This window comes from Urocampus carinirostris, chromosome 5 (genome assembly GCF_059441175.1).
Source record: "Urocampus carinirostris isolate Australia breed hairy pipefish chromosome 5, RoL_Ucar_1.0, whole genome shotgun sequence".
In the NCBI taxonomy this organism is placed as follows: Eukaryota; Metazoa; Chordata; class Actinopteri; order Syngnathiformes; family Syngnathidae; genus Urocampus; species Urocampus carinirostris.
Genome location: NC_142353.1, coordinates 11,644,846 through 11,788,113, shown reverse-complemented (window position 1 = coordinate 11,788,113; position 143,268 = coordinate 11,644,846). Strand labels below are relative to the sequence as shown.

The window sequence follows — 143,268 nt, the reverse complement described above, 5'->3', positions numbered from 1 at the left end:
ACTTTTATACTGGGAAGGTTTCAAGGACCGAAACTCAAGGAAAGCAAATCCAAGAAAGTATTTTCATACTTTTTAGTACATTAAAATTATTCCAGAACTTGTTCTTTTTTTCGGTACATGTCTCACTTTTTTACATTTAAGTTATTTTTATTACTTTTAATAGTTTGTGGTGTTAGTGGTGAGGGGCCCTCTCCTCGTGAGAGGTAAGAAAATTCTCCCACCGCGGTCCGCTGCGTGTCGTAAGAGGCGACTGAAGTGGAGGGAGCGAGGGGACTGGGGATCCTCTCCTCTCTACTCCCTAAGAGACAGCAAGGCAAAGAAAGGGGGGCGGGAGACCGAAAGGTCTCGCAAACCCTAGTTATAGGGTCACTAAATGTGAGAGGATGTGGAAGTAAAGCGACTGAGTGGAAGAAAGAGGAGATCGAAAGGATGATGACTAAAAGGAAGGTTGATGTGCTAGCCTTGAGTGAAACAAAGATGAAAGAAAAGGGTGAATTACAGATTGGAGGTATGTATGGTAGAAAGTCTGGAGTTACGGTTGGACATGCCAGAGAAGGAGTGGCTGTGCTAGTGAGTGAGAAAGCAAAGGAAAAACTGGTGGAGTGGAAAGAGATATCTTCCAGATTTATGTGGGTGAGGTTAAAGTGGGGTGTAGAAGTATGGATGTTTATAAGTGCATATGGACCTGGTTCAGAAAAAGGTGCTGAGGAGAGAGAGGAGTTCTGGAAAGATTTGTCCTTCTGTGTGGCAAGTGCGAAAGAAGGGTGGAAAGTGGTAATACTAGGTGACCTGTATGCTAGAGTGGGTGATGGAACTGTTGAAAATGTGATTGGTAGATATGGAGTACCAGGAATAAAGAAGAGCGGGAAGAAATGGATTGAGTTATGGGTGGAAAATGAGTTGGTGATTGGAAATACATTGTTTAAAAAGAGGCACGTGAATAAGTATACCTTTGTCAGAGTGGATGGTGGTGGGATAGTGGACAGAGCACTGATGGATTATGTAATGGTTAGGAAAGGGATGTTAAGTAGATTGTTGGATGCGCATGTTTACAGAGGTGAAATAAATGGTATGTCTGATCCTTTTTATGTGAAAGGAAAACTGAGACTAGATGGATCGTGGAGGGCTAGTGATAAGAAGAGTGTGAGGGAAGAGGTGAAAATGAATAAGGCAAAAAAGGAAAGAGTTTAAAGAGAGGAGAGAGGAAGAGTATGAACAGATTAGTAGAAGAGAAGTGGAGAGTGTGGAAATGGAATGGAATTGGTTTAAAGAGGCAGTGTTGAGGAGTGCAAAAGAAGTGTGTGGAATGAGAAAAGTCGGTCGAGGTATTAGGAAAGGAAGTGAATGGTGGAATGATGAGGTATCAGAGGCTGTGACATAAAAGAGATGTGCCTTTAAGGAGTGGCTGCAAGATAAGAGTGCTGATGCGTCTGAAAGGTATAAAGTGAAGACAAGGTTGGTAAAAGTGGCAGTGGAAGGAGCGAAAAGGAAAGCAAATGATGAATGGTGTCGAGAGATAGGAGTGAACTTTGAGGAAAGGTGAAAAGTGTTCTGGAAAGAGGTGAAAAGAGTAAGAAAGAGCGAGTTTGGAAAGGAAGAGAAAGTGAAAGATAAGGATAGTAGATTGCTGGTTAGTGGTAGTGCAGTCAGGACGAGATGGGCAGAGTAGAGTTGCTAAATGTGGAAGATGGGAGAGAAGTGAGAGTCGAGGTGATCGACGGTATGGAGAGAATGCCCGTGTTGGGTGATTTAAATGTGAAGCCTTTGGAAACATGGGAGGTGCAAGAGGCAGTGAAAAAAATGAAAGGGGGGAAGGCACCTGGGTTGGATGGTTGTACTGCTGAATGCCTGAAAAAAGGTGGCACAGCTATGATTGACTGGTTAGTACGCTTGTTGAATGTATGCTTTTTAAGTGGTGTGGTTCCTGTTGATTGGTGTAGTGCATGTGTGGTGCCGTTGTATGAGGGTAAAGGGGATAAGTATGAATGTAGCAATTCGAGAGGTATCAGTTTGATGTCTGTATGGAAGAGTCTTGATTAAGAGAGTGAGAGGAAGAAGGAATGAGGTGGTGATGGAGGAGCAGAGTGGTTTCAGGAAAGGAAGAGGATGTGTGGATCAGGTGTTTGCAGTACGACAGGTGCGTGAGAAATATTTTGCAAAAGATAAGGATGTTTATTTGGCTTTCATGGACTTGGAAAAGGCGTATGACAGAGTTGATAGAGAGGCGTTGTGGCAAGTGATGGTAATGTATGGAGTGGGTGGAAAGTTGTTAGAGTTTTTATGTGAACAGCAGAGTAGGGAGTGAGAGAAGAGAGTGGTTCCCTGTGTTGACTGGTGTCAGACAGGGGTGTGTGATGTTGCCATGATGTGTACATGGATGTTGTGGTGAGAGAGGTGAATGCAAGACTATTTGGCAGAGGTGTAGAGATGGTGGATAACAATGGAACGATGTGGCCGGTAAGTCAGTTGTTGTTTGTAGATGACACAGCGCTTGTGGCTTCTTCTGAGGAAACATTGAGAAGATTGGTAATGGAGTTTGAGCAGGGCGGCGCAGTGGTTAGCGCGCGTGTGGCACAGTTCTGGGGTCATGAGATCTCCCCGTTCTTGCGTAGGTTTCCTCCAGACACTCCAGCTTCCTCCCACATTCCTAAAACATGCATGCCAGGTTAATTGGCCGGTTCAAATTGTCCTTAGGTGTGAATAAGCGAGCAAATTGTCTGTCTCTGTGTGCCCTGCTGGCAACCAGGTCAGGGTGTCCCCTGCCCACTGCCCGAAGATAGCTGGGATGGGCTCCAGCACCCCCGTGACTCTACTGAGGATAAGCGGTGCAGATAATGGATGGATGACACGAATTGCACTTAGTAAAACAACCTACGTGCTGTGACGGAGAATCGACGTTGTAGCTCCTCTTCGTACTCAACTTTTGTTGTTTCGCACATTTTCACCTCATTTGAAATCCCTCCTTGGTCTCCCCTGAGTCAGTTTATTGACAAGAGAACGATTCCTTTGTTAACGGCTCACCAGTTCAGCCGTTGTAAACTAGGGACCGCCGGATCAGTGAGGGAAATGCTAGGCTAATAACCTAAGCTAGGCTAAGCTAACCAAAACAATGCCCGAAAGAAAGACGACTTAAACAGTTTCGATCTTAAAACCACAAACGAGTCCAAGAAAATATCGTAAGGAGTAATGAAATTTGACTTCGATTAAGTAGCAACGATGCGGGTAAAATAAAACTAGAAATCATCGTGGAGAGTGTAGAAAATGTCACCGGAAATACGTCACCGCCACTTCTGTTTACGTTGTTTCGAAATGAAAAGTAAACTTAAAGGGACATTACCTGTTACAAGGGTGGCAAACTCATTTGAGCTCGGGGGCCAAATGATAGAAAAAAACTCTTACGGGGGGCAGACTAGTAGATATGAGGGAAGAAAAAGAAAGACAAAAAGGGGGAGGTGTGAAAGACAGAGAGAAGGTTAGTCATTGGTCCATCTAAATTCAAAAACTGCTGTGAACATTGACAACTGTCACATCATACAGAGTGACTCAGTTAAAAATTTAGGTGTGATATTTGACCCTGATCTATCCTTTGAAACGCATGTAAAGAAAATGACTAGAACCGCTTTCTTCCATCTTTGTAACATTGCTAAAATTCGTTCTATACTGTCTCAGTCGGATGCGGAAATTATAATTCATGCGTTTGTTACCTCCCGTCTCAATTACTGTAATGCACTACTCTCTGGTCTCCCGAAATCTAGAATCAAGTCTCTTCAGCTGGTACAAAATGCCGCAGCGAGGCTTTTAACTAGGACAAAAAAGTCCGATCACATCAAACCGATTTTGGCTAACCTGCATTGGCCCCCAGTTAGCCATAGATGTGATTTCAAGGTTCTTTTAGTATTATACAAAATCATACATGGACTTGTTCCCTTTTATCTTTCAGATCTGATTTGCTCCTATGTCCCGGTCCGAGGCCTACGTTCTGAGAGTGCCGGTCTTCTGGTGATCCCAAGAGCAAAGAAGTGTTCTGCTGGTTCGAGAGCGTTCACCATCCGGGCACCGGTGCTGTGGAATGCTCTTCCCCCCGAGATCCGATCTGCAACCTCAGTGGAAATGTTTAAATCTAAGCTTAAAACTCACTTCTACTTTATAGCATATGAATAACCTACTCTTTTCGTCGGCTCCATAGCAGGGGAATGAATAGAAGAAGAGGATAGAATAGAAGAATAGAATGTATGATAATATTCTGAAAAATAGTCTGTGTAATATAGTGTAATTAAGTCTGAAGTCCACTTATGTTCGTATGAGGTAGTGTTTTTGCAAGTTTTTCAGCTTTTTTGTGCGGTGTGTGTTTAGGGTGGTAATGGCTCTGGGGAAGAAACTGTCTCTGAGTCTGTTTGTTTTTGTTTTGTGTGACCTGTAGCGCTTGCCGGAAGGCAGCAGTTCGAAGAGGTGGTGGCCGGGGTGAGAAAAGTCCTTGATGATGTTTTCTGCTCTGCTGAGGTAGCGAGAGCAGGCAATGTCCTCCAGACTGGGCAGAGAGCAACCGACAATTTTCCGGGCTGTTTTGATGACCCTCTGGAACATTTTCCTGCTGCTGTGCACCCAGCATACCACACCGTAAAGCAGTACGTCAGAATGCTCTCCACTGTGGCTTTGTAAAAGGACACCTGCAGCTGCTGTTTTAGATGTTTTTTTCCTGAGCACTCTCAGGAAATGCAGTCACCTTCCCTACCACCGCTCTGGTGTTTGCAGACCAGGAGAGGTCGTCGGAGATGTGCACACCCAGAAATTTGGATGAGTGGACTCTCTCTACACAGTCTCCTTTTATGATGAGTGGTGCTGACCCAGGTTAATATAGTTTTACTGTTGTGCTATTTTTGTAGTCTTTTTGCAGTAGTAAAATTTCCATGGCATTTCTTTTGCAGTATTCCCGTAGAATCGTAGATGTATTTTTGTAGTGTTAATGTTGTAATATTTATGTAGTATTTCTGCAGCAGTCTTTTTGGAGTATTCTCTTAGTAGAATTTTTCGACTATATCTAAAATATTTGTAGTATAACTGTCAAAATATTTCTGTAGTAATATTTTTGTATTATAGTATTACAGTAGTGGTATTTTGTAGTATTTCTGTCGTAGTGTTTCGAAAGAATTTCCATAGTTCTATTTTTTGTTGTATTTCTAAAGTATTTTTGTAGTATTAATTAAGTATTACTGTAGTGTTATTTTGTAGTATTTTTAGTCGTACTTATGGAGATTTTATTTAGTATTTTTGTAATATTACTGTAGAAATGATTTTGTAGTACTTCTGTTGAAATATTTCTGGAGTAGAATTTTTGTATCATAGAATGAGTGAGGTAATATTTTTGTTATATTCCTTTCATGTTATTTCTTTTCGGAATAAAATCGCAATAATAGGTCCCTGTTTATAGGCCTCTACAAAAGCACACTCTACACAGGCAAGACCTATTCAAAATCAAAAAATGAAAAAAAAAAAAACCTTAAAAAAAATTACGGGCTTGGAATTGTACTTTTGTCACCTACAATGTCAAGAAATTCCTGATATGTTCATTTTCTTTAGCATAATAAAAAATACTCCTATAATTTAGTTGATCTATCTCAAGTTTTAATACATTTGCTTTTAAAACCAATTTCCATGTTTTTTGTAGACAGGATTATGAACGATCCTAACTACTGTGCAGTCAAATATGCATTTCCATATCACTCCAGCTACATTTCCCTAAATCTCTATACAAAAACCTAAATAAAAGCAGATGAGTGAATGATACAATATGAAGTGTTTTTGGTCTGATACATGTCTGCATTTGCCAATGACTGCAATGTGTTTGCTCATATGGATTGAGTACTATCTATTATGGCTATCCAGCTGATATTATGGCTAAGAATCATGCAGAGAAACTTATACTTTACATTTTTCTATTCAAACATTACCTGTAGCATATAAACCATCTAAATACCTATATTTATTTGCATTCCAATGCATTTCCCATATACCATAACTTTTGTTTTCAATATGTTTAATACGAGTTTGTTTTTATCAAACAGTTATTTGATTTGTTAAGTTTTATTGTAAATTCTGCATGTAGAACTTGTTAATTAGCACCAGAACCCATTATTTAGGTATCAACAGCAAATAGTTGAATTTCAATGTTACATTACACAAATCATTTATATACAAAAAAAAGGACGGTCCTAACACAGACCCCTTGCGGAAAACCACAGCTAATGCTCATACATTTTGAATTTATGTCGCCAATCTACACATATTGAAATGTAGTTCATGAAAATGACTTCCCCCAGTAATTAGCAAGCCCACATATTCCATACTGCTGCAATTTTCTGAAAAAGATATTGTGAATCACTGTTTCAAAAGCTTCCTTTAAATTCTGTTAGTATTTTTATTGATTTAAATGTTCTATTTTGTGAGGTATATCCTACAATATCAATTGATACCTGAGCCGTAGGAGGTTTTCCTCTGAAGCCGTACTATCATTTAGTAATTTATACTTGTTACTGGAAGCTTTTCAATCGTATAAACTAGATCGAGCCAAATCAATTAACATGATTTGAAGCACCAAGCCCAGAGAAAACCCGAATTTATATATTTCATTTGAGAACGCCGTGCCTGGCTTCTCTCTCGCTAAATTAAAAAAAAAAATCCACCGGTTATTGTTCTTTGTGTCCCGCAATGGAGGATATATCAGACCCCTTATGGGATTGAGCAAGAGAAAAGCACAGCCGGACGTAGTTATTGAAATTTAAGGTCCGATCCTTCCCAAATGTCTGTTCAGGCTTACCTCTAGTATGAATATCAGCCAATAATTTGTGAACTGGTGACTTTCGCCACTTTGAATTAAAGGAAAAAATCATTGTCCAGTGGTAAATAATACATTGGGGAAAAAATAAGAAAAAACAATAAAGAAAAATACTTTATTGACATATTACTAAGATCTGTTGTCGTTTGTTCAATTTAAACAGATACATGGATAATAACAAGTATACTGGTCTTTAGTTCACTCAGTAATACATGTGATATCTCATTAAAAAAATGCAAAACTTGGAAGAAAAGTTAATTGCTTGATGAGTTCTTGTATGTCTGAGTATTCCAACTCGAAGAATTTCAAACAGACCGATCAGGCAAAAGGTTTCTCAACCGTGTGGGTTTTTGTGTGATATGCTAGCGATACCTTGTGGGCAAAGGTTTTGCCACAAAGCGAGCAAGAAAAAGGTTTCTCACCTGTGTGGGTTCGCATGTGTGATTTAAGATTCCGTCTCGCAGAAAATTTGAGACTACAGACTGAGCAGGAAAATGGTTTCTCACCTGTGTGGGTTCCCATGTGGGATTTTAGATTTCCTTTAGCAGAGAATTTTACCCCACAGACTGAGCAGGCAAATGGTTTCTCCTCCATGTGTGTTTTAGTGTGGTTCTTTAAAGATCCACTGTGAGTAAATTTTTGCCCACAAACTGAGCATAAGAAAGGTTTCTCACCCGTGTGGATTTTTAGGTGCCTTTGTAGAGTCCCTTTCGCATAGAATGTTTCACTACAAACCGAGCAGGCAAAAGGTTTTTCACCGGTGTGGGTTCTTGCGTGATTCTTTAGAGATGTCTTGTAAGCAAAATGTTGGCCACAAACAGAGCAGGCAAAGGGTTTCTCACCTGTGTGTGTTCTCATGTGAGATTTAAGATTCCCTCCAGCAGAGAACTTTAGATCACAAATTGAGCAGGCAAATGGTTTCTCACCAGTGTGGGTTCTCATGTGAGATTTAAGATTCCCTCTAGCAAAGAATTTTAGACCACAAACTGAGCAGGCAAATGGTTTCTCACCCATGTGGGTTTTTGCGTGATTCTTTAAAGATCTGCTGTAAGCAAATTTTTGACCGCAAACTAGGCAGGCAAATGGTTTTTCACCCATGTGGGTTCTTGTGTGATACTCTAAAGAGCTGCTGTGAGCGAATTTCTGACCACAAACTGAGCAGGCAAAACATTTCTCACGCGTGTGGACTATCAGATGCCTTTTCAACTTAGACATCCATTTAAATGTTTTGCCACACTGAACACATCTGAAGCATTTCTCGTTAGTGAGAACCTTCGACTGTTCATAGGCATCTGAGTCATCTTCACCTAAATTATCACCGCCTTCTGCTTTTATGTGTGGTCTCGAACTGCTGCTTGGAGGCTCCTTCAGATTCTCCTCGTCCTGCTGACTTTCAAACTTTAAATGGATCTCAGTCACAGGCAACTCTTGAAAATCTTTCTCCTCTTTAATATTTTGTAGCCGTTGCTCCTCTTCTTCAATGTGAGCAACTTCAGAGTCTTCCTCCCCTTTAATGTGAGGCAAACCTTGCTTATGCCAACCAGGAGAGAGATATTTTTCACTGACATCTGTGGGAAAGAAGAATAATTTTTCATTAGACTGCTTGTTCCAAAGACGCTTACAGTAGCATAGTTTTTTGCTTATTTATCACACCAAAAGATATGGGTAATCCAACACATTTTATTTTCACAAAGAGATAAGACAAGCGGGACAAAGTATCACTTTTCCCTGATGTAAAACAACACATTGATAATAAACATGCATCAATGCACCCTTCATTCTCTCATGCTCTGGACATACCGAATGCATTAAGGGGCGGCAAGTTTCAATTGAAGTAAATGTGCTTTGCCAGAGTTGGTGGCCCGAAAATCATGCGCCGCAAGAGCGTTGACATCATTCAACATTTTCCACAACGCTTGATGCGGAAGCCAATTGGTATAGAGAAGGGTAAAAAAAACAGCCACCTAAGGCGTGTTGCAGCAACAACACGGGAAGGGGATGCATTACTCCAGGGTCGTGGGTCTTTTGGCACCACGCTGCATAGTAAAAGAATAAGTTTCAGTAATTTTTTCGTCTATTTATTTTCAGTCATTTGTCTATCATCTATTTGTTTGACTGCTTTGTTTCAGACTCAACTGGACCCGGGCTTATGAGGCTGTGCATTTGAATTTCATTTAGTATGGTTCGCACAGGCCTCACAATTGTCACTTTAGAAGCGAAGATCCCCGTTTGCGGAAGATACAGAGAGGGATGGACAAAATCTTATTCCTGCACTTATTCAGTGTGGAGAAGGGTCAACTGTAGCCTTCTGTCACAGATTCTGTATTTTGTATTCATTTGTCATTCGACTACCCAAGGTGTTGACCAGTGATGCAGTGGTGTTCCTGGTCACGCCCCCACGTCAATCACCATTACCCAGGCAATTTACCCACTTGTGTCCACTTAACCAGGCTTTACCAATCACCTGTCTTCATGTTTCCTTTTTAAGGCTGAGTTTTGTTTTGGATTGTAACAATAGAGGAGGAGCATTAAGCTATGAGTATGTTTTTGTTATCCAGTCTGCATTGAGTTTGCCAACCCAGTGTTTAGAGAGTATAAAAAATTCTGTCTGTATTGGTGCAGAATTCCCACAGAATTTTTCCATTCAAATTTAAAACTTTTTAACCCCTCAACACGGGCCGTCAGAACATTGATAAACAGATTCGCGTCCTCACGATGTCACCAGTCGGTGAAATACGTCATGCTACATATCATTAGGAAGCTTAAACTCTTGGGATTCACGATATAATAATCATTTCAAAATGTAATCACAGAAACGTCACGATCAGTCTGAAACAAGATACATGAAAACAATATAAACGGTAAAGCTCATCCAAAATCCCTTGTAACTTCTACTGATGACACGATTCCACTGAGATATAATGTGGTTAAATTCACAAAGGTCCAGTGAATCCAACTGTGTAATAGTTTTTACTCCAAAACACAAAAAATAGAGACAGTTTTAAACAATCCGCCTCAAAGCATTCCTGTATTGTTTGACAATCTTCATTGAAATCCATCTGTTTGGCTTCATTACTCCCCTTCAAAAATAACTCATTTAAATTAATTTCAATACTGCTGTTACCCTCTGACCTTTTCATTGGGACAGCTCTTGGCCAATTGCAAGCAAAATTTTACAGTCCTTAGCCTGTGCCAACCTATGAGGGACTGTTTTGAGAAATAAAAACATACAACCAAATTGGCTTCAATAAACTTTAGTCAAGATCGACGGACTCAATTGTGGACAAACACATTGGTTAGCCATTAAATTCCCAACCTAAATATGTACACATTTACGGTGTGTACTTAAATCAGAGCAGAAGTTAAACATGCACAAAGCAAATCGTGATTCATTTTTACGCACCATTATTAAGCGCAAGTGTGCACAGTCATGGAATCACTTCTATAAAGAGAAATCAAACATTTACAATTCTTTGACAATGTCTAAAAATTGGCCAAAGTAAAGTCTTGAGGGCTGTGAACTGGTGGTTTCCAAATGGCCACTTTTGGAAATGCGACATTAGAAACACACGTTTATTACTCAATCAGCCAAATAAACAAAAGTCATAACAGAGGACAAAAAAGGCCTGCAAACGAGCACATTCAAAAACTGGCAATATATTTGTTTTTGAGGAAAATCTCTCTCTGAATACATGTGGTGTAAAAATGTCAGCTTATATTTTTAGTAGCAGGAAGTTCTTTTAATTACAATTCATCTCAATTTTTGCATGGCCCATAATCGATACGTAATCCTTGCACTAATACACATGTCATAGTGCTTTGTCTGAGTGTAGCATGTACCTGTCGTCTTGGGAGCAACTTGTAGGGGGCGATGACGCTTATAAGACAATGCCGTATAAACTAATGCCAGCTTTAGTTAATCACGAGGGGGGAAAAATATGCATCGGCAAAACGAGACCACTAAAGAGCAGTGTTGGCGTTATTTTTAAGCAGAATTGTTGAGAAACGTGGCCGCGATTTCAAGCATTTACATGCACTTCACCCAAAATTCAAGCACTTTTTAATACTTAAAAAATCATTAAAACTAATTTCTGTAGCCGTACAAACACTGCAAATAATCCACATGATTATATATTGGATTTACATTTATATTTATTATTGTTGTAATTTTTAACGCTGTTATCATTGTTGTTATTATTAATATTTTATTTTAACATGTAAATTGTGTAAGATTTGACCGCTGGATGGCAATATTTAGTCTAATGCAAACGAAAGACAAAAATGAGCATAGCATGGCAGCAAGATGACAGACAAACATGGCGGCAACGACTAGGCATGGATTCCACTATATCAAATAAAAACAAATGTCTCAACATAGGAATAAAACTTAAAATTTGTATGATAGTTCATGTAGTTTTCCCTATTATTCGAATCAATGCCCTTTTTTACTGAATGAAGGTTTTTCATACCACTAGGAGGCACTAAAAATAAACACTATCCCTTTTAAGGGACCCATCAAGATCAACGCTCTCAAACTTGCGGCCTGGGGTCCAATAACAGCCCCCAGGATGATATGTTTGACGCCCCCACCTTAATATGAAAGTTAAAAGGGACAGTGTATATTATTTTACCTTAAGATGTCGCTGAATATGAGTGCTTAAAGCACAACGCAAGAAGACTAAACACGGAAACTCAAAGAGACCAAAACGCACCTTATTACTTTTGAAAAGAAGAGAGGTAAGAAAACAAAAAAGAAAACCGTAAATGGTTTGCATTTATATAGCGCTTTTCCAAGTCACTAAAGACCGCAATAACCTGCGCAGACCTTTGAGACTCTGTGTGATTAAGGGCTATACCAATAAAAATGACTTGACTAAAGCTTGACACTTACCCATTCACATACACACTCTCACACATCCATAGTGGCATCAGCCAGACAGAAAAAAGGGAAACAAAAATAGGACAAAAGGCAATACTAAAGAAAAAGGAAAATAGACTTGATTAAAAGATAAAAAGAAAAAGAGAAAATTGCAGTTTGTCTCTTTTCACCTTAATAATTTTCTTTCATTTTCTCAATTTTACTTCTTTCTACTTTCTTTTCCCCAACTATTATTTTTATTCCTGTTTTCCTTTTTTGCGACTTTTTTCTTTTTCATTCTTCACTATCTTATATCCCTTTCTTCAAAAAAAATAATGTTCACCTCTTTCTATCTTTCTTTGAAAAGGCTGGGTAAAATTTTGAGTCTTCCTTTGACTCTTTATAGCTACATCTAGTGGACAAATATAAAACACTGTCCCTTTATGGAGAGCGGAGTATTATGATCAGTGTTGGTTTTGTGCAAATCCACGTTTGGCCCAACCTCACCCGGATCCTAGCTTCCAAGACCCCCGACCTCAATTCTTAGAGACCCCATATTTAAATCAAACTGCTTAACAAAAATAACAAGTATTAAAACAACCTACTTGCTGTGTCCGACACCCCTTGAAGCTGCTCACAAAAAGCATCCGAGAGTCGACATTGTCGCTTCTCTTCGTACTCGACTTTTGTTGTTTCGCACATTTTCACCACACTTGAAATCTTTCTTCGGTCTCCGCTGAGTCAAATTATTGCCAAAGGAACTTTTTCTTTGTTAGGGGCTTGGAGGTTCATCAAATTAAGCTAGGCTATCAGGCTAAGCTAACCAAACCAATACCGGATATTTGAAGAGAGACGACTCAAACAGTTTCAATATTAGCACCTTGGACGACAATAAAAAGAAATGCAGTCAAATAAGTTTGACTGACGCGTAATGATGGGGGTAAGGTAAAACCAAGCTGCGTCGTGGCGAGTCAATATGAGCTAGCGCATAATGCGCCATAGACATGTCGCGGCTGCACATACGTCATTTCCGTCATGACGCAGAAAATCAAATCCGATTTTCTAGTAAAACACTTTTCATTAAATAATTTTGGATTTCGGCGAAAGACAACACTGTACTCCAATTTCCACTTGTCCGTGCAGTCCTCACAGTCAACTTTCCTTTTTTTTCATTTAGAGTTGCTATGTCGAATATGGGGTGGGCTAAAATTACCACAGAAAGCCAAGGGCAAGGGGACCAAAAGGTTACTGCCATCACCTGGTGAAACTGTGATATTTTTTAGTACACATTTATTTTATACTGCGGGCAACATTACTGGGAGGCCACATATTATTGATTTATAACCGAGGCTCCGGGCTGCAACCCTACTGAGGATAAGCAGTGTAAATGATGGATGGATAATGGATGACAAGCATGCTGCCCGTGGGCCAGGTCAGGCCCACAAAGAGTTTTAATCGCGAGACAACGCTAAGAGAGGGTCAAAGTCTTTAGCTCTCTTTCTCACTCTTTTTTTATCTTACTTTCTCTTTCTCAATATCTCCTTCTGTCTCATTCTTTCTTTCTCCCCTGTTTTCTCTCATCTCTCTCTTTTATCTCTTTTTTCATTTCTCTTTCTCCCTTTCTCTCTCTCTGTTTTTCCTTTTTATCACATTCTCTCTTTCTCACACTCTTTCTCTCTGTTTTTCACACTCAGTCTTTTTTTTCGCTTTCTTTCACTCTTTATTTCTTTCTCTCCTTTTACAATTCTTTTTTCCTCTTTTTCACTGGTCAACACCTTGGGTAGTCGAATGACAAATGAATACAAAATACAGAATATGTGACAGAAGGCTACAGTTGACCCTTCTCCACACTGAATAAGTGCAGAAATAAGATTTTGTCCATCCCTCTCTGTATGTTCCGCAAACAGGGATCTTCGCTTCTAAAGTGACAATAAGCCCGGTTCAAGTTCAGGCTGAAACAAAGCAGTCAAATAAATAGATGATAGACAAATGACTGAAAATAGACGAAAAAATTACCTCAACTTATTTTTGTTCTGTGAGGCGTGGTGCCAAAAGACCCACGACCCTGGAGTAATGCATCCCCTTCCCTTGTTGTTCCCAAGAAATGTACGTTTCTAACACAATTCTCCAAGGTGTTTAAACACATACATTAATTCACCGTTTGCTTTGTTGCAGAATATATTTTGTTCAAATGTAATATTTTTCGTTATTTGTGTTTGTTGTTCACTCGAGAGAGATATATATTTTATTTTATTTTTTAGGGGTCGTATCTGATACCATCCTAGTGGGAGAATTCCGACTTCCCACATTTCTGGAATACAGCAGTAGCCTCGTATGCCGGAACAGGCGGCCCTCGTATCACGCGGCATTACCGGAAATGACGTAGCTGTGATCACAACATATGTCTATGCCCGTAGTATGCTCTATGCTAGCTAATTCTCGCCTGGTCGCCAAAGGGCAACCAACAATATATATGACCTGCAGTCTCATTTTATCGCAAGTCAAACGTAATGACTGTATACCATCTTTAATCGACTACCGTTGCTAAATCTAAACATTCAGTCATTGGTTTGGTACCCCTAGCTTAGCTCATTAGCCTAGCTTCTTTTGCCGAGCTTGACTTCTTAGTTTACTGAACCTGCCAGCCGCTAACAAAGAGATCTTGTCAATAATTTGACCAAGAAGAGACTTCAACTGCCTTAAAAATGTGCGAAACAACAAAAGTTGGGTACGAAGGGGAGCCACAACGTCGACTGTCGGACGCTTTTTGCTTCCAGCTTCAAGTGGTATCGGACACCGCAGGTTTGTTATTTATCCACTGCTCCGCCCTTTTTGTTACGCAGTCTTCATTTAAATAAGAATTGTTATTTTCTTTACCTTTTATGGAAATTGAGTCTTAAAAAAGTCATTAGATAAGTCATGTCCAACGTCTGGCCTCTGTCATGAAACCAAAAATAGGTGGCCTGCCAATATTTTTCCCCCCAAAAAATCTCCCCATTTCACCTGATGATACCAATAGCCCTTCGGCCACCTTGCACGAGGCTTTCTGTGAAAATGTTAGCCCACCCCATTTCCACCATTGCGACCCTGAATAAATGAAGGAGGGTTGACTCCGAGGTAAATGGTCTGCATTTATATAGCGCTTTTCAAGTCAATGAAGACTTCCCAAAGCGCTTTACAATGTGCTTCACACTTACCCATTCACACACTCACACACACATATCGGGGGCATTAGGGATTCAGTGTCTTGCCCAAGGACACTTCGACATATAACACGGAAGAGCCGGGAATCGAACCTGCAATCTCTTTATCCCAAGACGAGCGCTCTACCGACTAAACTAATGCCGAACCCAGGTTAAGTGGAAACTGTAATATTTTTTCACTGCAATCCAAAACAACTGCGTCTGCCTAATTTGGGACTGTGGTTGTTTTCAAAGAATATAAAATCAAAAGGCACTGTCAGACAAAACATGCTGACTACAAAAAGATAAGCGGTGAAAAGGTGAAACAACTGGAAGCTGTTTTAGGGGGGCATCAGTCCTTTTTCACAAGAGTCAGATAAAAATGCCACAAAGGTGAGCTAGGAGGCACTGATTGCCAAGAACTCCAAACCTTTCCTCGGGGGTGTATTTATTAAAGACCGTTGAATAGTCGACCCTCACTCATTTTCAACTTACTAAATCTGGCCCGCTTTCTTAAAAGTTTGGACATCCCTTCCTTAGATTCTCGATATTTTTAGATTACTTTTATATTTTATATTTTGTTTCTTACCGGATATACAGGGTTAATAAGGGTGCTTTCTTATCAAGTCTGTTTAAAAATGATTCCCGACACTGTTCTCTCATGGTTTTATTTTGCCGTCGCGTTTATTCTTCTCTCGTGATTAACAGCAGCTAGTATTAGTTTGTATGGCACTGTCCTAAGAAGTATCATCGCCTCTATGCGTCATGCCCAACAGGACAGATGCATGTTACACCTAAAAAGGGCACTATGAAATGTATATTAGTACAAGGATTCCGTATGAATTGTGGACATTTATTATGGGCCATGCAAAAAATTAACTTAGTGTTTCCCAGTATTAAATTGTAATAGGAGGAACTTCCTGCACCTGAAGACGTAAGCTACACATTACAGATGCTGCCCGGCCTACAAACGAGTTGGTTCCTGACGACCGTTCCTAATTTGAATTTGTTCGTAAGTTGCTTCCGTGCTATATTTTGTATGTTTAAGATTTATATAAGTATGTATCAGGCTGTTTAATTAACCTTTATTGTTTTGTAATAAAAAAATAAACATTTAATAAAATAATATGCTCTATAAAGATAAATAAAGTTGAGTTTAACTTACTTTTGGAAGATGCGCTTTGAGAGGTCCTTCTCCGTGGTAAAAAGCGGCCGAAAAAAAGGGTTTTTCTCAAAAGCATTAAGTTTCTCATCCCACTTTTGTCTCAAAAGGAACGGCTCGCCTTTTCTTTAAACTTTACACCAACCATATTGAATGGATGCATGAGATATTAAACAATAAAAATGTCAAAGTTCTTAGCGCGCTGGAGATCTAGTACAGAATGTTTACACACAAACTAGAAAGAGGAAGCGTATTTCTTCTGGGTGGAGTCTGGGTGACCTCTCACTGCACCACCACACGCCAGTAGCGGCGGAAAGAAGCACAACTGTACTGTCCTGTACTCGGAAAAAGGTGCACACAATACAAAGTCTAACTTACAGCAATGTCCGGATATTTTTCGACATCCCGAAAAAAATGTTCGTATCTACCATTTTGTGTAAGTGGACTGGTCGTAAGTAAGGGGGGCGTCTGTACTGTTATTTTACCCAACCCTTGTACGGGGACAGATTTGTCTCAAAATATTTACACACGAATCGTTCTAATCCACAAATATATTTGCGATTTATTTCAGATCTAAAAATCATATGTTCGATTAATACACTTATAAGATTTAAAAACTGCATATGTAAGTCACATACATTTGTTGTTCTGCAAAATGCCCAATTCACACTAAATTTCTTCTTTTAATGGTACTGAAGACATTAAAAAAATTGGCTTTGAAAGTCCTTAAAAAGTGCTTGAATTCGGCTATAAAAAGGTGAACAAACCCATTATAGAGCATTATTTCTCAACCTTTTTTTTTAAGGTGTTGCATGTGATGCTGCAATTCACATGCATGTAATGTAAATTACACCCTAATTTGTTGTTCATAGACAATATACAGGACCGCCGCAGAAGCAGTTGGTGATATCATGAGCTGGGGTTCAGATGTGCTACAGGGCAGTAGGGTTCCCTTATCAAGGGTAATACGTATCACTTTTTACCCTGTGATGAAACCGAGCATGCCCAAAGATGCCTAACGCATGCATTTCAAACATACACCGCCAGGACCGGATCCAGCCTGTTGGATAATTAAATCCGACCTGCCATGAATATCTGAGTCCGTCAAAGACAAGAAATTAGTGTCTAGGTGTTAGGTTAACCCCAACACTTGTAAAAAAAACTGCACTCAATGAAGACACAGAGACGTGAGTATAACTTACTTGTAAGGAGAAATGACCAGAGACTGCCAGTTACAGTCTGCCAGACACTCTGAAACAGTCCCCTTTGTCCTTGCCTTTTTATTGTATTAGGAACGCCCTAGTTTACATAAGGTCTCTTCTGCTAAAGGAAGGGGGGGGAAGAAAAAAACAGTTGAGACCTGTTTTTTCTCACAGCTACATGTTATCGTAAGCATATTCTATAGGAAAGGGAAACAGGTGTGCCTGCGGTGGGAGAGGAGCTGAGTGTGCCACTCAGCTCCCTTATCTGACCGCAGCTAGGTGTCGGCTGTTTAGTGAACATCCTGTTTCCTCCTTCTGCAAACACAAGCAAGAATGGCACACAGTATGCAAAGAAGATAAGCAACAGTAGAATAACATATTTACAGTTTAAATCCATCACTAGGTCAGGGGTGTCCAAACTTTTGAGAAAGCGGGACAGATTTGGTAAGCTGAAAATCTGTGACGGCCGACTATTCAGTCTGGCACTCTTTAAAAAGTCTTCAATAAATTCCCCCTACGTGAAAGGTTTGCAGAGCTTGGTGATCAGCGTCGCAACATCGTAGCTCGCCTTTGTAAAAATTTCAGAACATTTCCGTGTGCACCTCAGCTGTCCTAAGGGGCACCTTGGTGCCCGCGGGCACCAGGTTGGAGACCTCTGCTGTATTGTAACACATCAAGATGATCATAGCAAAAATGAATACTATCCAAAGTGTCCAACAAACAAAAACTGAGAAACCGCTAGAGTCTGAGGATTCCACCCTTCAGTTTGCCTTCAAAGATGCGATTCTCCTCACTGAGTGGAAAAAGAGAATGAGCGACAAGTTTAAAGCACGACAGCACAGTGGTTGGAGCATGTGCGGCACAGTTCTGAGGTCATGAGATCGAACCTTCCTGTGTGGAGTTTGCATGTTCTCCCCGCGCTTGTGTGGGTTTCCTCCGGGAACTCCGGTTAATTGGCCAATTCGAACTGTCCCTAGGTGTGAAATCGCGAGTGAGTTGTCCGTCTCTGTGTAGCCTGCGACTGGCTGGCAATCGTTTCAGGGTGTCCCCTGCCCTCTGCCAGACGATAGTTGGGATGGGCTCCAGCACCCCCGCAACCCTACTGAGGATAAGCGGTGCAGATAATGGATGGATGGATGACAAGTTTAATTAAAGTATTATTTTTAAGTATATTCACAAACTTTGATTCCGGTCGCAAAGACGAGCTCAAGTATCACATCACACTTAGCAACCCCACACCTTTCAAATATAGAGAAAGACCAATATACCCTTAAGACTTCTTTGTTGGTCTTTTTCTAAGGCAGGGTTTCTTCCCCTCCCGGGAAATTCCTCCATTTATTCGACGATCGGAAATCTGGGTGATCTAAGTGGTGACCCATCCCAGACCAAGAAGATGAGATTGATTACAGAGTTTTACATCAAAGTCGCAGTAGGAATTGGATCATTCCTTTGATCTGGACTGTGGACTCATAAACTTTGAGAAACCAGTGATAACCATGAATTTGGGATTCCCTGAATTGGAAATTTCTTTTCTTATTTGATAAAGTTTGTCATTCGTTGAAATTGTCATTGAAATTTGAAGTGTGTTCTTGTATGACTACAAATTCGGACCCGAAATAGATTTAGGTTGATTCTAAAACACTATCGGTGCGCATATAGGTAAACTTTCCAACTAATGATAAGTTATCAACTGAAATTAGAGGACTGGTCATCAAACTGGGAAAAAAAAAACGAGGTTGGTAAACCCAGATTTACCTAATGGATGATTTCACCCTGAACCCAATAGTTTAAATTATATTAAATGTTGTCTAATGTCTTGTCCAGTTTTTCATTAAATTGTCTGCTTTTGTTCAAATTAATTTAGTGCAGTGGTTAGCACTTTCGCCTAACACGCGGAAGGTCTCCCGTTCGAGACCGGGGTGGAAACACATATTCGCCTGGAGAGGGATGAGCGCCAACAGGCTGTACTTGCCCAAGCCACACCACAAGAAATGGTGCCCCTACGACCTTTGTGGCTAAGAGATCCAAACAACCAACCAATTTTGACTGGTGTTAATTTTACCTGTCATTAAACCTACAGCTTGTCCCAAAGCTCTTCTACCCTCTGCCCAATAGTATATGTACCACAGTTTAGTTTGTATTGAGCAATCTCATGTATAATATGTAATTATAATTGTTTTCCGCAGATGTCGGTGAAAAATATCATCTTCCTGGGCGCCAGAAACGGGAGTTGCCTGGCGTTCAAGCGGAGGAAGAGCAGATGCCACCAAACATTAAAGAGGAGCATGATCTTGCAGAGTTTCCTGTGACTGAGGTTCACCTCAAGACTGAAGATGAAGGTCAAAATGAGAGGAAATGGAATGAGCCTCCAAGCAGCAGCTCAAGTCAACACTTGAAAACAGAAAGCAATGACGAGCAGCGCGAAGGCTCACAAGTAGACAAGTGGTTGACTCCAATTTCAGATGATGACGACACATCTCACTCAGCTGAGATTGATGTCGATGAGCAGTCAGAAGGTCGCACTGACGGGAAATCCTACAAGTGTGTTAAGTGTGGAAAAAGGTTTAAATGGAAGTCGAAGTTGAAAAGGCATATGATTGTCCACACGGGGGAGAAAAATTTTGCCTGTTCATTTTGTGGTCAAAAATTTGCTCAAAAGGTATCCTTAAAAGTACACATGAGGACCCACACAGGTGAGAAACCTTTTCCTTGCTCCTTGTGTGATAAAACATTTGGCCAGAGGGAGCATTTAAAACAGCACACAAGAACCCACACGGGCGAGAAACCTTTTCTTTGCTCTGTTTGCGGTAAAAAATTTGCTTACACGGTATCTTGGAAAAATCACTCAAAAACCCACACTGGTGAGAAACCTTTTAATTGTTCTGATTGTGGTAAAAAATTTGCTGACAAGGGTAACTTAATGAAACACACAAGAACCCACACGGGTGAGAAACCATTTACCTGCCCAGTTTGTGGTCTAAACTTAGCTTGTAAACAATCTCTAGAAAGACACTCAAGAACCCACACAGGTGAGAAACCTTTTTCCTGCTCAGTTTGTGGTCAAAGATTTGCTCAAAAAGTAACTTTAACATATCACACATTCACTCACACCGGTAAAAAACATGCTCAGTTTAGAAATCTAACAGAGACAGGATCTTAATAAACCCAACAACCCACAGGAATGAGAAACCTTGTGTCTGCTCAGTTTGTTGTCAAAACTTTGTTCACAAGGTATAGTATGAGAACCCCCATAAGAACCCAAACGCATTAAAGCCGGTATCTTCGCCTTTATAAATTACTCCTGTAAAAATGAATGAACTAGTATTTTTATTTGATAGAAATAAGTAGCTTGATTGCACCTGAATTTTACCCCCCTGAAATTGTGCTTTCATTGTGGTCCTATTCACTTACGCATGTTTTGTTCATATTTTGCTCAATTCCTTCAAGTAGACTCTGTAATTTTTTTCAGCAATTCAATTGAAGTTATAGCTCCATGCATGGGCGACAAGATTTGGTTTATATTATTCATAAAATGAATGATCCTCGACATCCACAGGTTCCGTCTTTTCTGAACAGCTGCTCAGTTTTACTTCCCTGTCTGACTTTCACTTTAAGAATGTCCAAAATATGTAAATGAGGTGCATCTTTTGCCAATAAAATGTTGGGATTCAGCTCATCCTGCATGCGTAAATCAAGCTTGAGCATCTGTTGTCTTTGTTGTTCTAGATCACATATGTCAAACAGGCGGCCATTGGGCCAAGTCAGGCCCGCCAAGCATTTTGATCCAGCCCGCAAGACAACACTAAGAAGTGAAGGGAAAAAAAGCTGCAGTTTTAAATATATCCACTTGATGTCACCCAAGCCAGGCACCAATTGCAAAGCAACTGTAGTAGTATTTATCTCCTCTTTTTTCCGTAATTTATTTCATCTCCTATCCTCCCTTTCACTCTCTATTTCTTTCTGTTTCTTTCTCTCTATTTTCTTTTTCTCTCTCTCTAGCTCTTTCTTTCCCTCCCCTTTCTATTTCTCCTTTGCTCTTTCTTTCTTCACCCTTTCTCTCAATTTCTTTCTTTCTCATGCTCACTATTTTCTCTCTTACTCTTTTTTTCTTCTTATTCTTTTGATCTTTCCCTCACTTTCTTTCTCTCCTTCTTTTTCCGTCTTTCTCTCTATTTTTCTCTTTGCTTTTTTCTCTTTCTATCCCTATTGTGATCTCTCTATTTCTCCCGCTCTTTCTCCCTTTTTCTGTCTCTTTTCTTTTCTCTCTCTGTTAGTGTCTCCCTGGTTCTCTTTCTCTCTTTGTATCTGTTTCCTTCTATTTTTCTGTTTTTTTCTACCTGTTTTTGTTGTCATGTTTGTCCTCCTACAAAAACCATATTGAAAGATAAATATATCTCCCCCAGCCCCACATTCTTCAATTTATACACATTTTTGAAAAACCGCCTTGTTACTGACCCCTGCCTTAAGCCAACGATTATAATTTAAGTTCAAAGCTGATCTTTTTTGTGATCCTGGGTGATAGTAATTACCAGGTAAATATGTTCGGTTTTTACCGGAATATTACCAACAGATGCCTTGGAAAACTTAAAAAGTACTTATTAAAAGTGTACATGTCTTTCAGAACAAGGGTGTTGTATTGTCTACCTAATAAATCATTTATAATGCCTTCGCTAAACCATTGATGCGGTAAGTTGGACATTTTCCACAAGAAATGAACAAAACTCTTCGACTCACTCTTCCATGCAGCAGGCTTATAAGATCCAACCCCCAAACATCTAAATGGATTTCACTAGGTGAGTAAACAAGGCCTGTCACCTGAATATCGACGACAGAGCAGAAATTGAACAATTTACAGCAGGGGTGTCCGAACTTTCCAGAAAGCGGGCCAGATTTGGTAAACTGAAAATGAGTGAGGGCCGACTATTCAGCCAGCATTCTTTGAACAGTCTTTCATGACGGGGAGTGGCGTTTTATATCTTGAGGCTGCAATCATGACTTTAAGCCAAGAGATAGCAGCAGAGTAACGCATAATCAGGGTTGGGTAGGGTTACTTTAACTTGATTACTTTCAATTACTTTTGGATTACTGCAATACCAAATATGCTAATGAAAGACAAAAAAAACAAAATATGAATGAAATTACTAAATTTTGTGCAGGCTTGGGGAGTAACGGAATACATGGAACGGCAAAAATGATGTTGGCAAGCTGTTTGGATTTATTTTCATTTTGTTTCTGTCACATTTTATGTTAGTTTTGCCGGAGCTCAAAGAGATCAAAGCCAGGAGAGAAAGTTTACCGCGTATTGTGAGTCATAATTTTATTCATATTTAGTTTCTTTTGTCTTTTACAAAAGATTTCTTAGACGTGCTCAGATAAACTTTTTTTTAATCTTTTTGGGGGTTTGTTCCGCCAGCACAGGCCTGATAATAGTAGGATGAAAGCAGATAGGTGCAATGGAAAGTGGAGTAGAAGGGCTTTTTTAACTCAGTTGGGCACTGTTAAGACAAAACTAGTAAAGAAAATATTTATCTTTCAACTTTTTAAGGGCACCTCAAACTACGCACCCCACCCGTAATAAATTAACTCTCTGTGAAAGTTTTGCAGTGTTTGGCGATCAGCATTGCGATTTTGTACTTCTTTGTAGCATTTTCTTTTGAGTCCCAAGGAAAAGCGCTGCTGTGCCGTTAAAACAGCTTTCAGTTGCTTCACCTTTCAACAGTGTTCGTTTACAGTAAGCTTTTTGTATTCGGCATGTTTCGACTGGTACTGCCTCTTGATATTTTATCATTTGAAAACAGCCACAGTCTATTAGATTAAATTAGGCAGACACAGCAGTTTTGGATTTTGGTTAAAAAATACACTCATTTACACTTATACTGGAAGTGGCGGCCCTCACAGTCAACTTTCCTCTTTTTATTTACAGTCGCAATGACGGAAATGGGGTTGGCTAAATTACTCACAGCAAGGTGGCCGAAAGGCCACTGCCATCATCTGGTGAAATGGTCATTTTGGTCGTATTTTTTTTTTTGATACATTTATTTTATATTGCAGTCAACATTACTGGCAGGTCAAATATTATTGATTTCATGACAGAGACCGTGGGCCAGTCAAAATTTGCCCACAGGCGGTAACTGGCACCCGGGCCGGACTTTGTTTTCTCATTCATGTACTTGAACATGTTGCCTATGGCTACAATCATGACTTTAAGACAGAAGATGGCGTCAGAGAGTAACAAAGTTTCAAGTCCTGAACCCCACCTTTAAATATGATCAATATCGATTTCTTTAGTTGAATCTTCTGAAAATAATTTTAATACTATCTCTTTTTTTAGAAAATAACCCAAAAATTACAATTGAAGGTTTTTCCAGGATTAACCATGGGGAAGTTGGAAGAAGATATATCTGATCTGTCAGGTCATTCAAGATCCACAGATCAAAAACTCAATGACCAGGGTGAAACTGGAAGCCAGGAAGGTAGCCTAGATGGTAAGGCGCCCGCTTTGAGACTGGGAGGTCGGTGGTTCGCGCCCCGGCCGAGTCATTCCTAAGACTTAAAAAGTGGTCGGCGGCGCCCTCTGTTGGCTGCGGCTGCATCGGCTCGCTACAACGGGTCAGGTGCAATCAACATTTCGTTCTGTGTACATTGTTACACAGAATGACAATACAAGGAAATTATTATTATTATTATTATTATTATTATTTCTTATAGTAGTGAGGAGTAAATTGGAAACAAAGGCCACAAATTACGAAATGCTTGTCAACAACATGCTGACTCAGAAACCTGTGATGCAATGTGAGCATAAAGATTCACTACCGACCCATTTTCACATATGTACATTAAAAGAACATGGAATAAATGGAGACTAGGTATCAAGGCTACTAGGACGACGTCATGATGGCTGACTACTCTTGGACTCGGAAGAAGACCTCCCTGCTGCTCAGTATTCAAGGAGTTTGAAGAAACTAAAGTTTAAGCTCTGAAGTTTGAACAACGGTGACACGACATGCAATTTGTGATCTCAAGAGCCAAGAAGAGTTCCGTAGGTTCGAGAGCGTTCTCCATTCGGGCCCAGATGTTGAGGAATGCTCTGCCCCCTTAGATTCGATCTGCAACTTCAGTGGAACTCTTTAAATCTAGGTTTAAAACACACTTCTATTCTATTGCTTATGAATGTCCTATATTTCCTGTTGACGATATCTGTGTATGTATTATTATTGCAACATCCATTGCTGCCTGGTCATCCTAGAAGGGGGATTACTTAATGTGCTCTCCCTTCTCAAGGTTTCTCCATTTTCCTCATATTGAGGTTTTTGAGTTTTTCCTTACCCTCATGTAGGTTTTAGATCAGGGGATGGTGTAATAATAGTCTGTGGGATGCAATAATCTGTTCAGCCCTTTGAGACACCTTGTGTCCAAGGGCTCTACAGATAAACATGACTTGACTTACCTATATCAATCACCACCATTAAGTTTACAGCAATCAATGTTTCTATTAGGTAATCATTTTTTAAAACCTCACTTAGGATCATTTATTGACACTCATTTGCAAACAATTCCACAAAAAATATAATATTTTTTTTCTCAAAGCATCTTAAGGGAATTCTTTAAAAAAACTCATATTTTGCTGGGTCAATGGAATTTTATTTAAGAATTGTATAAGTATTGATACCTACTCAAGAGCTGGGTATCAGTACTTTATCAGTCTGAAAAACAATGGTATAACACCTTTAGGATTCCTTGGGATTTTTTCACTATAAATTGCAGTAAGAGCCAGCCCATACTGTATTGCAGATACACATTTTTTGCCTATGCTGCAGCATATAGGACCCTGTTCCAAGATTGACCATATAACGGTCCATAGGAGTGAAGTAGTTTTGCTAGTATGCCAGTCTTTCATTTTAAATGTTTTTTTCACCTCGAAAAAGTTTAACAATGTTGTGTGAGTGCCACAGTTCTCTGCGACTCGTATAAAATCATTCTGGTGTGAAATTAAATTTAGATTGAAAAAAGTTTGATCATCGTGTGGACAGGGGTCTTCAACCTTTTTCAAGCTGAGAGCTACTTTTTGTCACTTATTAGCGCGAAGAGTAACCGTTTTTGTATGCATTTCTAAATAAATAACTTATCATGTTAGTACTATGGTACAACTAGGTTTATTGTTGGAAATACGGTTAAACGAACTTAGTCAACCATTAAAAATATAATTTTACTGGAAAATCACAACGACACAGCACTGGTTAGCTACTTTCAGAGCAGGTCCGCGGGCACCTCAGCTGTCCTTGGGACTTCGTCAGAGACGACTGCTGGTGAATGAGTGAGATAACTTTATTTTATTTTAAGAAGGTCAGCTTTATTTTGAAAAGTATTCAACTAAATTTCTATTGTTTTATTTATTTACTGGTTGGAAAAACAAAGAGGGGCAACACTGCAGCGAAGTGGCTAACGCGTGTGCGGCACAGTTCTGAGGTCATGGGATTGACCAGGCACTCCGGTTTCCTCCCACATTCCCGAAAACATGCATGTAAGGTTAATTGGCCGGTCTAAATTGTCCCTAGGTGTGAATGAGCGAGTGATTTTTCTGTCTCTGTGTGGCCTGCAACTCGCTGGCAACCAGTTCAGGATGTCCCCTGCCCACTGCCCGAAGATAGCTAGGATGGGCTCCAGCAACCCCGTGACCCTACTGAGGATAAGCAGTGCAGATAATGCATGGATGGATAAACAGCTAATTTACAGTATTGCTGCAGTGTGTTGTCATAGGAATAGGCGCATTCGCGAGGTCCCTGTTCACCTGTAAGCTTTACTTCTGCCCAAATCAGATCGGTGAGTGGAGACAAGAAGAGTGGTTCACACAGTCTCATTCCAACACACAATCTCTTTATTTTACAGAGACCGTGTGGGTGAGCCCTAGGCCACTTTAAATCAATATAGCTGTGTGGTACTGTTGTGGCAAATACACTTGCAAATGTAGAATGGATTTGCATACATGTGGAAATTTAGAAAGACTTGCTTACGTTTGTGGGAAAAGGTCGGGTAGACATCCTTGAAGATACTCTTGGCAGACATTAAGTTTCCTTGAAGATAGCGTGCAAGGGACGGGACGCTCTGTACTTGATACGTGATACAGGACCGCCTTTTGGGGTGTACTCAATCGAAGCCTAATCGTCACTACCAGCTTTAAATACATTGTCATGTTCCTAGCTCTGTGAGATCTTTATTGACGCATCAATAAAGTGACATCTCCCTCCATAACGAAGCGGGCTCCTGTCTATGTCTTTTATCCACTTATGAGAAGACTTTCTCTCGATTATCGGACCTCCAATTTCTACAACATTTGGCGCCGCAACGTGGATTGGCACTAATTAAGTAAAAAAGGAAAGGGAAAAGACTTCTCAGTGGAACGGTCTCGAATGAGCGGTTGAGGTAAGGAAGATTTTTTTTTCTCTCCTTACTTCGGTTTGCTTGTGGAGATTCGTGGGTGGACAGGAGCCTGTGGCGTCGGAGCTAAATTATGAAAATGCGTGCACGTGGGATTTTCCGTCTATAGTCAGGCCCAAGTTCGGACGGATGAGATATATAGACTGAGTTGTGATTTTTATGTCCGACGGGATTCTGAGCTCACAGAGTCCTGTTTGTTTTGGGACATAGGCTGCTTGAAAACCTGGATAAGAGGTAGCAGCGGCGTCGGTATTTGTATATTTATGATTGTCTTGAGATCTGTGTAAAGCTGTGATAAGACGTCGTCATTTGCTAAAGTGACAGTTCGAGAGTAGACGATCTATGTATGGTTAATACGGGGCATGTTTTATGTGTTTCCCTAGTCGATTGATGATTGGGAGTCGGACATGTAACCTTGCACTTAAGAAAAAGTGTGGTGCATGGAACCTCGCCATTTTCTACAATCTGAAAGGTTATACCGACGTTAGAAAAATGAGCAGTAATCAGATGTTGTATTATTAAGATATATTCGCATAGAAACAAGCGATACACAGAATGTGTGAGAATTGCTGACATGTTTTCAGTCTGGGAGATGTCTCATTCGGGAATGTTGGTGTGTGTGCCAGCTGGCGTTAATTGTGCGTGTGTCTCTCTGCCTGAGTGAATGTGCGCGGGTGATTTATACTTAAACATGGGTGAATGATGGAGTGACTGCTTATTCTACATTTTACGGTCTTGTATGTGCGTTAAAGTGTCTTGCTTTTTGTGGGTTGTTCTCGCACCCAAAGCTCACCGCCACCCCACCCCGTCTTTCCCCCGTCTTTCGCTCTGTGTGAGTTGAGCTCAACCGTGTATATTCCCGCCCCACCCCCGTCTTTCCCCCGTCTTTCGCTCCTTTACTGTATGGAAAAAAAAAAAAAGTGGAGGGATTACTTAATTCGTCAAGTGCTCCGTTTGCGTGTGGCCTTTTGATTTGTGGGATCTTGTTCCGATAAACGTGATAAGTATAGTTTGGGTAAATTGAGGAAACAATTTGGCAAGCATTTTCAAAAGACAATGAGGGGCAGATTACTCGATCTTGAGGAAGACCATGACAAATTTAAGAATTTAATTGCTTAGGTGATCTCTTCATGGTCATTTAACCTAGACTGAACATCCGAGTTTGTAAACATGACCGATTTAACAGGATTCAGGAGTCAGACGGACTGTTGAAAAGGGCTGAAGATGGCAAAAAACAAACAAAGACGTTCACTCATCCGTTGTCTGCGCCGCTTGTCTACAGCAGGGTCGTGGGGACACTGGAGCACATCCAGGCTGTCCTCAAACAGTGAGCAGGTGGCAATCTGAACTGATTGCAGCCAGTTTCGAGGAGAAAGAGGTAGACAACTGGGCACCAAGGTCAGTGTGGCACTGATAAAGCTCATGGCACATTCCTGCAGCGGATTGCGAGTGGAACGTCACGATGGACTGAGCCAGACGGCCAAGGCCGTCGACGAGGCGGTGATAACGAACAACACGAGTCTGCATTGAATCACGCTAGAATCTTGTTGATTGACGTAGTGTTTACAAATCTGAGGAATGTTGATACGTTTGGATTGTGAATTATTTTATTTTTAACACAGAAATACTGCTAAAATTGTATTTTGAATCTGCTTTCCAGGAAAACGGTGATGTGTCTCCAGATGCAGGAGCATCAGGAGGATTATTAAGGAGAATAGGTAACAGGGGAATACCTTTGACTTTATATCAGATACAGGCCACGGTAGACGGAGAGAATAATAATAATAGGAGTAATAGGAATAATAGGAGCAGTGCCATCAAAAGATCTAGGTGCGGGAACAGTAATTAGGTTTTTGATTAGAGAAGTTATTCCGCGATTTGGCATACCGTCAGAAATAAGCTCGGATAACATTTGTTCAAAAGGTCGTGAAGGGCATCTTACAAAAACTACACATTAAACAACGGTTCGGTGAGGTTTATCAACAAAGTCAAGGGATGGTGGAAAAGAGTAAATGGAATATTAAAATCAAAGATAAACAAGATCTTTGTGAGTACTAGGCTCAACTGAGGGGATGCGCTACAGTTAGCGCTGATGAGTTATCGCATGCAAACTCATTGGATCACGCATTTAACACCGCATGAAATGCTAACAGGCAGACCAGCACCGCATCTGGGAGGTCCCTATAAGGGGCCGCCACTTGAGCAACTACAAACTGAACTGAGAGACTGTATGAGACAATTGACGGCTGTCATCTACCGGCTGACAAGAGTCCAGGGTCGAACAACCATTTGAAAAGACGTCCCAGGGGATCTCGTCTACATCAAGGTTTCGACGAAAGAGGAACCATCCGAGGCGTGAGGGACCGTACACCGTCGTGAGGGCAACGCTGGCCGCAGTCCAGGTCGAGGGTAGCTCAACATGGTACCATCTGAACCGCGGTACCACGGCTCACGCTGCCACCGTCAACGAGACCAAGCAAGATCAACAGGGCAGTAACGTTAAAATTAGGAAAACAAAATGTGGATGACAAAGCTGTGTGTGATAATAAATTGTCTGATATGATTGTTACTAGGAGCAGAGCTCGAGAAATCGCAGCGGCGAATGGAAATTGTGGTTCCGAAAGTGCAACCGGAGATCCAAAAAGCGACGCTGCAGTTGCAGACCATGACGCATCCTAGAGACAGCGGCCCGGTTAAGTGTGACTCTACTGTATAACATGCCAAAAGATTTGGAAAGTACAAGTACATTTTACCTCATGAAGGGCTCAATGGCCCTGAGGTATGGAAGCTCGAAAGTACCAAAATCAAAAATATTACAGGAAAAGAGAAAAAATGTGAGATATGACGGAAATGTGTCAAATATAATGTTTAAAATATGGTGCCATAAGAAACATGCACTCGAAATCTTTTAAAGGGACAGTGTGTATACTTTGACCCCAAGATGTCTTTGCACTGTGGAGTGCAACCGAAGTAAAAGTGCTGAACAGGATAAATAAGGAGAGTCACAGTGCCCAAAGAAGCACTATTTTCTTCTAATTATTACTCTAGTTTACAGTCACGTAGTCACACCAGCAGTCACTGTTTTGGATGTAAATTGCTAAAAATACTTTATAAGAAAGCTAATTAAACGATTTAGGTTCACTATCAAGACATTTCTAATAAAAACTCGCAGGAAAAAACCTTAACCGAGAACGAACGTTTTATCCAGAACCTGTAGCAAAGAAACTCAAACGTTTTGATTGGGTAAGTGTTAGGGACTATAAACAGGACATGCGCATTTTGCTCCATTGCCCAGCGCCTGTGCTAAAAGTAAATACGTAAGTGTCTTCAGTTGTAGGGATTTTTAACACTTTCGTTTTGGAATAGAGTGGCAGACAAAATGAGCGTCAGCACTCATAAGTGACGAAAGAGAGAGAGTCGAATTTTAAGTCGCTCGACACTCAAAACGTCACACAGTGAAAATTAAAATCGCTGAATGAAAGTACCGTAGAAATACTACGACAGTAATACGGTAATAGAGAAATGCCCCTAGAGCAAGGGTGTCAAAGTCATTTGAACTCGGGGGCCACACGATAGAACAAACATTCTGTCGGGGGCCTGACTGATAGATTCAAGAGAAAGAAAATGAGAGAGAAATAAAAGAAAAAGAGGGAAGGAAAAGGAGAGGCGGAGAGAGCATGAGAAACAAAAGAGATAAAAAGTCATGAGAGAGGGGGAAAAGAAAGGGTAGAAAGAAAGAAATCCAGAGAGAAATAGAAAGACAGAAGGAGAGAAAAGAAAGCGTGAAGGGTAGGAAGAAAGAGATAAGAGAGAAAAGGAAAAAATGAAGTTAGAGCAAAAGAAGTTAAAAAGAGACAGAGAGTGAAAGAGACAGAGACAGAGTGGGAGAAAAGGGGTGGAAAAGAGAGAGAGAAAGCGAAAGAAATACAGAACAGTGTCTTTGTTCAAGGCACCTGGGTTTCATAATTCAACCTGCAGCCTCTTTGACACCTGTGCCCTAGAGGTATACTAAACAGTATCACAAAACTAACGATTCAATATAGTACTTTGAAACAGAGACATAGTACACTACATCAATTAAAAATAAATAACTACAGAACTAAATACCAAGTTAAGTGCAAGAAGGGCATTTATGAGCTGGCTCTCTTCAATAAATTGAGAAAAAAGCAGTTTTGTCCAATGAAAAAGACTGACTTAACCAATTACCAACAGCAATGACGTAATCTCGAAGCGACGAGATCTCATTAGCTAAGGTCGGCGTGCAGAAAAATAAAATCTCACACAGCAAAACCAAAGTAACGATGATGTAATGCGTTGAATCTTTGTTAAAGAGGAATTAAATGATAATGACAATTTAAAGGAAAAGGTTGCGTCCCCAGCATGAATGATGCATCTGGGACACAGGTACATGGTGAAATGAAAACACTGAGTGTATAATACAAGATAATTATACAGAATAGTTTAAAAAGAAAGAATGTTTAAGTAACAAAACTAATCATCTCTCGTTGAATATGCGAATGGAAGAAGGGTAAGAATTTTTAAGACGTGTAGTTATGCTCCTAATAAAGCAAGGGCGAGTAAAACAAAGAAGACGACTGGAAACCGTCCATAATTTCAGTGTCCATCTTTTCGTTGGTTATAAATGGACAAATTCAAAAGAGGCGTAATACATAAAAAGATTGTTTCCTTAGTTTTTCTCATATTCAATAATAGATTACTAGTGGTATGAATGATTGCGAATTATCAAAAATTGAAAGAAGTTTGAAAATGACGACATATTATCACAGGGAAGAAAATTGGAGACTAGAAATCATTAATAACGTAGCTGAAGCTATTTCAGTCACTGAATGAAATATTTCTTTTAAAAAGAAAAGAAAAAGAAAAACAAAGGGAACTAAGACAATTGCGTAAAAACGAAGATTGTTGCGCGGAATAAAAGATTATGATAATAATATAAAATAAATACGAGTCAAAAAGATAATTCATGAGTGACAAGTATGTATTGCTTTATATTGAATCAACAATAAGAGATTGTGATTACAGAGGGATGAAAAGACAATTAGAAATTTTTGACATTGAGTTCGAGTTGGCAGTTTTTTTAGGACAATTGATTCCACACTGAATTTTTTAGAATGAGTGTTACGTTTGACAAATGATTAATAAATGTGAAACAATAGCTGACTTATGGTTTGGTTAAGTTAAAATGAAACATTGTCTATGGAAAAGAGCATTTTTTTTTGGAAGACAATGAGAAAAAGATTGATCAATCCTGGAAAGGATTAAAGGAATTAAAAATAACGGATTAGTGGATTTAGAGACAACCATACAAGACGATTTTTGGGGTTTTGGAAATATAACTGCATGGGAAATGAATGGAAATTAATTAAACTAAGATAATTAATGTCTACTAGTACTTAAATTTAGAGAAAAATTTAGAAATTGAATGAACTGGCTAATTTACTAAAACATCTCAATACGTAAGCACGATAAAACTTAACGAGACTCTAAGTGCCCCTGAATTACACAAAAAAGTTAACCTAGTATATTGTTTTGCTTTAATTCTGAAAGAAAAGGAAAAAGAAACACTAAGACAAACATACAACATAAGTTATTTAAATAAGGATAATTTGCTGAAAATTGGGTATGAAAAACTTGAGACAAAAGTATGAAAAACAACACATTAGGTGGTGTTTTTGGAGTTCCCCAGGGTCTTGAAAAGGACTATATAAATCCAGACCATTTATGATGGAATGGAATATACCTTTACGGACATAGTTACAAAACGGGTTCACATATTGTAACTGACAATTAAATTTGGCATGACACTCCATCTTCAGAGTTAGGTAAAGGATCGGAAAAGATAAGGTTATAGTTATAATTAATACAATATTTATACAAGAATGTGCATTTAAAATGTTACATACAGTTGAGGTTTGTGTAAATATGCATTTGGTGAAAAATAGTCATTGTAGTGCAAAAAAGAAGTTGTCAGCATTGTGCAAAACATATAACAGTATTTTTATAGATAAGCTATAAAAATAAAAGGAAATTAAAAGGATCAATATCTAATTGAAGGCAGATAAACATAGACATAACATGTTGTTTTGCTTTAGAATAAGAAGATACGTACCACGCAATACATAAAATTTTGTTATAGAAAAAGATGCTGAGCACAGGGGTGAACGAATTAATCAGATAGATAGATAGATAGATAGGGGATGAATAAAGTATCTAAGGGAAATTCACATTTCCAGCAGCATCCCTGAGCTGAGAACAATACAATAGTAAAGCCAAAAGAATACAATATACAAATACCCAGTGTGACGTGCAAATGCCCACTTTAGCATGTTATATAGAGTATCTAAATAGTGCTACACAGAATACATATTGCAGTAAGATTCGGTAATGTCCAATGTAGGTGGTGTTGTTTAATGTACGTATTTTTGCGAGTTGAAACCCATATCCATAGGATAGAAAGTAATCCAAGTGTTGCAAGGCACTGATACAGTAAGCAAAATAAATAAACAAATAAATAAATCACAAAAGTAGCGAAAATAACACGGGAGCTGCTGGAGTGGCTGCCATTCGTGACGGCGCCGGAAGTAACACTATCAAATACATTTTTCCACAAGTGGGTCAGAATTAAACCTCTAGGGTTTAATCCAGCCATTCATGTGCAGTAAACCAAAGGAGAACAAGAAATGGGATGGTAAAGTATTACGATAATGTAAATCCTACTACAGAAATTCTATGAAATTACTAGATAACGGAATATAGAGCTTGGAAAACGGGACATAGTATATGGTACGGCTATAATTCTAAAAAGACCAACTACAGAAATTCTGCAAGAATACTGCTACAAAACTACTACAGCATTAATACTAGCGCTACTAAAAAAAATCCTTCAAGAATACTACAACAGACTTCGAAAATATTACAGAATCTTATTTAATCTTATTTTGTAAATCTTATAAGATACTACTGCAGAAATGGTTGAGTTAAGTGCAGACCGGACCAGAACTCAATCGCTTAACGACCGGTTACTTCTATTCAGCAAAATTGTCCAACGCTCAGGAAAAAAACAAAAAAAAACAAAACAGCAACTGGCCTACAGGCAAACAGGAACTCAGACTAGGAATACTCATAAAACAGGCTTTTACTCAGAACGGGCAAGCCCTTAAGAAGGACACACGCAAATTAGACGGTCGCCACGGCGACCATGCTGGACATGACAGAAATACTACATACGTGCACAACTACAATAACACAGTTGTACCTCTACTTATAAGTTTAATTGGTTCTAGCAGTAAATATGGAATGATGAAACTATTGTAAATCGAAACACATTATCAATTTGAATCAATTGGATTGAAACGGGATTAGTCCGTTCCGAAAGCAAACGAACCTTGTTGAATCAACTGCAATTGCCCTGAAGGTATGCTGGTGTTCAGTAGGGGTTCATACATATACACAAAATAGATAAACATGAAATAAATACAATGAAATATAACATCATAACTGTAAATGAGAAAAACTGGGTGTGTCCCCAGGCTCGTGACGCCAAAAGTTTGCCCACCCTTGACTTAGAACCATTGTTTTTGGGACGATGGACTGGTGGTTAATTGCGCTTTTAATGACGGATTTCTTTTTAGGTTTCTGTTGGAAAAAAATTTTGAGCTGATTGTAGGCGATGATGAAATAGGTCGATAAATTCTCTATAGAGCGTGACGTCTCGTTTGGTTTCATGTTATAGTCATCATAGTTCCATTCCACTCCATTTAGTTATTAGTATCGATACGACGACACACACACACGCACACTGCTGTCGTCTTAATAAAACTGAATCGTCTCTGCACCGCACAACACAATGGCCACGATCACACTCTCAGTCCACTCTTGGCGCCCATACTCAGTCATCCCTCTCCTCAGAGCGCCCTAAACCTTGCTTCCTTGATTGAGTAGAAGGACGTGTATAAATAGTGCAATTGCGATAGAAGACAAGTTTGAATTACTGAAATTCCGAGTGTTGTGGGATGAGTCAAACGAAAGAGAGACATAGATTGTGAACTTAGGTTTTAACTCAGGGGGGAAGTTGAGACATTCCGTAAAAATAAGTTAAAACCTAGTTTTTTCCGAAATTGATGAAAAATTGTCTTCTGAATAAGCTCTCCATATAACTGTTTTTTGAGATTCAAATTACGAAATTTGGACGCATAGAAAAATATTACACAGAAGAAATGTTGTAATATTACAAAATTTGCAATGTTTGTCGAATTGATTAACAAAAATCAATTAAGATAACCATTCACCATTAGCAAATCGCCCACATTGAGAACATTTTGGGATGGTATTTTTCATTTTTGGCAAAATCATTCACTTTGAGCGTGAATTACCTGCTTTCTTTGCAAAATACTGTTATTTTGAACAAGTTTACTTACTGAAGAGATCATATATAGGTTATGATTTTTATAAAAGGCAAAACAAAGAGTGAATCATAACAATGAAAACGTCTTTTCTTGGGTTAAATTGACAATTTAACAATCTATCCTGGTCATCTGCCTCGAGGGGAATGGCCAACAGCAAGGTAACACGTTGAAAATCAAAAGAAAATGCAAATAAAAAGTGCATACAAATTTTTTCTCGGATGTGATCAATCTACAAAAGAGAACACTCAAACACTCAAATCAGGGTAAATGATTCTGACAAGGATAATGGTTAAACTGATCCAGTGACTGTATTTAGTGAAAAAGCAAAATTTGAAATTTAGAACTGACAATTTAAAAAATAAATTGTTTATCTTCTAGTTAGAATTTTGGGATAGAATGCTCAAAATGGATAGGGCATCTTATAGTGGGGATTTTGATTTCCACTTAAAATAAATATAAAGACGTGCAACCAGTCGGAGTGCCGATGGAATACCGAAAACCAAATGTGTTAACGACAGTACAGACTAAAGTGACGGATAATATGCTAAACCTTAATGTGACGATACAGGCGAGAAGGGTACCGACACGCCAAAGTCCAGAAAAACCTACACCCACGGCGACAGCACTGAAGAGTGAGGTTACAACGCCGACAGCCAAAAATGAGTGCACGGCCAGTACGTAAAATTCGGGAAATTGTGTAGAAGAGCATTACCATAACCCTAACTCGGTAGTTGTGTAGGCACATGGCCTCAATGTGCACTGACTTAATTTGACTAATAAAATTAAATTTTGTGGGCCATTTGTCTTGTTTTATGTTTTATGTTTGTTCAATGTTGTGAGTGTTTGTATTCTTTCCTGTATTCTTATCTTTCTTGTCTATATGGTTGTCCAGCGTTTAATCGGCCCACGTAACTGAAAGGATTAACAGAAAAATATCGAAGGAAAAGGAAAAAGGGAGCAATACAGTACTCATTGAGACGAGAAAAACGTTTTTAAAGAGGGAGACGGTTTAAAATGTATTGTTTTAGATAAAATCGATAGCACGTCTCGTTAGGAATCGAAAACGTTGGTTTTTTTTTTAGAAATCGGTTTGACGCTAACGGTGTACAACATAACGCCTGCGGGCCTAAGGGGTTCCAAAAAATGTTTTTTTTTCGGTCCAAATTTTTTTTTGTTGTTTTTTCAATTGGAAAACGATAAATTTAGGTGTGATAAGTTTAGAGAACTTATGTTTGAGTTATTTTAGATGCGTTAAATGAAGTTAATGCCAGAATAACACTTACTGAAGATAAAATAACAAAAAGAAAAAAGTTAACCTATTCCGGTTTTCAGTTCAAAATTGGGAAAGTTAAGGAATGTGAAGACGAGGAAAAATCCAATTGAGTGTATTGGAATGGAGTAATTTGGGAATGAAAAGCATTGTTGTACGAGAATAGTGGAATAGCGTGAGTAAGATTCTTTCTTTTCATTGAATATGGAGGAAAAATTCATTGAGTCGAATAAAAATGGGTAAGATGAATCATTGTAGATCAAGGCACGTCATTTTCACATTAAGTAGGTGAAGCTAAGATAGTAGATTGAATTGGTTTGGAAAGAAAAATGAAAAATAAATAAATAAATAAATAAGTGAGATGGTTATATGTCAATTTCCCATTAAACTAGTGGGCTAAAAAACATGTGTTAGAGGGCGTAGGAGAAGGGAAAGTTATGTGGAAAATGGATTGTTGGCAGAGCAAGTAAGGAAGTTACAAATACAGAAAGATAAAAGTTAGTAAAAGAAGGTAAAAAGGGGAAAAGAAAGTAGGCGTTGAGGAAAAGAGAAGAGGGGGACATGCAAGTGACAAAAGGAAGAAATGAAAAGGGGAAAAGGTAATTGAATGAAATATTTTTGTTGACAATTGGCCGCAGTAAAGAGAACATATATTCCGGGTGGACGTGTATATCTAGATACCATCAGACAACCGAGAGGAATTCCAGAAGAATTTAAAGCTAGGAATGAAATTAAGTCTGGATTAGAATCGATATTTATCTGGATAACTCCGAATAAGAACGCAGAATGGATTAATTACATTTATTACAACCAGCAACGTTTTATTAATTACACTAACGAGGCCTTTAGTGCGGTAGGAGAGCAATTACATGAGACATCTAGGATGGCCTGGCAGGATCGTCGGGCCCTCGATTTTCTCTTAGCCAGTAAAGGAGGCGTGTGTCATATGATAAAGGAGGAATGCTGTACTTATATACCTTTAAATACATCCGAAGCAGGAAGCTTCACAAAAGCACTGTCAAAGATTCGTGAGTTGAGCAATGAAGTGACAGTAAATACTGAAAAGAACAGTATCTCTTTTGATTGGTTCTCGTCTACATTTGGGTACTGGGGTAGTCTGTTAGCGAAAGGGGAAATTATTGTGCTAACTGTCGTAATAATTATGTGTTTGTTGTGTTTCTGTGCCATACCTATTCTTAAAAGAGGAATGCTTAAGACTTTTGGAGAACAAATGACAGTAGTGGCTAATACTAGGGTGGCAGAAGCTCAATGAGCACAGTTAGTGATTAAATATCCAAGCCTATTCCTTAGTGAGGAAGAACAGATGACTCAACTAAATTCAACGCCTTGAATTTTATCTGGCAACGTTGATAGTCAGTCTACATTATAATAAAAAATGGAGCATCTGCGGAAAGAGAAACGTATGATGATCTGGACTGAATACGATATCAATTAGCACTATTGTTAAACACGCAACACACTATATAGCACTAGGAATAACAGGAACAAATATATTGGTTTCTGATTGTGATTCTTTTGTTGGTATGTCACACTGCCGGGGAGCAAGCTGCTGTCTGGGATGGTCAGGATGCATCGTCGCTTCCGGGTTTTTTGGCTGCATGGAAACTGAGCGTGATGCCTGCTGGGATGAACACTCACTCCAACATCTGACTTCACGACACCCGTTGACGAATACGACAATGCATGGTCTTCAAATTGTTCACGGGGGTCAGGCCAAAGGCCAATGTGGATATCACTATCCAGTCATGCACTCATCTTGGAATGTATCGACGACTGTTACCGAAATTTGTTATCACTCACTTATCAGTTCATTTATTCATTTACCTTTATCACGTACCGATCAACCGTCGACGGTCCGCGTGTATAATCCAGTGTGTACGGATAAAGATAAATGAAGGGGGGGTTAGTGCATGGGTCAGATGTTTGGAGTGTTGGGGGTTTTTGTAAATGAAACATGAACAATGAAAGTTAGAATGATCACAGCAGGCTGACCGCCAGAATTTTATTTTATTTTCGATTCGCGTAAACTCTGTCCGTGTATTGATATCTATGATTTGTAATACTTTGCCACTACTCTGTATTGATTTTCAATTTTAATTTCCATTCAAAATGGGAGTATAAACTCCCAAAAGGGGGGATAAGGTAACAGAAGAAAAAAAAAAAAAAAAGGGGGGATATGTTGTGGCAAATACACTTGCAAATGTAGAATGGATTTGCATACATGTGGAAATTTAGAAAGACTTGCTTACGTTTGTGGGAAAAGGTCGGGTAGACATCCTTGAAGATACTCTTGGCAGACATTAAGTTTCCTTGAAGATAGCGTGCAAGGGACGGGACGCTCTGTACTTGATACGTGATACAGGACCGCCTTTTGGGGTGTACTCAATCGAAGCCTAATCGTCACTACCAGCTTTAAATACATTGTCATGTTCCTAGCTCTGTGAGATCTTTATTGACGGATCAATAAAGTGACATCTCCCTCCATAACGAAGCGGGCTCCTGTCTATGTCTTTTATCCACTTATGAGAAGACTTTCTCTCGATTATCGGACCTCCAATTTCTACAACAGTACCCAGAGTAATCTGCGACCTGTAACAATGACATTGCATGAATAGTATCTACAGGCCAAACCATATATGATGCAGGATAATTCACGAGAGTGATGTGTCAAGGTACCACAGATGTGATGTTGTGGTCTCTTGCAGGTGTCAAGCTGGTTAACTCAGACAACAACAACAACAACAATGTATCATTACAATGAACATGTTTAATAAAACAAGTGCATGGAATAACACACATAAACAAAAAAATTAAAAACGTCTGGCTAAAAGTCTATTTGAATCACATCCCCCAGGGAGGCTCCCATTATACATAACCAGAGGAGGATAAAAACTATTTCTATAAATTGATTAAGCGAGTAAAATCATTTTAGCTATACTTTATTGAGGTTAAATGAATATAAAAATCATAGCAACAATCACTACATGCATTTATCGAAACGAGGTAGAAGTGTTATTTTAGAGCAAATGTTGTAAGGCATACTTAGTAAGAAAAATATTGCTCACCTGTGTGGTTTCTTGTGTGATTTTTTAATGATACCTTTTGAGCAAAGCTTTGCCCACAGACTGAGCAGGAAAAAGGTTTCCCACCCGTGTGGGTTCTTGAGTGATATTTTAAAGATTTCTTGCGAGCAAATATTTTGCCGCAAACTGAGCAGGTAAATGGTTTCTCACCCGTATGAGTTCTTGTGTGATTATTCAAAGATGCCTTCTGAGAAAAGTTTTGACCACAAACAGAGCAGGAAAAAGGTTTCTCACCCGTGTGGGTTCTGGTGTGTACTTTTAAGGATATCTTTTGAGCAAATTTTTGACCACAAAATGAACAAGCAAAATTTTTCTCACACGTGTGGACAATCGTATGCCTTTTCAACTTAGACTTGCATTTAAATGTTTTTCCACACTGAACACATTTGTAGGATTTTCCGATCAGGGAGACACGTCGACTGTTCATCAACATCAGTCTCAGCTGAATGTGATGTGTCCTCACCATCTGAAATTGGAGCCAACCACTTGTCCGTTTGAAAGCCATCACAGTGTTTGTTATTGTCATTGCCTTCTTTTTTCATGCGTTGACTTGAACTGCTGATTAAAGAATCCTTCCATTTTCTCTCCTCATGTTGACCTTCGTCTTCAGTCAATATGGCCACCCAAACAAACTGAAAAGCATGGCTATAGATAGCTTCTAGAGGCTCATTGCCATGTACAGAAATTCCTCAACTAAATCAGTCGTATACTCTCAGTCGGTAACGACGTCAGGTCAAAGTAAGTTTGCCCCTTTGGTGCTTTTAATGAAGTTGTGAGGCTACTTTGCATCTTTTCACTTTTCGCGGGTGGATCCGGTCCCCACAATGGATCTCTGTATTTCAAATAATTCTATATAGGTGTACAAATTACCGTTCCTATTGAATAACTCATACCTGTCAACCTGTACGTTTTTGCTGTACAAAGTACATTAATTATGCACTTTAAAACGTGTACGACGTACAAGAAAATCTGTACGGAAAACGCAAATTTGTCAATTATGGGTTCCATCCAGTATACACCGACTATCACGCAACGGCAAATCAATCAAGTCAAACGAGTTCGCCGCGGTAGCCTCTATCTCGGTATTGATTTTTTCGTTGCAAACGAAGCAAGCGTTTGGTGCTACTGTGCGCATGCGTCTGCCGCTGTGGTGCCTAATTTTGACTCCCCGGCAAAATCCCCCCCCTCGCGTGAACACGCATTCTGCTGCGCTTCCGTCAATAGCAATCATATTCTATATAATAAGCTTATTAAAACAATAAAGCTATTGTCGGAAGCGCAGCAGAATGCGCGTTCACGCGAGGGGGGAGGATTTTGCAGGGGAGTTGAAATTAGGCACGACACCGATCACTTTACAAGGCTTATGAAAAACATGTTTCCCAGTCACAAGGCTGCAAAGGTTTGTATTTTCTGTCCCTGTTAAATAGTCTGTTTGCAATTAAAAATACAAGCATCAATGGTTGATATTGTGGTTTGGTTTACAAAATAGAAATGCTCACTAATTTTTTCCTCAAATAAATATCTTTATTTACAAATCTAAATTTAAAGTGTTATCAACGGATATTTTAATTACGCTGATAACAATTGTTCCTGATATTTTGTTTTTTTCCTTATTTTATTACTAAGAATATGTACACATATATAATTAAAAAAAATATATATATAACGAAATACATGTACAATATAACATGTTAAACTACGTAAATTAACACGTTTGGAAAAAAAAAAGTGGAAGTTTTTTTTGTTTGTAAGGGCATGGAGCCGTGGAGGTTGACAGGTATCATAACTGGGAAAACATCATAACATTGTTGTAAAACCACTGTTTAATAAAAACAGATTTATGTTTGAACAAAATGTTCCGAGTGTTCCATATACAGTATTTATGCGGTGAGAAATTGTGTTTGGAAGTGAGAGACAGGAGGCAGTTATCTTGGTCGTTTGTAGCTTTGTTTCATCAGGGAGAGCGGTCAAACTTCCGCCAGTCTCACAGCGTTTCGCGAGACTTCACTTCGGCGTGTTCGTGGCATTAGGCCAGAAACAATAAAATCTAGAAAATAATCCAGAATCTAAGGGCGGCAGTAGCTCAGGAGGTAGAGCGATCGTTTTAGGATCAAGGGATCCCAGTTCGAATCCTGGCTTGTCCGTGTTACATGTCGAACCAATACCCCCAATAAGCAGGTTAGCCCCTTACATGGCTGCACAGATCACGGCCGCTATTGGGAAATGTGAAGCACAATGTAAAGCGCTTTGGGAAGTCATTGACTTGAAAAGCGCTATATAAATGCAGATCATATCATTTCATTCAACCAAAATTCAATAAGAGACGGTTAAAGAGGACACTGGCAGCACGGCGGAGCAGTGGTTAGCACGTGTGAGGCACAGTTCTGAGATCGTGGGATCAAACCTCCTGTGTGGAGTTTGTATGTTCTCCCCGTGCTTGCGTCGGTTTCCTACGGGGACTCAGGTTTCCTCCCACATTCCTAAAAGTCAGGTGAATTGGCCAGTCCAAATTGTCTCTAGGTGTGAATGAGCGAGTGAGTTGTCTGTTCCTGTGTGCCTTGCGACTGGCTGGCAACCAGTTCAGGGTGTTCCCTGCCCACTGCCCAAAGATAGCTGGGATGGGCTCCAGCACCCCCGCGACCCTACTGAGGATAAGCGGTGCAGATAATGGATGGATGGGTGGATAAAGAGGACACACTCTGGTCAAATTGACAAAATAGTGGTAAAATAACCAACCTGCTGTGTCCGACACCACTTATAGCTGCTCGCTGAGAGCGCACGACAGTCAACGTTGTCGTTCCTCTTCAAACTCGACTTTTATTGTTTCACGCATTTCACATTCATTTCAAATTCCTTCTTTGTCACCCCTGAGTCAAATTATTGAGAATAGAACATTTCTTATGTAGCAGATTGGAACTCGACTGTCGTAAACAAAAAGGGGCGAAATCAGTGAACTAAGCTAGGCTAAGCTAACCTAGCCAATGCCTAGAGGTTTCAATATTAAACGCTTAGCCTTAAAGCAGTATTCGGTGATGAAGTTTAATTTCGATGAAGTAGTGACGGTGTGGGTCAAATATCTCCTTGGGGCTCTTTCGGTGACCAGAATCAACTGAGCTCTAAGCCAGCGGTGACGATCACACAAATGGCGCCACTTCCGGTGTTATGATATTTCAAAATTACTATTAACTTAACCAGAATTACGAGAAAACAGGAGTCGGCATTCATATCTTACCCAGTGTTGGTCATTGTTACTCACTACAAACTGAGGTAATAACTGAATTACTCTGTAGTAAAAGTAAAAATTACCGAAAGAGAGTGACTATTTTCTTACTTATAAATATGTTGCTGTATGTCAAAGAATTTGACCCATCCATCCATCATCTGCACCACCTATCCTCAGTAGGGTCGCGGGGATGCCGGAGCCCATCCCAGCTATCTTAAGGCAATGGGCAGGGGACACCCTGAACTGGTTGCCAGCCAGTCGCAGGGCACACAGGGACAGACAGGTCACTCGGTCATTCACACCTAGGGACAATTTGGACCGGCCAATTCACCTGACATGCATGTTTTTGGAATGTGGGAGGAAAACCCACGCAAGCAAGGGGAGAACATGCAAACTCCACACAGGAGGTTTGATCTCATGACCTCAGAACTGTGCCGCACATGCGCTAACCACTGCGCCGCTGTGCTGCCCAGAATTTGACCCTTTCTGACCAAATACTAAACACAGTGTTTAATTATAGACATGGGAATTACGACAATTTTTAGAGAACCGGCTTTTTTGGTTCGGCTCACTAAAAGAGTCGGCACTTCAGGTTGATAGTGTTTATTTAATCCCTACACTACCAATTATTAAGTAAGATTATGCACAAATGACTTAAAAGGTGGCGAGAGAAACAAAAGGAAAAAGATAGATAAGAAAAAAAAGAAGAAACTTTCCATTTTTATTTAAACACATTAACACTGAAAAACACAAGAAATATAATTAAAATATTTATAGAATAATGAATTAAAACTTTATTTGAACATTAAAATAAAAACACAACAAAAACCATAACTCAACAACAAAATAATATTACATAATATGTTCGAAAAGGGCTAGTCAGAAGCAAATTCAGATTCAGATAAGATTCAGATTCAGATCTACTTTATTGTCATTCTAGTACACGTGTATACAGAACGAAATGTCAATGCATCTGACCCCCACAGTTTCCTTGAATGTACAGATATAAATAAAGTTGTATTGTAATTGGCTACGTATAGTATTTTACCATAGTGCCGATAGTGCAAGAAGAGTAGCTAACCAGGTTAACAAGTCAGGTACACAGTAACATTAACACTGTAACAATAACGCTGTAATTACCAAATGCTTATATTCCCTCCTTCATCGTCCCTATTAAACACACCAATGATATAACAATTGTAATAATATTAATAATAACGGTTATGATATAACAGCAACAATAACACAAAGTTAATCATAGTTCTAGACGCACTATTCCCAATCTCGTATCACTCATACCCGATTTTCTTCATCTCTGTATTCCGCCAGGAATGTTTTTTTTGTATTAAAATTTGAACGAGTGAATAGTTGGACATTGTTTGATCTCGTCTTGCAAAGTGTACCAGAGCTTGACTCCACACACAGACACACACATACTTCTACTGGTGGTTCTCACCTTTGGGATCATGAATTTATTACAGCCCCTTAAGTTATAATTTTCTTCTTTCTGAATGAATAATTTATGGTTGTTTTCTGGCACTATGTTTTTGTTGACCTTAAATAGCAGTTGTGCAAAACAATCGTAACCTTTTTTTCCTCAACAATTTTAAAGTCAACAACACAGAATCCCAAAAATTCACATTGACCAATCATAGAAGAGGAAACCTGGCGTTCATTGGTGGGGAGCCGGCTCCAAGAAACGTTTCGTTCGCAAACACCAAGAGTCGGGTACTGTCAAAACTCAGCCCTCATTCGTCTTTTCTTTCGGCGCATTAGTAAATACTGTTTTTGTAAACCCTAACTGATTACATGGTAGTTGCTATTCCAAATGGTGACATGATCCGAAAATACGTGACGTAAACAACTCTGAGAAAAGCGGAAAACCTCGCAGCTGAACACGGCGTTCTGCAACCAAAGTAACACACTGGGGAAAAAAATACCCAGTCACTGAAAAAAAAAAAAAAAAAAGACATAGCGCTGTTACGTAATGGCAACATTTATAACAGCGTTATTCCAAACACTGGTCTTGACGAGTAGTTCAGCAAATATTTTAACTTTTAAACACTAGACAAAGGATTTATCTTTCTCACAGTGTATACTGGTTCAAACCCTGAAAATAATTTCACAGATCAGGCCAGCATTAAAAATGTGTGTAATTTTTAGTGTCTCCTAGTGGTACCCAAAACTTCCATTCAGTAAAAAAAACAAAATTGATTTAAATATTAAGCACAACTATCTAAATTATCATACTCCGGTAAAAACAGGGGTGAGGGACTATGCGCTAGACCTAAGATTTATGGCCCGAGCCCGAACCCGAACCCGAACCCGAGGCAATTTCGGGCCGGGTCGGGCCTGAAATGTCAGTCATACGGTCGGGTCGGGTCGGGTTCGGTCCTGCTTTTTTTTTTTTTTTTTTTTTTTTTTTTTAAATTAATTAATAATTATAAATATATGTTCATTAAAAATATATACTTAAACTATGTATGGATACTAGAGTCTAGTAAATCAAATAAATATTATTTGTGTACAATTAGTTGTGATTGCGGAAATCATAGCGTACAGTGACGTTGGTGACTTTTCCATCCGCATTAACAAACGCATTTTGTAAAATACGATCGCGCTTTATTGTTTAAATAAACGCGTTATATAGACTAGAATCTCCCAATTATTATAATTAGCTCGCTTTATTTTGTTTTAAAGCGTATTATATAGAATACGATCGCTTTTGTCGGAAGCGTACATTGACGTTGGTGACATTTTCATCCGCGTTAAAAAACGCAATTTGTAGAATACGATCGCGCTTTATTGTTTAAATAAACGCGTTATATAGACTAGGATCTCCCAATTGTTATAATTAGCTCGCTTTATTGTTTTAATAAGCGTTTTATATAGAATACGATCTGGGGGGGGGGGGGGGGAATTTGCATAGGAGTCGGAAAAGGGCACAACACGTCAACACCCCCTCAATGAAAGTGCTGCGCTAAAATCTTAAGGACGTACTACTACTGCTGCTGTGGATTATGGCCCAATGATCAAGTCGTCAAAATGACGGACGCCCTTAAATGTTTTCGCTACCTCAAAAAAAAAAAAAACGTCAATGACAGATTGTCGCTTAATGTAACATCTGCAGTGCAGACACAGAAATATAAAAGATGTAAATGTTTATACAGTTTTATTTAACTTAGGCCTAGAAGTTGTAACAAAAGGCAGAGTTTAATTTGTTATCATAAATCACCCCTCCTTATAAATCAAATACGTAATTTCGGGCCCCTTTCGGGCCGGGCCAGCAAATCCAGTTAATTAGTCGGGCTCGGTCCGGGTCGGGTTTAATACCCCTCGGGCCTGCGTCGGGCTCGGGTGCTTTTTTTTGGCCCGATCTTACCTCTACTATGCGCTTATGTGCATAACGAGTGGTGCAATAACAGCAGAATCATTGACACACACTGCTCACCCGAAAGTTCATAAAGTTTCTAGCAGTATCTTGTAGACCCTTCTATCTACCGAGAGAGCTAACTGTGGTCATTGTGATGGCTGTTTACGTTCCACCGGATGCTAACGTTAGCATAGTGCTAAATCTCCTGCTCGCTGCTATCAATAAACAGCAGCTTGCACACCCCGACTGAGCTTTTATCGTTGCCGGCGACTTTAGTCAGGCATGCTTAAGGACTGTACTTCCCAAATTCATTCAATATGTGGACTGTGCAACCAGGGGGGAAAACACTGGACCGTGTGTACAGTAACCTCAAACATGCATACAGAGCTTCCCCCCTCCCCAACATAGCTGGATCCGACCATCTCTGTCTGCTCCACACCCCCTCATACATCCCCCTCCGGAGAAAAACAAAGTCTGCAACAAGGACAATACAAACATGGCCTGAGGGAGCTCTCTCTCAGCTGCAGGACTTGCTGGGAGGTATTTGAACATCATGACCTCCAGGAATAACAATGACACGGTCTCATCTAATCTCATTCGCTTATCCTCAGTAGGGTCGCGGGGGTGCTGGAGCCCATCCCAGCAATCATCGGCCAGTGGACACCCTGAACTGGTTGCCAGCCAGTCGCAGGGCACACAGGGACAGACAACTCACTCGCTCAGTCACACCTAAGGACAATTTGGACCGGCCAATACACCTGAAATGCATGTCTTTGAAATGTGGGAGGAAACCGGAGAGCCCGGAGGAAACCCACGCAAGCACGGGGAGAACATACAAACTCCACACAGTAAGGCCGGTAGCTGGATTTGAACCCACGCAGGAGGTTCCCACGACCTTAGAACTGTGTCGCACACGCGCTAACCACTGCGCCGCCGTGCTGCCCACTGACACTGTATTATCCTATATTAGACACTGTATGGAAAACGTCACAGTATATGAAAAAAACAGGGTCTACCCAAACCAAAAACCCTGGATGTCCAGCGGGGTGTGCACCCTCCTCAAACACCGCAACACTGCCTTCAGTTCTGGAGACAAGGCTCTTTACAGCACGGCCAGGGCTGACCTGAAGAGAGGCATTAAGGATGCAAAGGCAGCCCACATGAGGAGGATCGAGCACCTCTTCGCTGGAAATGACTCGAGGAGGATGTGGCAGGGTCTACAACACATCACAAACTTTATTCTCTCAGGAAAATGTGAACCTGGAGTAAGTCCAATTTCGTTGTCACAATATGTTCAACCCATTTTGTAAAGGTGTATTCTATTCTATACCAATGTTATTTTTTTTTATAAAATTAGCATAGGTTGAGAAATTTGTCAACATTTTACTGAATGGAATCCACTTAGGTCCCTGCCATGTTTGTCCGGCAGGATTTCGCCACGCTGTGCTGAGCCCTCATTCGCGCCACACAACACAGTGCCATCTAGTGGTCAAATATTATACATTGGAGCTTTAACCGTTATGTTGTAGGGTTACCACTTCCTGTGTAGTGTCTTGGGTAAGTACATGCTGTATGTAGCCATTCTTCTTCTTGCTGGTTTTTGGGATAGGGGTTTGCTCCCCCCCCCCACATGAAAAGGTACTGGTTTCCATGGATACCAGTGTAAGGGAAATTCTAGTTTGATTATACTTTGAATGTGCCTTTCTATGATTTTATCCTCAGGAGCACCTAAACAAAGCCAAAGATTATATCCAGGTGCTGTTTGCATTCTTTCAACAATTGTATCATCTTGGGTCCTGCTAACTATCAATCAAGATGTCCTTTGCTTTAGTGCCAGGAAGCTTGCCTCCCCTTCTATACTTCCTTGATTTTACAGTATCTCATCTCATTTCATCTCTTTAGCCGGTACGCGGGGTTTACAGTAACTCATTGTTCTTTAATGTACCGGTACAAAAGTTTCACTTTTCTCACTGTTCATCTATTGTGCTCGCATGCCATCTAGCGACCACCATTATATCGCTCCATTTAATCACGTGATTTAGTTTAAGCCAACTTGATCCGTTTCATGTATTCATGTGATCTTATTCAAGCCGATCAAATGTGTTGTTTTACATCTGTGTTTTGAATAAATGGGCTTGTAGTTCTCTGATTGGGGTCTATCCTCTCTGAGCCGATCTTGGAACCAGCTCTAGGAGAGAGCTCAGGTGGAATACGCCTCCGATGAAAGGGCTACAAAAAAAATCAATCTCCGACAAAAAAAAATCAATCTCCGACACAGAGTCTGTTTCTTTCTTTACCTTAATACAATCTCAAGTTTTAACCTTGACAAGCAGTAGCATTAGATGCCTCCTGATCTGACTCAGATACAGCACCATTATGTTTTGGTCGTTGTTGGTTGAGCCGGACCTCAGCATTGAATGGCACTGGCGTGTGAAAATACTGATGGTGGGAAAAAAACCATTGTGTTATATTGCATCATTGATGGCATTCATATTTTTCTTGAAAAACAAACCTTGTGGCAATGACTTTAAATTCTTTGCTTTAGGACACTAAAGGCTCTTTGTCCAGTAAAAGACTTAAAGTCTAGTATTTTTTGTATCTATATCTACATGATCTATGTATTTAAACAAATAAATTCACAGCTCACGGATCCCCTAACCCAGGGGTCGGGAACCTTTTTGACTCAGAGACCCATTAAAGCACAATTTTTGGAAATTTGTTTCAGTGAGAGCCATATAATATATTTTAAGACTGAATTCAATCAAATGTGAGCATAACAAGCGTTTTGATTTATTATTTTTAATAACGTTGTTATAATACTCACCATTAATTCGACTTCTGGTGCTGCATGGATTTGCTGATGATTTTGTAGTCTGGTTGGTACTTGGTGAGTTTAAGCTTCATGCAGGCATTGAGGCTTTCATCCGTTAAACGTGATCGTAGGTTGGACTTGATGTTTTTGAGATGTGAAAATGACTGCTCACATGACTACGTCGATCCAAACATTGTCAAACACGCCTCAGTGTGTGGTATGTGACTGGAAGCGCGCTTCAAGTTTTGAGAATCAACTCGTCTTCGGGTTGAAATCTGTTCATTTCTGTCCACATGTGCTTGCTCGCCAACTCCGCTTTCTTTTGTGCAATTCTTTCCAACTCTTCATTCAGTGATTTGAACTTGTTCATCCACATCTCTGAGGCCTTCAGGTCAGCCAGTTCTGCTTCAAAATCTACCAGGGAGACATCAGGAATGCAAGCAGGTCGGGTGTGTTCAGTGAACACTCGTTTGGATGGGTGGTGAACTTGAAAAGACCAGAGTGCTCACGAAATTCTCCAAAGCGCGCATTGAACGACTGAAAGAGACTGGATGTGAAGCCAGCTAGCTGGTGGAGATCAAAGTTTTGAGTGGGCTCACTTGATGTGCATGCCTCTGTAAACCCTCTCCATTTTTCAAAATGTAGTAAGCGACCTGTTCCAAGATCCTTGATGAGGAGCTCCAGCTTGTTTTCAAAAGCAAACACAGCGTGTTGAAGGGATAACACTGTATTTCCAACGCCTTGCATTTTAACGTTGAGCTTGTTCAGATGTTCGGTAATATCCACGAGATAATGGAGCCACTCAGATTTCGCTAGCTCAGGATGCTCTTTGCCTTTCATTTCAAGGAAAGCAAAATAATGAACTATAAACTCATCAGATTATTTTTTTAATTTAAATGGCAATCAAAATGAGGATATAAAACATCAATAAATACTAAGCTGGCAAGGAAAACAAGAAAGGACACTACCAACCCTTAGGATATACAATACACTGCCTGTTCTGAAGGTCCTCTACTAAGGCCTTTCAGTTTGTTAAAATCTACAAGGTTACAAAAAAAACAGATCAAGAGTGTGGAGCCCAGAAAACAGCAACATGATTGCAAACAGTGATCAAAAATAGAATAATCCTAAAATTAGAAGCATAATTATTGCTACAGAGTCTCTACAGCTTAAGGCAAGTTAAATTCAAGACTCTTTATTCAAGACTTTAATGCCTTTTGAAACTAAATTAAGACCATATAAAAAAAAACACCAAAAAAACCCCCACAAACACTGCATTTTCTGCACACAATACATTTTGCAATACAAACATCACTGGGCACAGCTTTTAGTTATTGCAAAAAAAAAAAAAAAAATAATTCGTCGGACAGCCGCTTCTCATTAAATGTACACTTTCCCGCGGTCCAAAATATTTGTCTCCTTCTGAAGTGTCAATGTGTATTGTGTGTAGGCCCAAGCCATGCATTCACTCATAAAGGCCTGACTGAAACCACATCACCGTTTTGATAATTCCATTATTATGGTCACGCCATATTGCCATGTAAGTAAATCGGTGAATTACTTGGGAAAAATAAAAAAGACAATTGATAAATGTTACTAAATCTTTTTTTGTTCAAACAACTATAAATATGAATCTGTTAACATTTTCAAGATTTTAGAAAATTGGATTTAAGACATTTAATGCAAATTAAGGCCCTATTGTTAGGATAATAAATCATGTCTTTTAAGACTAACTAACCACAGGAACCCTTGTGCAAGTGTTCAATAAAATCACTTTTATTTTTCCTCTTTAAAGTCTTTATTAAAGGTGTAAGCTGGTGTGCCATCTCAATGCATACAATGTTTACTACGCTGCTATGACAAAGACAATTCAATTATCAAAATAAACCAAATCTAGGAAAACAAATTCTTCTTTCAATGCATTTAATAGTCAAAATAAACCAACCTCGGCATGATAATCAGTGTTCTTGCAAATGTTCAAGTCAAAATATAAAGAACCTGGCATTATGTGCATTTTTGCATGCGCTTATAATTAAAAAAAAAAGAGAATTACCCTTGAACTATAGGCATTGTTTATTAAAAGCAAAAAAAAAAAAAAAAAATCAAGACAAATGTTTAATAAACATTACATGATTTTTTTGATAACAGACTTTTTGTTTTCTGTGAGGCTCGGGACAAAATGACTGGACTGGTCAGTGTTCTAGCTGTTGGGAGCCCTGCTCTAAATCACTTTGTATGCTTCTTCAATCAGTTGTTATAACTGAATATCTGTTCTAACATAATTTTAATTTGTTCGTTAGTCAATTCAGAAATTATCGCCATGTGTTCACTCACAATATACATTCAACATTTTCTGAGATCTTTTTTATCCCTCCTACTTTAATGAACAGAAACAATAAACACTATTGAAAAAAATGCAAATTTTTAAAGTGAGACCCGACAAATGGGATCTCATTTGATACAACTGAAAGAGCAAGCTTCCGGGGCTTTCGACTGCCGGCTCAATAATTTACTATTCCACATCATATTCAAGTAAACAAGTGCATCTTCCCACAAAGGCTCAAGTTCAAAGATAATTTGAATTACTTAGATCATGGATGTGCATTTAGTATATATGAAGACAATCGAAATCCCAATGTATATTTGAAACGTGGAATTGTTACTACATTCAAAGTTATCCTTTCACCCGCTTTACATTTCAGAGTTACTGGGTTTAATTACAGCCTCCCTTTGCGGAGTTTGCATGTTCTTCCCGTCCCTGCGTGTTTGTTTTTTTACAGACACTGCTGTTTCCTCCTATATTGCAAAAACATGTTTGGGAGGTTGATTACTGATTCCAAAATTGTACCTTGATTGTGGTGATATTGAAATGTGACACAGTATAAACAGTGATGATTCAATGAGTTTAACTATGAACTTTTTATTATTACAGTCATCTCCATCACTTATTCAGTGGCAATTGATGCACCATATGATTATTATATATATTTAATGTTCTTTTCAGATGATCTTCGGGAAAACAATTTTTTTCAAACAGATACCCAAATCTTGCGGAGCAAACAATACAGACACCACATGGCAATACCATTCTTGTATTTAATTTCATCAGCACCACATGACATGACAGAATTATTTGAAAGGAATAGCCTTACACTAATATTTTAACCAAAATCGGAGCAAAAAAATAAATTTTCACCCATGTGCCTTTTAAAGTGTTCCCTCAGTCTGGGCACAGTTTTCACCAGTACATGTTTTTTTTTAACTCCAACTCTGATTTTTTTCTTTCATTACCAAAAACTAAGGAAGCAAACTTTTTTTCACATGAGTGGTGGAACCCCAAATGGTGCTGTAAAATACAACTAAAATATAAATCCAAGACACACCCAAAAAAAATTGTACGCTGTTCTTGAACCGTTCAGAGAATATAAAGGGTTTTGGTCCAACACTCCGAGATCTTGTCCGAAACTGAAAAAATCACTGCAAGTGCTACTAAAATTGAATAATCTGAGTTGAAAAACACAGAAACATGAGGTTATTATTTGTATTTTTTGCAATGAAATGCCTGCAGATAAGTGAAGCATGGGTATCTTAACTGGCGAACAGGTGAGACAATGATTAAGGCTTTACCATTCTCTAACAATCTGAAAAATTAAACATTGTATTTTACACATTTTTATGGGTAGGTCTAGGCGTTTTCAAAAGTGTCAGTTTGGAGATGACCAGTTTTTATGTGAATTTATAAACTCCCACTCAGAGGGGATTGTTGACCACAAGTTGAGCGGGCAAAACGTTTCTCACCCGTGTGTGGGTTCTTGTGTGCCTTTTTAAGTGGTCTGTTTGGCTAAATGTTTTACCACAAAGGGTGCAGGAAAAGGGTTTCTCACCTGTGTGGGTTCTTGTGTGTATTTTTAGGCTTCCACTCTGAGAGAATGTTTGACCACAAAAAGAGCAGGAAAAAGGTTTCTCGCCCGTGTGGGTTCTCAGGTGGATTTTAAGATTCCCTCTCATAGAGAATTTCTGACCACAAACTGAGCAAACAAACGGTTTATCACCAGTGTGCGTTCTTGTGTGCCTTTTTAAGCTTTCCTTTTGGCCAAATGTTTTACCACACTGGGAGCAGGGGAAAGGTTTCTCGCCCGTATGGGTTCTTGTGTGGCTTTTAAGATTCCCTCTAAATGTGAATTTTTGACCACAAACCGAGCAAACAAACGGTTTATCACCCGTATGGGTTCTTGTGTGGCATTTGAGTTCCTGTCTCTCAAAGAATTTTTTACCACAATCAGAGCAGGCAAAACGTCTTTCACTCGTGTGAGTTTTTATGTGCCTTTTTAGGTAAACTTCCTGGCCATATGTTTTACCACACAGGGAGCATGGGAAAGATTTCTCACCTGTGTGGGTTCTTGTGTGCATATTTAAGTTCTCCCTCTGGGAAAATTGTTCACCACAAAAAGAGCATGCAAAGGGTTTCTCACCTGTGTGGATTCTTGTGTGCCTTTTTAAGTGCTCCCTCTGGCCAAATGTTTTACCACACAGGGAGCAAGAAAAAGGTTTCTCACCTGTGTGGATCCTTGTGTGTGCTTTTAAAGATACCATGTGAGCAAATTTTTGACCACAAAATGAACAGGCAAAATTTTTCTCCCCCGTGTGGACAATCATATGCCTCTTCAACTTCGACTTCCATTTAAACGCTTTTCCACACTGAACACATATATAGGAGTTCCCGTCAGTATGACATATCAACTGCTCACTAATGTCATCTGAGTGTGATGCGTCGTCACCACCAGAAATTGGAGCCAACCACTTGTCTGATTGTGAGCATTCACGCTGCTCATCATCGCTTTCAGTTTTTATGTGTTGACTTGAGCTGCTGCTTGGAGGCTCATTCCAATTTTCCTCTTCCTGTTGATCTTCCATCTTTAAGTCGACCACAGTCACAGGAAACTCTTGAAAATCTTCTTCTTTAATAACCAGTAGAAAATGCTCCTCCTTTTTAACTTGAATAGGCTCTGTGTCTTCCCCCTTCTCCACACCAGGCAACTCCTGCTTCTGCCCATCAGGAGGAAGGTATTTTTCACTGACATCTGTAGGAAACGATCATAACAAGTTTACATTAGACTGCTCAATACAGACAAATTATACACACATTTACCTGCTTTTTTATTTTTTAAATATTTGTCTCTTCAAAAAATGTTGGATCATCTTACACATTTTAAGATCACACAATGGGACAAGCTATGGCCATATAATATGAACACATTAAAGTACAACCTCAGGACTCAACCAACTGTATTCAAACAAATCGGCGTTAGACTCCCCCAAAATTGAGCATTTTCTGCTGAGGTATTTGAAGGAAAAGTCCCATCTTAAAACAGACCCAAAAGTCAATTGAGCGGCCATCTTGGCTATTCATCTGGGGAGAGTTCATCAGTCTGACGACATTTATTGAAAATGTGTTGTGGTTAGGTGTTTCACTGCTTCTTTTTTCCCGGAAAAATAATGGGTCCAAAGAAAGTTATTGATAAGGAGTAGGAGGAGAAAAACAACGAAGACAACCATCAAACCTAAAGACATCGAGGCAAAATAACAGATGAGTGTCCGATCTAGCCTGACTTTAGAAGTCAACCATTTAGACCTTTTTGAAACATAAGGAAGTGATAAAGAAGGCCAATGTAAAACAGGGAGTGAACGCGTTTTACCGAGCAAGGGCCACATTTAACTAAGGAAATGAAAAAGTTGCTGCTCTTTTCATCCTCTCCACATCCTGTATGCCACTGGACTGTAGTGCAGAGGCACAATGCAGTTATCTTCAATCTTTATTATCTAAACATTTAAATAATTATCATTTAGGTCCAGGTAATGGGGAAAGATTTACTGTATTTGAGATTATTTCCGCATAACTGATTCATTACATGCCACTTTTTTGTTTACATCATGTGTGCGCAAGTGCGCATATCTGTGAGACACTATCGAAGAGGATATCCGGTGTGAATCATGCATTTTGCAGGGCCACAAACACATCATCCATTTACATTTTTAAATTTATAATCTTGCATCTGCATATATCATGACATATGATTTTAGGTTTTGAGTAAACCGTGAATATATATATTTTTTTAGAAGAAATCTTTCCCCATTTAGATATTGGGTAAAAATGACAGTGATATGTAGCTACCTTGATTTTTTGGGCATGGGCCATAACAAATGTCCATAATCGAGTCCTGATCCTTGCCCTTAAACACATTTCATAGTGTCCTTTTGGGCTCTACCCGTAGGGGGCGATGGATGACGCTTCATAGGAGATAACCATACAAACTAATGCCAGCTTCTGTTGATTACAAGTGAAGAACAAATGCAATCGCAAAGTCACCAGACAGCAGTGTCTCGTTTTAAAGCAGACCTATTGAGAAAAATGGCAACAATTTCAAGCATTTACACGCACTTCACCAAAAAGTGAAGACAACATTATAATGTAAGCACTCTCAGGGATTTCAACCTTTTATACAAAGACCGCATAATAAAAGTCCAAGAAATAAAATGACCAACTGTTGGCATACTTGTCAACCTCCAGGGCCGTGTATTTTTCCTTAGAAAATAACCTCACACTATTTTTTTTTTCAAATGTGTTAGTCTACATAGTTGGACATTATTATGCATGATACAGTTTAACATTTGACATTTTACACTTGTTTTGTTTTATTCTTTTCTAGACATAAAGTACATCCTTAAAAAATGATGATTATACAGGGTTCGTATATCCCTTTCATGGCCAAATTAAAGCAATTTTCAAGGCCATTTTTAAAATTTTTCCAGTACCCTCAAAGGAAGAAATCCAGCGCCGATAAAGAGCTTTTTTTGACGTTGATGACTAAAATAAAGTCGTTATCTTGCTGTTAGCACATACTTTGTGCTCATTTGAGCTTCACCTATCTGTGATCTACAATATTTTTTGTGTCAGTGGGCTGCTATAAACTGATACGAATTCTGCTATTCTGCTTCAAAAATGCACGCACAGCTTAGCTACGTCACAGTTGTTTACAAAAACAGAAAGGGCTCTTTATGTGTTGGGTAATAATAGAGTTCAATACGGAGGACAAAAAGAAAGTATTGTATGTATTAAAAGCAGAAAAATTAGCAAAATGTAGACTCATTTAAATGATATTGATTGCTCTGAAGAAGAGTGCATTCGATATTTCAATCTTAGAGAGCTCTGATTCTTTTTCATTTGTTTTGCAAATTTAAAATATTTTTTGGGTAATTTTCAGAGGATCTGTGTCTAAATAGAAAGGGTAGTAATATAGCTCCAGTTGCTTTGCATGTGATGCCGGGCTTTGTCAACATCAAGTGGACATATTTTAAACTGCAGCAGATGTTTCTCGTGTGCTTCTCTGGGTGTTGTCCTGCGGACCGAATTAAAAACATTGGCAGGCATGTTCGACACCCATATATTAAGTCATGACAATGTGGCTAAAATATCTCCACGTGGGGATCCTTCGGCGAGCGGAATGAGGTTGAGGCCTTCGAGTTTAAGGGGAGTTGTCATCCATCACTTTGGTGCATTACCGACCCCACTATCATTATGGATCATTGTCCAGGTTCATATTCATAGTTTATTCCTCTACTCTTATTATGGAAATATGGTGCTTCGAATTAAATTATTTTTCATTTGACAATTGTTTTGATGCCAGTCTGATAGCCCTTTGAAAGATCTGGTAAACATGACTTGACTCATCGTTCTGCAATTCTTACCTCCAGCATTCTGCTATAACATGCTTTACTGATTCTTCCTTCTGACAGTCTTCACAAAATCCAGAGTTACATTTTCGTATTAGTTTTTATGTATTGTTTAAGGCACCGCGTCTAATTCTTTGTCTTTTGATCAGTTTCCAGTTTTCTTTTCATGCCATCAACCCTGGCATTTTGTTGAATTTTACACACAGGGTTCGTATAACCTTTTTATGGACAAGGACTTTCAATGCCAATTTTCCAGTTTTTCTGGTAACATTAAATGAACAAATCCAGTGCCGATCAAACGAACAAGAGACTTATCTCAAAAACCCTAGCGCTGTCCCTCACAGGCATTCACGTGTGGCAACAGACCAATCACAGGCACGAAATGACACAGACGGGGGATAATGAGTAACACATTTTGTAAAGCATTTTTGTTATCTGTAACCAATAATTAAATAAAAACATTTAAATCCTTTGTACATTACTTTATTAGTTTTGATAGTCAAAGGGGCAATAAATTCGGGTACTGACGGGTCATGTGTGATGTGGATCTCGGTCTCCAGGAATTGCTTCGGCATCTATCACACAGGCCCATAAAACACCTGGACATGGTGAAAACTAGTTACCAATATATGGACAACAGAGAGCAAGATTCAAAAAACTCTTTGTATATTTATAACACTTCATATGTCCAGTTTATGTTGTCTTACAATGTGTTCAATTCACAGTTCCAGTCTCTACTTCATTAAAATCGTGAAAAATCCAAATCTGTTTTTTGGTTTTGTTTTTCATTTTAAACTGTTAATACATTGTTTTAACAAATAGTTATGGATATTGCCAGACATTGAAAGTTTGGATTACACGGGAAAAACGTACCAAAAGTTATCACTCATAACCTCATTTCTGAGTCTTTCATGGCCAAAATTAAAAAATTCCAGGCGGTCTGTATGATAATTGGTCAACAGAGGGTTAAGTGCATTAACTGGGTTCAAGTGTAATATCCCAGTTGCGTATAGTTCTTATTTAAGTTGTAAATACTTTACATTAAAGGTGAATATTATTATTATTATTATTATTATTAATACATGTCTTTTTTCTATTCATGAGTCTTTATATTGGGCAGCACGGCGGATGGGTGGTTACCGCATCCATGGCAAAGTTCTGAGGTCAAAGGATCAAATTTAGCTCACAGCATTCCTGTGTGGAGTTTGCATGTTCTCCCCGTGATTCCCTCCCGTTTTCTCCCACATTGCAAAATCAAGCATGTCAGGTTAATTGGCCTGTCGAAATTGTCCCTAGGTGTGAATGAGCGACTGAATTTTCTGTCTGTGTGCCCTGTGACTGATTGGCAACCGGTTCAGGGTGTTTCCTGCCCACTGCCTGAAGATAGCTGGGATGGGCTAAGGCACACCCGCGACCCTAATGAGGATAAGCGGTGCAGATAATGGATGGAGTCTTGATATTGAATATTTTTGGCAACTTGAATGCGATTGTAATATTTTTGTAGAAATACAAAAATGATGGTGATTCTGATTGATACGGTCTTTTTAAAGTCCATTGAACATTGTTAACACATACTGAAGAGTTTAAATTTCACATTTTATGGACACCTCCAACGACGCACCCCACGTTCAGGCACCAATTCAATCAGGAAAAAAAGACAGAAAAAACATACCTGTCAACCTGTACGTTTTTGCCTTACAAAGTACGTTTTTTATGCATTTTAAGACGTGTACGATGTACAAGATAATCTCTACGGAAAAACGCAAATTTGTCAATGATGGGTACCATCCGGTATACACCGACTATCACGAAACGGCAAATCAATCAAGTCTAACGGGTTCGCCGCGGTAGCCTCTATCTCGGTATCGATTTTTTTCGTTGCGAACGAAAGCGAGCGTTTGATGCTACTGTGCGCATGCGTCTGCCGCTGTAGAGCCTAATGTCGGAAGCGCAGCAGAATGCGCGTTCAAGCGAAGGGGGAGGATTTTGCAGAGGAGTCGAAATTAGGCACTACACCAGAAGACCCCTTAACAGCTGCAGAAGTGATGTTTTGCCATTTCATCGCAGAGCACAACATACCTCCAACAGTTGCCGATCACTTCACAGTCACAGTCACAAGGCTGCAAAGGGTTGTATTTTCTGACCCTGTTAAATAGTCTGTTTGGAATTTAAAATACAAGCATCAATGGTTGATATTGTGGTTTGGTTTACAAATAGAAATGCCTACTAATTTTTTCCTCCAAAAATATCTTTATTTAAAATTTAAAGTGTTATTAATGGGTATTTTAGTTACGCTGATAACAATTGTTCCAGATTTTTTATAAACATATTTTATTGTTTTCATTAATAAAAATATGTACAGAATGATGTAACGAAACACATGTACAATATAACATGTTAAACTACATAAATGAACACGTTTGAAAAAAAAATATGGTGTAAGATTTTTTTGTATTTTGTCAGGGAAAATACGAGTTTGTAAGGGCATGGAGCCGTGGAGGTTGACAGGAATGGAAAAATATAAATTCAATAAAGTTAATTCTTTAAACTCCAATTAAAAACGAGAACAATTAAGTATTTATCAAAAGACAACGCAAAGAAGTCCAAGTAATAAAATGGCCAACCTGTTCTGTTCAACATCACTCGAAGCTGCTTGCAAAAAGTGTCCGACAGTTGACGTTGTAAGTCCTCTTCGAACTCGACATTCGTTGTTTCGCACATTTTCACTCTTGAAATCCCTTCTTGGGGAAAAAATAACTTATTCTTTGTAAGCAGCCCCCAAGATCAGTCTTAGTAAAGTAAGCAAGCGGCTAAATCTGCTAGGCTAAACAAACCAAATCAATGTCTGCACGTTTGGATCTTTCAAAATTAGTATAAGGGAGAGGTGATGCAGCCATTACGCTTGACTTCAATAAGTAGTGACAGTGCGGGTACATTTGAACAATTACAATATATATTGGTGCTTCCTCCGATGACCAGGCCACACTAGTGGCCTGGTGCTCGATTGCTAACTGCTAACTGCTAAGTTATAGTGCTGTTTCGTTCGGGAACGAAACGGCTCCATGAGACGGCTTTTTAACGTGAACGGGAGCTGGCTCCCCTCCAATCAAGAGCCGTTTTTCTTCGAGACGCTTTTTTTCTCTTGTGATTCTGTTTCTTCTTTATTTGTCTTTCCTATATATTTTTTCCATTTTATATTATTTTCTTCTTTTGCTATTCTTACTTCTCTTTTGTTACTTCTTTTCTTCTTTTATCCCCCTTGTTTTGCTCATTTTCTTTTCTTTTTTTCTTTTTTTCCCCGAGCTTTTACTTCTTTTTTTCTTGCATTTTTTACCATAAAGTCCTTGTTGTGAATTTGTTTTAGTATATTAAGTGTTGGCATTGTTTTATTTGATCTCTTTTGGATGTTTAAATAGTTTAATTTATGTTTCCTGTGTTTTTCAGGGATAATGTCTTCTACGATTAGCTTTTTTTTTTACATTAAAAAAATGTTGAAGTTGATTCTTGTGATTGAGTGGTTAGCACGTCCGCGGCACAGTTCTGAGGTCATGGATTCCAATCGAGTCACCTGCCTTCCTGCGCAGAGTTTGCTTGTTCTCCCCGTACTTGCGTTGGTTTCCTCCAGGCACTCCGGTTTCCTCCCACATTCCAAAAATACGCATATGCATTTCAGATTAATTGGCCAGTCTAAATTGTCCCTAGGTGGGAATGAGTGAGTGAGTTGACTATCTTTGTGTGCCCTGCGAGTGGCTGGTTACCAGTTTAGGGTGTCCCCTGCCCACTGCCCAAAAATAGCTGGGATGGGCTCCAGCACCCCGCGACCTTGCTGAGGATAAATAAACGGTGCTGATCATAGATGGATGGATTTTTGTGATATTATGTGTCTAATAACATAAGAACTACATTCCCTGAGATGCCACATTTTTACAGAGCATGTGTGGCGTGTCCCCAAACGTATGTAGTTGTACGTTATGGTTTGCTAGCAACACAGGTAGAGTTCTTCTGCCTAAGGCAGAAGGGGTTTCTCGGTTAACGTACGCCTTTCAAACTCTGTCTTTGGACCAGAAAATGTTGACGGAAAATTAAGAAGCTGCTTTTCAATTTGGGGTGGAAAAATTTGACTCACCACATCATAAAAAATCTGTCATTGCAAATACCTTTGCAAAGGGTGACTTAAAATTTCTTGATTTTGAAAGCTAAATAAATCATTCAAAATCATTTGGGTCTTACACTTTATCAAAAACCCTGATCCCATTTGGAACTTCATACCTTTCCATAATTTGCCCAAACTGGGTGGCGTATCATTCGTCTTGGCTTGTAACTCCAGTATTGGTAGAATCCTCATGAAAATGTCTTCCTTCCACTGTCAGGCTTTCCTTTCTTAGTCCCTCATTTTCAAACACAATTTCTCTCCTCATAAGTACTGTACTGTATATGGAACAATGAAGCCATTTTGTCTAAACATAAATCCCATTTTATTCAACAGTAGTTTGACAACAATATTGTAATGGTTTCCCACTTATTCAACAGAAACAGTCACCTTTACTTACTGTATATGAAGAGTTCACTGCAAAATCCAATTTTACTGTCACCTGGTGACTTTGCAAAAGTCGTTGGAGCAATCTCACCTGGTATCTGCATGCTATTTAAATATAATATTGGTGAGGGATCCCAGCAAACTAGTAGTCCCTCTGTGGATAGCCCTAATATTGAAAACGTCAAATTAGCCGGCAATCATTATCAAATCAAAGATATTATCAGATAACTAATTAAAAGGGAAGAAGTGACTGTTCCATATGAAATGTCTTTCTGGAAGAAAGTTGTTGCCCAAGTGCTATTTGTGAATAAACTAAGTGCGAAACATTTATTTTAAAATGATTTACTGGATTTACCCCTACTGAGTGCATATTGTAACGAGATTTTAAAAAATTATTGATGTTAAATGTACCTTTTGTTCTGCTGTCCCTGAAACTGTAACACATTTATTTAGGCACTGTCCCTTGGCAAAAAATAATCAGCCTGAATTTTGTCATTTTCTCGCTGATAAGATTGACAATAGGTTTGAATCATTTTGGAAATATACTGTGTTCGGAATATTTGATCTTGCAAAATTTAAATCAAAGCCAAAATAATCCGTTATTGTCAACATTATTATCATTTAGGTTATATTTTACGTTCATAAGTGCTAATGCACAGGCATAACAAATATTGTACTACTTTTGCACGTGAAATAAAAAAAATTGTCCATTAAGCTTTCACCCAACAAAAATACCATTACAACTAATAATATTTGTAAAAATCTTGGTGTTTTATATGGATCGTGTTTCCCTCACTTGCGTGTTCATGAATCTTTATCTGTAATTGTTTCGTTTAGCAATTGGTTATAATGTTGTGCAACGTTGCAATGCAACGAATGGAAGTCTATAAAGAGGGAAAAAAAACACAATTATCATTAGTCCCCCCATAAATAAAAAAATAAATGAAAAAGAGAGCCGAGTGACTTGAGAGTAAATACCTGGACAAGCCAATACGCCTCATTTAATCATTGAGCGCATTAAAAACACAATTGTTCTATTTCATAGTTTATTTGTTTTGCGCGGGAAAGTCAATATTCTTAATTTACATTTAATTGTGTCGTTTGTTTTTCAGAAGTTCTTGACTTTACTACGTAAACTTGTTCAGGAAGTGTCTTTGGCCTGATGAAATCTGCGCATGCTCAATAGGGTATTGATGAGAATTCCGGCTCTTTTTAGAGACCGACTTTTCGGGTTTTCGGCTCCTAATCGGCTCCTCAGATTGTTTTGCTCGATTTAACCCATATTACCTAATATCATGTAACATTATGCAAGACACGACTCAAAAGGAAAGTATGTAGCAATAAGAGGGGGTAAGCGTCTCAAAAGGAACTGACTCTTGATTCATGGGAAACTGCTCAAAGAGCCGTTACCTTCCTGAACGACACATAAGACCTATAGAGCGGGCTAAGCACGGTCAGTTGAGAAGCTAAGTCTGCTAGCTAACTGGCTAATTGCTGAATGAGTCGTATTTTTCATCTCTTTGAATTAGTTGAGAGCGATTCTGTTGTAAAAATGAGCACAAGATTCACATTTGAGTGCGAAGAAGAGCTTTGCGGAGCACAGGAGGAGAGCGAGCGACAACTTCAACTGGACGATGTTAGCGAGCAGCCTCGTGTTTCATCGAACAGAGCAGGTTGGTCGCTTTTTGCACTTCATACTTTATTTCTGTATTTTGGCATTTATTTGTATGCAACCAGTCTCACATTATGTTCGAAATCATCCACTTATTCACTATGTCCCAAGCCACTACAGTGTAGTAACTAGTGATGGCAAAATGAAGCCCCATGAAGCAGTGAAGCCCTGCAGGGAAATAAAACACACACACACACGTAGGGGCTTCAAGATGAATTATTTCCTCGACTACGCTATTACTTGGACAGAACATTTTATGACATGTTTGGTGCATGCAATAAAACTGAGTGGGGTAAACAGCGTTGTGAATAACGTTATAAATAACGCCGCTATTTTTTTCATTAAAGGTATCTTCTAACAAATTATTGTTTCCGCTGTTACCTTTACTGATGGACAAAATCTGTGCGTTACTTTGAATTAAGCGGTTTCCTTCTCTGAGTTGTTTACGTCGCCTCTTTTCGGATCATGTCACCATTCAAAATGCGACTATTATGTTGTTATATAGCGATTACGAAAACAGGTGTCCCCTGATTACGACTATTCGACTTACCAAAAACGGTAGATACGAACATTGTTTCGGGGTGTCGAAAAATATCTGGACATTGCTGTAAGTTTAATTTTGTATAGTGTGCACCTTTTTCCAAATACAGGACGGTACTGTAGTGCTTCTTTCCGCTGCTGCCGGCGTGTGGTTGCGCCGTCAGAGGTCACGCAACATCCACCCGAAGAAGAAATCTGCTTCCTCTTCCTAGTTCGTGTGTAAACATACTGTACTGTATCTCCAGCGTGCTAAGAATTTTGACTTTTTTATTGTTTTATATCTCGTGCGTATATTCAATATGGTTGGTGTAAAGTGTAAAGAAGAGGCGAGCCATTTCTTTTGAAATGAAAGTGGAATAAGAAAGCTTGATGCGGTTGAGAAAAAGGTTGGATCGCTTTTTTTCAGCCACTTTCAACCACGAAGGAGTAGGTTGCCTAACTCTTGAAGCTCATCTTCCAAGAGTAAGTCAAACTTAACTTTATTTATCTTTATAGAGCATATTATTTTATGAAATGTTTATTTTTTGTACAAAACAATACAGGTGACTTATACAAGCTTTAGACATGCTTATATAAACCTTAAACACACAAAATTTATCACTGAAGTGACTTACAAACAATTGTCCGGAACCTATCTTGTTCATCAGTAGGGCAGCGTCTGTATGGTATTTACCAGGGATCTCAAACTCAATTTACTTGAGGGCCGCCGGAGCTAGGGTCTGGGTGAAGTTCTGCTGAATTGGGTTTTTCTCAAGAAAACATGATTTCATAAAACTCCACTGTCCTCAAATATATATATATATATATATATATATATATATATATATATATATATATATATATATATATATATATATATATAAAAGCTACACAAAATATAATGACATGAAAAATATCAAGAATTAATGTGAATCAATCAGGAATAAATGAATAGATAATTTGTGTGTACTGCACTTACATCAAAGACGGTGTGTATGATTTGACCACTAGGTGTTGCTAAAAGGAGTGCCTAGAAGAAGGAAGACAAACTACAGAGACTTAAAGTGATTAAACAACAACATTTTTCTTTTTTGTCCAGCCTTTTGCAAAGAAAAAAAAAGGAAAACATATAAAAGGTGGGGAAAAAGACAAAGACAGAAAAAAAGATGTGAAAAAAATTGAGTAATAAGAAAAAAGTTAGACAAAAAACGTGGAAAAGAAAAGGTAAAATGACAGGGTTTTTGTTTTGTTTTGGGGGTACCTGTAGCAGCAAAATGGCAGACAATGATGTCCGCTCTATCTAAGTGAGACTACTGTTATGGAAAATAAAGGCAAATTTCTCTACCAATGAAAAATTTAAAACACAAATGTTTATTTCATAGTTCATATATTTTTGCCCATTTTTAAAAAAATCAGTATTTTTGTTTTGTTTTATTAATTTGAGGAACAATGTACAGGTGAGGTAACGAGTTGTAAGGTCATTTACTCAACTTTTCATTAATAAAGTGCAAAATACAGACGCTGTCTTACGGATGATCTTAAGTTTAATTTGTTCGTAAGTTGCTTTAGTGATATATTTTGTATGATTAAGGTTTATATAAGCATGTGTAAAGCTTGTATAAGTCACCTGTATTGTTTTGTACAAAAAAATAAACATTTCATAGAATAATATGCTCTTTAAAGATAAATAAAGTTAAGTTTAACTTACTTTTGGAAGATGAGCTTCAAGATTTAGGCGACTTTCTCCTCTGTGGAAGAAAGTGGCAGAAAAAAGGACCGTTTCCTCAACCACATCAAGCTTTTCTTATTCCACTTTCATTTAAAAAGAAATGGCTCGCCTCTTCTTTACACTTCACACAAACCATATTGAATGGACGCACAAGATATTAAACAATAAAAATATCAATTCAATACAGTTGGTTTACACACAAACTAGGAAGAGGAAGCAGATTTCTTCTTCGGGGTGGATGCTGGGTGACCTATCATAGCGCCAAAACACGCCAGTAGCAGCGGAAAGAAGCGCTACAGTACTCTCCTGTATTCGGAAAAAGTAGCACGCAATACAAAAACTAACTTACAGATTCAGATTTTCAGATTCAGATCTACTTTATTGTCATTCTAGTACACGTGTATACAGAACGAAATGTCGATGCATCTGACCCCCACAGTTTCCTTGAATGTACAGATATAAATAATGTTGTATTGTATTTTGGCTACGTATAGTATTTTACCATAGTTCCGATAGTGCAAGAAGAGTAGCTAACCAGATGCGCAAAATGGGCAGTCAGGTTAACAAGTCAGGATACAGCAATGTCCAAGTATTTTTCGACATCCCGAAAAAAATGTTCGTATCTACCATTTTACGTAAATCGAATGGTCGTAAGTAGGGGAGCGTCTGTAAAGTGGTGAAGTGTTTTCTATTTGTTGGCAGTTAGTGCTATCTAGCGTCCAAATTCCTTATAACAGCAGGGACATTAATTACCAAATCAGGCAACCACATTTTGCATCCCCAGTTTATTACATGAATATGTTTTTAAAAAGGTTTAAAGCCCCAACGTGTAGTATTTGACTACTAGATGGCATTAAGATGTCAGATATGAGCGAGGGTAATGCACGGCGGGGCGGCAGGATGCCTGACAAAATGGGGCCGACCTAAGTGGGAAGTCCAGGGTGATATGAAATACACATTTCTTGAACCATGACTTTTTTTTTTTTTTTAAATAAAAATAATTGGTATGATAGTCCATGTATTTCTGTCTATTATTCAACTAATTGTTTTTATTTTTATTTTTGGTTGGAAGTCTTTTTTTTACACCACAAGGAGGCACTAGATATTTAACTCTGTCCCTTTTAAGATGTAGTATTTGAGTATGTGATTTAGAGTTCAAAGTAAATATTATATATACATATTCAGCGACAGTTATATATGGTGAAATGTATGTTGTTGGAGTTTAGCAGTATCCTCAAGGTATGAATAAAAATTCAATTAACTTTTATGTATATGCTCAAATTTCAATGACGTGTGCATTTGCCTAATTTGAGTATTGAATGTTTATCAATTAATTCGTCTACAACAGTATTATGGTTTACATACATTTTTGTGGCAGTTAGATCATTTTGTAAGTAGCTCGCATACTGCAAAAGTGTGAGCACCTCTACATCGGAAAAAACAACTGCAATGCACCGTGGGATAAGTAGGATCTGCTCCTCAGTTCCATTTTTTTAACGTGCTTCATTGTTGTTTTTTCTCCTGCATTAAAGAGTTGATAAAAGGAATTTGAAAAACGCCACAAAATGGCGACCATGTTATCTGGTTCACTATATGAGTGATGGGAATTATGGCTTTTTAGAAAACTGGCTCTTTCGGCTTGGCTCATTAAAATGAACCAACACTTTTGTTTCCCATGCGGGCCTTAAAATGTCGTTTGTGCTTTAACCCCTTTAACGTTCTTGTAAAATTCGCCTTAAATGTTCTTAAACCTTTTGGAGAATATGGACTGTTTTGGTCCAGCACTCTGGAGTTTTGTCCCAAACTGAAATAATCACTGCAAGTGCTACTAACATTGACTAAGCTGAGTTGGAACACACAGAAATATAAGTTTTTAATTCTCGCCTGAATTCTTTTCATTTTATTTTGGAATCAAATGCCTGCAGATGCGTGTGGTATGGGCATCTTAGCTGGAAAACAGGTGAGACCATAGCCTGAAGCCTTACCTGGTACCTTTTCAAAATTTGATCACAATCTGAAAAGGAAACATTGTATTTTACACATTTTTCTAGTGGTAGGTCTAGGCGTTTCTAAAAGTGGCCAATTGGAGATGACCAATTTACAACTCTAAAACCTTTTCAAATGTGAATTATACTTTGGCCAATTTTTAGAGATAATGAAAGAGTTGTAAATGTATGACTTCTTTACCAGAAGTCAATCCATGATTAAACACACTTGTGTGTGATAACCGCGAGTAAAAAAAAGATACTGGTTGCATTTTTTTCGCACGTTTATTTTCGGTTCTGATTTCATTACAGCCCGTAAAATACGTTGGGAATTTCTTTGGGTAACCAATGTGTCAATTCACATTTGAATTGGTCACTATTGGCTAAAGATTTTTGAAGCCCAAGCAGGCTATAATGTTTTTTTTTTTGTTTTTTTTTCCCCCAATACAGGCCCTCATAGGTTGTCAGTGGCTAAGGACTGTCAAAGCCATCTTGCAATTGCCCAAGAGTAGGGTCAATCAAAAGGTCAGAGGCAAACCACTTTATCAAGAAGTCATCTAATGAGTCTGTTCATTTTTATGCGGGAGTTATGGAGAGAAACAGACGCATTAAACCAAGGATCGTCAAACGATTCAGAAATGCTTTTAGGCGGATTTCTTTTATTATCTGCCGGCATTATCATGTGTTTCGGAGTAAATATTAACTCTGTTGGATTCACTGGACTATTGTGAGTGTAACCACACCATATTTGCGGGGAATCATAGTACTTTTAGGTGCGTTATACCGATATTAAGGTTTTCAGGTACCTTGTTATGGAGTGATCGTAATGTTTCTAAAACAGTCATACATCATAGTTTAAGCCTTTCAATGATATGTGGCATGACTGATTTCAGTGACATTGTGAAGACACGACCTATTTTTTAATCAACATTCTGACGCCTCGCCGGAAGCAGTTGTAACGATAAGAGGTTAATCAATATATTGTCAATAATATTATGTAATCATAAAAGCTTAAAACAGCTCTGATGTGGGATCAGTTTCTTTGAAAACCTTCTGAGGGCAGCTCGAAGTTGTAGGACCCTGGTGTCTGGTCTGGACCTGTTGCCCTATGTTCTTTACCGAGATTCTCCGTCTTGGTCGCAGCTCCTGTCGAGGCTGTGCGCTATGTCTTTTGTCGAAACAGGATGCTTGCTTCTCCACCATTTTCTGGATGCCTGTAGATTCGCTTCCACCCGTTGCCTTTGTCTTGCTGGAAACTGTCGTCCTCCGCGTTTCTGGAATGTTCTCAGAATATTATCAGTTTGATGACCAATGGTATAAACAAACAAAAAATCTGATAAGCATCATCTTTTTTTGGTCCAGTCCAGCAGCAACTCTAAAGCTCACGAATCTGCAGATCCAGTTTGGCCACGTTACTGAGTCCGAGAAGTTAAATTAAATTAAGATGACATTATTACTGACTGAGATGTATACAACAGTAACAAAATAATTACTTTAGATCTACTAGTAAAAGCAGAATTGCAGTTGAATAAATAGTTTTTTTTTCATTTTACTAAAGAATTCGGGTTGGTCAAACACTCCATTATTCTAAAACTCTAAATTCTATATTTTTGTGGGAAAAACGCTGTCTTGCAATTACGTATTCGCACTACTGCACATCCCAATATCGATTAGATTTCAGTTAACCGTGCAGCCTATATATACGTAATGCGCTGATAGATGATTTGTGTGTCTTATCATTTGAATCACTGACACTCAAGAGACAAAAATGAGGCGAGTATGTCGCAGTCACATCTGTATCTGATGTGCAGATTGTACAGATTTTCTGTTCGATGTACTTTGTTTCAGGTAAAAGTAGAAGGTAAAAGCAATAAAACAATCACGAAAATTATGGTGATATAATTTTTGCCGTGAATAATGAATAAATAATAAAAGACGATAAATCAAATGGCAACTTCACCACCCGACCAGCGGAGAAATTGGGGGTGCTAATGCAATTAATACGCAAGTTCCAGACTAATATTCAGGAGACAAAGATGGTGATGAGGACCTTGGTCTGCATTTATAAGCTCGTTACAATGTGCCTCACACTCGCACACCAATAGCAGCGTCAGCATTGCCAGGCAAATTCCTGCTAATCGGGGGCAGTAGGGATTCAGTGTCTTGCCCCAGGACACTTCGACACACACAGAGGAGCCGGGAATCGAACCTGAATCGAGGAGCGCTTTACCTCCTGAGCTACCGCCGCCTAGCCAATCATTTTGCAAAAGTGGCGGTAGGTCTGCTCACACGGTGAACATGAAAGGACTACGATGCGGTCAAAATGAGCGATAAAGATAACAAGGACTCCATTAGACCCACTCTAATCATGCTGAAAGACTCGTCATCTTCAGTTGTTTGGAGGTATTTTGGTTACTTAAGAGTCTGATTTAAAACGTGCAGACATTTGCAAACCAAGATGACTTATTTTATGTTAGTCATATTTGTAAAATGCTGTTTGTCTCACTATGCATCATTGTTCTGACGTTAAAAATTGGTTAAGCAGCATCGGAATTTGTCGACTTTCACTCTGGGGCGAATCTTAGACTTAAAATGTAAAAGGAAAAAAACTTGATAATTATAGATATTGATAAGAACTTTTTTATTGCGATCACATTTCTTTTCATTTTGCCCAGGCCTAGGTAAAAGCGCTTCTCTTTTTGTCGGTATTTTATTTCTCCCTCAATGTAGCACTTATGTTGTTGAATTGGCGTGAGCCTGCAGTTTTGTGACGGCAGCGCCGTTGCGTGCAAGTGATGCGTTCATGGATATTTAGTAAATGTGATTGTCTTCTTTTTGTGTTTTGCAGTTATTTGATGTTTGAAATCACCATACGACTACTGTATTATTATGTTGTAAAACTATTTAACTTAGCCTAATGTGAATATAGTCGAGTGGTTAAGCATCTCCACTTGAAACAAGTAAAACTTGGATACAAGATATTCCAGAGTAGGTTGGAATTTACAATGTGAACACTTGGTGTGTTTAAACAATATCGGGTTCTTACTGTGCTTTTAATGTGAACTAAAATGGAGCATTTAAGTTTTATTTTTGTTTAATAAACTATACTACATGGTTAAAATGTAAGCATTTTTGTAGGATTATAAGCTACTACCTGACCTGGGTTTCCTCCAATTGTATTTCAAGGTTACATTGTTCATTTATTTTCAAAATTATTTAGTATTTGTATTTATATTATGTGTATTTTTTTCTTCTATTAGTTTATTTGGTATTGGAGTAATAGAAAGTAATAAAGTTACGTTACAGCAATATTATTGTGTTCGGATTACGTAACTGACTAAATTTTACAACAGGTAATTAGTAACTGTATCGGATTACATTTTTAAAGTAACCTTCCCAACCCTGCTTGTGTCCCTGCAGACCTCGCCCAAAAATATCTTACACCTGGCCAAAAGGAACCAGATGTGCCTGGCGTCGAAGAGGAGGAAAACTCTGAGCCTGCTCACGTTAAAGAGGACGAGCAGAGACAACCATACATTAAAGAGGAGGAAGACTTCCTAGATTTTCCTGTGAGTTGGTCCCGTTTACTGCCAGACAATCAAGGTCACTGTGAAGAGCAAGAACTGAAGGGGCCTCAAAGCAGCAGCAGCAGCTCAAATCTACTTGTGAAAAGAGAAGATGAGGAGCACCGTAAAAGCTCCCAAGGAGACGGCAGCTCGGCTCCAGACGAAGACGACACATCACACTCTGATCAAACTGATGACGACAAACATTCCGAAGGTGGCACAACTCATCAGACTGACGACAAAGGCTGGAAATGTTCTCGGTGTGGAAAAAGTTTTCGATGGGAGTCATACTTGAAAAGGCATATGCGTTCGCACAAGGGTAAGAAACCTTTTACCTGTTCAGTTTGCGGTCAAAGGTTTATACACAATGGAAACTTAGAACGGCATACAAAAACACACACAAGCGAGAAACTTTTTTCCTGCTTAGTTTGTAGTAAAAAATTTACTCAGAGGGTGACCTTAAAAAATCACATGAGATCACACAATGATGAGAAACCTTTTGTTTGCTCAGTGTGTGGCCAAAGATTTTCTCTCAAGGGAAACTTGAAAACACACACAATAATCCACACTGGCGAGAAACCGTTTTCCTGCTCAGTTTGTGGTCAAACTTTTGCTCAGAGTGGGAGCTTACAGGTGCACACCAGAACCCACACTGGTGAAAAGCCTTTCACCTGTTCAGTTTGTGGTCAAACCTTTGCTTCTGGTGGGAACTTAGAAAGGCATGTAAGAACCCACACTGGTGAGAAACCTTTTGCCTGCCTAATTTGTGGCCAAAAATTTGCTCTTATGGAAAATTTAAGAATACACACAAGAACCCACACTGGCGAGAAGCCGTATTCCTGCTCAGTTTGCGGTCAAAATTTTGCTCAGAGTGGGAGCTTAAATAGGCACAAGAGAATCCACACTCTAGAAAAACCTTTCACCTGTTCAGTTTGTGGTCAAGAATTTGCCCAGAGTGGCGGCCTAAAAAGACACACAAGAATCCACACTGGTGAAAAACCTTTCACCTGTTCAGTTTGTGGTCAAAAATTTGCTCAGAAGGTACATTTAAAATCACATATTAGAAAACACACCAATTCATAGACCTGACAGAGAGCAAAGTATGCAAACTTATCCCAAAAGTCAATAGAAAAGGCTCTCAATTATTATATCCAGAGTTTTATTAACGGCATCAAGGTGTCAAAGACGCCAACCGTTAAGGGCGGATGCAAAATGTTGGCGATATATGAGAAAGTCAGAAGCCACGTACCAACTACACACGGAAATAGATTCATATTTGTGAGAGATAATCGTATATCGAGGATATACAATTAGGGATCCAGTACATCAAATGTATGAAACGAGTGTCACTTCCATTTGTTTCAAGTCTCCGGCGAGGAACAAATGAAAATTACATCACGAGTTTCATAAAATTGATATACAGGATCACGGATCGCATATGCTATTTGACCCATGATTCACAAATTTTACTTTAATTATGAAACTCCATATTTTGCTTGTATTCATTTTTGTCATATGCTAACAAGGGTGCAGTGATTATACTCAAATAAGATGTAAGTAAAGCAACCACAGTAACTTCAAACTTCTCTCACTGGCAAATAACCGACCCAACAGCATCGTAATAAAAATAAAAGACTGTAGAACAAATAACGTCCCCATCGATCCTCTGCGCGTTGAGTTGATCATGAAGCCCCTAGCATGCCTTTATCCATCTCAAACATTTCTTCAAATTAATTTTAGGCTGAGGAAAAGGGACTAACCTCACCCCTAACATTTGTGCTCGAGACCTCCGATCTACATTACAAGCATTCCTCGTCAGAACATTTTGATACAAAACTTTGTACAACCGTGTGGATCACATGTGCATTGTCTCTGATACAAAATGGGGCAGGATGTCGTTTGCCATGCGTTCTGATTGGCTGAAAACAAGTGTTGTCTGAGCTATGAAATACAGACGTTGCTCTACTTACGAACGTGATATGTTCTGGCCTATTGTTAGTAAGTTCAATTTGTTCGTAAGTTGCTTCAGTGCTTTTTTTTTGCATAGAATGTATGTTTAAGGTTCATATAAGTATGTTTAAGGCTTGTATAAGTAACCTGTACCATATACTAAAAAAAATAAAAGTCTAATAAAATAATACGCTCTATAAAGTTAAGTTTAACTTACTTTTAGAAGATGGCCTTCAAGAGTTAGGCAACCTACTCCTTCGTGGTTGAAAGTGGCTGAAAAAAAGCGATCCAACCTTTTTCTCAACCGCATCAAGCTTTCTTATTCCACTTTCATTTCAAAAGAAACTGCTCGCCTCTCCTTAACACTTTACTCCAACCATATTGAATAGATGCCCGAGATATTAAACAATAAAAATGTCAAAGTTCTCCGCGCCCTGGAGATACAGTACAACAGTTTACACACGAACTGTGACAGGAAGGGGAAGCCTGTGGATTCTGGGTTAGCTCTCACAGCGCCACACGGCAGTAGCGGCAGAAAAAAAGCACTACAGTACTGTCCTGTACTCAGAAAAAGGTGCACAATACAAAATCTAAATTACAGCAATGTCCAAGTATTTTTCGACATCCCGAAAAAAATGTTCGTATCTACCATTTTTTGTAACCCGACTGTTCGTAAGTAGGGGAGCGCCTGTAACACCCTTGACCTGCTGAATTTGTTTTTGGATATTCCCAATTATAGGTAAAGCTAGGAGTCACACCTGTCTTTGTTGATATAATCTGAATCTTTCATTTCCCTCAATGTACCTACAGCTTCTTTGTTTTTGAATTAATTAATAATTTCCTGCACATTTTGCAGTCAATTTGTCGCAGCACCCTTATCCTCTTAGTTGATTGGGTATTTATTACATTTTTAGCTACAGAATGCCTTGATTTAGATTTATAAAGCTCTTTGTAAAAGTTATAGCAAATACTTGCTGTTTTGTGTTGACCTTCTTTAATGGATCCTAATCTGTACAAGAGTAATTAAAATCTTCTTGATGAAAAAAAGGATGAATTTTGTGTACAAATAAAAAGGATTTTGGGTGATTGAAATCTGGCTATTTTCCTATATCATTGCAATTTCATGAGGTTATCATTTATGCTTATTTACATGTGTCCCAGCTGTAGCTGCAGAGCCATAAAACCATTATTGTTAAATGCATGCCCTGCCAAAGGAAGGAACCCTTCTTTTAATATTTAATCACTCTCACTGTCTTTTTGGCAAAAAAGCGTCCAAATTACACTGAGAAAGAGCATTCTCATTTTTTCCCCCCAATGTTTAAAGAGTTGAACTCTTTACCGGACAACTTGGTTATGTTTGATATGATCCTCAAATCATCTTTCTAGATTTTATTGTTACATGTACTTTTCATATAAAAGTGATGAACCCACAAGTGGATGTAACATATTTCTGGGGATGGGTTCCACTTAATCCAACGTGCCATAAATGCAGCTCGGTCGCTGAAAGACCCACCAGGAGATATTTCCCTGTGCTTAAATTTATTGGAGTCAAACAAAATGACTGCTTTACAGTTTCCTTAGACTCGCCTACGTTTTTAAATATTTGTATTTACATTTTCTATTTACCTTTGGCATAGGCCATTTAGGGAGACAGAGGACTTACATTGAAGATGTTCTAAACATGTGTGTCGCCATTTAAAAACAATGTGTACATATGCCACCTTCACCCAACAACACTTTTAGCCAAACATTCACACTATCCCAAAACTAAGGTAACTGATTAAGCATATAAACAAAATTAAAAAAGGGAGAAAGATGTATCCCAGCAAGAAAATATAAATTCCATAACCACTAACACCAGCAATCAATCAAGCAATGATAAGAGGAACAAGAGAAAAAAAGAAAGAAGAAGAAAGAAAAAACTATTAAAAAAAGATAATATTGAAATATAATTAGGGGGGCAGCTGATGGCTGATGATCATCTATATCAAACCGCAGGGTGTCTGTGTAATAAAAAGGTTTGCCAGGTATTGTTGTATGCCTGTAGGGAACCTTTGAAGGAAAATCTGATTTTCTCAAGCTTTACATTTTGCTATATTTCCTAAATCCATCTGTTGTGTGTCGGAGAGGGTGTATGTGTCCATTTAAGAAGGATGTGTCTTCTCGCAAGTAGGGTGCAAAAGGAAATTATAGTTTGTGAGGGTTTGGATTTGCGTAGTGGTGGCGGAACTCCAAAAAGGGCAATTAGTGGGTCTGGGTCTATTTGAACGCTGAGGGCTTTTCTTATTGTTTAAATAATTCTTAACCAAAAGTCATTACCTTTTGGAAAAGATCATAACATATGTAGGTAATCGGCCAGTGACTGTTTCCATCTGTTGCGAGAGTCTGGCCTTACCGGGATAATGTTTTCTCGTCTCGCAATGCTAAGATTGCTTCTGTGTAGGATCTTACATTGGAGAAGTATGTGTCTTGCACAAATAGAAGACAAGTTTACAAGATTAAGTATTTGGTCCCACTGCTTATCATAAATTTTTAACTTGAGATCCTGATCCCAGACGGACCTTAAAGAGTTAAGTGATTTTAGATTGATTTTTAAAATTGACATATAAAGTTTTGAGGTTAGGGATTTTTGTGTTGTGTCCATCAAGGTCTCTGGAGGTCTGAGGAAATTGGTTTCAGATAAAATACCGAATCTGAAAGTAACGAAATAAAGGAGAGCAGGGGAGTCCTAACCTTTCTGAGAGGACTGCAAATGAATGAAGTACACAAGAGGATTTATCAGACATTGATGATCTAAGGGAGATGCTGTATATCAACCTCCTCCCACCAGCAGTTAGGAAGACAGTAGTGGATTTCAGAATTCTGTGCCACAGCCTATTAGGGGACGCAAACGTTTGCTTGCGGAATAAGAGGGATATCGGTCAGATCGTGACATTGCCATATCACGCACCCCCAGGCATCACTCTCAGACACCGCAGGAAGAAGCTGATGTCTCAGGCGATGTATTTGAAGATACAAAACCAGGACCAAGTCATTAGGAACAGTCCAAGAAAGGGCGTCAAATGCGATGGAAGGCTTTTTCGTTTACTCCACATCAATTTTCAGTTGACCACGAGGAGGACACTGTAAATAACGAGACTACATACAACAGTATATTGACAAAGATTTAATCAAAATCATTGCAGATTGCTCAAATGCCACATTGCTGTCTAGAAGTGGAGATTCACTTACTACAACAGCTGAGCAAAAAAAAACATTTTAGGTGCCTGTAATTTGATGTTTTGCACCATATTCGGCAATCAGGATGTACTCGTCTAAATCCTTGAGGTTCCCTGCCATCACTGTAAAGTACTCATTGATGAGGATGTTCCATAAGATCTGAAAGAGGGAGACGCATTCTGCAAGGTGAGGCCTTTTCTCAACCGCATTCTGTAAGGCTGCAAATCTCAGGCTCAGCCACAGTGCGTTTCCGTTTATGAACAGATTGTTCCATTCACAGGACCTTGTCAATGTTGACAATAGCTGCCGATAAACCAAACCCAGCTGGCATCAGAAACTGTTTGCGCTACATCAGAGGACATGGTGCTGGCCTTTGATATTTAGCGAGGTTCAGATGGACTCTGTAAACAAGTTGAAGAGCCAAGGAATCTGGGTTTGGGAATCGACTGTCTTAGACTCTGCATCCAAATGTGTAGTGTGATCGATTCTTCACATCAATTCAGGCAGTGGAACTCATGATGACAGTTATTAGGAATCGAGTTGCTGCTGCAGTGAAGAAATTGCCAAGTGACAAGACAATGAAAAAAATGGAAATGGAAACTCATCACAAGTCACCAATCTGACTGGAAACATTTGTGTCAACAAATGGTTTGACAATAAACCAGTTTTGATGATGTCTACTTTACATGTTTAAGAGACTCATGCCAGAATTGGAACAAAAACTGAATTGTATGTGACTATTTGTACAAAAAATGGACACCGTGGGTGCTGATACTGATCTGGCTTTAGCCTACAGCTAGCTACTGTGTCGCAAAGACCACACTCTGAATGGCACAACAAAAAGAACATCATGCAGTTCCTTCAATTCCGTATTTAAGTGTTCATGACCTTCTCGGCTCAGAGAAAGGATGACAACACTGACTTTTCAGAGAAGGGAGATGACATCTGCAAGAAGTGGTACACTCAATGAACTCATCATGATGCAGAGCAAAAGGATGTTGATAACTGGAGTGCAGTGTGTTGCGTGCAAGGTGTCTCCCAAGGGGAAAACATGCTTGAGCATTTTGGTGTGCAAAATTCACGCCATGTTCAGAAATTACAACTGTTTAACAATTGCAATAACATTTATTTGAAGGTTTACTTGTTTTATATCCAGAGTTCGTACGGGTACTTAAAATCCTTAAAAATGCTTGAATTTTAATGTGCTTTCAAGGTCAGGCAAACGCTGGAATTTTGAGTCAAGTGCTTGAAAAGGCTTGAAATTGTTACCATCGCCATATTTCTTGGCATCCTAACTCTATACGCCACGCAATAAATTAACATTTTTTTTATAAGTGCATGAAAATGCCGCCGACATGTCTGCTCTGGCGGCTTGTCATCATGGTGTTGTCACCGTCTCCTACTGGTCGCACCTAAAAGGACAGCTCTATTTAAAAAAGCTCTTTCAGCTCTAACAACAAAAAACGCTCTTTTGATCAGCCCTTTGAAGCTACTAGAAGAAAAGAAAAGAACCCTGAAAGTGCTTGGCCATAGAAATGTGTACAAAGCCTGGCCTCCTGCAACTTATTAGCTCAGCTTCGTCAATAATTTGAATGAGGAGGAGATCAAGAAAGGATTTCAAAGCGCGTAAATGTGCATAACAACCCAAGTCGAGTTCGAAGAGGAACTACAACGTCGACTCTCAGACGCTTGCGAGCAACTCCGAGTCGTGTTGAACAGAGCAGGTTGGTCATTTTATTATTATTTTTTTTTTTTCCCCCGTGCTACTTTAAGTCATTGTTCTCTACTTTGAGTTTAAAGAGTCTTTTAAATTTTTACCTTTTTTGTGTCTTTTTTGATTGCAAAGAGGCCTAATGCTACAAACTAGTGATGTATTATTCAGGAACGTAAAGGCTCTTTGAACCGACGTTTGGTAGTGAACGATGGGAGCTGGTTTCCCACCAATCAAGAGCCGGTTCCCTTCCAGTCGCTTTTTTTCCTTATGATTGGTCAATATGCATTTTTTTTCATGAATTTTGCGTTGTTGACTTCAAGTTCATAAAAGGTTAATGGTTTTTTTTTGTATTTTATTTATATATTTGTTTATAAATCTGTAAAAAAAAAATTATGTTTCCTGTGTTTTCCTATATTTTTCGGGTTAATGTTTTTACATTAAAATTCTTATAAAAAGTCAATATTTTGAATTTGGATTTTGTTGTGTCTTGTGTTTTTCAGAGCTTCGAGTCACTTGACTCTAGAGTTAAATGTTCACTGAAGTGTGAAAAAATACTATTATTATTTATTAGAGTAATATATTTAAAAACAATTAATTCATTATTTCCATAATGTTATGTTATTATTGGTAACATACCGATTAAGGAGACCATAAAAAAACGTCTTTTTTCCCCCATAGCTTTTTTTCTTTCTCTACTCCTCTCATTAGCTACACCGCTTATCCTCAGTAGGGTCGTGGGGTGCTGGAGCCTATGCCAGCAATCATCGGGCAGTGGGCAGGGGACACCCTGAACTGGTTGCCAGCCAATCGCAGGGCAAACGGGGACAGACGACTCGCTCGCTCGCTCATTTACACTTAGGGACAATTTGGACCGACCAATTCACCTGAAATGCATGTCTTTGGAATGTGGGAGGAAACTGGAGTGCCCGGAGGAAACCCACCTCTTTCTCTAGTTTTCCGGTTTTTCTTTTATTTTTTTTCTTCATTAATTTATTTCTTCTTAATTTTTCCTGATTGTTTTTCTCTTCCCTTTTTTTATTTTGTTCAACATTTCCTTGCTCTTTTCCTTCCCCCTTTTTTTCTTCAGTTTCTTTTTGGTAGCTTTTTACTTTTTTCTTTTTTCTCATCTCATCTCATTAGCCGTACCGCTTATCCTCAGTAGGGTCGCGGGGGGGCTGGAGCCCATCCCAGCAATCATCGGGCAGTGGGCAGGGGACACCCTGAACTGGTTGCCAGCCAATCGCAGGGCACACAGGGACAGAAAACTCATTCGCTCATTCACACCTAGGGACAATTTGGACCGGCCAATTCACCTGAAATGCATGTCTTTGGAATGTGGGAGGAAACCGGAGTGCCCGGAGGAAACCCACGCAAGCACGGGGAGAACATACAAACTCCGCACAGAAAGTCTGGAGCTGGATTTGAACCCACAACAGGTTCCCATGACATGAACTGTGCCGCACAAGCGCTAATCTTTTCTTTTTTACTTTATTTTATTTTCCTTTTTGTTTCTATTTTAAACTAGCATTTTTTTCTTCTTTTTAAAAAAAACAATTTCTACTTTTGGGGTTATCTCGTGCATAATACATCATAATTGGTAATATTTGCGTTAAAACAACGAGAAAAAAACTGAAGAACCCGTTGGCAGCCGAAAGCACCGACTCTTTTTAGTGAGTCGAGCTACAAAAGCCGTCTCTCGAAAAAGAGCTCGAATTCCCATCAGTGTTCCTAACGTGCAGAAAACGAAATCTCGCGTGATGCCTCGAGATTCGCGTGACCCTAATAGCAGTGCGTGACAAAGACGGGGAAGAGCTTTTTTTCCCCAAAGAGATACTAACTGTGCAATATAACTCCCTGGGAAGCGCCTTTAGTACAAAACTTAGTTGTTTCTGACTTTAATAAACAAAGCAACTCGCCATTTACTGGCTGATTAATCGGCAATCGCTGCACATTTCTCTTCTGAAAGCGATCGCCCTTCGGTACGCTTTTTCTCCCTACTGACGTTCACTTTGTATACGTCAGGGCTGCCAAACTTATTTTGTTCGGGAACCGCATGGTAGAAAAAAAACTCACAGGAGCCGAAAAAGTAGATTAAAGAGTAAGAAAAAAAGAGGGGGGGGGGTGAGAGAGAAAAAAAATAGAGGGATGGGAGAGAAAGTGAAAAACAAAGAAAGATGGAAAGAGAAGAGACACGGAGATGAAAAGATGGAGAAGAAAGTGAGAAAGAAAATAGTGAAGAAAAAAACGAACGATAAAAGTGACAGAGCGAGTGAAAAAGAAAATAGAATGACAGAGAAAGATAGAGAAGATAAAGTGACAGAGACAAGGAAAAATAGAGAAGATACAGAGAGGAGGGGAAAGAAAGTCGGAGAAAAAAGAGAGTAAGACAAAGAGAAATAGTTAGGAATAATGGCAAGGGAGAGAGAAGAAAAAGAGAAATAAAATAGAGAAAGAGCACATGAGAAAGATAGAAGAGAGAAAGAAATATAGGTTGAGGGTTAGAACAACAGAGAGAGAGAGGGAAGGGTGATAGAGGAGGAAAAAGACAGTGGAAAAAAGAGAGTGATATTGGAAAAATGGAAGCAAAAGAGAAAATTGAAAAGAGTGAGAAAGATAGAAAATAGAGAAAAAAGACACAGAGGACAGAAAAGAAAGAATAGAAAAGAGAAAGAAGAAAAACAGGGTGAAACATTTAAAGAAAAAAAAAGACAAACGGAAGAACGATATAAAGAGAAAAATAGGGCAGAGAAAGTGACATAAGGTGAGACCTAGAGAACGAGAGTTAGAAAGAGAAAAGAAAAACAGAGACAAAGAGCGAGAACGACATTAGAGAAAGGAGGAAAAAGAACATTGGCGGGAGGGAGTTAGAAGGGAAAAAGTAGCGGTGAGGGCGAGAATCAGAGAGAAAAAAGGTGAGAAGAAAAAAGAGAAAGGTAAAGACACAGAAAATGAGAGAGAAAAGACGGAGAAGGAGGAGAGAGAGAGGAAACAGGAAGTGAAGAACCTGAGAGAGTGAGAAAGATAGAAAAAAATAGAAACAAGAGAAAATGAGAGAAAGAGTAAGAGCAAATAAGAATAAGAGAGAGAGAGAGAAACCAGATGAGGGAAAAATAGAGGAAAAGAGAGAGGAAAAAGAAACAGACAGGGAAAGTGAGAAAGGAAGAAAGAGAAAGAAATATAGCAGCGTTTAATGTGTGAGTAGTGCCTAACTTTGACAATATCAAGTGGACATATTTAAAATTGCAGCTCTTTTTATCAATATCTTGGCCTGGTCTGGCCCGCGGGCCGCATCTTTGTCACCACTTTTGTTTGCGTGGTCAGTATTGTAATCCAAGTACCATGATATTGCAGTAATGTTATTTGATTACCTTCAATTACTTTTGGATGACTCCAATACCAAATATACATGAACTAAATATAAACACAATGCCTAAATTTAATTTTAAATGTACAATGTAACCTTGAAAGAGATTTGGAGAAGTAGTAGATTAAAGAGAAGGAGAGAAAGAGAAAGAAAAAGAAATGGAGGGAGAACAAGGGAGACAGAAAGAGTGAAAATGAGAAAGCACCGTAGGGAGAGAGTGAGAGAGCACAATAGAGAGAGAAAGGGTGAAAAGAGGAGAGTTGAAGAGAAAGAAACAGGGAAAAAGAGAGAGAGAAAGGAAAAGAAGAGAGAAAGAATAAGAGAAGAGAGTAGGAAAGAAAAAGAATGTGAAAAGAGCAAAAGAGAGAGGGGACAAAGAGAGAATAGAGTGTGAGAGTGAGAAAGAGAAAAAAGGAGAGGGTGAGAAAGAAAGAATAAGAGAAGAGAGAAAGAGATAAAACCAATGAGGGAAGAGAGATAGAGAGAGGAGAAGAAGAGAGACTTTAGAAAAAGAGTGAGCGTGAGAAATATCGAGAACGTGAGAAAAAATGAGAGGGTGAGAAAGAAAGAGAGAGAAAGTGAGTGGGGAGGGAGAGAGAGAGAGAGAGAGAGAGAGAAAGGGGTGCGGGAGACGGAAATGAAAAGTAGAGGTTGCAAAAATATTAGCCCCATTTGAGTTAACACTTTGTTTTACCGCTTTTGGCAGAAGTTACAGCCACAAGTCTTTTTGGGTGTTTCTGTTAAAGTTTTGCACATCCTGAAAAAGAAATATTTGCCCATTCTTCTTTACAAAAGAGCTCATGCTCTTTAAAGTATGATGGTTACCATCTATGCACAGCATTTTTCAGACCTTTCCACAAATGCTCTATTGCAGGGGTTTCCAACCTTTTTGAAGCTGAGAGCAACTTTTTGTTACTAATTAGGGCAAAGGGCGCCCGGTTTGATATACATTTCTAAAATAACAACTTATTTCTACATTGTTACTAGGTTATTACAATGGAAAATATTGGAAGTAGGGTTAACCCATTAAAATAATTTGGTTCCATCTCACAATTATGTCTCACATGTGTTTGATTCTTAGAAACTATTTTCAGTTTTTTAGATTTGAATTTAAAGCCTGAAATGTGTCAGAATGACAAAAAGTTCTTGGAGGGACAATACTTTCGCTAGGCCCTGTATGCAAAAATACGGTGGTTTGCGAAACTATTTGGCCCCCTTGAACTTTGTGACCTTTTGCCACGTTTCAGACTTCAAACATCAAGATATAAAACTGTAATTTATTGTGAAGCATCAACAATAAGTGGGACACAATCATGAAGTGGAACAAACTTTATTGGATATTTTAAACTTTTAACAAATAAAAAAACAAAAAAGTGGGTGTGCAAAATTATTCAGCCCCTTGACTTTCAGTGCAGCAAACTCTGTCCAGAAGTTCAGTGAGGATCTCTGAATCATTCAATGTTGATCTAAATGACTAACAATGATAAATGAAATCCACCTGTGTGTAATCAAGTCTCTGTATAAATGCACCTGCACTGTGATAGTCTCAGAAGTCTGTTTAAAGCGCAGAGAGCATCATGAAGAACGAGGAACACACCAAACAGGTCCGAGATACTATTGTGGAGAAGTTTAAAGCTGGATATGGATACAAAAATATTTCCCAAGCTTTAAACATCCCAAGGAGCACTTTGCAAGCATTAATATTGAAATGGTAGTATCAGACCACTGCAAATATACCAGGATCGGGCCGTCCCCCTAAACTTTCAGCTCCTACAAGGAAAAAAACTGATCAGAGATGCAGGCAAGAGGCCCATGATCACTCTGGATAAACTGCAGAGGTCTACAGCTGAGGTGGGAGAATCCGTCCATAGGACAACAATCTATATACCGAGGCCATAGAGTCATAACACACGCACATTCACCAAACATTCATTCCACTTCACTCCTCCCAACCTGAAACCAAATATAAAGCCCAAAGTACATTAAGAGTGAGTTGCTGTGCCCCGCAACTCTTCATCACACACTGGTTTACCCCCTCTGCATCATACGGTTCGATCCATCCTCCTCCCAAAAAATTAAACAAAGGTACAAAAGTAACAAATCTAAATTGTCACTATTGACCAATCTATTCACATATTTGTATTATTGTTTCCCGCAGATGTCAGTGAAAAATACCTTCCTCCTGGTTGGAAGAATCAAAAGTCGCCTGTCGTGAAAAAGGAGAACTTGGAGCCGGTTCATGTTAAAGAGGAAATGCAGCCTCTATCCGACACTAAAGTAGAGGAAGATTTTCAAGAGTTTCCTGTGACCAAGGTTCATCGAAAGATGGAAGATCAACAGGAAGAGGAAAATAGGAATGAGCCTCCTAGCTGCAGCTCAAGTCAACACATAAAAACCGAAAGCGATGACGAGCAGCGCGAAAGCTCACAAGTGGACAAGTGGTTGGCACCGATTTCAGACGGTGAGGAGGCATCGCACTCTGATGACACTGATGTCGATGAACAGTCGACACGTCTCACCGACGGGAAATCCTACAAATGTGTACAGTGCGGAAAAGCGTTTAAATTGAAGTCTAATTTGAAAATGCATATGGTTGTTCACACCGGCAAGAAAAGTTTTGCTTGTTCATTTTGCGGTAAAAAATTTGCCCAGAGGGAGCACTTAAGAAGGCACACAAGAACCCACACGGGTGAGAAACCTTTTGTCTGCTCAGTTTGCAATGAAAGATTTGCTCGTCAGGAATCTTTAAAAAGTCACACCAGAATTCACACGGGGGAGAAACCGTTTGCTTGCGTATTTTGCGGTCAAAAATTCTCCCAGAGCGGGAGCTTAAAAACCCACACTGTAACCCACACGGGGGAGAAACCTTTCGCCTGCTCAGTATGCGGCGAAAGATTTTCTCATCGGCAATCTTTGATAAATCATACAAGAATCCACACTGGTGAGAAACGTTTCGTGTGCTCAGTTTGTGGTGAAAAATTTCCTGGCAAGGTATCTTTAAGATATCACTTAAGACACCACGGCAGTGAGAAACCTTTTTCTTGCTAAGTTTGCCTTAAACCATTTGCACAAAAAGAACACTTGAATTCCCAATCTGTAATATTTGACCACTAAATGATACTATGTTGTCTGGTACGAGCGAGGACCAGATATTTACAGCACACCGTGGCGGCAGGATGCCAGACAAACTTGAAGCCGACCTAAGTTGGAATTCCATGGTGTAAAAGAAATACACATTTTTTTTAACCTATGTTAATTTTTTAATAAAAACTAACTTTGCTACGACAGTTCATGTATTTTTGCTTAGTATTCAAATCAATCTTTTTTTGAACTGGATGAATGTTTTTTGTACCACTAGGAGGCACTAAATATTACACACTGTCTCTTTAAAAACACAAATGATGCCACCCATTCAAGAGCTTCCTCTTTATGTTTGACAAATGCATGTAATGATTGTTTTCTGTCTTCATTTAACCTCGATAAAGTAAAATGATTAAAGTCTATTCATGAACGTATTGAACTTGGTCTTATTTTCCACTGACTGTATGTATAATGGTAAATGGTCTGCATTTATATAGCGCTTTTCAAGTCAATGAAGACCTCCCAAAGGACTTTACAATGTGCTTCACACTTACCCATTCACACACACACTCACACACTAATAGCGGCCGTGCAGCCATGCAAGGCGCCAACCTGCTTATTAGGTCCATTAGGGATTCAGTGTCTTGCCCGAGGACACTTCGACATATAACACGGAGGAACCGGAATCGAACCTGCGACCTCTTGATCCCATGGGAGAGTCACGGTTGCCATGGCGCCCAAATGGCCCCTGCTGTGTGGCCCCAGCTTCTGTCGGGTTTGCCAGGGCGCCCAATTGGCCCCGCCCATGGACACCAGTTGAAACTCGTTGACAAATTGCTCCGTCACTACTTAAACGCTGTCCTGTGAGTTGCCTTTCGTCGGAGCGTCTGCGAAACTCTGTTTTGACACGTCAAGCCCTGCTGGGAATCTCCGTTTTTCCTGTGTTTTTGCTCTTGTTTTGCCAAGCCCTGTGAATCTCCGTTTTTTTCCTGTGTTTTTGTTCCTGTTTTGCTCTCGCCACGATCTGCTTGATTTTGACCACTTCCGCGTTCCGAGCAATCTACTCCCCGCGACCAACGATCTTCGGATCAAGTGTGCGCTCCTTTCTCTTCTGCCCAATAAACTGTGAGTAACGTTACGCGAGTGGGTTCTGCTTTCTGTTCTGGTCCTGACAGGGAGCTTCCCTGAGATATGTGGACTTAATTTGACTTTTAGTCAAGTCATGTTTATTTGTGTAGTCCTTAATCACAAGAAGTCCCAAAACGCTGTAGAGAAAATACACAGACATTACCAACATAAAATATAGGTAATAATAAAGTTTTTAGAAATTCCTCCAGCTCACAATCCCTCAACATATCTAATTAGTTGAAATGTTACTACCTTCAAAAAAACTCAAGTAAAATAGGATCGTACACTGCCCACAATAATAATTTTTGTTAACTACATAATTATATTATCATCAATGTTTAGAAAATAGTTTAATAATATTTAGAATTTATTTTAATGTGTGGCTATTTTAAAGCAGTTAAATAAAGGTACTTATGTAACGGGTGTAATAATAACTTTTATTTTATTGAAATTCCTGCTAAAATATGTGTATAGTTTTTGGTAAATGTCCTGCAATGCTGAGTCCAACAGTGCCATCTGCTGGTATGGGGTGGGGTTTGGTTTTGGCTTCTAACATGTGACCAGGAGGCGGGGTTTTGTCAGTTTTACCAGAGTACTACAAAGGTAAGACATATCTTTTGGTGCTCCACAAAATAAGTTAATTTTAAACTTTATAACCCCAGCTGACAAATCTCTCACCATGCATAGTAATGTGATTGATATTGTCAAGCTGTTTAGGTTTATTTTCGTTTTGTTTCTGTTTTACTAAATATTAATTCCCCTTGTAGAGATCAAAGAGATCAGACCCAGCAGAAAAAGCTAATGTTGTGACTCATCCATTTGCAGGTAAATTGTACCCATTTTTATACTCATTATTGTTTTTATTCCTATTTTTCATATACATTAAAAAAAGGATGATGTTGGTTAAAATTCAGAGTAAAGAAAAACATGTTGAATTCATTGTAAACGTTAAAAATCCACTATACGATCTCTTGTTAAAAGTATCTTGTTAAAATGCAAAGATTTATAAATGTATTGTGATATTCTAAAATGTATTTTCTGTAAAGTGAAAAGACAGCTCTTTGATATGCTTTGTTGTCAGTTTTACCAGAGTACTACAAAGAGATCAAAGAGATCAGACCCAGCAGAAAAAGCTAATGTTGTGACTCATCCATTTGCAGAAACTGTAATAATAAAAACCTCATCATCCAGTCCAGCGTGAATGTGGATCTTTGGTGGGACACGTACACCGCGGTTACACTTATATGCGATGAAGGCATACAGTATATGCGAGTATATACGGTACTTATTCCTTTTGGTTTTGCTGGTCAATTTAATTTTCATTCCAAAAAAATATATTTGTGCTTATGGCTCTTTGGGTCGGAAAGGTTGTCTTTTAGCTGCAACTGTATTAATATTATGTAGCTTTTATTGTGATATTTACTCTGTGCACAGGTTTTAGTGTTTATTATACTAATACATAGACCAATTGGAAAAGGGGTGAACAAAAGTGTGTTGTTTTTTTTAATTATTTTTATTGTAGTATTTTACATCTTGATGAAAGATAGTTCTATTTTGAAAAACGGAATTTTCTTTTGAGATCGGAAATTGTGCTTGCGATTACTCCCTTGTGCTTAATTAACACACTCCTCGCATCTCCGTCAGAGATTAAAAACAAGAAAAAAAGTCTTCCGAACCCCTGGATAGATAGATAGATAGATAGATAGATATGTCACCGCGGTGTACGTGTCCCACCAAAGATCCACATTCACGCTGGACTGGATGATGAGGTTTTTATTATTACAGTTCTGCAAATGGATGAGTCACAACATTAGCTTTTTCTGCTGGGTTTGATCTCTTTGATCTCTTTGTAGTACTCTGGTAAAACTGACAACAAAGCATATCAAAGAGCTTTCTTTTCACTTTACAGAAAATACATTTTAGAATATCACAATACATTTTTACATTTTTACATTTTAACAAGATACTTTTAACAAGAGATCGTATAGTGGATTTTTAACGTTTACAATGAATTCAACATGTTTTTCTTTAGTCTGAATTTTAACCAACATCATCCTTTTTTAATGTATATGAAAAAATAGGAATAAAAACAATAATGAGTATAAAAATGGGTACAATTTACCTGCAAATGGATGAGTCACAACATTAGCTTTTTCTGCTGGGTTTGATCTCTTTGATCTCTACAAGGGGAATTAATATTTAGTAAAACAGAAACAAAACGAAAATAAATCAAAACAGCTTGACAATATCAATCACATTACTATGCATGGTGAGAGATTTGTCAGCTGGGGTTATAAAGTTTAAAATTAACTTATTTTGTGGAGCACCAAAAGATATGTCTTACCTTTGTAGTACTCTGGTAAAACTGACAAAACCCCGCCTCCTGGTCACATGTTAGAAGCCAAAACCAAACCCCACCCCATACCAGCAGATGGCACTGTTGGACTCAGCATTGCAGGACATTTACCAAAAACTATACGCATATTTTAGCAGGAATTTCAATAAAATAAAAGTTATTATTACACCCGTTACATACACCCCCCTGAAATTCTGCTAAATATGGGAGTGCTACACTAAACAGAAAAAAAAATCACATGCCAAAAAGGCAAATACTGATGAAAAAGAGGACACGAAAACTGGTACAGTATTACAAGGAACAAACTGAAGTGCATGTCAGTTCTAAAACTCTCCCAAAAAGGAGTGTGAAAAGAAAGGAGGCGATCAAACTCCTAACTAAGCACAGACTCAAAGATGCCTGTTACATCTCTGAAATATCAAACATTGTTCCTGTAGTTGTAAGTGCTCACATAGGCACAATTCTTGTTTCTTACTCAAGCTTTGTTACTCAAACTGAAAGTGCATCTCTACTGAACTTAAACTAGGAACTTGCAGATATTGCGGACAGAGGATTGTCACCTACCACATGGTCATTGATCTGACAAATAAGACGACTAGGAGGCCTGATGGGCTGGCGGACCCTAAGACCATAACGGTTAGGTTGAGCACAAATAACCTGAGCTTGAAGGTCTGGGGCAGTCAAGTCTAAACAGTCAGTATCAGGGGAGTCTGCGTCCAGATGGTCAGTGTTCAATGGGGTCTCGTCTGGGAGACCCATACCCAAAGGGATCATGTTTTCAGAGCACTGTGATGGGCTTTCCGTATTGTCACTTGAAGTATGGTCAACATCTTGTTCGGGGATGTGCTGACTTCCCCGACTGGATGTATCAACACTGCGAGAGTCGGACTGGGCATCAGATCTGCTGTCTAGTGAGTTATCCTCTACCTCTGGATGAACTTGCTCTTCACCTGCCTGTATCACCCAGTTTACTGTACGGACATCACTGTCTTCAACCGCGTCAGGTAAATCAGGGCATACATCACTTCCATGCATAGCAGCGTCAGACTCTGAGTGTTCAGATTTGCTGGCCAGATCATCCTCACAGGGCAAGAAGCTAACAGAGAGCAGCAAATTCCTGTGAACTACCTTCTCTTTGCCCGTCAGACAATCCTTGACTCTGTAGACATTGAGATCAGGCTTGACTGATATGACTTCATACGGGGTTGACTCCCACTTATCTGCAACTTTGCGTTTCCCCGGGACACCTCTGTTGGCGATCAACACCCGGTCTCCCACGACGAGAGGTGATCCTTTGGCCCTACGGTTGTACAGCTTGGCATGACGAGTCTGTTCTCTGAGAGTATTCCTCTGTACAATTTGAGCAGCTTCATGTAGATCTTTCTTCAGATGGCGTACAAAGTCAGAGTAGCTGACAACAGCATCCATGGTATTAGCATGTTGAAACATGACATCGACAGGGAGACGAGGGATCCTACCAAACACTAGGTAAAACGGTGCAAACCCTGTTGTCTCATGCTCTGTGCAGTTATAGCAGAATGTGAGCTGCTGCAGCATTTGTGGCCACTTTGCTTTGGGCTGAGGGGGAAGGGTTCTGATCATATCTCCCAATGTTCGGTTGAATCGTTCTGCGATACCATTTCCCATGGGGTGGTACGGAGTGGTATGGGATTTCTGCACCCCTGCCATCTCTAGAAGCTCTTTGATCAGTTTGCTCTCAAAATTAGCTCCCTGATCAGAGTGGATACGCCGTGGGAAACCATAGACAAGGAAGAAATCCTGCCACAGACGGCGAGCAACTTGTTTGGCGGTTTGATTTCTGCAAGGGAAGGCGTGCGCCATCTTGGAGAAATGATCAGTTACGACCAGGACATCTACAGACTTGTTCTCTTGCTCAGCAGTCCAAAAGTCTATACAGACCAACTCCATAGGCTCAGAGGTGACTATGTTCTTGAGTGGTGCACGGTTGTGTGGTTCCGGTGTTTTCCCTACTACACAGCGCTGACAGGATTTGACATAATTCACAACATCACGTTCCATGCCATTCCAGAAGAATCGTTGCCTCACCAGAGACAAAGTACGGTTCTGGCCTTGGTGACCTGCTGAGTCATGTAAACCTTGAAGGACTTTCTGTTTCAATGAATCAGGCACCACAAACTGGAAGATTTTCTTGGCCATGTGAGGATCTTTCCTTATTTTGTAGAGCATGCCATTCTGTATGGTGAGTCTGCTCCAATGTTTCAGTAGTTTCATCACACTAGGCGACTCGACAGCTCTCTCACGCCTGGTAGGTCTCTTGTGTCTATGCACAAAGTACATGGTTCTGCTTATTGTGTTGTCCTGTTCTTGTAAACCAACAAGCTGACTCTGTGGGAGTGCCGTTGACTGATCTCCCTTCTGCAGAAGATTGAGGTTGGCATCTGTTCCCATCACTTGACCCACGCCACCAGTGGACTGAGCACTGAAGACAGCAGCAACTTCTTCTGATGTCACAGAACCATTGGAGCCTGATGGAATTGCCCTTTTTACTGACTCGTCTGATGTCCCAGCACTCTCGTCTACAACAGCGTGACAATTGTTGGATACTCTGAACACCTCTTGCACAGTACTGTTGTTCACCCCGTTGACTTGGTCCAAGAGCGAAGTATAGGGCTCGGTAACAAGGCGATGACCCACACATGACCGTACAAATGGCTCACGGCTCAGAGCGTCGGCTACGATGTTCTTTGGGCCGGGAATGTACTTCAGGTCAAAATTGTATGCAGCAAGCCTCGCTACCCACCGCTGTTCACACGCATCAAGTCTTGGTTTGGTCAAAATGTATGTCAGTGGGTTATTGTCGGTCCACGTGGTAAAGTGTCTTCCTTTCAACCAATGGCTGAATTTATCACATACCGCCCATTTTAAGGCAAGAAATTCGAGCCTGTGTGCAGGGTAGTTGAGCTGGGAGCGAGAGAGCGTCTTACTTGCAAAGGCGACTGGTCTGGCTACTTTTCCACCAGGTGGCAGCTGTGACAGGACTGCTCCAATCCCATCAAAGGATGCGTCGACAGCCAGAATAAACGGCGCATCAAAATCTGGGTGGGCCAGAGTGACACCTGTCACAAGGTCGTGCTTCAGTGTTTCAAAGGCGTTCTGGCATGCATCGGACCAATCTGCAGGCGTCAGCTTCACTTGACCTTTCTTGCGGGCTCTCTTGCGCTTATGCTTGTCACCAGATTCAGATGTGAGCCTGAACAGAGGTTTTGCCTTCGCAGAACATGCTTCAATGAAGCTTTGGAAATACATCACCATGCCTAGAAAAGATCTGATTTTACTAGGGCATGGCGTCTTGCCATCCGACTCCATTAGATCAGCGACTTGTACGTCATTTATCGCTCTCACCTTCTCGGGGTCAGTCCGAATTCCATCCTCACTGATGACATGCCCAAGAAATTTCACAGTCCGTCTGAGGAAAAAACACTTTTTGGGTGCGAGCTTGAGGTTGTGTTCCTTGAGGCGAGTAAACACCATCTGCAGGCGTTGGAGTGCAACTTCCTCTGTGGGGGCAAACACCATCAGATCGTCGAGGTAACATAATAGGCTCATGAAATTCTGATCACCAAATATCGACATCATCATCCTCATAAATGTTGCTGGGCTGTTGCAAAGTCCCTGAGGGAGCCGGTTGTACTCGTGAAGCCCGAATGGTGAGGAGAATGCCGTGTACTTTTTGTCGTCAGGGTGCAAGGGGACATTGTAGTAGCCTGACGTCAGATCCATTGTGGAGAAAAAGGCATTTCCCCCAAGTGCGGCCAAAGCATCAGCTTGATGCGGTAGTGGGTAGGCATCCTTTATGGTTCTTGCATTAAGCCTTCTGAAATCAGTACATACCCTTAGTTCTCCATTCCGCTTCCATATGAGAACAAGCGCAGATGCATAGTCGCTAGTCGACTTCTGAATAATTCCTTTCTCTTCCATCTCGTTCAGAGTTGTCCTCAGTTTTTCATACTGACTTGGTGGTATACGTCTGTAGGGTAGACGGAACGGCTTATCATCAACAAGGTGGATACGATGTACAAACTCTTTGGCCTCTCCACAGTCCATCTTATGGCGAGAGAAGATTGACTCGAATTGTTCGATGATATGAAGGAGCTTGTCTTTACACTGCAGCGAAACCTCACATGACTTCAGGTCAATGTCTTGCAGTCCCAGAGCTTCCAATGTACGCATCATGTCCTCTTCTGACCTGGGTCGGACCTCTTTGCTCTGTACACTCTGCACGTTGCACTTGACCTCCTCTGCATTGGGCAGGTCTTCCGCTGCGATACAAGGAGACACATCTGCAATTTTCCTGTTTCTCCTCAGCACCACAACTCTGTCCGTGGGATTAAAGACTTTAACAGGCACCCATCCATCTCCCCAGAGTGGAGTAACAACTCGTCCGACAAGGACTTGTCTGGGCCCAGCCTTTGATTGGGTTGGCTCAACGACCACTGTACTTCCCGCAGACGTCCCGGCCAACTCAGGTAACTTGCCCCAAATAACGTACTCGGTCCGTGGATTCAGCGTCACGCAACTCTTGATTTTTACTGTCCCTACCTTGTCTGGAATGCAATCACCTCTCCATCTCTCTGTGTTGGAAAGCATTGACAGGAATTGACTGTGGTTATCGGACAGACCGTTGTCAGGAGTGGAAACTAATCTCCAATAGCCATCAGTACTTTTCAATTGAGTCAAAATATATTTGATGGCATTGCTGCCAAGGATCATCTGTTCTGTCTGGCCTGGCACCACCATTACTGGTATTATCATTTGGCACCCGTAAACTGTGACGTGAATGTCGTACATATCTCTGGGAGAAACTTGGTGTCCACCGCAGCCTACAATGACATAATCATCGGCCGTGTAACTCATCATATCAGGGAATTGCTGCAGGAGGGACTTAGCCGTGTCCTCACTTACTGTACAAGCCATCGACCCACTGTCCAACAGCGCTCTGAAAGTGGGGCCTTCTTGCACAAGTACAGGTGTGTAAAACAGTTCGTCAGTCTCCGCTATTCTCTGAAACCCCTGAAAGATCAGCTTCTTCGATGGAGGTATCTTGTTGCTATACATCTCATAAATTGATTTATTATCTTGCATGTCAGGCTTCACATTAGTGGTGGGAGGTATACTCAGTTGATCTGCACTGTTCTCCCCTAAGCGCAGATCAGTTAGTTTCCCTGAGGCAGCGGGACAACTTTCGTCACTGGACAATCACGTCGAGAATGCCCTGGGGCATGGCAGTGAAAGCAAAGGTTTTTGTCTCGGCAATGAGAGAGAGCACTGTGTTCGACCTCTTTGCAAATGATACATGGCTTGGCAGTGAAACCATTGATTCTGGCTCCAGGTCGCCTGGTTGGAGCTCCCCCTCTCTCTTGAAACTGGTTCGAGGTAACACGTATCAGAACTTTCTCCAACATACTAATAACGTCCGGTAGAGAGACATACTGTGGGCTCGAAGTCTGAGGTGGCTCGTGCACGAGGGTTGGACCATGGTTCACCTCAGCTTTGTGTACTGCAATTTCCGCTCTATTCGCAGGTTGTTGTAGGGAATTTGCTTTGTAGCTCTTCTCAGCGTGGTATTCATTCAGCACCTCTAGTACCTCACATGCTGACCACTTTTCGATGGTTTTTGATCTGTAAGTGAGTGCCAGTTCCTTGCATGGGCAGTTCCTAATAAACATGCGAGTAACCTCTATTTCAGGGTTGTCAAATGTTTTGCCCTGCTCACTCAAGCACTCAGAGGCAAGGTCAGCTGCTCTGTTTAGTCTCAGCCAGTAGTCATAGGGGTCTTCCTGGTCTTTGGGCAAAGTTGAATAAAAGTCAGCTAAAGGGACAGCAAAGTACTTGGTACAGCTAAAGTATTTCCTGAGAAGACTATAAATCATGTCAGGGCGGGTATAGACGTCTATATTACTGTTTCTAATGCCAAACCTAACTACATCTTTAGCTTTTCCTCTCAAATGTATAAGGATTTCCTCTGCTTGCTCTTCAAGTCTCACATTACTCCTTTTAATAAATGTCCTCATTAGATCTTCCCACTCATGTATTGTTATTGAGTCTGAGCCATCCCCAATAAATGACGGCGGTTCCTTAACCTTTCTCTGCGTAACCACCTGACTCAATCTGTTTGCTACATCTTGTGTGGCAGCAGCGTTAGGAGCTACTATATTATGTGACTGAATATTTGAGAATATGCTATCAGCCAATTTATGTCCTATCTCCTGAATAATATTTTTTCATCTGATCAGCTACACCCTCAGAAATGTCACTCGTGCTCTGATTAAACATGTTTCGAATATGTAAATGAGTCAAAATCACAAAATAAATCAGTAGCCTGAGTAACACGTCACTGTATAGCAATTTTAAATACTGTGAGCTGTTGACTTCATGAAACGATGTGGCAGGTAGGACAGTCCTCGGTTCGGAGAGTTTGAATGAAGTCACGGGTCACGGCACCAATGTCACCGCGGTGTACGTGTCCCACCAAAGATCCACATTCACGCTGGACTGGATGATGAGGTTTTTATTATTACAGTTCTGCAAATGGATGAGTCACAACATTAGCTTTTTCTGCTGGGTTTGATCTCTTTGATCTCTTTGTAGTACTCTGGTAAAACTGACAACAAAGCATATCAAAGAGCTTTCTTTTCACTTTACAGAAAATACATTTTAGAATATCACAATACATTTTTACATTTTAACAAGATACTTTTAACAAGAGATCGTATAGTGGATTTTTAACGTTTACAATGAATTCAACATGTTTTTCTTTAGTCTGAATTTTAACCAACATCATCCTTTTTTAATGTATATGAAAAAATAGGAATAAAAACAATAATGAGTATAAAAATGGGTACAATTTACCTGCAAATGGATGAGTCACAACATTAGCTTTTTCTGCTGGGTTTGATCTCTTTGATCTCTACAAGGGGAATTAATATTTAGTAAAACAGAAACAAAACGAAAATAAATCAAAACAGCTTGACAATATCAATCACATTACTATGCATGGTGAGAGATTTGTCAGCTGGGGTTATAAAGTTTAAAATTAACTTATTTTGTGGAGCACCAAAAGATATGTCTTACCTTTGTAGTACTCTGGTAAAACTGACAAAACCCCGCCTCCTGGTCACATGTTAGAAGCCAAAACCAAACCCCACCCCATACCAGCAGATGGCACTGTTGGACTCAGCATTGCAGGACATTTACCAAAAACTATACGCATATTTTAGCAGGAATTTCAATAAAATAAAAGTTATTATTACACCCGTTACAGATAGATAGATAGATAGATAGATAGATAGATAGATAGATAGATAGATAGATAGATAGATAGATAGATAGATAGATAGATAGATAGATAGATAGATAGATAGATAGATAGATAGATAGATAGATAGATAGATAGATAGATAGATAGATAGATAGATAGATAGATAGATAGATAGATAGATAGATAGATAGATAGATAGAAAGTATTGTGCAGCTGTTTGTGTTCAAATAGTTTATTGTTGTGTTTTGCTTTTCTTAAATTGTATAACGCACGTTTGTGATGTGCCTGAATAAACTCAATTCAATCAAAATAAATTAGTTTCGAATGATCTTAAATTATAAATCATTTGCACATAAGACTGGATTCATATTCGAACTTTCTCTGATCGGTAGACTCCATTGACCTGCACTCTCGAACACAAGAGGGTAGTAAAGCATCTTCGACATCAGATGTCAACTGCCAGAATGAGAGCGAAGGAAAATCAACGGATGTTAGCATATTCGGCGAATGTTTAGTGCTACAAAGAACGAAATAGTTTGGCTTGCCTTTGTTTTCCGTCTGTTTGTTCACCTTAAATCAAGACAAAATGTTGAAACATTTGATCAGGGAGAGACTCATCGCTGCTGCCGACGAAATATTCGGACTATTTGAAAAAACGATCTCTTCGTACGAGGAGGAAATCGGGCGATATCGAAGACAACTGGAAGCAGTACCCACAAGTCAAACATCCATCAGATTCGAAGGTCGGCTCACATACTTACATTTTAACTTGGTATTATTGACTATTAATCACCTAACAATCCTAAAATTCGCTTAAAATCTAATTTCAAGACGTACCCAAAGTAGCATGAATCCTTACCTAGGTCATATTTGATCACAATCTAAAAAACTAAACAGTGTATTTTTACATATTCTCCTAAGGTTGTAACAAAACGTTTCTAGATGTGACCATTTGAAGACGACCAATTTACAGCTCTAAAACCTTTCCACTCGAGTATTTTACTTTGGCCAATTTGTAGACGTTGTAAAAGAGTTGTAAATGTTTAAATTCTCTTTCTAGAGGTCAATCACTGATTGTGCACACTTGCACGTGATAATCGCACCAAAAAATGAACCTCGAGTTGCATTACGCCAGTGTCTGAAATAACGCCGGCCCAGACGCCTGGGGCATGCATCTTTTACGACTTACAAAACGTCTCCGCCCAGGAAGCCGACAATTTTTTCAAGAAAAAAAACCCGAAGGATTTTTTTTCAAATCAAACGTTTCTTTTATTGCGATTTCAAAATATTCGTTTGGTTTGGAAATTTGGGAATTTCGGTTCGTTTGGCAAATTGCATACTCTGCAGCCAATCAGAAGTCTTCATCGGATAACTTCGTGCTTCCGGACTTTCCCGAGCGGTATCGGGTCGAGCATTTGCATATCATTTTCCAAAGTAGATGCACAGAAAACACAAGAAAATGGATAAGTGGTTAGGAATCAAGCCAAAACCTCAGCCCCAGTAGAAAGATTCAAAAGCAGCAAACAAAATTCTTTGGCTAACTGATGTGTTAATTATCATCTGAATCGGTCGCTACTGGCTGATAATAAGAGCCAAAGTTATGTGTGTTGTTTATTTCGATACTGGCCGTTACAGACTATCACAGTCTAAGGGCTGTGAAAAAAGCTTATAATTGGTCAAAAATGGGATCAGTGAAAAGGTTAGAGGCAAACGGCAATATCGGAAATTATCTCACGCGTTTATTTTCTTTTAAAATAAAATTAGGGGGCGGGGGGGCATATGGATTACAACACGAATCGTCAAATGATTCAAAAATGCTTTTAGGCGGATTTTTTTTTGTTTTTTGGCATGATCGTGTGTTTTGGAATAAATATATTACACGGTTGGATTCACTGGACTCTCGTGATGTAACCAAAATGTTTTTGGGGAAGAATCTTATCATTAGCTGAATATCAGAGCACGTTGTTGGTGAGCTATGCCGAATTTATAGTTTTCTGGTACCTGTTTTCAGACTGATCATGATGTTTCTTTGATGAGTACCTTTTGAATATCTTGCGTAATTCAGTGACTGGTGACATCGTAAAGACACGCCTGCAACCGGCGGATTGTTAAGGGTTAATGTTTTTCGCAAGTACAGTATATCTCTTAAGCTTTCTTTTAAAAGTATACCATACCAACTGTATCTGCGCATAAACTTTTGAGTGCCGTCAAATATGTAATTTTTATTTTTTAGGCTTAATATTGTTCATCATTATATTTTACTGATGTTATTTGTACTGTGTTTGTGTCCTCCAGACAAGCAGCCCCTCCCATATAGCCTGGATTCAGAACGCCCTGAGGACCAAGGTCGGAGCTCAAGTTTGATTCCGAAGAGTCCTCAGCTGCTTATCGTCAAAATGGAAGAAATTGAGCCGCTGACTTCCCCCTTGAAAACAAAAGAAGAGGAGTTTGATGTCAGCAAGTCGCCACCCACTGACTCATATGCAGAGATTAAAGACGTCCATAATGACCCACCCGAGTGCTCACAGCTCCATCTTAACAGTCCAAGTGGAGACAGGTCTGAAGCACCCCTGCCGTATGAACACTCGGCTGCCCTGTCAGACAGTGATGATGTAGAGAGCAGCAGAAACTGCCAACAGGACCCTGAACAGTTGCAAATCTCCAAAAAGAAAACAGCTCCAGGGGAAAATGCCAATGGCAAACGGGACGTCACCTGCTCAGGTTGCGGTGTAACCTTTGCGCAAAAACATTTTCCGAATCGTTCGCGGAAAGATAAACAAGACTGCTGCCCAGTTTGTCGTAAAGGTTTGGACAAACGTTGCTCAGTTTGCGGAAAAGCATTTTCTTTCAAGTCTCGTTTAATCATGCACATGAGAACGCACACAGGGGAAAAACCTTTTGTCTGTTCTGTTTGCGCAAAAGCATTTTCTTTCAAGTCTCATTTGATCATGCACATGAGAACGCACACAGGGGAAAAACCCTTTTCTTGCTCCGTTTGCAGGAAGACCTTTTCTCAAAGTTCTAGTTTAATCCGACACATTAGAATGCACACAGGAGAAAAACCCTTCTCTTGTTCTGTTTGCAAAAAAGCCTTTTCTGAAACTTCTCATTTGATCCCACACATGAGAACGCACACAGGAGAAAAACCTTTTTCTTGCTCTCTTTGCGTAAAGGCATTTATTCAAAAGTCTGCTTTGACCATGCACATGAGAACACACATGAGCTAAAAATGATTGTCTTTCTCATTATGCAATCAAGCTTTTACCCAAAAAAATTGATATGGATTTGGTCATGACATCCCACATAGAAGAAAATCCCTACAGGTTCTCCATTTGTGGGGTAACGTTTACTCAGAGGGTAAATGTGATTAAACACATAGAAGCTCACAAAGTGAAAATTCTTTGTGATGTTTGGATTGTGGTCAGGATTTAGTAATTCTTATCTTTTTACACATTTAAGCATAATATCGTACCTAATGACTTTTTATGAGAAAGAAAGACTTAAGTTGCCCGATCTGTGGAAAAATCATGTGTTTCTCAAACTTTTGAAAATGTTTACTTGTTGGTTTTGTTGTAGAAGAGCAGCTTCAGCGACAGACTGCTTTCACAGTCTTGTTCCACGGACAGACTGAGGGGATTATTTCTCCCTCATGCTATCAGGCTCTTAAACTCCACCCAGGGAAATAAAAGCCCATATTAAAACCCAATCCCACATTTGCATATTTTACCATATTTTTATTACAGTGTCTATTTTTGGAACATTATTTTAAAACTCTATTATTTTTATATCTATCTATCTAGAAAGGAGGACAAAATTTAGCTTGATAAATGTAAAAAAAAGTTAATTATTAGCTAGCTAGCGTGCCAAAAAAATGTAAAAAGATAGCTAGATAGCTTTATAAATATCTACAAAGGTAAAAAACTAAAAGCAAGCTAGATAGCTAGCTAAAAGAGTAAAATGTCCTCTATACAGCCATATAGAAAGCTAAAAATGAAGCTAGATAGCTAGCTAGAAAGAATGACAAAATTTAGCTTGATAAATGTCAATAAAAGGTCAAAGCTAGCTAGCGTACAAGAAATGTAAAAAAATAGCTAAAAAGGTAGGAAGATAAATAACGACAAAGCAAAAAAGGTAGCCAGATAGCTAGTTAAAAAAACAGCCATTTTTTTGCACATAAGTTGGAATTTAGTTGGTTGCATTTGTTGTAGAATAGGTAAAATATGAATGAATACATTTTTTTGATACACAAATTAATTCTCATACTCTCTTAGTTAATTGCTTAAAATTATTGTCTATACCTGAATACATTTTTGTCCATGATACCCATTTAGCTGAATTTATTTCTTAGAATTTTTGAAGCAACAACTTATCTTGATATTACTATTTTGATACTCTGTTATTACCAGGTTACCTGTCAAGAAATTGGGTTAAAAAGACTCAGTCAACCATTACAAAAACATTTTTCCTAGAATATCTCAATGACCCAGCACTGGTGAGCTTTATTCAGAACAGGTGCGTGGGCACTTCAACTTTTCTCAAAAAGCACCACGTTGAAGACCCCTGGTCTAAACACTTTTCACAATAAAGGAAACCAACTGATTATTCTCACTTTAATGGCGGAAAACGCCTTTGTCCTTGGAGACATGGATATCAAATGACATTCCAGAACACAGAGTGGCAGTAAAACAACTTGGGCTCTAGACGTCAACTCCAAATAGTAACCGAAGAAAAAAAACCCGGAAGTCTGCAAATTATTTCGTGCTGCAACAGACGACAGAGTGTAAACAACGCCTGATATTCGTTTGTCTGTTAAACGCAATTTGACGCAAAATGTTAAAACAGTTGATAAGGGAGCGACTCATCGCTGCTGCCGACGAAATCTTTGGACTTTTTGAAGAAAGGATCGCTTCGTACGAAGAGGAAATTGTCCGACAACGAAGACAGCTGGAAGCTGTTTGCAATAGTCAAATTGTCTTCCGGCTCGAAGGTCTCATCACAATCTCACTTTCTAACTTTGTATCAAGTAATTGTTCGTCCAAGAATATTAATTATGATCCCGTGTGCGCGTGAGTCTGATTAAAAAAATGCCAATCAGAGCACTGTCGTCACACAACATAACTTGTTACTGCGTTTATTCCCAAATTTAAAACAAACCCAAGGTGTTTTAACGTTGTGGGGTTTTCCTGTCAATGTGGTCTTTTGATGTCAGGTAGTGAGAATGTCGGTTATCCAAAGACAGGTTGAAGTCGAAGGTTTTTATTTTCATGATACGGCAATACCTTAACCTTGAACACAACTTAAACTCGGTGCAACAGATGGAATTTACCACCAGACAAAACTTTTTGGTCTAAACCACTTCCAGCAGGTGTTAAGTAGCCCCTATGCGATATTGCTCAAGGCCACAGCTTGCTACAAAACAAAGCTCATCTAAGGAAATGAGGAAGTTGCATAGATGCCAGTTTTCACTTTTTCAAAAAACAAATCTTGACTCCAGACTGGTACTTTAGTCCACTGCTGCTTTATTTCAAAGTAAGACTAAGTCTCTGCGTGAATAAACCGCTCCAAGGATCGCATAGAACTTCCGTTATTCTATTCAATTTCCGTCGCAAACAAACACTTAGTCGAGACATTCCATATCCATTTTGTCTCTGAGCTTTAAAACACTCATCGATCTTCTTCCCTGTTGCTGTGTAGTGTTTATATCCCACGTTTGCACCTTTGGCCTCAGGTACAATTTCCTGTTATGTATCCTTTTTCAATCGTCTGATATTGTTTTTATCTATACCACGGATTAAAACCTTTCTGGCCCAAAGAGCCATAAGCACAATTTTTTATTTTTTGTTGAAGAGCCACATCACAGACAAATGTATGTTTGTAATGTCTGTGTATTTTCTGCACAGCCCTTTGAGACTTCTTGTGATTAAGGGCTATACAAAAAAACATGACTTGACTTAATGTTAGATATGGGCAGAAGACTCTTTAAGTTAATTTAAAAAGTATAGCAAACAATCTGTATCACTATATAGGCATAGTGCCCTCCTAACAGTTTTGCTATATTTTGAAAGGTTAATAATGAACCAGCTCATTTTTGACTGGTGAATGAAAGAATGGTCTATTGTCATTATACAAATATAACGAAATTGGACTTCTCCTTACAGTGCAAGGAAAACAAATTAAAAAGTAAACATGTACAAAAGTATTGAAACGTTAAAAAAGCGATATATTAAATAAAATGTATAATTAATACTAACATATTAAGAGTGGCAATTATTCAGGTGTTATCTGAAGTGTGTTTGTCTCATCTAGATAACCAGCCCCCGCTACATAGGCAGAATGAAGATCGCCCTGATGACCACAGATGTAGTTCCAGTTTGGAGCAGAAGAGTCCTCACCTGCCCATCGTCAAAATGGAAGAAAAAGAGCTGAAGCTTCCCCAGGTTAACACCGAAGAACCCACGGGTTATCATCATCCAATGAAGAAACGGTTTATTGGATTCTCCAGGGTTAAAAGGGAAGAAGGGAAGTTTGATATCAGTAAGTCGCCACCAACTGACATCCATGTAGAGATAAAAGACAACGATGATGACCCATTCCAGTGCTCTCAGTTCTGCGATGAAAGTCGTTCCGGTGACATATATGAAAGACCCCCGCCAGATGAAGACTTTGCTCCCCTATCAGACACCGATTACAAAGAGAGCTGTGCAAACTCTGAACGGGACCCTGAACAGTTGAAAATGCTGAAAAAGAAAGCAACTACCAGCAAACACTCCCCAAAACGTGGCAAACAGGATGTCACCTGCTCAGTTTGTGGAAAAGAATTTTCCTTTAAGTCCTATATGATCTTACACATGAGAACGCACACAGGGGAAAAACCTTTTCCTTGTTCTATTTGTAAAAAAGCATTTCCTCGCAAGGCTTATTTGATCTTACACATGAGAACGCACACAGGGGAGAAACCCTTTTCTTGCTCTGTTTGTGGAAAAGCATTTACTCAAATGTCCTATTTGATCCCACACATGAGAACACACACAGGGGAAAAACCCTTTTCCTGCTCCGTTTGCAAGAAGGCATTTGCTCAAAAGTCTGTTTTGACCAGACACATGAGAAGAGCTCACATGGAAAAAAAAACATTTTCTTGCTCGTTTTGCAATCAAGCATTCACAAAAAAATTTGATATGGAAATACACATGATAACCCACTTGGAAGTAAATTCCTAAGAGTGCTTTGTTTGTTGGGAAACGTGTAATCAGATTGTAAATGTGATTGATAATATAAAAGCTTATTAAGGGGAAAATGATTTGAGTTGTTTTGATGGTGGTCAGGATTTAACAAATAATACAGACGCGTTTCAACACTTGAGCATACACAAGTAGAAAGAATTACCTCAGCTGCCCGGTCTGTAGAAACACGATAACTTTCCTAAACTTTTGAAAACGTTTTATTGTTCTGGTTTTTGATGTACTTTAGAGAAAAAAAGGGGAAGCGTGCCCCCCTCAAAGGTTCTGACCACTTGTTGCGTGTTTGGAGTGCGATGAATAAAGTCTGCCAGTCATAAATCATGGGATTTGTATGTGTGATGCCGAGAGAAGAAGACTTAAGATAAGAAAATGTTGAGCAAGGGAACATATTGATACATTCAAATCAAAAGAAATTTGCTTCACATGTTCTTATATTTTAAATTAATTGCACACAAGACAGGATTCTTATCCAAACTGTCTTTTTTGGGTAGATTTTAGTTGACCTGTACTCAAGTACACAGGGGGCAGTAACGCGTCCTGGACTGTTGATCTCAACTCTCAATACTACAGCAAAGAAATGCAACGGAAGTTAGCATAATCGGTGAATCTTCGGCGCTAACATTGATTGTTCTGCCCTTGTCATCCGTCTGGCTCTTGAACTTAACGCAAAATGTTAAAACAGTTGATAAGGGAGCGACTCATCGCTGCTGCTGACGAAATATTTGGACTATTTGAAAAAACATTTGCTTCGTACGAGGAGGAAATCCAAAGACAGCGACGGAAACTGGAAGCGGTTTGCGAGAGTCAAAACATCATTGGACTCGAAGGTCTGCACACATACTTACCGAGGGGCAGATTAACAAGTTTAGGGGGCGGCACAGAAAAAATGAAAGCCGCTATTAACATCTTGCTTTTACAAAATAATTGTCTTCTCTTTAACTCCGGGATCAGGATCCCTTTTGACCCAAAGAGCCATAAAAGCAAAAAATGTTTTAAAAAGAAATTGAGAGAGCCACGTCATATATTTTCAGACAAAATAAAAAAAACTGCCAAACACGCTCTCTAGACAAAAGCTAATTCTTCAGCACATTTTATTTCACTGTGTGTCATTTGAAGATCTAATCAAATGTATGAAATGATAATAATGCCAAATCCTGTGTCCCAAATCAATGTAAATATGCCATTTACAATTTGTCTTCCACCTTCAGTTAAGTGTGTTGAGGCAATTTATTTCCATGAAATTTGTCCTTAATAACGGTTCCAAAACAATGTGCGTGCAAAGTTCTTCTGTAAAAATGTCACAAATTACTGCAAACGATAAGCATCTCGTCATATTCACTTTCGGTGTAGACTGCACTGAGCGAGAGAGAGAGAGAGAGAGAGAGAGAAGGAAGTTCCTTGTGCTGTGTGCACGGATCCGCCCACATGTACTGCTCACCCAATCAAAGTCGTTTGCCAGCGTTTTTATTTATCAGTTTCAATGGTTTCTTAACGAACTTCTGCATTAAGTTGCACCGACTTTATATGGACCAAAATCGGGATGAAATCACTTGACTTCGGAACGCTGCAGAGAGATGAGCAATAGTTACATTTTATTTCAGAGCCATATGCACTCATGAAAAGAGACATATATGGCTCCCGAGCCATAGGTTCCCTACCCCTGCTTTAACTCCATAGGAAAGTTGCATATGACCTTTTCATTTTGGATTCTAAGCATTCAGATTACGATAGACTTGATTCCTTGTTTATGAGAATTACAGAAACATCAGCGGCAGCATCTACCTATTATTAAAACTGTTAGCTGAACAACCGGATCCTGAGGGCAATTGAGTGACAATATACTGTACAAGAACAACAGTACTGTATATAGTCTTGTCAATTTCCATTTCTTAGAATGTTTAGTGACAATCATCGCACCCAAAATGAATAATCTGTATTTATATCAACTAGTTTTCAGCTGTAAACTTTAAACATCAAATGGATTTAAATACTAATCAGTCTAAATATAAATTCGTACAACGCAATTCAAAGTGAAAACTTCAACAATCTCGACCCTTGATGCTTATCAAGATCCTCTGAAACGTTTTGTGCTGTAGTGTAAATTTTAAGTTACAAAAAATACAAGTAGTAGCACTCTACATTTAATTGTTAATCTGGTAAAAATGAACGGTGACAATTTGGTCACAATACAATAGTAATCATATTCTTAAATCAAATACAATAAGGACCACTCAATGTATGTAGTAATAACCCTGGAACTATAGTAAACTGTAACAGTACTCAAAATTCTTAAGTAATTTAACAGCTCAGGAAAAAAAAAATTAGTGTTCTTCAAGAAATAGGAAAAAGCTGCTCCCAATAAACCCCATGAGCATTATTTACTCTTTAAGACTATCTAGTGCTTAGTTTTGGTCCATAAGCATCGGTACAATTTCAAAGTTCTCTTTTTTTTTAAGATGCAAAACCACATCATAACAACTGGATTTTGCGATTTCCATGTCGGCAACTAAAAACAACTTGACAGACTTTTCCATATTCAAGGCCTCAGCTCTGAAGGACTCCACGCTTAGCATCCCAAGGTCACTACCTCTTTCATTGCTCATGTTGGTGCTCAAGTGATTTTTCTATCCGCTCCAGTGCTGAAAATTTGCGTTTGCAAGCGACTGTGCTCGCAGGTAGGGCAACGGAAATTTTGCACAGTCCTAAGAGTTCAAAAAAGACTTCACTGAATGGTTCCAAGAAAACTGATCCCCCGTTCCAGTTACTTTATTTCTATTCAAGATTTGTTTGACTTGGTGCACCTCATGTTTAAGATCATCTAGGTCTGAGTTGTATATACTTCTCAGACAAAACCAAGGCGTCTCTTTCAAAAGACCTCTGTAGCGTAGCCTTCAGTGTCTAAGATTAAATAAAAAACAGTCCTACAGAAATTGTCTTTGTCACCGTCTTTCTGACCAACTGTGAACATAACAACAACTCCATGAAGAACAGAACTGATCTTCCACTGCCTTTTGGAAACACTCTACGTGTGAATGTTGCATTGCGTAGCAATGTTTCGTACTTCTTCTGTTCACAGCTCTCCAAAAAACGAAGTACATAGCAAACGTACTCGATCCTGTACATAACCGTCATTGTTGTTATGGTTTCTTACCGCTACCTCACGGGAGGAAAAGGGCACATGCAAAGAGAACTGTGACAGCATCGTATTCTTGCTGATCCGTTTAACAGGTCTATATTTTCGTAAATCTTCACTTTTTCCATCCGGTTACTTATATATTAGATGTCTTGCAAGCATGAGGCTGCTCTTGGTGGCTACAGTTAGGCTGACTGCCAAGTTATTGCCATCCGATAATCAGATTCATTACAAAGAAACAAAATAAAAAATAAACTGAAGATTCTGGGCTTGGCACATCAGGACAAAGTCTTCCTGAGACAAGCTTTGACAAAATGGCTCACCACTGTTTTATAGGAAAGAAGCGTGGATTAACAAAAGTGAAACTTAGCTGGAAAATGAAACTTAACCAGACAAAGTAAGGAAGGCACATCTTCACGAGAGGCATTTTGTTAAGACTGGACCCAGATGGATTTTGAAAATTGTATGATAATATTAGGGCAGATGTATCAGAACACCACTTAGAAAAAAATGCTGGGAAAGTACTGAATGAAAGGATACATTGAAACATCGATAAATACAAGAGGTAAATAATTATTTCAAATATGTAGATAAACATACGGTGCATTTATAACAAGTAAATGAATAATGTGACTATCAAAGTAACGATGTTATGTTAAAATAATAAAACTCGTATAGCTAGATTTCTAGAAATCTATATAACTAACATGACAACTTATTCAGTGTCACATTTTCTAATCCTACAATACAAAACCTACTGTATCAGAGTAGCCTCAAATATTTTTTGTTTTATTTTTTTAAGGCTCATATTTTACTGGTGTTATTTGAACTGTGTTTTTGTCCACTAGATAACCAACTCCTGATAAATAGCCAGGATGTAGAGCAGAAGAGTCCTCAGACGCCAATGGTCAAAATTGAAGCAAAGGAGCAGCAGCTTTCCCATGTGAAAATGGAAGACGAGCAATTTGATGTCAACGAGTCACCACCAACCGGCACCCTAGCCAAAATCAAAGACGACCATAATGACCCACCCGAGAGCTCATCGCTGCATTGTTACAGTCCGAGATGCGTCAGCTGGGAAGGACCCTTGCCTGAGGAAGACTCGGCCCCCCTGTCCGATGGCGATTGTGTGGAGAGCAGCGTAAACTGCGAACCGGACCCTGAACAGTTGGATATCTCCAAAAAGAAAACAACTCCCGGAGAGAATGCCAACATTTGTAGCAAACGCGACGATACCTGCTCGGTGTGTGGCGTTTGCCTTGAGAAAAAAGATTTTCTGAACCGTTCGGGGAAAGATAAACAAGACTACTGCCGAGATTGTTTTAAAGGTTTGGACAAACGTTGCTCTGTATGTAGAAAAGCATTTTCTCGCAAGTCTTATTTGATCATACACATGAGAACACACACAGGGGAGAAACCTTTCTCTTGCTACGTTTGCAGGAAGGCATTTTCTCAAAAATCTGATTTGACCAAACACATAAGAACACATACAGGGGAAAAACCGTTTTCTTGTTCTGTCTGTGGAAAAGCACTTTTTCAAAAGTCTGATTTAACCACACACATGAGAACACACACTGGAGAAAAACCTTTTGCGTGTTCTGTTTGCGGCAACACATTTTGTAGCATTTCGAACTTGAAGCAACACACGAGAATGCACACGGGAGAGAAACCTTTCGCTTGTTCTGTTTGCGGAAAAGCATTTACTAAAAGGTCTGTTTTGACTGTACACATGAGAACACACACAGGTGAAAAACGATTTTCCTGCTTATTTTGCAGTCAAGCTTTCACTAGCAAATTTGGTATGGAATTGCACATGATAACACATATGGAAGAAAAGCCCTACAGGTGTTTTGTTTGTGGGAAACCGTTTACTAAAAAGTTACATTTTATTAAACACATCAGATCTCACAGATTTGAAAATTATCTGAGTTGTTTAGAATGTGGTCAGCGTTTAACCAATAATTCAGATTTGTTTCAACACTTGAGCCTACACCTAAGAAAAAGGACGACCTGATTCACCCCGTATGTGGATGGGAAATGCTCACTTTCCTAAACTTTAAATGTTCTTTTTGTTTTAGTTGGGAGACGTGAAGTTAGGAAGCGTTGATACCAACGACTTGTTTGGTGTTATTTGTGTGATTAATAAATATCATTAAGAAATTACAGAAGTGTACTGTAGAACATTTCAAGCAATGACGCACACAAACTGATACATTAAAATGAATGTGCTATAAATCACCTTAAAAATATAAATGCTTTGAACTCAAGACTGGATGCATGCTTTAACTTTCTATTTACAGAATTTCATGGAACAATATCAGGGGATGGTCTGTACAGCCCTTGATACTTTGTGATTAAGGGCTAAATAAACATGAATTGATTTGACTTTACTTGAAGAAAATATAAAGGACATGTCACTAAAAACGATTGTTGGACTTGAATAAAAGGCCTCGACAAAGGATAGTTTTCTATGTTTAAGGAGTACGTTACATTTTAATAAAATTTGAGGAGTTTAACAAAGACAAAAATCCGTATTGATGGGAGCGGTAATGCACCAAAGTGGTGGATGCTAACCGCTGTTAAAATCGAAGAAGAGTGTCAACTTCACCCAAATTCCAGCGAAGAAGAAAAATACAGGAGTTAGCGTATTTGGTGAATCCTCGCTGCCTGAACTAACGACATAGTTTAAACTACGCTTGTTATTCGTTTGTCTGTCGAACCAAATCTGACACAATATGTTAAAACAATTGATAAGGGAGCGACTCATCGCTGCTGCCGACGAAATTTTCGGATTGTTCGAAAAAACGATGGCCTCGTACGAGGAGGAATTCGAAAAGCAACGAAGGCAACTGGAAGCGCTTTGCAAAAGTCAAATTCCTATCAGGCTCAAAGGTCGGTCCACATAGTTATAGTTTCACTTTGTATTATTGACTATTAATGATAATAATGTGCGCCAATATATATTTTTATAGTCAGCATTTGAGATCAAGATTTTATTTATTGTCATTAACATAAAATGCCAATTAAATGTTTTTGCAACGCTGGTGTACAATATTTGCAAAGGAAGTTCAAACCAGGATATAATTGAGTAAAATCAAGAAGGGGAGAGAATAAGAGAGAGGGAACGAGAGAGAGAGAGGGAAGAGAATAAGAGGAAATAATCTTATGCCAGAGCCTGTGTCCCATATATACCACTACCGCTCACCCAATCAACTTGCTCTGGGTGCTTGCGTTTTGGGGTTGATTTCTTAGCAAAGTACAGCCAAAACGGGGTCTATTGGGGTGACACCTTGACTGTCAACTGTGTTTTAAAATGCACCCTATATAAATATATGTATATATATATATATATATATATATATATACATACATATATATACTGAACCGCACCATCTGGACTACAAGAAGCATCTCTTAAACTACAAATGAAACGACGGAAAGAAAATTCGTGTGATCTCAAGATTGTCACCGAGACGGATGTACTCATTAAAAGAGCATATATGGTTTCAGAAACATAGGTTCCTGACCTCTACAGGTTATTGTCCTGCAGCGAAGAGGGTAGCGGGGTCTGATGGACTTGACAGCTCTGTAAAAAACGGCCTCTCAGTCTGTCAGCGGATGTTCATGTAGCATTTTCCTGGTGGAAGCGTACAGGGTCTGGGATCCGTGGCGACAGCCTTTGCTTTCCTCCTAATTCGGCCCGCATTTATGGATTCCAAGTCAAGGAGGGAGCGTCCAACGATGCCCAGTGCAATCCTAACCACCCGCGCCAGTTGCTGCTGTGCCGTGCATCTGCCATACCAGACGCTCATGTTAATTTAAGAATCATGTCATGTCTAGTGTTTTAACAATGCTCATTTTTTTTCTGTCCGCTCCTCTTAAATGTATACAAAACTTACTGTCAGGGTACGTACGGGTGCTTGAAATCCTTAGAAATGCTTGATTTTTTTAATGTTGTGTTTTCAAGGTCAGGAAAATGCTAGAATTTTGGGTAAGGTGCTTGATTCTATAAACCACGCAATCAATGAAGAACATGTTTCTAAAAAAGTGTGTGAAAATTACGCTGATAGGCTTACTCCCGTGGGTTGTCATTATGGTTTTGTCATGTGAAGCATTACCGCTCCTCCTGGTCGCACCCAAGAGGACAGCCCTACTAGAAAACTGTCTCTTTTGGCTCGGTTCACTGAGAAGAGCCGTATCTTCTGCTCCTCAGGGTGGTCGACAACTTTTTCCAAAAAAAAAAAAAAACATTTCGTTTTTTTATTTTTTATTTTTTTCACATCAAACATTTGCTGTATTCCGATTTCGAAATCTTCGTTCGGTTTGGAAATTTCGGTTCATTTGGAAAAGCGCATCCTCAGCAGCCAATCAGAAGCCTGCATTTAACAACTTCGTGCTTCCGGACTCTCCCGAGCGTTATAAGGTCCTGCATTTGCATGTCATTTTCAAAAGTAGACGCACAGAGAACACAAAAAAATGGAGAAGAGGTTAGGAATCAAGCAAAAACCTCAGCCCCAGAAGAAATATTCAAAAGAAGCTAACAAAATATATGACGCTACTAAACGTAAATGTACACTAAGAGCATCGTGGAAAGAGGAGATCACGTGGCTTGTGGCAGATGACGCAACGCAAACATTGCATGAATGAAGATGAGTAAATACAGGTACATACTGATGGCAGATGGTAAACAGCGATGTCATATACATGCAATGAATGTTATCAGTAGATATATTATAAACTTAATTTTAAAGTGTTGTTCTGTTATATATTCCGATTATCAATCCTTAATACTTTGCAACAATGGGTTCTTTTTTGGCGATTAGTCGTCTTATTGTGTTTCAATTTGAGAAAAATGGAGCAGGCAGCTTTATGGCTGGGCAGGCAACTTTTCAGAGTTGTCTGCCCTGGTGTTGTGTAACTTTTTGTCATGAGTTTCGGACACCGATTATAATAAAATAACAAATAATAAAACATTATGCCCTGAATTATTTTGTAATTTATGTTTTACACTAAATTAAAATATTCACAGACCTTAAAAAAAAAGGAAGATACAAAGGCAAGTTTACCTTTTTAAACACTGAACATATTTTAAGTGTAACAACACCGAATCCCTGAAAATCCAAAACAATAAAATACAAATTAAAAATATGAATTCCTTAGTTCTATCAATAATATTTACAATTCTGTTTTAACCTTCTTATACAGAGAAAAATACACAAAAAATATAAAATAGTTAAAACAATAAGAAAAAGATTAGCAGTCTCTAAGATTAAAATATTGAATGCACTCTGCTCCAGAGAAATTAATATCCTTAAAATGAGTCCAAATTAGGCTGATTTTTCTGCTTTATACATATATTCTTTCTTGTTTTGTCTTGGGTATTCAACTCTATTATTACCCAACACCTATACAGCTCTTTTTGTGTTTGCAAGCAATTATGACATATTGAAGCTGCACGTGCATTGTTGAAGCAGAATGGCAGAATTCATGTTGGTTAATACCAGCCCATTGAAACAAAAAAATTGTAGATTATAGATAGAAACAGCTCAAAATAGAACAACGTATGTGCTAGCAGCAAGATAGCAACTTTATTTTAGGTTTTAAATTTCAACAACAACAAAAAAACAATCTTTTGATCAGCACTGGATTCTTTCCTTAAATGGTACTGGAAAAAAATTAAAAATTGGCCTTGAATCTAGCTATGAAAAAGCTGTACAAACCTTGTATGATACCTGCTCATTTTTGAATAGTGTTATATGAACTGTGTTTGTGTTATCTAGATATCCAGCCCCTGCTAAATAGCCAGGATGACGATCGCCCTGAGGACCAAGGTTGGCGCTCAAGTTTAGAGCAGAAGAATCCTCAGCTGCCCATCGTCAAAATGGAAGAAAAAGAGCTAAAGCTTCCCCACGTTAAAATGGAACAAGAGGAGTGTGATGTCAGCTGGTTCCCACCGACGGGCAGCCCTGTAAAGAGTGAAAATGAAGACGAAGACCCACCCGAGTGCTCACCCGAGTGCTCACAGCTCCGTGATGAAAGTCCAAGTGGCGATGGGTCTGAAGGACCCCCGCTAGATGAAGACATGGCTCCCCTGTCAGACAGTGATGATGTAGAGAGCAGCGCAAACTGTGAGCGGGACTCTGAACAACTGGAAATCTCCCAAAAGAAAAGGACTTCCCACAAAAACTCCCCAAAATCTGGCAAGCTGGACGTCACTTGCTCAATGTGTGGTGCAAGCTTTGCGAGAAAAAAAAATCTGAAGCGTACGGGGAAAGATATTCAAGACTGTTGCCGAGTTTGTCGCAAAGGTTTGGACAAACTCTGCTCAGTTTGCGGAAAAGCGTTTTCTCGCAAGTCTTATTTGATCATACACATGAGAACACACACGGGGGAAAAACCCTTTTCTTGCTACGTTTGCAGAAAGGCATTTTATCAAAAGTCTGATTTAACCAAACACATTAGAACACATACGGGGGAAAAACCGTTTTTATGTTCTGTTTGTGGAAAAGCACTTTTTCAAAAGTCCGATTTAACCACACACATGAGAACGCACACGGGAGAAAAACCTTTTGCGTGTTCTGTTTGCGGCAACACATTTTCTAGCATTTCAAACATGAACCAACACTTGAGAACACACACGGGAGAGAAACCATTTTCTTGCTCCATTTGCAGAAAAGCATTTTCTCAAAATTCTGATTTGACCAAACACATGAGAAAACATACTGGTGGGAAAGCTTTTGCCTGTTTTGTATGCGGAAACAAATTTTCTAGCATGTGGTACTTGAACCAGCACACTAAAATTCACACGTGAAAAAAAACTTTTGCTTGTTCTGTTTGCAGAAAAGCATTTACTAAAAAGTCTGTTTTGACAACCGTACACAAGAGAACACACACACACAGGAGAAAAACGATTTTCTAGCTTAGTTTGCTGTCTAGCACTCACATGCAAATTTGGTAGGGAATTGCACATTTGTTTGTGGGAAAACGTTTACTAAAAAGTTGAATTTTACTAAATGTCGCAGCCCTTGGATGCCCAAAGAGGCTCGACTATTGCTTCAGGTATTCTTTGTTTTAGTTGCACAGAATCAGGGTCACCCTAGCACCGTGAAAACTATGTGCTAGGTCACTTGTGTCAAACTGGCGGCCCCCGGGCCAGATCAGGCCCGCTAAGGGATTGAATCCGGCCCGTGAGACAACGCTCAGAGAAGCGCAAGAGAAAAACGAGCTGCAGGTTGAAATATGTCAACTTGATGTTGCCAAAGCCAGGTGCCTCTCACAAAAACACTACTTGTATTTATTTCTCTCTCTCTCTTTTCCACCCCTTTTCTCCCACTCTCGGTCTCTTTCACTCTCTGTGTCTCTCTTTTTCTCTTCCTTTGTTGCTCTTTGTCTCTTTCTCTCTCTGTGTCTTTTTAACTTCCTTTGCTCTAACATCCTTTTTTCCTTTTCTCTCTTTTCCCTTTCTCTTTTCCTACCCTTCCTGCTTTCTTTTCTCCTTTCTCTCCTTCTGTCTTTCTATTTCTCTTTGGATTTCTTTCTTCCTCTCCCTTTCTTTTCCCCCTCTCTCACGACTTTTTACCTCTTTTGTTTCTCACGCTCTCTCCCTCTCTCTCTTTCTTTCTTTGTCATGCCCTCTCTCCTTCTCCCTCCCTCTTTTTCTTATTTCTTTCTCTTTCTTTTTCTTTCTCTTTAATCTACTAGCCCGGCCCCAGACAGAATTTTTGTTCTATCGTGTGGCCCCCGAGTTAAAATGAGTTTGACACCCCTGTGCTAGGTGTTTAAGATGAGACCATTGTAAAGCTGTAGATTTAGTTGGTACACGGGATTATTCATCTGGAATGAAGTCACGTGTATCGGCTTGGCGCAGCAGAATGTGGGTGTTAATATGGAAGTTGGGTATAACTGTATCTACATCAGTCATTGTACTGAATTTCAACTGTAGTGGAGGAGTGGCGACTTCAGCTCTTTGGCAAGATCTTCAAGAATGAATGCTCGAGGTGGCACATACGTCTCTAATGACAGTATGGGAGTTGACTTTGTGGATCTCATGAGACGCTTGCCCCTTTGTCTAAGTGTAACCTTTCATTGTGGCCTCTCCAAGTTTTTTCATTATATTAGGTAAGGTAGCCTGGGCTTGGTAAATGACACAGTTTCTTTTGACTAAGTACTTGTGCTAAAAGTCTTTGCTCTTTTAGATAGCTTCTCATCTGGAGCTCTCAAATTCAGAAAAAAAGGAAGAGGCTATAGGCTATGCGGGCCTCTTTTAACAGAAACTAAAGTGTTTGAAGGCTGGGTATTCACCAGATTTGTCAAGCTCTTCTACAGCAAACCTACTGCAATTTCGTACAATCCGATCGGGTAGTTTTTTTTCAAGAGCTTTTTATTTTCCTCACAGTCATTGAGTATGGCCTTTGACATTAGGCATAGCTTCTCCACAGCTTTTCAAGAAATCCGCAAACTCTCTTCATGCAGATGAATCGTTTGAATTCATCTTAGGCCAATTCATTAGTTATTTTCTGAATGCTTTCTGAACAACAAATGGATTACCATAACAGTCCTCTAAAACTGCTCAGGATCCCTCATATGCATCTTCAGAGCTCCGGTAGAAAAACCCCTCCATGGCTCGCCGTGCCTCGCCTGTAAGGTAGCTTTTCAGGTAAAGCATCTCTTCGCTAGCAGGGATAGGTTTTCTACCAAGTAGGGTTAAGAAAGATATTATAAAGTCAACAAATTTCAGAGGATCTCCAAAGAAGACAACTGGTTCAGGAACAGGAAGGCGATTTAAGCTTAGTGCACTTGCTCCAGCCGGAGATGGTGTTTGTGATTGAGACACTGTGGCTCCTGCACTCACAAGGCGATTTGAATTCATTATTGGAGGGGTTTTAACAGGTGCTAAATCATGGCGCTCCCTCTCTTTCTTTATGTTTCTCTTATGTTCGAGCACGAGCTGCAGCCACCTTGACATCCATATCTACTTGCATCATTTTCAACTTTGATTTATCTGCCTCTTGTCTCAACTCCCATTTGCTCTTGCGTTATTTCTGCCATCATTTGTCACTCATGAAGCTTCCATTCAATTTCCAGTTCAGTCAGTGTCCTCCATTGAGCTTGCATCTCCTCCATAGACTTCTCTTGCTCTTGTTTGGCTGCAAGCTCCACTTCTTTCTCTGCTCGTTTACCGGAATCCCGAGAGTTGGCGATGGACTCCTTCATCTGATCATTTTAGTCTATCTGAGATGACACTTTCAGTGTTTTGCCAAAGATAGGTTTGTATTTGTCTCTGTTTAAAATCATTCTCACTCTGTTTTTTAGCTTCTGATTTAAAAGTGTCTTGTGTAATGCCTACTTCCATTCGTATACTCACGAAGATATAATTCTTTAAATAGACAAAATAACCAAACAAACATACTTCAAGGCCCTCACCAAGGATGCTTCTCTGTTCAAACATGCGGCACAGTCCCCTTTTGTGCGAATTAAATAAAAGTTTAAGCTGGAGAAAAATATTTGTGACTCAGGCTCAAAGCAGCTTCCTAATTTTCAGGACCTGTGTGTTCACCTTTACCTGTCTCCCTCTTTTAGAGCTACGGCGTCCCTCAAGGACAAAATTCATTCAACACCCATACCCATCCCAGTCCATACACACAACATCACTCACAATTTCACAAAGCAATTATTTTAAGCACATATGAAATAGAAGCATTATTTAATCCTGTTAAATTTGATTTTTCTTAAGAAATAATAACAAGAAAAATTTAAATAGTTTTACTTAGACAAATCAAAGACACAAGGACTAAACATCAGGTCTCACAGAGGTGAAAATGATTTGAGTTGTTCAGATTGTGGTCAGGGTTTAATGATTAATTCAGATCTGTTTCAACACTTGGGCCTACACTTAAGATAAAGGAAGGCCTGAATTGCCCTGTATGTGGGGGGAAATGTTCACTTTCCTAAACATTTGAAAATGTTCTTTTTGTTATAGCTTGGAGATTTGAGATTAAGAAATATGTGGCCCCTCCAGGATACTGCTGACCTGTTTGGTGATTGGGGTGTAATTAATACATGTCATGAGGAAATACTGTAAATTATTTGTGTGATGCAGAGATGAAAATTGTACTGTAGAACATTTCAAGTTAGGAAAAACAAACAAACTGATACATGAAAATAAATTGGCTTCAAATCATCTTTACGAGTGCCTTGAACTGAAGATTTTTTTCATTGACAGAATTCATTGACCTACATTGACTGAAACAGGTAAATTACATGTAACATCTATTCTGGACAGCAATTGTAATAATAACTTCACAAGGCAATCGTTAAACAAAGATCACATTTTCTGAGAAACAACAAAAAATGAATAATAGATTTGATGACGCTGTGATATATAGTGTGAGAACCAAGTAGGTAAAATGATCTGTAGCCCCCAAAGTAAAGGAAACACTTTAAAATGATGAATACGATGAAAATAAAGTAATTATTAAAGTCACATTTTCAAATTAAAGATAAATCTGCAGCCTTAATATTGAAACCACTGATGGTGTGTTTTTCGCTTTTCCAATTATTAAAAAGAAATTGGCAAGATATTTAGCTCTGGATCCATCCATTATCTGCACCGCTTATCCTCAGTTGGGTCACGAAGGTGCTGGAGCTAGCTATCTTCGGGCAGTGGGCAGGGGACACCCTGAACTGGTTGCCAGACAGTTTATTCCTATCATCTCCATGACATTATAAAAGACAACTATGTTTTACGTATAGTAAAGAGTTGTATACCCCCCCAAAAAAATATCAAAAATTAAAACGCACTTTTTGACATATCAACAATTGTTTTTTGTTGCATCTTTTAATATGGTAATCATACCCAATGTGCAAATAATATATAATATGTTTAAAAATATGCCGATGTGTTGAGTTAGACGTGTTATAATTATTAAACTTTTTACTTTGTTTATTTTCTGTATTCCTTCCATCCATTATCTGCAACGCTTATCCTCAGTAGGGTCGCTGGGGTGCTGGAGGCCATCCCAGCTATCTTCAGGCAGTGGGCAGGGGACACCCTGAACTGGTCGCCAGCCAGTCGCAGGGCACACAGAGACGGACAACTCACTCGCTCATTCACACCTTGGGACAATTTGGACCTGTATTCATCTTCTGATTTTTGTCTCTGTACTTCTGCAGCACTTAAAACATGTTTACTTTATAGCCTATTGTTGTCTGACTGTTTCATTCCAATTTGGTTTGTAGTGATGCAATCTTCAATTTTATTCAAATAAATGCTCGTCATACACAAATTGCGGACATCTGGCGTTTTCTTCATGGTGTACTATTAGAAGTTGCGTCCCAAGACGTTTTACTGCAATCTTGTATTAAATGAAGTCATTTGTGTAGCTCTTGTTAGGAATTTACTATAATACAACAAATGTGGCGTTTACCAAATTGACTGACTCCATTAACCAAACACAAACTTTATTCTCCTAACAATGCGTGCTTTTTCTTGATATTAGGGAAAACATATTGACAAGAGACGGGCTTTTTCACACGGGGGCAGATTTATTTTCTTAAATTATTTCTTAAGTGAATTCTATCGAATTTAGCCAAATTATTGTCGAATTAGTCTAATTAGTCTTGTCTAGCCCCCCATCTTTTCGTCTCTGCTGTCCCTCTCCGTCTTCCGTCCTTTTGACACGTTGGGGCATCGGCCCCCCCATGGGGCGTGCTGACTCCTCCCCTGGGCGTGCTGACTCCTCCTCCCATGGGCGCGCCGCCGCCGCCTCCTCCTCGCCGAAAGACGCCGCCATGTCTGAAGGACTCACAACAAGAAAGCTTATCAGAAACCTCGTCTCCTTTTCCCCCGTCAACCCTTGTCCTCGTTCTTGTTTTTCTGTAAACAATTCTTGTCCAGGCCACACTGACCCCAAGCCTTCCCTGTGAAAAATCCCCATTGCATTAAGCAAAATTGAATTTGTATTATATTAAATCCCTTATAGTCAATTAAATAAAATAAAAAAATCCTTCACTCTGAATCAAAAAAGTCTCAAAAGGCTGTACAGCCTACCATTACACGGCTCCCGGTTCCGAAACCTTCATTAGGGTGAATTAAAAACTCAAAAACCTCAGTATGACAAAAGTGAAGAAACCTTAATGAGGTAATCCCCTTTCGGGGATAACCAGGCTGCAATGGATGACGCAGGGGCAAACACAGACACCATCCATCCATTATCTGCATTGCTTATCCTCATTAGGGTCGCGGGGGTCTGGAACCCATCCTAGCCATTTTTGGCAACCAGTTCAGGGTGTCCCCTGCCCATTGTCAGACAGTCACGGGGTACATGGAGAAATACAACCATTCACACACGTATTTATACCTAGGGAAGATTTGGACCGGCCAATTTACCTGACATGCATGTTTTTGGAATGTGGGAGGAAACTGTTGTGCTCGCAGAAAACCCACGCAAGCACGGGGAGAACATGCAAACTCCACACAGGAAGGTTTGATCCGATGACGTCAGAACTATATAAATATATATATGTATGTACATATATATATATGTATATATATATATATATATATATATATATATATATATATATATATTAGTACTAGTAATAAAAAAAAGTTATTTTGGGTGCAAACTTTGTCCTCATTGTCCCTTTTTGTGTCTTCTATAAAAATACTACAAACTATCAAATGTAGTGCTTAAAAGCAGGGTCTATCATATTTTGATACAAAAGTACTATGAAGAGATATTATGACAGAAATACTACAAAAATGCAACTACAGAAATACTACAAAGATACTAGTATGGAAACACTTCAAAAATAATTATACAGAAATACTACGAAAATAACTACAGCAATGATATAAAAAAATACTGCTACATAAATATTACGACAGAAATACTACAAAAATAATTTTACACAAATATTATGACAGAAATACTACAAAATACAACTACATTAATGCTACAAAAAATATTCAATGGAAATACTACAGAAATACGAAAAAATAAAAGTCTGAATACAAAAATACCCCAAAAATAAAACTCAAGTAATACTACCATAATACTACAGATATAGTACAAAGATTCTTCTTTAGAAATTCTACAAAAATTACAACTGCAGGAATACTGCAAAAATACAACTATAGTAGTACTGCAAATCACGGTTCACAGATCCCTTAACCGCATGGGTCGTCGGGACACCAATAAGGACACAACTCTAGACAGCCTTCTCCACTGTTGTCCCTTCTCTGTTCTTGGGTCATGGCAAAGTTGGCACCAGTCAATTCCTAAATGTTGTCAGCCCAGTTCTTTTAGGGTCTTCCTCTCCTCCTGCCCACTTGCACTGTGCCCTGGAGATAATCCCAGTCATTCCTGATGATCTTGTGAGGTGACCATACCACTGAAGTTTCCGTTGACGATAGTTCTTCGTAGGGTCAAATTTGTCCTCTGATGTTTAGTTTGTCACACGTGCTAGGAAGCTGATGCCTAGACGTTTCCTGGAGCATCGCATCTCCGCGGCCTGGGTTTTCTTTCCGAGTTTTGCTGTGAGAGTCCATGTCAATTGTAGAGGAAGATGGAAGTAACCAGCGCTTGCAGGAGTCTGATGTTTGATTTCACTGTTATGTTCTTGACCTTCCAGATGATTGCGCTAATGCACCTAAGCGGTAGATGCCGGCTGTCTTTGAACTCGAAGAAGAATTTCAGCTTCCCTCAAACTCCATCGAAGAAGAAAACAACAAAAGTTAGCATTTTTGGCGAATCTTCGGTGCTTAAACGCGCGATAGAGTTTCAACGGCGCTTGTTATTCGTTTGGCTGTCGAAATTCATTGCAAGTAAACATGTTGAAACAGATGGTAAGGGAGCGACTCATCGCCGCTGCTGACGAAATATTTGGACTGTTTGAAAAAACGATCGCTTCGTACGAGGAGGAAATCCAAAGACAACGAAGACAACTGAAGGCTGTTTGCAAAAGTCAAATTGTCATCGGGCTCGAAGGTTAGCGCACAAACTCACATTTTCACTCTGTAATATCGACTATTCATGATAATGTTGTGCGCTTGCATACTTTTTACTATCAGCTATTCGTTTAACATACCTGTCAACCTCCACGGCTTCATGCCATTACAAACACTCGTATTTTCCCTTACAAAATAATCATTTTTTCAAACGTGTTTGTTTATGTCGTTTAACATGTTATATTGTACATGTGTTTCATTATATCATATATATTGTTAATTAACATTCTGTTGTGATATCCTGAGTTGCTCGACATGAATGAGGTTTATAGAAAAAAAAATCAAAAATTAAGTAGCTTGGACGTTCACTGTAGAAGGAAAAAATACATGCAAATATAATTAAGTAGAATAATAAATTTCTTATTCAAATTATGAATTCATTTTCTGCATTAAATTATTATTGGTAATATACTGATCAAAAGGATAACCACAAACCTTTTCATTTTCTCATTTTATACTTCCTTTATTTCTTAACTTCTTTATACAACATAATAATTCGTAATATACTGCATCAAAGCAAGTGAGAGCCGGCTCTTTTAATGAGTTGAGCCGAAAAAGCCGGTTCTCCAAAAAGAGACGGACTTACTTTCACTACATCAAACCACTCGCTTCGTTTGCAACGAAAAAAAACAATACCGACATAGAGGCTTCCGCTGCGAACTCGTTTGACTTGATTAATTTGCCATTTTGTGATAGTCGGTGTATACCGGATGTTAACCATAATTGACAAATTTACGTTTTACCGTACAGGTTTTCTTGTACGTCATACACGTCATAAAATGCATAATAAACGTACTTTGTACGGCAAAAACGTACAGGTTTAAGAACCGTGTCATGCCTATCGTGTTCTATCAATGCGGGGTTTTTCTCCGCTCTTTTTAATAGTAAACAAAACCAATCGTATGAGGGAATGGGTTTTCGAGAGCACTCGAATATTTTGGTTTTATTTTTAATTCATTCAATGCCAGACGTTTTTCTCAAATGGGAAGTGATGGTGCCAGCCATTTTTTGCCGTTTTTACTTGTTTTTAAGACGAGAGTTCTGTAGTTACATACATAAGCATAGGAAGAAAAAAAAAGCGCCAACCCTTATTTTTCATTAGAAAAAAAAATAGAATAGAATGGAATATACCTTTATTGTCATTGTTACAAAATGGGTTGAACGTATTGTGACAACGAAATTGGGCGTGGCACTCCAGTTTCACGTTTAATACTGAGGATAAAAGAAAACAAAGAAGATAAGGTTATAATTTACAGAATATAAAGGAACAAAGAAGATAAAGGTTATAATTTACACAATATTTACACAAGAAATGTGGGCATGTAGGATCTTACAGTTTTGTTATCGTATTAGTGCAACATGCGTGCAAAAATAGTCAACATTGTGCAAAAATAGTCAACATTGTGCAACGTGAGCATAGGTATGAATACAATTACACATCTGTATGAGGTAGTGTGTTTGCAAGAGTTTTCAGTTATTTGTGTGGTGTGTGTTAAGGGTGGTAATGGCTCTGAGGAAGAAACTGTTTCTGAGTCTGTTTGTTTTTGTTTTGTGTGACCTGTAGCGCCTGCCGGAAGGCAGCAGGTCAAAGAGGTGGTGGCCGGGGTGAGAAAAGTCCTTGATGATGTTTTCTGCTCTGCTGAGGTAGCGAGAGCAGGCAATGTCCTCCAGACTGGATAGAGAGCAACCAACGATTCTCTGGGCTGTGTTGATGACCCTCTGAAGTGTTTTCCTGTCTGCTGCCGTCCACCCAGCATGCCACACCGTAATGCAGTATGTTAGAATGCTCTCCACTGTGGCTTTGTAAAAGGACACCAGCAGCTGCTCTTTCAGATAATTTTTCCTGAGCACTTCCAGGAAATGGAGTCGCTGCTGGGCCTTCCCTACCACCGCTCTGGTGTTTGCAGACCAGGAGTGGTCATCGGAGATTTACACACCCAGTAATTTGAAAGAGTGGACTCTCTCTACACAGTCTCCTTTTATAATGAGTGGTGCTGGGTTCCTGCCTTTCCTCCTGAAGTCCAGTATACGTTCTTTTGTTTTTGTGGTGTTCAGTATGAGGTGGTTTTTCGAACACCAAGTTGTCAGTGACTCCACCTCATCCCTGTACGCCGCCTCGTCCCCTTCAGAGATGAGGTCGACCAAGGTGGTTTCGTCAAAAACAAGTATGTTGCTAGCTTTAACCATTGTTTAGTAAAATGGCTTTGTGTGAAGGAATGCAATTCAAGTAGAACTTTCATTTTGGGGCTCTTTTTTTTGCATTTGTGACACCTCCAATCCATTAACAACGATTTCCTTGAAAAAAAGACGATTAGCTTGAAAAAATGCCATTGTCTATTAAAAAGACTGAACTTACATAACATTTGCAAGAACCTCTCAGCGCCCAATGTTTTCCGTAATCTCCATCGCTGGATAGAGAAAGCAAAGCAACACAAAAAAAAGTGGGGACTCCTCAATGTGTGGATCAAGATCTTTAAAAAAAACATTCCTGCCATCTGGTAGTGATTTATTTTGCTTAAACCATTCCTACAGGTTTAATATTTACTGATAAAGAGCACCAAAGCCTTTAGAATTGTTTTTTATTAGATAAAACAAAAACAAAAATAAAATTTGGCACTCTCTAACAACACTTGTGTTTGTGTTCTCTAGATAACCAGCCCCTGCTAAATAGCCTGGATGAAGATGGCCCTGTGGACCCAGGTCGGAGCTCAAGTTTGGCGCAGAAGAATCCTCAGTTGCATATTATCAAAATGGAAGAAAAAGAGCTGCGGCTTACTCACGTTAAAACAGAAGAAGATGAGTTTGATGTCAGCAAGTCACCACCAACTGGCATCTATGCCGAAATTAAAGACGGCCACAATGACTCAGACGAGCGCTCACAGCTCCATTGCAACAGTCCCAGTTGCAACAGGTATGAAGGACCTTTGGCAGATGAAGAATTGGCTCCGCTGTCAGACAGTGATGATGTAGAAAGCAGCGCAAACTGTGAACCAGACCCTCAACAGCTGGAAATCTCCAAAAAGAAAACAGCTCCAGAAGAGAACACCAAAATATGTGGCAAACGGGACGTCACCTGCTCTAAGTGTGGTGCAAGCGTGGCGAAAAATAATTTTCCTAACCGTATGGGGAAAGATAAACTTGTCTGCTGTCATGTTTGTTGTAAAGGTTTGGACAAACATTGCTCCGTTTGCAGAAAAGCATTTTCTCGCAAGTCTTATTTGATCATACACATGAGAACGCACACAGGGGAGAAACCATTTTCTTGCTCTGTTTGCAGAAAGGCATTTTCGCAAAAGTCTGATTTGACCAAACACATGAAGACACATACAGGGATAAAAGCTTTTGCGTGTTCTGTTTGCGGTAACAAATTCTCTAGCATTTCAAACTTGAACCAACACACGAGAATGCACACGGGAGAAAAACCTTTTTCTTGTTCTGTTTGTGGAAAAGCACTTTTTCAAAAGTCTGATTTGACCAAACACATGAGAACGCACACAGGAGAAAAACCTTTTGCTTGTACTTTTTGCGGAAACAAATTCTCTAGCATTTCAGGCTTGAACCAACATATGAAAATGCACACGGGAGAAAAACCCTTTGCCTGTTCTGTTTGTGGAAAAGCATTTACTAAAAAGTCTGTTTTGACCGTACACATGAGAACACACACAGGAGAAAAACGATTTTCTTGCTCATTTTGCAGTCAAGCACTCACAAGCAAATTTGGTATGGAATTGCACATGATAACACACATGGAAGGATTTCCCTATAGGTGCTTTGTTTGTGGGAAACCGTTGACTAAAAAGTTAAATTTGATTAAACACATCAGATCTCACAGAGGAGAAGATTCTTTGAGTTGTTTGGATTGTGGTCAGGATTTAACGAATAATTCTGATCTCTTTCAACACTTGAGCCTACACATAGGAGAAAGAAGGGCTTCAGTTGTCCCGTATGAGGGTAAAAAATGTTAACTTTCCTTAACTTTTGAAAATGTTCTTATTTTCTGTAGTTTGGAGACATGAGTTTACGAAGTGTGGCTCTCTCGAGGATACTGACATTTAGTGTGTGAGGTTTGATGAATAAATGTTGTCATTGAGAAATACTTAATTTATGTGTGTGATGCAAATATGAGAAGTGTACTGTCGAACATTTCAAGCAAGTGAGCATACAAACTGATACATTAAACTAAATTAGCCTCAAATCACCTTTAGTTATGAATGCTATAAAATGAAGACTGGATACATGGTATATCTATTGGGAGACTTTAATTGGCCTCCATTGATTATTTGCCCCTTCTGTTCATCCTCCCAAAAAAGTCTAAAATGAAGCCGGATCTTATCTTGGTCCCGTTTCTTTGACAGTCTAAAACGTTTTTAGAAATAAAACATTCAGAAAACCAAATGATTTTCTAATCTTGGTAGAGAAAAGCATCCTTTTCGGGGTTTTTGTAAAGATCTGATCCAAGTATATACTTGGTCGTATCAATCGATACTAATCCTGGTACAGATACTCAAAAATGATCATTAAATAATTGAACTCTTCCCGCCTTTAATTAGTTCATAATTATGATAAAACAGCGCAAAGATTTGAGGCACTGAAAAGGTGTTCTATATGAAATAACTATAATGAAAACAGTACAAAACAATATAAACATTTCTATTTAAACTGCTTCAGAGCAAAGGTCAAGAGAGGCAAACCGGAATAATGCAGCAATGTAATAAAATACAAATATGATACCATGACAACTATAATACAGTGTGTCACAAAAGTGAGAACACCCCTCACATGTCTGCAAAGATGTCATCATAATTTTAAAAGAACAACACCAAAAGAACATCGCTTTGACACCATGAAATGTTGTGTAATTTTATTTTTCCCCCGAAAAAAATATAGCCAAATTAAAAGTCTGTCAATCAAATAGTCAAGTAATACATTTACTGCTCGTTCTATGCGTTTATACTGTCATTGGCGTCGGTTATAAGAGTATTGTTAATTATTAATTTTACAATTCTAACCATTTTAACATAGTTAGAAGTAAAGCAGCCGAGTCCTGCCATGGCCGGGCATTATACCGGCGGGCGGAGACGTAACTGCGTGAGATTCTTGCTCAAAGATGTTGTGGCAGTTTCGGAGGGAATGTCAAGGACGGATTTTATTAACAAGTTTGTTGAGAAGATTCTGAAGTTTAAAAAGCAGGAGGTATATGCTGTCATAAAATTGACTTCTGGCAAAGGCTTTGATGTGAGTTTTGAAACGGCAGCTCTTTATCAAGAGTTTTGGAATCGCTTTGAGGGAGTGAGGTCCCAGTTTTCAGGATTTACAGTGGAGAAGCTGACTGATAATACTAACAAAATTGTCGTTGTTAGAATGTTTAGTGAAATGATCAGTGCTGATGACGTCTGTTATTGGTTGAGTAGATACTGCTCAGTAAAAGGCCAGGCTATGAAGGTGAGGTGTGAGAAAGGCTATTGGAATGGTGCCTGGAGGGTACCAGTCCAACTACGGCAAGATCCTCAGGGCTTTCAGGGACTGAAACAAATTCCGTCGACTATATTCCTGGGGGAAAACCGTGGCTTTATCCACTATCAAGGGCAACCAAAACTCTGTCGCAAATGTGGTGAGCATGGGCATCTGGCTGAGGTATGTGATCGAATTTTTTGTGGAAAGTGCAGAACAATTGGACATTCCTTTGAGGAATGTAGCAATAGCAGAAAATGCAATCTCTGTGGAGAAACGAATCACCTCTTTAGAAACTGCCCGAATTCGTTTGCTAACAAATTGAAAGCTAGGAAGGCAGTTAACAAAGACAACAAAGACAATGAAATGATGTCAGACAACATAGATAATGAAGTGAATAAATGTCACAAAGACAATGAGGTGAATAAAGATAACAAAGACAATGAAATTATGTCAGACAACATAGATAATGAAATGAATAATTGTCACAAAGACAATGAAGTGAATAAAGATAACAAAGACAATGAAATTAATAAAGTCATGGAAATACAAAATGGAAATGAACAAGAAATTAATGAAGTTATAAAAATACCCAATGAAGATGAACAGGAAATGAATAAAGTTATGGAAATACCCAATGAAATTGATCAAGAAATGCACAAAGAAATTGGACAAGACAAACAAATTGAAAAAACAGATGTACCTACCAAAACCCCTGGAGCAGAGACCAGAGAATCAAAATTGAAACAGGAAGAACCTGGAAATTCAAATTCGATTTCTCATAAAATACCTGAATTTGGACATGACAAACGAATAGAAAAAGCAACTGCCGCTCCGAAAACACATATTAATCAGGAAGGGCCTGGAAGAGAGTTCAAATTAGCAAATTTGTTTGCTACGCCATTGCCGGGATTTGGAGAAGACAAACAAATCGAAAAGGCGAATGACTCTCCAAAAACCCATACGGGCACTGGAAAGAGGAGTAAAAGTAAGACAAAATTGGGAGTGGTGAAAAAACCAGAAACAAAGATAAGAGATTTAGAAGAAAGCCGATTGCCGGTGAATAAGCCCACAAGGGAACTGTATGAAGTTGAGACGGAGGAAGTCGGGGAGGGAAAAAACCTGACCCTTAGTGGGCAAGGAAGTAAGAGACCCCTTGATAGGTCCTCTGGCTCACCCCCTAACCCAGAAAAAAGGGGAAGACCTGGAACCACAGACAGAGAGTCAGAGGGTCCCAGAGTTTTCCCCGGTGAGTCTCAAAATGAGGTACTACTCTTAAGTGATGTGTCTGACACAGGTGACACCCTCGATGATCTCGATGATCACCAAAGAATGGACTCAGATCCCCCAGTTTTGTCTAACTAATTTAAATACTTTTACAACAATTATGAACATTACATTCTCTACTATCAATGTAAGAAGTGTGAGATCAAAGGTTAAGGCTCACAGTGTTTTATCGTTTTTAAAAACTATCAGAACGGATGTGTTTTTACTACAGGAATGCTGCATCCCCTTTCTAAAAAATTATAAACAGTGGGAAGAGATTTGGCCATATCCGTCATTATGGAGTGGCTCGAATGAAAACCGTAACGATGGGGTAGCCATTTTAATAAACAACCCTCAACTCATCATAAAGGGGAGTACTGTGATGAGAGACGGACGCGCAATCTTAGCAAGACTTTCTTATATAGGGAATGATTTTAACCTCATTAACATATACGGCCATGCCGACAGACAACTCAGGTACGAACTTTTAGAGGACATCCAGTCGTATATGCTAGGCCATCAACCACTAATCGTGGGAGGAGATTTTAATTGCATCTTAAGTAGGAAGGATAGAAAGAGGAATGATGAGGAGTTTAAAGTAGATAAATCATCAACTTTATTACAAGACATGTGCCGGACATTTAAACTGGTGGACTGTTTCAAATCCATACATCCAGGAGAGGAGGGCTTCACCTGGTTCAGTAGTGACAATGCCAGAGCCTCTCGAATAGACTACATATTTACGAGGGGTTTAGCACAGAGTGATGCAAGATTAATTCCAGTTTTTTTTTCGGATCACTTGCTACTGTCCTGCTCTTTCTCATTTCCTTCAGGTATGACTGTTGGGAAGGGTTTGTGGAAGTTAAACTGCTCCCTGCTGGAGGATGAGGCTCTAGCCGCACAATACAGGGAGCTGTACAAAGACTGGCAGACCCTTCAAGACTCGTATGATTCACGAGCACAATGGTGGGAAATGACAAAGAAACGAACACAGACCTTTTTTAAAAATGCAGGGAAAAACAAGAAACTCAAAGAGATGAAACGCATGTCGGGACTACAAAGAAGACTCCAACGCTATTTCATCCTAACAGAAAAGGGGATGGACTTTAATGATGAAATCAAAGAGACCAAACAAGAACTAAACGCTTTGGCGGAAATAAAGAGCAAAGGCATCATAATAAGAAGCAGAGAAAGAGAAATAGAAGAAGGGGAAAAATGTACACGCTACTTTTTTAAAAAAATTATGGGCAAAAATGAGGGGATTTTTAAACTTCAAAACGAAAACGGGCAAATAACAAAGGAAAGTAGTGAAATAACCAGATTGGTCGAAGACTACTACAAAAAATTATTTGAAAAGAAAGAAACATATGAGAATGAAATGGGGCATGTATTAGATCATATTTCAAGATCAGTGCGTCAAGACCCCTTTTTAACATCGGACTTTACCCAAGACCAACTGAATGATTGCATAAAGACTATGAAAAAAGGCAAATCACCCGGGGAGGACGGACTCAACCTCGAATTTTACCGGACTTTTTGGGATATTTTAGCACCAGATCTGTTAACTGTTTTTAACGAATTTTCCAGTCGAGACCATATGCCGGACAGTTTCAGAATCGGGATAGTTACTCTATTGCACAAAAAAGGAGACAAAATTGACTTAAAAAACTGGCGACCCATAACGCTTTTAAACGTGGACTGTAAAATCTTCAGCAAGCTTCTAGCAACACGAATGTCTGTTGTCTTGGGAGACTTGGTTGATCCAGACCAAACCTGTGCCATTGTTGGAAGGAAGATCAGCGACAGTCTCATGCTGATCCGTGACACCATTTGTTATGCAAGAGACAGAAACATGCGACTAGCGGTCCTAAACCTAGACTTTGAAAAAGCCTTTGATCGAGTCTCGCACCAATACCTCTTCAGGGTATTGCAAAAATGTGGTTTCCCCCAAAAATACATCAATTGGGTAGGACTGCTATACCGAGACATCTACAGCAAATTCATGATTAACGGGAATTTATCGGAAGCAATCGAGATCAACTGCGGTGTACGTCAAGGTTGCCCTATGTCTCCCCTTCTCTATGTTCTTTGCATTGAACCTTTGGCACAAATGTTAAGAAAAGATAGATTTGTCGAAGGCATCAATATCCCAGGAAGTGGGGGACAAATTACCAAGTGTGTTTTGTACATGGATGATTTTAATATTTTGTGTACTGACCGCGCATCTGTTGAAAGAGCCCTTGACTTGACTGACCTGTTTGGGAGGGCGTCTGGCTCAAGGCTAAATAGAGAAAAATCGCAAGTGAAGTTTTATGGAATGTGGAAAGAGACAGAAAAGGCAGGACTCCCGCTGACGGTGTTAAAGACAGACCAGAAAATCCTAGGGGTAAAATTCAATGCGGATGGAGGAGGCGAGACCAACTGGGATGACGTGACAAGGAAAGTTAAGCAAAAACTTGTTTTTTGGTCACTAAGAAAACTGACAATAGAGGGGAAGGTCCTAATCATCAAAGCGATCATCCTCCCAATGCTTTTGTCAATCAGTTTAATTTTTATGCCTAAAAGAAACGTGCTGTTACAAATGGACCGAGCCATCTTTCGCTTTGTCTGGGGCTCAAAGTGGGAAAGGATAAAAAGAGATACAATGAAAAAGAAAAAGGAAAAAGGGGGGAAAGGAGTGCCTGACCTCCAGCTTTTCCTGGGAAGCAAATATGTCTCTCTCCACTTCCAAAACGCTGTGGGCCCACCCAACAACCCGAAAAGTCAAGCAATGACCCGTTTTTGGATGGGCTCATATTTGCGGAAGCTAAAGCTTGTACCAAACAATCGTTTGATTCCAGTTTCGTTTAACTTGCCACCAACACATCTCTTTATTCGGGCTTTTTTGAAGAAGTTTGATTTGGAAACACAAGAATGTCACACTTTACAAAACCACAGGGCCCTTATTTCTATTGTGCAAGAGCGAGCTACAGTAAGCCCTGTGCGGGGGCTTGCGTTTGGCGATTCCACAACGGTTTGGAGCAACGTCAATCATCCTGCCCTCCCAAACAGACTACGAGACTTGTCATGGATGGTGGCTCATGAAGTTCTCCCAGTCAGAGCTGTAATGCACCACCGAGGAATGTCAGCGACTTCGACGTGCCCTCGACCTGGCTGTGGCGCCCAGGAGTCGGTGAGGCACCTTTTTTGTGAGTGCAGCGCTGCCAAGGTCTTGTGGACAATGGCCGAACAACTAGGAAAGTTCCCGGACTTGCCAGCAGGAGAGGTCCCTGATGCACAGTACGTGCTTTACGGGGTGAGTCGGTCGAGGAGACATCGGAACGACTTTGCCAGGGACTGGCTCACTCTCGCCGCCATCAAGGACGCCATCTGGACCTCCAGAAACCTGCTGGTATGGAGGTGCAGGCAGATCCCCCCCGTGGCTGTGCTCCAAATGGCTGCAGATACCATACAATCTGCGAGCGGCGGGCCTAGGACGCAGCCATAAAGAAGACTCGTCTGTACCCACCCGGAGGGGGGAGCCGGAGCTACGCTGTGGGAGTCCCGGCAGCAACGGCCTGGGTTGTGGAACCCAGAAGGGAGAGGACCCACACAGAAGGGAAAGGACCCACACAGAGGACTGGAAGAATGCTGCTTGGGAGGGTGGGATGGCAGAGCTATGCCCTTGCACAATAGTATTGCCTTTTACACGCTGGTTAACTACTGTTAAAAGAAAATAACTCTGAAATTGTTTAATTGATGTTGGAAATGTCAGGAAAAAATGTTAAAACGTCATATCGTCACGTCATATTGTCAAATATAAAAAAATTGTGAATATGCTTGATGGCTGTGTTTTGCTGCTGTTGGTGTCAGTGGATTTGTTCAGACCGAGAACAATCGACTTTGGCCTGGACGGATCTATTGACACTAACAAAGATGTTATATAATGAAATTGTGAATATGTTTGATTTTCGAGAAGGTTTGTTCAAACCTCACTTTGTGTTTGCTGTTAAAAACGTAATATTGGAATATAATATTGTGAATGTGCTTAATTGCTGTTGAGATTGTCATGATTGTTTTCTGTTTTTAGTGTCAATAAATTTGTTCAAACCAAAAAAATTAATAGCTAAACCCCTGGTAACAAAACTAAGTACACCCTTCAGTAAAAGTTCCTTAAGTTCAATATTTTGTGTGGCCACCATCGTTTTGCAGAACCACTTTAAACCGAGTCATGGATTTCACCAAGGCAGCACGGCGGCGCAGTGGTTAGCGCGTGTTAGAAGTGTATTTGGGATCATATTCGGGCTGGAACAATGCGACCCAATTTCTGGAAGGTGGGGATAATTTCTGCTCTAGTATTTCTCAGAACACCCTTGGGTTTGTGTTTCCCTTAATGAAATGCAACTCCAGTTGCAGTCATTTAGCCCCAAACCATTACATTCCCAACACCATGCATGACACAAACATGTTTGTACTCCTCACCTAGTTGCACCCACACAGGTTTCACACCATCTGAGCCAGATAAATTCATCTTTGTCTCATCAGACTAGAGCATATCTTTCCAGTAAGCCATGGCCTTTGTTGACAGACTACCTTTCATTGTGTCAAAGCAATGTTTCTTCAGTGAAGCCCGATTAAACAACACTATATAAAACCATGATTGTTATAAAAATAAAATAATTCTACTACAAGAACTGTTTCAAAACAAAGTATTGCAACATAACTAAAAAAAACTAGTTTAGCTCAGGAGGTAGAGCGCTTGTCTAGGGATCAAGAGATCGCAGGTTTGAATCCCGGCTCCTCCGTGTTACATATCGAAGTGTCCTTGGGTAAGACACTGAACCCCTAATGCCCCCAATAAGCAGGTTGGCGACTTGCATGGCTGCACGGCTGCTATTGGTGTGTGAGTGTGTGTGAATGGGTAAATGTGTAGCACATTGTAAAGCGCTTTGGGAAGTCTAAGCGCTATATAAATGCAGATCATTTCATTTCATAAAACAATGTTAACAAAACCATTAGAATACATTCCATTGCACAATATTTTGAAAATAAAGTCAGTAGTGCTAATAAAGTGGAAACAATTGGATGCAATTTGAAAGTCCTACTGTATGCTACCTATGTCAAACTAGGTTTGGTTTTTGGGCCAGATCCAGACCTTCCGTTCTGGAGTCCAAATTTTTAAACTTTTTTTTTAGTATTATGCTTTATCATTCAGCCTACATTAGTAATCTACCCTACATATTATACTCACAGATGGTAAGTCAAGTCAAGTTTATTTGTATAGCCCTTAATCACAAAGAGTCTCAAAGGGCTGCACAGAGCACAGATTATTGCAAACCACAGACTATCATGACACCATCCCCTGATCCAAAATCTACATGAGGGCAGATAATGCACAGATATTGTCAACATAAAATATAGGTTATTCATATGCTATAGAATAGAAGTGTGTTTTAATCTTAGATTTAAACATTTCCACTGAGGTTGCAGATCGAATTACAGGGGGAAGAACATTCCACAGCACAGGTGCCCGAATGGAGAGGGCTCGCGAACCTGTGGATTTCTTCTTGGCTCTTGGAATCACTAGTGGACCAGCATTTTCCGAGCAAAGGCTCCAAGCAGAAAAACATAGGGAAATAAAATCTGAAAGAAGTGAGGGGGCAAATCCATGCATATTTTTGTATAATAACAACAGAACTTTAAAATTACTTCTTAAAGTGACAGAAAGCCAGGGGTGGTCAGCCAAAATCGGGATAATGTGATAAAACATTCTTGTCTTAGTTAAAAGCCTTGCTGTAGCATTTTGTACCAGCTGCAGTCACTTTTGTAAGGAGGCCTGCGGTTCTGGCTTGCCTAAAATGAAATGCATGGTTATGGCTGCAATACATTATCACTGATGAACTATTGCTGAGAGCAGAAGCAAGCAAAATGCATTTTTTTAAGTTCGGACTGCTGAAGCGTGCCATTGTGGGCTGCCTTAAACGGACTGCACTCATCAGGTACTTTTTGGATCTGCGCATATCGCCGGGGGGTTCTGGTCCCTATTAATTGCAATAAACGACAGTTTACAGTATATTAGAAAAATACACAAAAACTGCACAAGGCATAAAAATACCTCCTTGCCACTGAGCGAGTAGATAAGGGAGCGACTCCTTGCTGCTGCCGCCGAAATGATTGGACTGTTTGAAGAAACGATTGCTTCGTACCAGGAGGATATCGAGCAACACTGAAGTGTCCTAAATCTATACAGTAGTCCAATATAGTAGCAAAATGTAAATGTTGTAATTTCACAGTACAGAAGTTATGTGTAGAAACACGTATACAGTATTATGATTTGTTAAACAAATGCTTGAGTCTTTAACTAGGGTTTGTTGTTTGGTTTCAATTTGTTTTAGAGTATTTAAGAACTAAAGGTTTCGACCTTGACTATCGCGCGACACTTTTTGAATGCAACCCGTGCAAAAAACGAGTCTTCTTGAGTGAGTGTGACGACCCTCAATCATGCGCGACACAAGGGTTCACAGTCACTCGGTTTTGAAGGATTTTAGACATTTGACTATAAGGGATTTTGTACGATCAAATACAAATTAATTTATGGAATGCGATGAAGATTTTCACAGAGAAGGCTTAAGTTCAATGACAGGTCACGTTGTTCCGAATGCGAACGTTTTGTTTAGTTCTGTTGATAACAGGACTCTGACTGAGAAGGCCAGACGCAGGACGCCAGGCACTGATTTGATAAACGCACAGGGTCCAGACATCGAGGAGACGAGGTGGAGCCCAAGTGGGAAGTCTCTGGCCCGCCCATGGGAGGAGCCGGTGTGGCGGCTTGCGGAAAAAGGCGTGGGCCGGGAGAACTTCAGAAGATCGAGAGGGAAGAACGAGAGAAAAGGCTCGACGAAGACTCGAGCGACACAAATTTAGCTAATTCGATAAAGTTCACTTAGTTAAATTATTTAAGAAATTAAATCTGCCCCCGTGTGGAAATGCTGGTCTCTTGTCCGTCTTTTCACAAAAAGAGACAAGCACGCATTGTTAGGACAGCATGTATGTTGTGTTTGGTTAATGGAGTCAGATAACTAATTCAAACAATTTGGTAAACGGTACATTCTAATATTTAATTTCTAACAATTTATTGCCTGCATTCAGTAAACAAAACAATACAAAAGTCAGGGCGTCTGTGCACGACTGCAATCACCTAAAACATTAACAAAAATACAAAAACGGGACATAGCTCAATATGCCGCACCTCGTGGCATGGTTGCATTGAAACATGTTGCATCACAGTAATCATTGTTTCAAGCTGCAGTACTTTACTTTTAATTAGTGCTTTTTTGTATACATCATTTACCACAACTTATATACAAAAATAGTTTGTGAAAGCAGATCCTATATCTAGCAAAATATGCATTTTTACCTAAATTGATATTGGGCACGGCTTACCTTCAGCATGATGTTATTGAGCTGAAGGTACGGCAAGCGCAGAAGCCCATAAAGTGCCAAACGAAAAAGTCAGTCGCACACGCCCATGGCTTAACAAATGAATGCGGTACCAGAATTTTAACAGTAATGCAACAAAAACACAGATTTTGTGAGCATTAAAAAAACTCAAAACAATCAAATTTCAACTGTGTTCACATGAGGGTCAGCGAAAGTCTGTCGACTGAACATTTAGATATGAATCCAGCAGTGGTGGGCTGTTGAAACCTGCAAGGCCTTCTCTTCTGGCCTTAAATATTTGAATCATGTGATGTTAATTTTATTTTGTCCATGAATACTTATTAAATAATTGCAAATCGTCTCTCATCTTTCTTTCTTTGTTTTTATCCTGGTTGCACTGCATTCAGGTGTGTACTTTCATATTTAAACATGTAAGCACACATTTAGGCCATTACTTGTTGCCAAGTTCGGAAATCTATCCGGAGGCCTTCACAAATAGTTTAGCAGGCCCTGAGGCATAACATAAGTGTTGATAATGCTGTTTGTTTTGCTGATCAGTTTCCGAGTTGCGGAGTCAGCGCCTGCTAGTGGGCTTTGCGAAACGTCACCGGTTTCACAAACTATGATTGGTTAGGGGGCAGTAACAGAAGTATCAAAACAAAAAGGTGAAGAAAAATATCCCCAAGTCCACTGATTCTGTCGAGGGGAGATTTTGAGCCCTAAATTGAATAAAAACCTGCGCCAGAAATAAGACAGGATAGGCTTGACTTTCAGCATTAGCATTTTTTGGCGACAGAATAGTTTCTTCATGGAATTGAAACCCACAGATTGAATTGTTTTTGAGGAAAGAAAAGAGGATGGATTTGTGGACTAATAAAAACGATTTTTAGTGAACAAAATGTGGCTATATTTCTAAATATTACTCAATTTTTATGAGGTTTATGAAGCTTTTTTATATGTGTCGCAGCTGTTTTGGCAATACATTTTTATAGCCATATTTACAGTATTGAGTGTTGGATCTTTTCAGAAATAGCACCAATAAAGGCTTAGTTCTGGAATACATGACCCAGCATTGGAATCCGGTGTTCAGCTCAATACATTTAGAAAAGAACGTGCTTCGAAGCTAATTTATTTAACTTTTAATGTATCCATTTCCATGTTTGGCATGTTCAGTGCATTTATCTCCATCACACAAATACATTCAGTGATTACTGATTGCCACACTTGTTTCATTAAAATCTGAAGGAAGACTTAAACAGTTCAGTTGAAGTTTTTATTACAATAACACTGATTTAAAACAAATAACCAAGGATACTCTCGGCTTGTGAGTACAGAACAAGGATGTGATGGTTTCACAAGTCCGCTTTAAGTTGTATACCGGAGGGGCGGAACACCTGCTAATACCAGCTAGGACCAAAGCAAAACAGACAGTAGAAAATTCCCCAAATTCCGATTTTACACCAGTCCTTTATCCATAATTCCTTCTGGGAGTTTGATAAGACTAAAGTCAAGACTCCTCTAACAATAAATAAGAACACAACTTAGAAAAGTGTAGACTCTGTCAAACAACTACAATCTATTTAAACGAATGAATGGATATTTTGAGGCAGGGGTCGGAAACCTATGCCTCACAAGCCATATCTGGCTCTTATGATGAGTACATATGGCTCGGTGATAAAATAGCAGTTGTGCAATTATTTAATGTATTGTTAGATGCTGAGCCGATTGTCACATGTAAACACTGTAAACTTAATATACAGTCAAGAAGTTACACCAACACACCACATTTTGGCTGTAAATCGCTAAATAATCATTTACATTGAAGTTAATTAAACACTCTTTGTTCATTGTGAGATGCTGTATGATGAAAAGCCACACAACTAACTTTAACCCCCAAAAACCTGTACCCAAAAGCTCTAGCAAAGCACCTAGAACAATTTGATTAGGAGAGCTGTAGGAACGGGGACAGCTATACACAGGATGAGCGCACTTTCTGCTCGGCCAGCGCCGTCTGCACTAAAGGTAAATACATTGGTATCTTCATTTTTACAAAATAACTTAGCTTGCACCTTGTTTTGAAACCATTATTTATGACAAAAGTGGCAGTCAAAATGAGCCTCGACATTATTAGACAACTACGGGAGGAAGACCAATTTGAAGTCTGATATTTATATTGATAAGGGACACAGGCTCTGGCATTATAATTATTTAAGAGATTTGATCAAATTGTTATATGACACACAGTGAAATTAAATGTGCTGTAGGATTAGCTTTGGTCTGGAGAGCAGCTTTTGCCGTTTTGTTGAATTTTGTCTTAAAATATATGGTGGAGGTCTCTTAGAAAATAATGATTGAAAAAATAAAATAATATTGCTTCTATGTCTCTTTGGGTCAAGAAGGTTCCCCAGTCCATGCATTAAGTCATCAAGTGAATAAGAAACTACTACGTAAATAACTACGTTGGAATATATGGATAAGATGCATTAATTACCACTTAATTAAAACAATAATGTGATGATGTTATGACTGTATATATATATATATATATATATATATATATATATATATATATATATATATATATATATATATATATATATATATATATATATATACATATACATACAGTGACACATTTCAATATTACAACAACCCCTGAGGACTCGTCAGAATGCATAAAGTGGCTCACATCATGATCTTATGTTTCCAAACTACAACAAACAGCCTTTTCAAAAAGAATTTGAAAAGTCTTTTCTCCATACGGGGATAGTCAGGCCCTCCTTTGTCCAATGTGTACACTCAAGTGCTGAAACAGATCAGAATTATTTGTTAAATCCTGACCACAATCTAAACAATTCAAAGTATGTTCCCCTTTGTGAGATTTTATGTGCTTAACCACATTTAACGTTTTAGTAAATCTTTCTCCACAAAGGAAACAACGATAAGGATTTTCTTCCACGTGAGTTATAATGTGCAATTCCATACCAAATTTGGTTGTGAAGGCTTGGCTGCAAAACAAACATGAAAATCGCTTTTCGCCTGTGTGCATTCTCATGTGTCTGGTTAAACCGGACTTGTGAATAAATGCTCTACTACAAATTGTGCAAGAAAAGGGTTTTTCCCCTGTGTGCATTCTCATATGTATGATCAAATTACTTTTTTTAGAAAACGCTGTTCCACAAACTGAACAAGAAAAGGGTTTTTCCCTCGTATGTGTTTTCATGTGATTTGTCAAATGACCCTTGTGAGCAAATGCGCTTCTGCAAACGGAGCAAGAAAATGGTCTTTCCCCTGTGTGCTTTCTTAAGTGCGTTATCAAATGACACTTTTGAAAAAATGTGGTTTCGCAAACAGAGCAAGAAAAGGGTTTTTCACCAGTGTGCCTTCTCATATGTTTGACAAAATTAGACTCACATGAAAAGGCTTTTCTGCAAATAGAGCAGGAAAAGGGCTTTTCTCCTGTGTGCGTTCTCATGTGTGAGATCATATGAGACTTTTGAGAAAATGCTTTTCTGCAAACGGAGCAGGCAAAAGGTTTTTCGCCTGTGTGCATTCTCATATGTTTGACCAAATTAGACTCACATGAAAAGGCTTTTCTGCAAACAGAGCAGGCAAAAGGTTTTTCTCCTGTGTGCGTTCTCATGTGTATGATGAAACTAGACTTGTGAGGAAAAACTTTTCCGCAAACGGAGCAACGATGGGGCAGATGCTTACGACAAACCCCGCAGCAGTCGCGTTTATCTTTCCCCATATGATTCAGAAAATATTTTTTCGTAAAGTTTACTCCACAAACTGAGCAGTTGACATCCCGTGTGCCACAATTTTGGGAGTTCTTGCCGGCTGTTTCCTTTTTGGAGCTTTCCAACATTGCATAGTCTTGTTTGCAGTGACTGCTGCTCTCCACCTCATTGTTGCCTGGCAGGGGAGCCAAGTTTTCATCTGGTAAGAGTCCTTTAGACATGTTGCCACTTGGACTTCCATCCTGAAACTGTAAGGGCTCGGGTGGAGCTTTGTCATTATTTCCACTCGCCATGGGGCTGCCTATCAGTGGGAACCAGCTGAGATCAAACTCCTCTTGCAACAGTGAGTGACGGTTGTCTTTCATTTTGACATGGTTGCCAGTTGGTGGTGACTTGTTGACATCAAATTCCTTCTCTTCCGTTTTGACATGGGGAATCTGCAGCTCTTTCTCTTCCGCTTTGACACTGTGCAGCTGAGGATTTGTTTGCTCTAAATTAGGGCTCCATTCTTGGTTCTCAAAAGGATCTTCACCCTTGTGATTAAGCAGGTACTGGGTATCTAGAGGAAACAACGTTCAGATTTCAGCAATCAAACACGCAGTGGTACATGAACGTTTAAAAAGCAAACAAAATAGTAGAATGGCACTCAGCAGCCTCTGCCTGGTGCAGTTTGTACATTACTCATAAAAGGAGCTGAATAGGAAAGAAAACTGCAGCATTTAAAAACGGTGGGCAAGTATACATTTCGGGTTGAAAACACCAGGACATTGTCATGTGACATTAGGACACTGTTCTGATAGACTGATTGTTAAACAAATCTACGTACACAAAGGTTCCTAGTTAATTGTAAAGAGGGAGCAAATACTTATTGATACGAAGTTAGAAGTTAAGTTGGTGAGCAGACCTTCGAGCTGGATCACAACTTGACTCTTGCAGAACGCTTCCAGTTGCCGTCGTTGTCGGTCGATTTCCTCTACGTACGAAGCAATCCTTTCTTCAAAAAGTCCGAAAATTTCGTCAGCAGCAGCGATTAAGCGCTCTCTAATCAGTTGTTTTAACATTCTCACGTGCAAATTAAAAAGTTCCACAACTAAGTGAATAACAAGCGTAGCCCGAGTTCTACCGTAAATTGCAACATCCGAGATGCAAAATTTGCTAACTTCCGGAGATTTCTTCTTCTTGTACCAAAAAGAGTTGAAATCTAAAGCCCAAGGCGATTTACTGCTGTCTTGTTTTTTTGACCGTTGGTCAAAAAAGTCTGTCGCTAGAACGTTAAAATGTCAATCCAGTGTTCAGTTCGTGGAAACATTTGTAATTTAAAGTAATTTAAATCTAATCGATTGTACGTTTAATGTACCCGTTTCTATGTTTTTTTTTGCTTGATAGGTTATTATTTACAGAGCATTTCTCTACAGTCCCATGATTTCTGATTGGCAGACTTTATTCATTTTAGTCTGAAAATATTGTTACTTGCTTTGCGTATTCGTTAACATTCGGGTTCTGTGCGACACGACGGGTAGTTCTGTTGAGGTTTTAATGACAATAAATCAATTAGAAAACAAATAAGACAGTGTATTCTGGATTTGTGACAACAAAGCAAAGTTGTGATGGTTTCATGAGTGCGCTTTTAAAGTGGCTGACTAGGAATAGTGTTTAAGATGACACTGTTATCTGTTTTTTTGTATCAAGCCATAACCCCCATTTAGGTCACAGAGACTTGTTTTACTTACATTTACACAAGTTTTCATTATTTTTGAATAAATAACCCATATTAACGCACAGACACCATTGACAGTGTCCAAATGGGTATTCAGACTTAGATTTGATATCTTGAAACTCCTCATTGACTTTCTGGACTAGTTTACAGGCTGGGGGCGTCGTCTAGTGTTTACTATTCTGTGTACAGTAATGCTAATTGTGATTCACCCTGGTCAAACCTGGAAGGGGGATTACCACATGTGAGGTCCGTTCTCAAGGTTTCTCTTTTCTCCTCACACTGAGGTTTTTGAGTTGTTCCTAGCCTGCATGCTAGTTTAAGATCAGGTAATTGTGTCATTGTAATCCTGTGCAGTCCTTTGAGACATTTTTGTGATTAAGGGCTATATAAATAAATGTGACTTGACTTGACTATTGTGATATTTTTGCATTTCAGTTTGACCTAAATTCATTAAACCTTCTTCCTTTTGTTTTTGGGGGTCACTATAATTTTCCTTTGGACTCTTAGTCAAAGATTTGTTGAGGTAACGTCAATGTTGTATTCAAAAACTATATTTGAAACAACTGCTTTACAGAGGTATCAAGATTGAGATCCCACGCATTAAGATCAGGGAGTGCCGATATTTAAAAAAACGTCTGTTTTTTTGTATTTTTTAGGGTGGCAGGTCATTGTCCTATTAGCTAAACACATGTATCCAGCTATTATCTGCACCACTTCTCCTCAGTAGGGTCGTGGAGCTGCCGGAGCCCATCCTGGCTATATTCAGGCAGTGGGGAGGGAACACGCTGTGCCGGCTGCCAGGCAATCACAAGGCACACAGACAGACATTCATACGCTCACTCACACCTAGGGACAGTTTTGGAGTCACCAAATCACTTGCCATGCATTGTTTTGGTTTTGATGGGAGGTTATTGTCTTAATAGCGATTTATATATTTTAGAAAATTGTTTGTTTTTACCTGTTAAATATTTAGCACCATTTCTATACAACGAGTTAAATGAATATATAGAGTCACAAACTCAGTAGAACCTACATACTTTTCTCTAAGTTTCCATCTCAACCGACTTTAGCACCAATTACACCATTAAACATGCAGAATGAAAACAATGCATTCTCCTGTTTATGTTCAACTTGTGACTTGACTTTTAACTTCTCAAAACGACCCAACATCACCAAATTCACTGATTTCTAATCAGTCTGTTAACATGTCTGGTGTCCAATTTAGTGCATTTACAACACAAACATAATACTAAAGACCAAATCCCAACTAACTTCATCATTTAAAGGTCACACAATTTGAGTGCAAGTCGACGGTCAAAGTTCCTTACCATGTGCTCACCCCATCACAAGACCACTCTCAGACCACATTCCTCAGATTTAACACCACCCAAATGTATCATTTGAAACTCCTAATTTTGTAGATTTGGTATACCTTTTAACCGTCATTTTACAAATTTTGAGTGATTTTTAACCAGTTTGGGACTCATTCACAGCCTGAAAGTGAGCAATTGCCTTTGTTTTTAATGCGGAAACCTTAACATCATTACTTTCTCTCACTGGCCATTTTTAGATTATTTTGTATGTAGTTCTGTGGTTATGTATCCCAAATACACTCAAACTTGTGATAAGCGGTGCAGATAATGGAAGAGTGGACGTGTCAATGTACACATTTATCTAGTCGTTGTACAATCTTTACATGGTTCTAAGTCGTCTGATTAACTGTCTGTAGGAAGGCTTAAAGTCGTGCCTTCAGTCTCATCAAGCCATCTGCAGCATCAAACCATCAGTACAGGTGTAAAACCGGGATTATGGGATTTTTTTCCACTGATTTATGTTTCTTTTTTGTCATATGCCGGTGTGTTCTGTCCCTCCAATATAGAAACGTTTGTCAGACACTTTGAAAGATCATTTGTTAACAACCTTGCTCTGTTTTCACAAATCCAGAGTACACTGTTTTATTTGTTTTGTAATTGATTTGTTGCCAGTGCCGTAGCCTCGCAAACGCACATAACGCGCACTGCATATGGCAACAAGTGCCCAGGAGGGCACCAAAAGAAATCCGGGTCGTGAAAAAAGTGCAAAGTATTATAAGTGTTAATAATATACGTTAATATGGTTAATCAATACAAAAGCAGAATAAAGCACACTTCCAGGGAAAAGGGGTGAATCTGCTTTGTGTCCCGGCCTATCTGCAGTCTCATGGTGCTCCCCTCACCTCCAAATGGTATGTTCGATTATGCCTCATTGGCAATTTGGTGAACATTTGGGCAAAAATGGCCTCGAAACAGCAACAAAAGTCTGGAGCAGAGAAAAGAAAAACAAGAACAGAGATGAAGCTAGGCGTCGTTTTGTGGTAGTCAACGTTGAAATAAAAGCTTATTATTGTACCGTATTTCCACAACCATTTGGCGCGCTTGTTTCAATTTTTTTTGTCGGCTTATATGGTGCACTGGCCTATTGGATGTGACCGCCACGGCCCACTGACTCATAAAGCATTTTTGCTTAGCGCAGCAGAATGGCTAGCAACGGCCCTGTTTATTGTAATAAAAACATCAACAGAACTGTTTAACTACAGAGCTTGCTTGCTTTATCCGCCGTGTCGCACAAAACCCGAATGTTAACAAATACGTTTTCATAGTAAAATGAATTAAGACTGCCAATCATGTGACTGATTTGCAGGGTTGGGTAGGGGTACTTTAACTTGATTACTTTCAATTACTTTTGGATTACTCCAATACCAAATATGCTAATGTAACCGCGCTGTACGTGTCCCACCAAAGATCCACATTCACGCTGGACTGGATGATGAGGTTTTTATTATTACAGTTTCTGCAAATGGATGAGTCACAACATTAGCTTTTTCTGCTGGGTCGGATCTCTTTGATCTCTTTGTAGTACTCTGGTTAAACTAACAACAAAGCATATCAAAGAGCTGTCTTTTCACTTTACAGAAAATACATTTTAGAATATCACAATACATTTATAAATCTTTGCATTTTAACAAGATACTTTTAACAAGAGATCGTATAGTGGATTTTTAACGTTTACAATGAATTCAACATGTTTTTCTTTGCTCTGAATTTTAACCAACATCATCCTTTTTTTTATGTACATGAGAAAATAGGAATAAAAACAATAAGGAGTATAAAAATTGGTACAATTTACCTGCAAATGGATGAGTCACAACATTAGCTTTTTCTGCTGGGTCGGATCTCTTTGATCTCTACAAGGGGAATTAATATTTAGTAAAACAGAAACAACACGAGAATAAACCTAAACAGCTTGACAATATCAATCACATTACTATGCATGGTGAGAGATTTGTCAGCTGGGGTTATAATGTTTAAAATTAACTTATTTTGTGGAGCACCAAAAGATATGTCTTACCTTTGTAGTACTCTGGTTAAACTAACAACGAACCCCGCCTCCTGGTCACATGTTAGAAGCCAAAACCAAACCCCACCCCATACCAGCAGATGGCACTGTTGGACTCAGCATTGCAGGACATTTACCAAAAACTATACACATATTTTAGCAGGAATTTCAATAAAATAAAAGTTATTATTACACCCGTTACATACACCCCCCTGAAATTCTGTTAAATATGGGAGTGCTACACTACACAGAAAAAAAATCACATGCCAAAAAGGCAAATACTGATTAAAAAGAGGACACGAAAACTGGTACAGTATTACAAGGAACAAACTGAAGTGCATGTCAGTTCTAAAACTCTCCCAAAAAGGAGTGTGAAAAGAAAGGAGGCGATCAAACTCCTAACTAAGCACAGACTCAAAGATGCCTGTTACATCTCTGAAATATCAAACATTGTTCCTGTAGTTGTAAGTGCTCACATAGGCACAATTCTTGTTTCTTACTTAAGCTTTGTTACTCAAACGGAAAGTGCATCTCTACTGAACTTAAACTAGGAACTAGCAGATATTGCGGACAGAGGACTGTCACCTACCAACTGGTCATTCATCTGACAAATTAGACGACTAGGAGGCCTGATGGACTGGCGGACCCTAAGACCATAACGGTCAGGTTGAGCACAATTAACCTGAGCTTGAAGGTCTGGGACAGTCAAGTCTAAACAGTCAGTATCAGGGGAGTCTGCGTCCGGATGGTCAGTGTTCAATGGGGTCTCGTCTGGGAGACCCATACCCAAAGGGATCATATTTTCAGAGCACTGTGATGGGCTTTCCGTATTGTCACTTGAAGTATGGTCAACATCTTGTTCGGGGATGTGCTGACTTCCTCGACTGGATGTATCAACACTGCGAGAGTCGGACTGGGCATCAGATCTGCTGTCTAGTGAGTTATCCTCCACTTCTGGATGAACTTGCTCTTCACCTGCCTGTATCACCCAGTTTACTGTACGGACATCACTGTCTTCAACCGCGTCAGGTAAATCAGGGCATACATCACTTCCGTGCATAGCAGCGTCACACCCTGAGTGTTCAGATTCGCTGGCCAGATCATCCTCACAGGGCAAGAAGCTAACAGAGAGCAGCAAATTTCTGTGAACTACCTTCTCTTTGCCCGTCAGACAATCCTTGACTCTAT

General features: G+C 39.3%; 11 protein-coding genes and 2 pseudogenes across 14 annotated transcripts in view; 8 read left to right on the top strand and 5 right to left on the bottom strand.

The window, feature by feature from the left end:
• Positions 1-3,277, bottom strand: part of LOC148365253 (uncharacterized) — a 5,534-nt gene extending 2,257 nt beyond the window's left edge. The window contains exon 1 of the mRNA XM_088335736.1: positions 2,876-3,277. Coding sequence (XP_088191862.1) covers positions 2,876-2,939 — 64 coding nt within the window. The 5' untranslated portion in view covers positions 2,940-3,277. The remainder of the gene's footprint in view (positions 1-2,875) is intronic.
• Positions 3,278-6,933: 3,656 nt separating this feature from the next.
• Positions 6,934-12,717, bottom strand: LOC148365252 (uncharacterized). Its single transcript, XM_088335737.1, has 2 exons — positions 12,296-12,717; positions 6,934-8,400 (listed from the first exon to the last, which is right to left on the bottom strand). The coding sequence occupies exons 1-2, from the start codon at positions 12,390-12,392 to the stop codon at positions 7,151-7,153; spliced, it is 1,347 nt and encodes a 448-aa protein (XP_088191863.1). The 5' UTR covers positions 12,393-12,717; the 3' UTR covers positions 6,934-7,150.
• Positions 12,718-14,009: 1,292 nt separating this feature from the next.
• Positions 14,010-20,931, top strand: LOC148365251 (uncharacterized; annotated as a pseudogene). The gene is made up of 2 exons (XR_015850484.1): positions 14,010-14,492; positions 19,423-20,931. The product of XR_015850484.1 is annotated as an uncharacterized LOC148365251 (transcript).
• A 16,530-nt stretch (positions 20,932-37,461) lies between these two features.
• Positions 37,462-40,013, bottom strand: LOC148365250 (uncharacterized). The gene is made up of 3 exons (XM_088334973.1): positions 39,849-40,013; positions 39,538-39,658; positions 37,462-37,484 (listed from the first exon to the last, which is right to left on the bottom strand). Exons 1-3 carry the CDS (start codon positions 40,011-40,013, stop codon positions 37,462-37,464), a joined length of 309 nt encoding a protein of 102 aa, XP_088191099.1.
• An 11,770-nt stretch (positions 40,014-51,783) lies between these two features.
• On the bottom strand, positions 51,784-59,669 carry LOC148365249 (uncharacterized). 2 transcript variants are annotated; one of them, XM_088335732.1, is made up of 3 exons: positions 59,235-59,669; positions 53,540-53,960; positions 51,784-53,371 (listed from the first exon to the last, which is right to left on the bottom strand). In XM_088335732.1, exons 1-3 carry the CDS (start codon positions 59,329-59,331, stop codon positions 52,630-52,632), a joined length of 1,260 nt encoding a protein of 419 aa, XP_088191858.1. In that variant the 5' UTR covers positions 59,332-59,669; the 3' UTR covers positions 51,784-52,629. The 2 variants fall into 2 exon arrangements, with proteins under 2 accessions (XP_088191858.1, XP_088191857.1); XM_088335731.1 differs by having other exon boundaries at positions 51,784-53,960.
• A 2,921-nt stretch (positions 59,670-62,590) lies between these two features.
• LOC148365247 (uncharacterized) lies at positions 62,591-84,358 on the top strand. Its single transcript, XM_088335724.1, has 3 exons — positions 62,591-62,820; positions 70,473-70,937; positions 83,024-84,358. Exons 1-3 carry the CDS (start codon positions 62,646-62,648, stop codon positions 83,911-83,913), a joined length of 1,530 nt encoding a protein of 509 aa, XP_088191850.1. The 5' UTR covers positions 62,591-62,645; the 3' UTR covers positions 83,914-84,358.
• Positions 72,795-77,321, top strand: LOC148365248 (uncharacterized; annotated as a pseudogene).
• A 10,809-nt stretch (positions 84,359-95,167) lies between the features above and the next one.
• On the top strand, positions 95,168-98,436 carry LOC148365246 (uncharacterized). The gene is made up of 2 exons (XM_088335744.1): positions 95,168-95,473; positions 97,026-98,436. Exons 1-2 carry the CDS (start codon positions 95,317-95,319, stop codon positions 97,955-97,957), a joined length of 1,089 nt encoding a protein of 362 aa, XP_088191870.1. The 5' UTR covers positions 95,168-95,316; the 3' UTR covers positions 97,958-98,436.
• Positions 98,437-98,643: 207 nt separating this feature from the next.
• Positions 98,644-102,228, top strand: LOC148365245 (uncharacterized). Its single transcript, XM_088335746.1, has 2 exons — positions 98,644-99,717; positions 101,037-102,228. Exons 1-2 carry the CDS (start codon positions 99,561-99,563, stop codon positions 101,945-101,947), a joined length of 1,068 nt encoding a protein of 355 aa, XP_088191872.1. The 5' UTR covers positions 98,644-99,560; the 3' UTR covers positions 101,948-102,228.
• Positions 102,229-102,542: 314 nt separating this feature from the next.
• Positions 102,543-107,507, top strand: LOC148365244 (uncharacterized). Its single transcript, XM_088335738.1, has 2 exons — positions 102,543-102,795; positions 105,950-107,507. The coding sequence occupies exons 1-2, from the start codon at positions 102,639-102,641 to the stop codon at positions 107,113-107,115; spliced, it is 1,323 nt and encodes a 440-aa protein (XP_088191864.1). The 5' UTR covers positions 102,543-102,638; the 3' UTR covers positions 107,116-107,507.
• Positions 107,508-107,740: 233 nt separating this feature from the next.
• On the top strand, positions 107,741-115,741 carry LOC148365243 (uncharacterized). The gene is made up of 2 exons (XM_088335743.1): positions 107,741-107,993; positions 110,882-115,741. Exons 1-2 carry the CDS (start codon positions 107,837-107,839, stop codon positions 111,910-111,912), a joined length of 1,188 nt encoding a protein of 395 aa, XP_088191869.1. The 5' UTR covers positions 107,741-107,836; the 3' UTR covers positions 111,913-115,741.
• A 3,033-nt stretch (positions 115,742-118,774) lies between these two features.
• LOC148365242 (uncharacterized) lies at positions 118,775-123,213 on the top strand. 2 transcript variants are annotated; one of them, XM_088335728.1, is made up of 3 exons: positions 118,961-119,092; positions 121,168-121,277; positions 121,762-123,213. In XM_088335728.1, exons 2-3 carry the CDS (start codon positions 121,169-121,171, stop codon positions 123,075-123,077), a joined length of 1,425 nt encoding a protein of 474 aa, XP_088191854.1. In that variant the 5' UTR covers positions 118,961-119,092; position 121,168; the 3' UTR covers positions 123,078-123,213. The 2 variants fall into 2 exon arrangements, with proteins under 2 accessions (XP_088191853.1, XP_088191854.1); XM_088335727.1 differs by lacking the exon at positions 121,168-121,277 and having other exon boundaries at positions 118,775-119,092.
• Positions 123,214-135,825: 12,612 nt separating this feature from the next.
• Positions 135,826-138,132, bottom strand: LOC148365241 (uncharacterized). Its single transcript, XM_088335723.1, has 2 exons — positions 137,893-138,132; positions 135,826-137,547 (listed from the first exon to the last, which is right to left on the bottom strand). The coding sequence occupies exons 1-2, from the start codon at positions 138,047-138,049 to the stop codon at positions 136,019-136,021; spliced, it is 1,686 nt and encodes a 561-aa protein (XP_088191849.1). The 5' UTR covers positions 138,050-138,132; the 3' UTR covers positions 135,826-136,018.
• Positions 138,133-143,268: the final 5,136 nt, after the last annotated feature.

Excerpts from the sequence above, each read along its gene's own strand:
- LOC148365244 (XM_088335738.1), top strand. The coding sequence starts at position 102,639 with ATGTTAAAACAGTTGATAAGGGAGCGACTCATCGCTGCTGCTGACGAA. Across the intron at positions 102,796-105,949 it reads AAACATCATTGGACTCGAAG|ATAACCAACTCCTGATAAAT; the intron begins GTCTGCACACAT and ends TTTGTCCACTAG.
- LOC148365250 (XM_088334973.1), bottom strand. The coding sequence starts at position 40,013 with ATGAAAAAAGAAGGCAATGACAATAACAAACACTGTGATGGCTTTCAA. Across the intron at positions 39,659-39,848 it reads AAATCCTACAAATGTGTTCA|AAGGCATCTTTGAATAATCA; the intron begins GTGTGGAAAAAC and ends AACTTTTCTCAG. Across the intron at positions 37,485-39,537 it reads TCACTCAAGAACCCACACGG|ACTACCCCAGTACCCAAATG; the intron begins GTGGGAAACCTT and ends TTTCGCTAACAG.
- LOC148365252 (XM_088335737.1), bottom strand. The coding sequence starts at position 12,392 with ATGTGCGAAACAACAAAAGTCGAGTACGAAGAGAAGCGACAATGTCGA. Across the intron at positions 8,401-12,295 it reads AGGGGTGTCGGACACAGCAA|ATGTCAGTGAAAAATATCTC; the intron begins GTAGGTTGTTTT and ends TCTTTCCCACAG.
- LOC148365241 (XM_088335723.1), bottom strand. The coding sequence starts at position 138,049 with ATGTTAAAACAACTGATTAGAGAGCGCTTAATCGCTGCTGCTGACGAA. Across the intron at positions 137,548-137,892 it reads AGTTGTGATCCAGCTCGAAG|ATACCCAGTACCTGCTTAAT; the intron begins GTCTGCTCACCA and ends TGTTTCCTCTAG.
- LOC148365243 (XM_088335743.1), top strand. The coding sequence starts at position 107,837 with ATGTTAAAACAATTGATAAGGGAGCGACTCATCGCTGCTGCCGACGAA. Across the intron at positions 107,994-110,881 it reads AATTCCTATCAGGCTCAAAG|ATATCCAGCCCCTGCTAAAT; the intron begins GTCGGTCCACAT and ends TGTGTTATCTAG.
- LOC148365242 (XM_088335727.1), top strand. The coding sequence starts at position 118,936 with ATGTTGAAACAGATGGTAAGGGAGCGACTCATCGCCGCTGCTGACGAA. Across the intron at positions 119,093-121,761 it reads AATTGTCATCGGGCTCGAAG|ATAACCAGCCCCTGCTAAAT; the intron begins GTTAGCGCACAA and ends TGTGTTCTCTAG.
- LOC148365246 (XM_088335744.1), top strand. The coding sequence starts at position 95,317 with ATGTTGAAACATTTGATCAGGGAGAGACTCATCGCTGCTGCCGACGAA. Across the intron at positions 95,474-97,025 it reads AACATCCATCAGATTCGAAG|ACAAGCAGCCCCTCCCATAT; the intron begins GTCGGCTCACAT and ends TGTGTCCTCCAG.
- LOC148365247 (XM_088335724.1), top strand. The coding sequence starts at position 62,646 with ATGAGTCGTATTTTTCATCTCTTTGAATTAGTTGAGAGCGATTCTGTT. Across the intron at positions 62,821-70,472 it reads TGTTTCATCGAACAGAGCAG|ACCTCGCCCAAAAATATCTT; the intron begins GTTGGTCGCTTT and ends GTGTCCCTGCAG. Across the intron at positions 70,938-83,023 it reads GCATATGCGTTCGCACAAGG|ATGTCAGTGAAAAATACCTT; the intron begins GTAAGAAACCTT and ends TGTTTCCCGCAG.
- LOC148365245 (XM_088335746.1), top strand. The coding sequence starts at position 99,561 with ATGTTAAAACAGTTGATAAGGGAGCGACTCATCGCTGCTGCCGACGAA. Across the intron at positions 99,718-101,036 it reads AATTGTCTTCCGGCTCGAAG|ATAACCAGCCCCCGCTACAT; the intron begins GTCTCATCACAA and ends TGTCTCATCTAG.
- LOC148365249 (XM_088335731.1), bottom strand. The coding sequence starts at position 59,331 with ATGTGCGAAACAACGAATGTCGAGTTCGAAGAGGACTTACAACGTCAA. Across the intron at positions 53,961-59,234 it reads AGTGATGTTGAACAGAACAG|ATGTCAGTGAAAAATACCTT; the intron begins GTTGGCCATTTT and ends CGTTTCCTACAG.